Source organism: Microtus oregoni, unplaced genomic scaffold (assembly GCF_018167655.1).
Source record: "Microtus oregoni isolate MIOR12 unplaced genomic scaffold, Mior012 000022F_ref0000154, whole genome shotgun sequence".
NCBI lineage: Eukaryota > Metazoa > Chordata > Mammalia > Rodentia > Cricetidae > Microtus > Microtus oregoni.
In genome coordinates, this window is record NW_024543081.1 from 26,399,040 (window position 1) to 26,543,218 (window position 144,179).

A 144,179-nucleotide genomic window follows, 5' to 3' on the forward strand; every position below is an offset into this window, starting at 1 on the left:
CATGATCCAAGGAGGATGCAGAGTAATGACCCCTGGCGGATAATGGAGTCCTCTCGCTTTGGGCTGGTCCACAGTTGTTTCTATGAAAGCTTACGAGTGCCATTTCTTCTGTTGGTTTTGAGTATCGGGATAGCTACATTGGAGAGAGTTAATTCTTTCATGAGTCACACCTAGCTATATGTTAGCATGCTTGAGTTGCCAAACAAAGAATCACAAAATGAGCAAACTTAGCAAGAATACTTCATTATTCAACACAAGCAGCATAGTTTCCTTCAGATCACACACATGGGCAAGTCATGTTCTGAAACCAAGAGTCCTCCACATTAGCTGATAGTTTATATGGCTCCCTATGCTGACTGTTTCCTTCGTGCAACTACAAATTTTGAAGCAAGGTGCTACAGGACCAGGAAAAGGGAATTGTGTAACTTTCCCTTCCTGATTCCATTCATTCTCTGACTGTTCCATTTCGACTCCAATTTCCACACTCTGTGCATTGTTGTACTCCAGATTCCTCATTTTTATGAAGATAGTTGTCATAACGATTAGGAGTACACGCTTCTTTTATCTGACCTCATTATGAATAATTACATCTGTGATGACCCTATAATGGCACAGCACATGCTGAGGAGCAGCTCGGGCAAATGAATGTGGGAAAAGATGACGTTCTACCCATCACAACATGCACATTCCTTCAGCTCAGGCATCACACCCTCTTTCTGAGGACCAAAATCAGCGTGTGGATGCACACAACAGAGAAGCTGAGTTGATGAACTCTCCATTCAGATTGTCACTTATCAGCTTTGGGACTTGGGATAAACTGCTCTCCCTCTCTGTTCTCTGCTTTCCTATTTGTGCACTTTATCAATAATAGTTTCGAGTCTGTCAGTCACTGTAGAAAATAAAGGAAATGAATAGAAAGGATGAATATTCTAGCTTGGCGTCACAAATGCCATCTGCTCTGGATATATTTTCTCTGATGAACATCTGCATTCATAAGGGATTTTAGCTTATAAAGCATGTTTCTGTATCTGACACTCTGTGATCTATGCATAACCCCATATAGCAGAGCACATTTTTAGTCTTCATTTCCAGTGGATGAAGGTGCTAAAGGAAAAAATAGCAAACTGTTTTTCTCAAGAAAATCAAGTAGCAGAGGCAAAATAGTACCAGGACCCAGGGGGTGTGACGATGAGGCCAGTGATCTTTAATTTACACCAAGCTGAAATCCAAACAAATAAAATTTAAATATTAGGGAACCAAGGTGACACATACTCTAGTGTCCAAGTATCATGGACCAATGTTTACTTGAATTAACCCTCAAGAAGAGAAAATACACCACAACAGAATCCCAATTCATAGATGTCTGCTATCTTACTTTTTAAATTTCCAAACCCAGCTCCCCTATCAAAGTTTCAGTATCAGTTTTATTAAATTTATCTCTAATATGTTACATTCCCACAACCTGTAAAAGGTGGCTGGCTGAAAATTGAATGAGTTTCTCTGTCAGGCCTTCTGGACACCACAAGAGGAAAAGTAATGTATTATGTTAGTTTTTGAGATTCACCCACAAATGAAACGAGTCCTTTCTGTAAAACCTCCTGCGAGGCTTCCAGCCTGGGCAACACGGGCTGGTGATTGCAAAATTGCTCTGCCTTAGCAATTAGAACTCCTGTGGTGCCCAAGGAATCCAATTATGGTGTAGAAGTAGTATAATAATCTGGGAAGTTATCCTGATCTAAATGATATTTCACTAAGTTCAGTGAAGATTAAAGCTTGAATAATGTTGAAGTGTGAAATCTCAATTATATATTCAGTTCCAAGGAAAGAGGTGGTTTTCTCGTAGATGCTTGTGATTTTTTTTCTCACCTTAAAAATATTGAACATGAACCCTCTGAAATGTCTAGAAATGCAGTTCTAAACATGCATAGACAGGGTGGAATAATTCTCCTTATACTGACTGGTTCTCTACCAAGGTACCTATTTGTACTTCAAAGGCATGAAAACGGGATGTGGTATGGTACGGAAATTGGTCCTATTAGTCACTGCCCTGTCTCTGTGGTTAAACATAGCAGAAAAACACCTTCTGGAAGGAAGTGCATATTAAAGCTCATGTTTCCAGAGGGATAAACGCCAAAAGGCATGGCAACAGGGGACAGGCATGGCAGCAGGTGCAGGGAACTGACCACGGATCACGTCTTCAACTGAATCATGAAGCAGGGAGAATATTGCAGGTGGGGTAATGTTGAGAAACCTCAAAGCCTGCGTCAGTTATGTACTTCCTCCAGCAATGCCGCATCACCTTCCCAAACAGTGCCACTCCCAAGGGACCACGGGTTCCAATGACACAATATCCAACATACAACTAGAGGCTTTTATTTTTTTAACCCCCCATATGTACTTTTAGATATGTTAACATATATGAGCACTTTGATTATATTATATTCATGGATAATATAGGACCCAAAATTAAAGAAGCATACAATATTTTCCTAATAAGAAAGAAACATTGTCAGGTGGTGGTGGTACACAGCCTTAAATCCCAGCACTTGCGAGGCAGAGATAGGTGAATCTCTGTGAATTTGAGGCCAGCATTGTCTATAAGAGCTAGTTCCAGGACAGGTTCCAAAACTACAGAGAAACCCTGTCTTGGAAAGAAAAGAAAGAGAGAGAGAGAGAGAGAGAGAGAGAGAGAGAGAGAGAGAGAAACATTGACAAACTTATGACAAATACGTATAGGAACACATAGACACACTCGCTCCCACACAACCCACAATCAAACATACTCATTCACAGATATCTGCACACACAACCTACAATCAAACATGCTCTCACATATGTACACAAACAAAACTACAAACATATGTACTAACACATATATAGAGATACCACAAATAATGAGAACTTTATCATGCAATAGTATCTTAAGCCTATGGGAAATAAAATGAGTAGAAGTAAAACAAATTATTAGAATAACTAAATTCAAATAGAATTTTAGAAAAGACAATGTGGTCTTATTATATGGACAATAAGGAGAGAATACAAAGAAACCCCACAAGGAATAAATTAGGTGAGGCAGTCTGCAATTAATCACTATCTACAGGATAAAACACAAAGTGTTGGTACAGAAATTTAAAGGTTCCTATGTTTTAGGTACCTGTGGAGGAGCATCAGCCCAGAAGGAAAGACACTGATGGTCTCAGAGAACATCAATGTTCCGGGTTGTGCTGTCAGCTTCTCCAATGTGACCTGTTACATGGCAATGTGGGCAGGCTAAGAGATGCCCAGAGGGACAGTGGAACGCCAAGTCCTGTTGTGCTTTGGACTCACTCTCACTAAAGAATAGCATTTGAATCTGGGCCTGAAGAACAGTGGCTGCCCACATCAATGCAAGGAGTTCTTATGTTCCATCGGGTGAGACCCAAATTGGAACAATGATGAGATGTGCAAATTAGCTTCCTATGCAAAGAAAAGTAGGCCAGAGTCTTTATATCTCTTACAGTCCTCTGGTTCCTGTCTCCAAGATTGTCTCAGCATCCTAAACATGAATTTGAAAAGAGATTTCTAGAAATGTTTGGCTCTCATTAAATCTCAGTTGGCCACAAAACCAAAAGTCACAAAATGACTGTATCCTTATTTCGAATCCAGGTGATTAAATCAAACAATTGGGAAAATAGAATTTGTAACATAGGAGACAGGCATACCTTCTGTCTTATGGAGGTATTAGCTTGCTGTGTTCTCTTTTCTCTAGCTTTCCTATAAAGTAACTATTCATTGGATATATTGGGGGATTGTTTGTTCATTTGTTTTTGTTTGTTTTGAGATAGAGTCTCACTAGCCAGTCCTGACTGGCCTGAAACTTATTATGTACACTAGGTAGGTCTCAGACTTAGAGTGATCTACCTGTCTTTACTTCCCAAGGTATGTGCCACCATTTCTGGTATGAATGTAAATTATTTATTATTTTTTAAATAGTTTCATGCATACATGTAATGCATTCTCATCACAACCATCCCCCTATCCCTCTTCCACCCTCACCACCTTTCTCCTCCCATCAAGCCCCCATCCCACATCCATTTAGTTACTTTACGTATTTTTACTCTGTGCAAAAGGGAAAGAAATAATATAATATAAATATAATATAAGATGATGAGGGGGATGGGAAACGTCTTGTGGGCATGCCACGTCCTGGCACCCATAAACTCACAGCAGCTACAAGTACCTCCATAAGCTCTGCACAAGATTGAGTCCCTAAAGATTCAGTTACAGATGGAGAAGAGGCAAATGGAGCCCTTCCCCATCCAGAAGTGCTAACAGCAGCTGAGGGCTGCCTGTGTAGAGGTCATTGTCCTCAACAGTGAAGCCACTGCTGAGTTACCCCTGTTACAGTGGATATCTTCACACTGTCTGTATGGGCAACGCTGGCTAATTTCAGTGGGTCACAAAAATCTAAAGATTAAAAAAAATATTGTGTTGGGGCTATTACATACTGTATTTCTATTAGAGTAAAGTCACAATGCACCACAACTGAACTAGTTTCTTTGTTGCTGAGGAAAAAAAAAAAAAACACCACCTGGACAAAGTAACTTTAGGAAAGGAAGGTTTATTCTGGTTACAGTTTGAGGGATAGTTCATCATGGTGAGGACGGCACAGTGGCAGGAGCATGAGGCTGGTGCTCACACTGTATTATCAGTCAGGAAACAGAACAATGCGTGTTCATGATTAAATAATGTTTTCTTTTTCTGCAGTCCATGGCCCCAGACTGTGCAATGGTGCCATTTACATTTGGGACTGGCCTTCCTATTGTAATTAAACTACTCTACGTAATTCCTCACAGACATGCCAAGAGTTTTGTCTCCAAGATGATTCTAGAGCTTGCCAATCTGACAGTTAATATAAACCATCACAGTGATAAATTGATAACCCTCTGACTATTGTGATCGTTTACCATGTATCACACAACTAATTCTTTCAACAGTCTTATAATTTCTCACCCTGCTTTTTATGTATTGATATAGATCAAGAACTCGGAATGCAAGAGGGTCTTGTGGCTTTTTCAAGACTACATACATAGGCACTGAAAATCTCTAAGTTGAACCCAGTTTTACCTGATGCTAAGTCATTGGGATCTCTTCTCTTTAAAATTGTATGTTTATGGAGAGAAGGTTAACAAGCAAAGCCAACTAGCTTTTTTTGTTGTTTTTTTTTTTAGTTGTTGAAAACAAAAATTACCGCCTCCTCCCCTTTTCCCATTTCCCTCCCCCTCCTCGCACACACCGCCCCCTCCCCCTACTCCCCTCTCCATAAAAACAAATTGCTTTCAAGCTGACTTAATATCTTTTTTCTTATATAGTTCTAACTCATATATGGCTTGTAATCTTTTAACCAGCTACAGTTTTTTTTCCTAAACAAAAATAAATAATTTGCAAGAAAAAAAACGTATGTTTATTCTCTGAAGTATATTTTCTTTATTTATCCTTTTTTTTTTACAATAAAGAACAATTCCCTTGAGTATTCCTAGCCCTGTGGAATGTGCTTAACAAATGCTTGAGCTGACTTTAAGTAAAAGAGTAAGAATCGCAACCTTTATCTAGGTTGCTCACAAAGACTCACACATACCCCAAGCATACACCCTCTGTTTCCTTCCCAGGGTATCTGGAGCCCCGTCTCAGGGAAATCTGTAGCACACATACTTGGAGAAGGGCTCTCTATACAAGCTGAAAATTTATAAAAAAAAATTTTGTGGTGCTAAATTTTTCTCTTGAAGCAGGCAGTCTCGAGCTCTGAGCGTTTAATTACTTATGACAAAACAAAGAAGTCAACTTAATAGGATAATTGCCCATGAAACAGAATTAAATAGAATCAAAAGAAAATTTGAAGCAGCAATATTCTCTTATCTGAGGGAAAAGCAAAGCTAATTGTTTTCTGTCTGACGCTCCTTCTTGGATGTTTCAACCCTTGGAGTAATAAGTAGTAACCAGTTTTTCAAGTCCTTTGAGTAGAGTTGGACTGTATTATTTTACCTACATAAGAAGTAACGTTTCTGTAACCGTAGTCTTTGGAGTTAACACTAAAAATATCCTTTTTATTTTTTAAATTAAAATAAAATCACATTATTTTTCCCTATCCATTTCTTCTCTCCAAACCCTCACATGTAGCTTGGTGTGCTCTCTCCCTTCCTCTCTCCCTCCCTCAAACTCAAAGCATCTTTTTCATTAATTGTTCATATATACACTTCTAATTCCTATATTCCTACATATATAAGTCAACCGTCTAAGTCTATATAATGTTACTTGTATGTATCTGATTTCAGGACTGACTGCATTATGTTAGATAATCAATGGAGGAGCTCTTCCCTGGGGAAGACTCTATTTCTTCACACTCAACTTTCTTCAGTTGCTTGTCATTCTTTGTCTGGGGTTGAGGCCTTGTGAGATTTCTCCCCTCTGTGTTAACATACTAATGGGCATTCCTGTTCAGGTCTTGCTTAGGCGGCTATGTTGTTGAGACCTCAAGGATGTAGCTTCTCTGACATTTCTAGGAAATGCAATCTCATGACAGTCTTTCTATTCCTCTGGGGTATAATCTCTACTATGATTTTCAACAGTTACATCATACTCAAAATAAACATGATCGGTTACAATCCACAAACATGGTTGTTTCCAGGTTCTGGCTATTACAAATAATACTGCTATGAACATAGTTGAACAAATGCTCTTGTCATATGATAGGGCATCTCTTGGGTATATTCCCAGGAGTGGTATTGCTGGATCCAGGGGTAGGTTGATCCTGAATTTCCTGAGAAACCGAAACACTGATTTCCAAATGGATGAAGAAAGTGTGGGTTATATACACATTAGAGTACTACACTGCGGTAAAAAACAATGACTTCTCGAATTTTGCATGCAAATGGATGGAAATAGAAAACACTATACTGAGTGAGGTAACCCAGACCCAAAAAGATGAGCATGTGATGTACTCACTTATAATTGGTTTCTGGCCATTGATAAGGGCATGGCATGTGCCCCCGAGAGCTGAGCTATGGCATCTGCCTGAGGCGTCTTACCTCACTTCCTCTTCCTCCCAGCATTCTGTTCTGTTTACTCCTCCCACCTATCTTTTAACCTATGAGGCCAAGCAGTTTCTTTATTACTTAACCAATGACCTTCCTCCATCAGACTATGATAGATGATTATCTATTAACCTATATTTCTTAATTATACATTACATTTTTAAATGAGCTGCACAAGCACAATACCTTAATCAAGAGCATAAATATACATATAACAAAATTGACCTTAAATTTGTACCAATAAACCAAGATCCATACCAATGCAAAAAAAAAAAAAGGGTCACGGAGTCTACAATTGGTGAACCTAAAGAAGCTAAGTAAGAAGGTGAACCCAAGGAAAAACATATAGTTATCCTCTTGGCTATGGGAAGTAGACAAAATTGCCAGGGAGAAAATTGGGATCTTAGGGGTGGGGTGGGATGGGGGTAAGGGGAGATGGGAAGAGAAAAGGGAGAAGGGGAGGATGGGGGGAACTTGGGGAAAAAGGATGATGGGGATAAAGGAAGTTTGGATAGGGGAGCACCGAAGCACAATTCTTAGTCAAGGAAGCCACCTTAGGGTTGGCAAGAGACTTGAACCTAGAGTGGCTCCCAGGAGCCCAAGGCGATGTCCCTAGTTAGTTCCTTGGGCAGCTGAGGATAGGGAACCTGAAATGACCCTATCCTATAGCAATACTGACGAATATCTTGCATATCACCATAGAACCTTCATCTGGGGATGGATGGAGATAGAGACAGAGACCCACACTGGAGCACTGGACTGAGCTCCCAAGGTCCCAATGAGGAGCAGAAGGAGGGAGAAGATGAACAAGGAAGTCGGGACCACGAGGGGTGCACCCACCCACTGAGACAATGGGGCTGATCTATTGGGAGCTCACCAAGGCCAGCTGGACTGTGACTGAAAAAGCATGGGTTAAAACTGGACTCTCTGAACATGGTGATCAATGAGGGCTGATGAGAAGCCAAGGCCAATGGCACGGGGGTTTTGAACCTACGTAATGTGCTGGCTTTGTGGGAGCCTAGCCAGTTTGGATGTTCACCTTCCTAGATATGGACGGAGGGGGGAGGACCTTGGACTAACCACAGGGCAGGGAAACCTGACTGCTCTTTGGACTGGAGAGGGAGGGGGAGAGGAGGAGGGGGAGGGGGAGAAGGGTGGGAGGAGGGGGAGAGAAATGCGAGGCTGGGAGGAGGCGGAAACTTGTTTTTTTTTTTTCCTTTTCTCAATAAAAAAAAAAGTTTAAAAAAAAAAAACAATCCAGAAACATGGTGGGTTACAGTGTTCCCTGGAAGAAGGTTGATACCCAAATCATTTCTCAAAATAGAACAATAATGCCCATATTAGTATGATTTTAGACACAGACTGTCAGGTGCTGTTGGACAGTCACTGTTGCAATATTTCAAATGACACTGTAACATGTAACACTCGTAAGGGCCTTAAATGCAACATGCTTGTGGTGTGTGCCTCATATTCCTAGGAATATATGCCAAGAAGAGAAGTTTCATTCCACTCACTAGGAATTAATTTTTAAGATTTATTTACTGAGAATTTCTTCATGAGTCCTGTGTTTACATTATTTCTATCACCTCCACTTCTTCCTATGGTCCAATTTCCTTTTAACTTCATGGTTTTTTGTTCTTTAATTATTATTGTTGCATATATATGTGTAACGATATTTTATAGATTAACATATAATGTACATATAATTTTATATAATATATAATACACAATATAAATATATGCTCTTATATGTATTATATGTGTAGAACTATATATAGTTATACACATAATATATATATATATATATATATATATATATATATATATATATATATACACACACACACACACACCTGTTGAGTCCACCTAGTGTTGCTCATATTGTATATGTATTCTGGACTGACCACTTCAGTTTGGGTAGCCTAAAGACTGAGTAAGTGATGATTAGCTTAATATATTTTAGTTTTTACTTGGTATCTTATGCAGCCATAAAACTAGAGTTTAGATTCCTATTTAATAATAGAGGAAGGTTCACAATATGCAGTATATTACTTATAAACTCTGGCTAATATTTACTAATTTTAATTGATAATATATGTGTGTAAAAGTATTGGAGATAATATAATAAATGTATATACTAGCTATATATATTTTTCTAGAATTGAATTTTCTATAGATTTAATCAAATAATAAAATGTAAAAAAAGATGGTTAAAAACTGGAATGATTTAGATAAGTACAAAAATACGTAAGTATTCTCAATAAATGACTTTTAAAGATGAAAGGAAAGTTTAGAGGGAATCTATTTTGTAACACAACAAGCCATTAGGAATCATCTGTGACAAACAATAAGCACCCTACATAAGAATACAATAGAGCCTGGAAAGTTGCAACACAAGTAAATGCTAATTAAAAATATGTTCAACAAATGAATGAAAAAATAGTACATTTCCAAATAACTCAGAATTTAAATAAGAAAATAATAATAACAATAATAATAATATCAAACATTTTGCCTAAGTTCCTCTGCATTCAGAATAAAGTAAATCACTTCTCACTCACACTCACAGTATGTCACCAAAAAGCCATGAAAGTAGTAGGGGACTTAGAAAGAAAAGAGTCTTCAGTAGTAAAGGGATGAGAATGAATAACGAGGAAATGAAATGAACAAAATATATTGTATGGACTATAATTTATCATTTAATGATAAATATAAAATAAGATCCTGATTCTGCAACTAGAAGTCACATATGATCTTTCCTGTCTATAATTAAAATATTTTTCTTAGATATTGCATAAACTCCTCCAGTATTTTCTTTGGATCTGCAGAAAGGAAGTCCACATCTAGTTGATTTAGAACAAATATTCAAAGGACCATTATAATTCAGCTCCTTAATTAGGATATTGAAAAAGATTATTGGGACAATTCTGGGACAACTCTGAGTTTGTAGCTAATCCAGTTTTTTAGAGAGGTGTCTGACATAGTCAATACATACTCTAGGACTAAAGAAGTTCTCTCTCTTGCTCACAGTTGAATTCAGACTTAAGAGATCAATATATAGTGGGTATTCAGGACAACTATATCAATCCTATAAGGTTTGGAATTTTATATCCTGTAATGGAACCAAGATTGCATTTTAATTCTCAATAAAGTAATTTTGAAGTCTTCAAGTTTTTACTGACTAAAGAGTAATAGTCCACTGATTCTTCCTTCAAATTCAGTTTCTTTGTGCAGATATCTACTTTCCATACCACCCTTTATTGAAGAGACTTCCCTACAACTGCTGTATGTTAACAGTATCATCCTAAACAAATACTTATTGCATTATTTGTTGTGAAGCAGGCAATGCATCTTTAACCCTGTGAACAAAAGGGTGTTAGAGTTTGCATTTTTGTGAACTCAATATTTGAATCTGTTGCATTGTTGTTCAGGTTCAAAATGTCTCCGTCTCATGTTAAAGAATCTTCTCCTACCTCTGAGGTAGGAAATAAAACTCCTAACTTTTTTGGTTAAACCTTAAAATGTCAGTAAAATTAAAGTTTATACTTAGCAATTACAGTGTAAATGCCACAGGGTGTATAATCTAAGGAGCAAATATTCTCTGTATTCTCAATAATGTATAAGACTTCGGATGCGAGAGTTATTTGCACTCGGATTATAGTTTTTAAATTACATTTTTTTCTTCTTCATCTTTATTATGTTCCAATGACTCACATGATACCTGGCCACATTACATTATAAGAAACGCTGGATGAGTGAAGAAAGAATTGTTTCCAGAATGATGGCTAAACAAATGGAAAGAATGATTTGCAATGAGAAGCTAATTGAAATAGGAAAACAAGAGATTATCTTTACGATATTCAACCCCAGGCATGCATAGAACTCATTACAAATTTCACCCAGCATCACAACTCACTGAACAAGCCAAGGCCATCACTGACAAACCCTATATTTGGTTCTAAAGCATTTGGAAAATTTGGAATACAGGTTATAACCCTAAGGATATTAATTTTCTCCATTTTACTGATGCTGCAAGTTTTGGGATATTTTATTATCAGAGTTTTACAACCTTCAAATGCTTTCCACAAGGTATAATAAATTTTGAGTGCAAAATTCACTTATCTGTGGAATACAGTTATAGTCTTGGTATAGTCTAGGAAAATTGGAACCAACTACTAGAGACACAAGAAACAAGGTTGTGTTATTTGTTTTCCTGAAATCAAAGAGAAAAAAAATGTTGACATGGGAAATACTCCATCTTTGTAGATTTCTTGTGTGAATTATGTAACTCATTTAAATTTATGGACACTCTATGTACGTAATCAAACAATGACTGAATCAGGAAATGACAGTAGTGCTTATATTTATAATGGTATCACAATAAAGACTTGACTTTCTGTCCTGCAAAAAGCATATTTTTAGAGTTAGTTGAACTGCTTTTATAGCTTGGCTGAGCCACAGAGGTGTGTGTGTGTGTGTGTATGTGTGTGTGTGTATGTGTGTTTTATATACTTATGTGGGGTGTGTGTGTAGTGTAAAGGTGCATGTGTGTATATGTTATGATTGTGATGTGTACATGTCTATAATTTATGTCCATTTAGTTTCAGCATTCTTACCAAAAGGCTTTTTAGATACACTCATTGTGACATTCAGAGCCTGTACTGTGTGACTTCTTCTTAAAGGCCTTTTTTTCAAAAGGAATCGTCTGCATACAATTGCCAATGTTCTGTGTCATGTAGCTCTGCCCTTTAGAATCACATAAGGTTAAGCCAGGATGTAACTTTATTAACTCTTTTCCCAGAAAAGCATAATAGTAAACATAGGATCCCATCAGAACATCTTTTCTCAGAATTATTGTAAGGTTCATGTGGCATTTTCTATGTGATGTTTGCTTAATAGTGACATTTAATATATACATCAGCTCTGTTTCCTGGACCCAATCACCCAGCCTCATCCCTGCAACAGAACACCTTCCTTGCCCTCATCAACATCTCCTGTGGATTCCATAGACCATTCCCTGCTAGACACCCCCAAACCCTACTAATCACTGTTTCTCTGCCCCTAACTCCAGCAGGTACCCGCTGCTAAACCACAGGCCATGACTGCAAGAAAAACCAAGTGGGCTGCCCACAGACCTTCTGCTCTCACTCTCTTCCCACAGACCCAGTCTCCCAGATTTACAACCCTACAGGTCTACTCTTGGCAGCCTTCCAACCTTTCATGTCCATTGTCCCCCCATGGGATCTCCTTGCTCAGCCGGGACATAGTAGGGAGGGCCTTGGACCTTCCCCCAAAGCAATGTGCCTTACCCTCTCTGTGGAGTAGATGGGGGATTGGGTGTGGGGTAAGTGAAGGGAATGGGAGGAGGGAAGATAGTGGGTCATTGGATTGGTATGTATTTTTAAAAAATAAAATAAAGAAATACATTAAAAGGAAATGAAAAATGGGAGAAAGCAGAAAAGTAAATTTAAAGGGAAATATTCTACCACTTAGAAAGCAAAGTGTTGTTCTTCAAACATTAATATTCAAAGTGTTAAATAACAAGCTAATTAGTAAACATACAAAATAATTTCTTATTAAAATTCTATTAACATGCTAAAAAACAAACGAAAAAAGGGAGGAAGGATTGTAGGAGCAAGAGAGGTCAAGGACATCACAAGAAAACCCACACAAATAACTTAACTGACTTAAGGGAACTCACAGAATCTAAACCAGCACACCTGGGAGCCTGCATAAAACCAACCTAAGCCCTCTACATATATGTGACAGTTGTATAGCTTGGTTGATTTGTGAGACTCCTAACAATGGGAGCAGGAACTGTTCCTAATGCTTTGATTGGCTCTTGGGAACCTATTCTTCTTACTGGATTGCCTTACCCAGCCTGAATACAAGGTGAAGTGCTTAGTCTTACAGCAACTTGATATGCCATGCTTTGCTGACACCCATGAGAAGCCTTCCCCTTTCTGAACAAAAACAGACGAGGAATGGATTGAGGAGGTGGAAGAAAGGTATAGGAAGGGAATAGGAGAAGAAGAGGATGGGAAACTGCAATCAGGATGTAAAATACATAGAGATATTTAGTGTAAATAGTATAATCTTCAGCCTCTTCGAAGAGCTGTAGAAAATGGCCTTTAATCTAACCTAGAATTCTGTGCCAACGAGACACAATTACTCCTGGCAATGCCACTCTACTCCCGAGAGAAGGTTGAGCACCAAAGACACTCCACTGGGAGCTTGTCTTCTTGGCAGAACTGGCCTTTGGGTTAAGAAAAGCCCATACCTCAACTTCTGACAATGAAACAGGATTGTCTTATCCTGCCAAGACAGGGTAGGATAGTTCTAAGAAAGTTCCTTGCCTTTAATAATGGTATGTCAGTTATGTTAGGCCTTAGCCAAAGTTGGTTGACTCAACATTGCAAACGAGACTTTGGGTGATTGCCCAGGTAGTCAGTTGTCTCTGTCAATTGTTGCACATTTTGGATATATCTCGTTTGTTAAGTAATATTTATTCCCTTCTCAGATCTTTGATGGAGTTGAAGATTATATAATTACAGTTACTCTCTACATTATTTAGACTCCTTGAGATAGAATGTTTAGCAAAACTTTTGTTCTCAATATTGTTTGTTATATTTATTATTTGTTATTATTGTATATAGTTGTATTTGGTTTAGTTCTGTCTTATTTAGACAAAAGGGGGAGATGTAGGGATAAGTCTAGCCCCTTAGGGGGCGAGTTCGCCTCGGGCTAATGTTTACCTATAAATCTGGCATGAGTACCCCCAGCTGCCCCTTCTGCTTTCCTGGTCTCCGCAGGAACTGTGGTTCTGTAAGTCTATTTTCTCATTAAAGCTGTATATATTTTTACAATCTGTCTGCATTTATTTATGCTGTTACAAATGGGGTCCCATGGAAATTCCCAAACAACTCAGGCTGTTGCTAAGACAATAGGTTGCTCTCTGCACACTGACAAAGAGGCCTCATTGTCAAGGACAAAACCCATACAATTTATTGAGCACGGGGGAGTTGAGCTGGAACCTACATGGAGGCATCACCCTTACATTTTAGTGTGGGAAGGTAATTTGGTATCCTTACCAAAAGAAAAAAAAAAGAAAATCTTTGACCTACAATGATTTCTGACTACAAAATATGTTATAGTAATGGTGGCACAGAACTTGTGGTTGTAGCTAACCAGTGTCTGATTTGACCAAAAGTCCATTCTACAAGAAGGACTTCATACCCAATATTACTTGGGAAAACCAAGAACCAGAAACTAGATAGCCCAGAGACCTAGAGTACAACCAAATACTTCTAGTCTAAAATATTGTGTAAAATGATCCCTAATGATACTCTGTGGCACTCCCATATCAATGCCTTCTCGAGTCATCCTTAGAGAGACTTCCTCAGGCAGCAGAAGGGAAAAGATGCAGAGACCCACAGTCAGACATTATACAAGGAAAAAGTCTAAACTACAGCCGTCCATCACATCCCTCTTCTCTGAGCTCAAGAAATCCCACTGAAGAGGAGGTGGAAAGATTGTAAGAGCCAGAGGGGATAGAGGATATCAGGAGAGCAAGGCCGTCTGAATTAACTAAGCAAGGTGCTTATGAGATCACAGAGACTGAAGCAGCAAATACAGAGCCTACATGGGCCTGCCCCAGGTCTTCTGTGTATAAATTATCACAATTAGCTTAGTATTTTTGTGAATCTCCTGACTGTGAGAAAGCCTGCTTTTGAGGTTGCTTTTCTCCTGTTGGGATACCATGTCTAACTTGGACATGATAGTTTTTACTTCATCTTACTGTATTTTATTTTCTCATATTTTTTGTTGTCTCTTCAAAGTCTGTTCTTTTCTTTCTTTATTGTTTTCATTGAGCTGTACTTTCCTCTGGCCCTTCCTTCCTCCCCTGAAGTTTCTAATGAGAGACAGGAAGGGAGTGGATCTGCAGTGGAAGGGAGGTGGGGAGGAATTGGGATGAGTAGAGGGAAGGGAAACCATAATCAGGATATATCATATGAGAAGACTATTTTCAATAAAAGGAAAGAAGCAAGTACTAAAAAAAATTAGAAAGTTCATTAAGGCAAAATACCCCAAAGATATTATGTGGAAGTGCATTTTTTTGTAATAACGAGTTCTATCCTATTTTTTTTAAAAAGGTATGCTCTCTCTAGAGGGATGCCTTGTTCAGCCTCGATATAGTGGGCAGGCCTTGGTGTGCCTCAAAGCAATGCACTAGACTTTATTTGATCTCCATGGGAAACCTTACCCTCTCTAAGGAGTGGATGAGGCTTGGAATGGGGTGGGGGAAAGGTGGAGGGAGCAGGAGGAGGGGAGGGAGTGGGAACTGGATTTGGTATGTAAAATGAGAAAAGGTAGTTTTTAAAATAAAATTTAAAAACGCATGCACAGCATACTCACTTGGGAAGCTCATGGCATTGTACAGATAATGACACAGGTACAAAGTGATTCAATGACATCTCAAAGGCTAAGAATTTGGCTGAGATAGAACCATACCCCAGACACCCAGACCTCATGGCTACAAGACTCTATGCTTGATCTCTAGGCTACCAGAGAGATAAATGAGACCCATAGTGAAAGAAAATAATAGGCATCATATGCAAAATATGAAATGGTTTAACTGAACTGCTTTACATTCAGAATGCTGGCTGAGAATCCACTGAATGGCCACCCCTCTGCTGAGTGCTATGGATAAGGTAGTGTTCAACAAATGAAACAGACACAGTCTCAATCAACCTAAGATTAGGGAGCCAGTATTACTTGGATGGAAGACAAACAATAACGCAACATCCTAAAAATAAATGAAAAGAATGGAATTTCAAAACAAAGAATTATTGACATTGACATTTATGTCTTTCTTTTCACTTAGAGTTGACTTCAAAACCTTAAAAATACTCAAATAAAATTAGTGCAGATTATAGTTCATATTGAAACAAGTTTTCCTTGAGAAAATTTATGCAATGTTTTTATTCAGGATAAAAATTAGAGGGCTGTACAAGCGCAGAGGTTTCCATGCTCCATACAACCACAATAGCTTCGTACATTATTTTTATATAGAATCTTTCAACTCTACACTTTTTCTTCTTAACCATGGGCCTTTTCTCACAATCGCACATGAACTTGGCATCATATCAAGCTTGTGCTACAGTGTTATCAACCCATCTGCTACAAACACAGACTCTGCCTCCTGTTGCACAGCTTCTGTTTTACACATCCCTTGCTCATTAATCTGTCCCTGTTTTGATTCCAATGCTCTATCACATACTCTCACACTCCTCTGTATAACAAGAATGTGTTTTTCATGTAAAAAAAATATAAACTTAAAAATACTGATACTGCAAGGTGGTAAACACCGAAGTAAGCCCTTTCTACATGGAACATGCAATCAGGTTAACTTATGTAATAAACAGCAGCTGTGTAAACCAATTCCTTTTTTATAGTCATGATGCCCACTAGAATAATTTGGCCCACTAGAATAATTTGGATTTTGGAGAGCTGTAAGCTCAGAGTAATGTTGTAGAATATTTAGCAATGCATAGTTATATTTGCTTATGTTGTGGAATATTGTAGACTGAAGATTCTGTCCTGTCTGGTTCTGGGACTATTTAATCCCAAAGAAACACACAGAGGCTTAACATATTAATTATAAACTCTTTGGCCTATTAACTCAGGCTCATTATTAACTGTCTCTTACAACTTAAATGAACTTATAATTCTTGTCTATGTTTTGTCATATGGTATCTTATCTCAGTAAGGCATCCTCATCTTTCTTCCTCTACTTATGGATGATGACTGTGTCTCTGCCTTCCTGCTTCCAAAAATTTTCCTAGTCTGATTGCTCCACCTATACTTCTTACCTAGCTACTGTCCAATCCTCATTTTATTAAACCAATACAAGTTCCATTTACACTGTATAAGAGTATTCTCTCTCTGCAGAATATTATTTTAACTATGAAGGATGTGTTACATTTGTTTGTGCTGCATTTGTTTAATTATGTAATGATGTGTTGTATTTGTTTCACTAAGGTACATGAATGGTCTGATAAAAAAGCTAAATGTCCAGTAGCTAGGCAGGAGAGGGCTAGGTGGGCTATCAGGAAGAGAGAATAAGTAGGAGGAGAAATCTAGGCTGCAGAAAGAAGAATGAGAGGAGAGAATGAGAGAGAAAAGAGAAATATAGCTTAGACCAGAAGCCAGGCAGTCACTAGTCAGATGTGGAGACATCAGGAAGGAAGGAAGGAAGGAAGGAAGGAAGGAGTAGAGGGGGGGGGGGGAGGAAGGAAGGAGGGAGGGAGGTTAAAAGCCCCAAGGCAAAATGTAGATAAAGAGAAACAAATGAAAATAAAAGCTGAGCTAAGGTCAAGCATTCAAAACTAATAAGTCTCCATACTACGATTTGAGAGCTGGTTGGTGGCCTATGAAAAAGCCTGCTACATAGTAACACAACAAGGAATCTTAATTTTTTTTTTTGGTCTCTTGAAGTTAAACTAACAGATTCAATCTGAATTTTCATCCATTGCCTTCCTGAAGGACAGCTACAAGACCATGTCAGGAAGCAAGAAACAAGCATCAATCGTGGCAAACCAGTAAAATTTTATGGTCTTTGGTTAGCATGATTCATTCTCCAATTCTGCTCCTCCACAAATTGCTATACAGCAAGCCAGCAACAAAATGAAAAGGCAAGATATAGGTTATAATGTAATATTTCCAAATTATTTTTCTCATAAAGAGTTGATATACAAAACAAGAACTCATGTACCATAAGAACAAAGTGATTAAAAGGCCACAGAACATAGTTTTTTAATGCATAAATGATAAGCAAGCTTATGAAAAGGTGCTCAACACACCAATCATCAGAAACAGATTAAAGGTATAATGTAGTACCATTTTGTACTTGTAAGTAAGTAAGGTGGCTATTGCTAACAAGACAAAAACAAAAGGTATGAGAAAAAAGATATCCCTTCCTTGTACCTAGAGAGGTACTATAAATTTATAAACAGATTATCATGAGATCCAGATATTCCTCTCCTGGGTGTGTGTGTGTGTGTGTGTGTGTATATATATATATATATATATATATATATATATATATATATATATAATGAAAGCTAAATTTCAAAAATAACCTTTTACCACATGTTTATTGTAGAACCGTTGTCAGTAGCCATGTTATGAAGTCACTGTGCCCATAGGTACATCAAAAAAGAATTGTTGAAGAAATTGTGGTAAACAGACAGAGGTATGATGCATATATATACCAGTAAATAATTCAATATTTAAAAAGAAAGCAGCCATATAGAAACTTACTATTTTATCAAACACACACACAACATGTACAGATATATCTTCCCATTAAAGGGTTAAATTGGAATTACCCTACAAAATTGATAATGTTTGTGTCTTCTAAAAATCATAGAACCCCTCAGGTTCAGATGTACAAAGATATCAAATGCTTAGTCACAGGACATGGAGAAATCTAAATGGTGCTGAGCAAGAAGCTTCCTCTCTGCTTAATTGCTTTGACAGTGTTGGAAGATGCACTGCAGGCTGCGAGGGGAAAAGGTCATCAACAGTTTTACCCAGTTGTCAACCCAATGAATATGCGACAAGTTACACCAAGGTTATTGGCATAACTGACCATTATCTGATTGACATTAAGGCTCCTTATGAGAAGGAAACTCATGCATGATAAAGAATAACTGGTTGTTTCTGCATATTAAAGAATACACACACACACACACACCCAACCCAAATATGTAACAACAATTAAATAAAAAGAAAGAATAAAGGGAAGGGAGGAATTGATGTAATTATAATATCAAAAATATTTTAAAAGTATAAAATTAAGTGTCTGTAGAGTACTCAGTTACAAATCAAATGTCTATAGGGTGTATTCCCCCCCATAAGGCACAGGGACTATTGAAGAAAAGGGGTGGAAATGTTATAAGACCTAGATTTTGGGGAGCACCTGGGACACAAAGCCAGTCTGCAATCTAGCATGAAGCAGGGAGAGGCTCCCAAACCTCCATACCTTAGAAGCTAGTGACTGGAGTGGAGAGAATTGTTCTCCCTTTAAAAACAGATTAGCTTCTTATTGCTACTTCAACACTTTCCATTGTTTTCACTATTTTAAATTACACATGGGCTGGGAAGATACCTCAATCAGTAAAGTTCCTGCTGGGAAAACATAATGACTGTGTTTGGAGTCCCAGAACCCCGATAAAAAGTTGTGCCCATGCTGTCCATCTCTATCCCAGCCCCGGAGAGGCAGAGACTGGAAGATCTCCAGAATTTGTTGCCATCTTGTCTACCTGGTTTGATAAACTCCAGGATCCATGGAGAGATCTTGTCTTAAAAAATAAGATCGAGAATAACAGAGGAAAACAGTCAGCATCAACTTCTGGCCCCTGCGCACGCCCACACACCACACACAAACACATACACACACTTTCACATATGCACACGAATACACAGGCATACTACACACACACACACACCCCTACACACCACCACCACTGCCAACACCATTACCAGAAACATCACTACAGCATACACCACAAATGTATTCTTTTGCTCTTTCAGCAGCCTCAAACCAATCTTACTAGTGTTAGGGTGTTGGAGGACTGTCTGTGCCTGCAGGACCAAAAGGAAACAACTCATGTTATCTTTCCAGCTTCTTGTCTTTCTAGTCTTCTTGCAGCGCTGTTCAGTGAATGACGAATGGATCTTGTTTCCATTTCTAAAGGTAGAAACAGTGCTTTCAAGTGTCTCTCTCTCTCTTTTATCGATTTTTCACTGTAACATTCTTTTCTCTCTCTTTCGGTCTCCTGTCCCCCTAATGAATATTCTATGACTGTTTTGAATTTACTTAAATGATACAGAATAGTCCCTATCTTCATATCCTTCAGGCAGTCATATCTATAAAGCCTCTTTTGTCATTTAAGACAGCATATCCCGAAATCCCAGAGAGAAGTTTGTGAGAATCATTGAGATACTGCTATTTTTACTGTCACATGGTCACTCCAAGTCCTATGACCAAGGCTGACATCCTTGGGGAAGAAAAATACAACACTCCTGTCAAGAAGCTATAAATTTTTAAACTGATGTACTATAAACAAGCAAAATCTGGCACTCATACCTCGATGCTGGAGAAAGCTCTTAGACGTGGCTGTAATGGTTTGGATTGACACCAGCCTCTCTATCAATACACAGGCATAGCCAGTTGGACACCACTAAAGGGAAGATTGATTATCACAGCCTGGCAAGGTTGAGGGGAAGAGAACAAAGGAGAAAGTAATCACTCGTCTAGCAAATGCAACCAGAACTCTTCCAGCTGTCAGTAATGGGCCCAAGAACTAGGGGAGAAACCATAGGCCCATCACACGTTCAGTGAGGGATTTGGCAGTGAGCAATGCTGTGGTTCCTCCGCAGATCAATGATGCCATGAGGACACGGGTTCTTGGCACCCTTCCTTTTTAGGATCAGCGGCCTGTTCAGCTTTCCTATTCTCACTCCTTCCTGTTCATAACATTTTGCCTCAGATCCTACTGGAGCCTCACATTTACTTCTTTAACATGAAGAAATGATGCTATTTAACCCCACTTAGTCTCAGGAAGTTAAGGCATAGCTCCATGAGGCCTCTAGTAGATTGTCTTTCCCCACGCCAACTCTCCCACCCTCCTTACTTTTATCATCTTCTTTCACCACTCCCTCTTTTCTGATGCTTTAGGAAGAAATATTTCTTGACTTCCTTTTTTAGCTTCCTTTTTTTCTTTATGTGATGAGAATATTGTTTTGGGGACTTTAGGGATTACAGGAAGCATGGAAAATGTTGCTCTTGAATATAGAGAAATAGAACCGTACTTGGTAATGATAAAGTCACATCTGAACCTGGATTCCTGATAATCTTAACTAAAATAAGGGCTCTGCAGTGTTTGGATGGGAGTTTCATAAACTAATATTTAAAAAAAAATCTACAGGCAGAATACAACAAACGAGTCGTAGAAACACCTAAAAGGCCTGCCTCAGATTCAACTCCCCAGATACCACTTTTTATCATGAGCCTACTGCTTCCCTGAACTCTGCTGTGCTCACCAGATCCTGGAATCTCTCTGTGTGCTGCTGCTGTGCACTTGCTGGGGGAAAACGTTCATTGTCCTCACTGTACTAAAGAGGAAAACTGGAACAGCTTTTCAATGAAGCAAATTAATCAGCCAGCCACGCTAAAGACAGTCAGATATGGCCTCACTTTCTCTCGAGAGAAAGAAATCCTCAATGCTCTGACATGTGAACAACAGGTTGTGAAAAGACATGTGGTTTCCCCTCCACGTCAGGCACACCCCTCTGAAACACATCTGTGAGTGAGAAAGAGGAGACAAGCACAGCCACTCTCTGCTGCTCAGTGAACTCGTTTCTTACGACTTTCAACTAGGCTGGTGGTTAAAAAAAAACAAAAAAACCAATGGTAGGCCATCAAAGTTCAAAACACATGAAAAGGATGGTTCAGTTCAAAACCTTGAAGTCTTCTATTTTCTTCCGTAAATAGCCCACTGCTGCCTGAAATCAGGCATTAACTAAACTGTGACTCAGAAAGCCACAGAGTAGAATTCAAGTGTGGTGAGTAAAAGCAGCAATTATTCTACATGAGAAGATCAATTTGTCAAAGAAGGCATGAACGAATTCAAATTCTTCTTGTCGACCATAAATATTTAGCATTTCTGAGCATAGTCTATCAGACTGGGTGAGGAGCAACTACTTGTTTTTTATTTATTTTTTTAATGGGAAGAGACTCTTCTCGAACACTGAGCCATCGCAGCAAAATGACAACACAAATGTACAGCTGTTTTCCCACTGCCGTTATGTGGTGGGTAAGGTGGTCTAGTATTGTTGGTGACAAATTAAAGAATAGTATAGGGTTGATGACTTTGGTTCATTTGTGTTATTTTAATTTTTTACCGATGTGAATTAAAACACATAAATTCTGCATCTGAAATGGTGCATTAATGCCTAGCATTGCCAGTAGAAATGGCAGTGAAGGTGAGAAATGCTCAGTGAAGTTGGAAGATGCCATTGACCGGTTTCTGCCATGAACCCCACTAAGCTTCACGGGCATCTTCATTGCAGCCTTTGCCCTGAACTGATCCTAACTGTTCCCATCTATCACTGGTAGGCAGAAAGAAGGAACCATCAGCTTTACACGGCGACTGTGTTAGTGGCTTCCTTCAGTGAGCACAGTGATGAACAGAAAGTTCTACATAGATCTTGCACCAGTAGGGGAAAGCCTACTGTGTCGTTCGAACCTTCAACATACAAGTTCTGCACCAAATGCTTTTTTTTTTAAATTCATTCATTCATTTAGTAAATATTCCCTGCCAATACACAAGCACTGGGCATCGTTGATATTGGGCTTCTCACATTTTCTTGTAGGAATATTTTTACAACAATGTTGTGAAGGAGGTTCTATAACATGGATATATTGTTGAGAAATATCATGAACTTCAAAAGGGCTTTGAAGTCTTGTAGAGCCCAGAATTGGTCTAAGTGGATTAAGTCCTCAGGCTCTTCTCAGTTTAAAATCTTTATGTTTGCCTAAAATTGGGCTGGCTTGTGAATTAGATGATCAGCAAAGGCTATGAGGCACACGCTGGATACTATCTCTATGTGATAATCTTTAGTGAGATGGGAGATTCAGTGCTCGTTTAAACATGGAAGATTGTAAAGTGTGTATCCAGGAAGTAGCATGACACATTGTAGAAGTTGAAAGTGACCTTTGTAAGGAGGCTGCTGTGGAGAAATTAGATGGAACTATAACCCAGTGGCCAGGTTCACAGTCCCTTCCTTCTTCCATGCCGGAAACTCTGATCATTTTGCATTTGCGCACCTCCTTTCTTCTCCTTTGACTGCATTAATTGACCCAAGATGCTGATGAGAAAAAGCAAAACAGTTGGCTTTTATCAGCTAATTGTAGCCAGATCTTTCAGAGGACCTAGCAACAGCTTGCATTGGTTTTAACTTTGAAATATCTCACCAAAATAAACTCAGCCCAGTGCACAGTTCTGCAACTGGAGATAACAAAACACTGGGTAACAAAGCCAAGAGTCATGTCCACAGAACACCTGCACCCAGTGAAGCATCAAAGGATGGCCTAAGAAACCATGGTTGGAAAGGAGAGATGTGGGTGCACCTATGTGTGTGTGTTTGTGCCTCTCTCTGTCGTGTGTGTGTGTGTACATCTGTGTGTGCGTGCAAACACATATCTGCTTTCATGTTTATATATGAAACCTTCAGAAAATATACAAAGATTGCATATCAGCAGGGAATAAGAAAAGAACAAAAATCTAGCCGATCCTGTTTGAGCTCCAGAATTTCTTAGATGATGAAAGGTTAATATGGAAGTATAAGCCAAGCAAACCCTTTCACCTCCAATAGTTTTTTTGCTTATGGTGTTTCATAGCAGCAATAGAAACCTTTACTAAGATAATTACTATTTCCAAAGATGGGAAGGAAGCATAGTGAGGAGATACTGAATCAAATAAAAAATTAAAACCAGCCAGACAAACGCCAATTTCCAAGTCTCCTTGTCTGAAGTAAAAGCAGTCTTCACAACTCCAAATACTTCTTGCTTTGCTGACTACAATTCACTTCTCCCTCTTGCGCTGGTTCCATTGCTGATTTGGAGATTTCCTTTGCGGGTATCTCACAAATCTGATCTTTTTGGAGTCTCCAATTAAATCCAGGCTTCACCTTCAAGCTTCATACAATGGCCTGGACCTCCATGCAGGAACACTTAAGCCTGACCTGACTAGGTTTTCTTAGCAGCAGAAGGAGATTCTACAACCCCTTTCTTGTATCCATGACACCAAAGCCAGCTTGATGGGGCTGGAACTGGGACCTCCTGTTCAATTACATCTGCAGGCAACTTTCTTTGGTGGCTGATTTCTTTCTCTGATTAAGCTTTCCTTTAATTACTTTGCATGAATTATAAACTTAGCTGGGTAGAGTTTTGCCCTCAGGTCATCACTTCCAGGTTTTTATTTAGCATCATGCTCTTGTTTAAATTTTTTAATTGCTTTGAGTACTGGACGTAGCTTCATTATACTTCCTGGTTCTCCTTTTCTCCTCAAACTGTGTATTTTGTGTTTTTTTTTTCCTTGCTTGACACCCTCATTTTCACAATATTATCTACAAAAAAAATAATCATTAATAACTAGGTGACACAGTCAATACTAGGTTCTCTTGAAATCTCATCTGCCAAGTTTTTAATTCAGCATCAGGGAAATTATTTGGATGTGGGAAGAAAGCAGTCACATTCTTTGCTAAAACATCACGAGAATGGTCTCTGGGCCACTTAACTATGCTCTTCTCCTCTGAAACTTCTTGAGCTGGCCCCCTTTCAGTTTAAGTATCCCTCAGCACTGTATTTTTTTGCTAATACTATGATGGCCCAGTCAGCCAGAAATAAAGGATCTAAGTCCAACCACTTTTCTAATCCAAGATCTCAAAAAAGTCTTCTATATTTCTTTAGCAAACAGCATGGTTTGGCCATTCATACAATATCCTAGTCTCTGGTATCAACTTCTGTTTTTGTTACTGTTCTGTTGCGTCATAGAAGCAGAGAACTAAATCCTGATATGTAAGCAGAGAGAGAGAGAGAGAGAGAGAGAGAGAGAGAGAGAGAGAGAGAGGGAGAGGGAGCGAGGGAGGAAGGGAGAGAGGGAGGGAGGGAGAGAGAAAGAGAAACAGAGAGAGAGAGAGAAAGAGAGAGAGATACTGACAATGGATGGAACTATGGACCCTCCCTTGAACTTTGAAACCTCAAAGCCCACCTTCAGTGTTACATTTTCTCAAACAAGGCCACACCTATTCCAACTAGGTCATACCTCATTCTTCTGAAATAGTACAACTCCCTGATGACTAAGCATACAAATATGTAAGCTTTATAGGGACTGTTCTTATTCAAAGCACCAAGTACTGTTAACTACTGGGCCATCTCCTCAGGCATAGACTTCAAAAGGTTTTTTAAAGCTCATCATGATAGGGCTGAAGAAATATCTCAGAGGCTAAGAACACTTTGCTGTTCTTGAAGAGGACTCATTCTGTTCTCAGCAGCTTCATGGCAGTTCACTATCAAATGTAACATAACTCAAGTTTCAGCAAATCTATTCTGATATCCTGAGCACTAAGCACACACAGGGTACACATGTGTGCATATACATGTGTGTGTAGTCAAAACACTCAAACGCACAAAATGAATAAATATCATTTTTTAAAAAACAAATGGAGATGTTGTAAGTTCATACATGACTGCAAAGGTGTCAAGAAAAATACTTTTCAAATCAGAATAATTTATTTTAGTATGTACTTCAATTTGGGAAATTAGAGATTCTCAAGGTCAAAACCATATTCTGTTAATATATATTTGACTTAACTCCTTTTTGATTGCTCCTCCGAGAACGATTATGATGAGGTGATGATGGTGACAATGATGGTGATGAGTTTTGAAAATAAAGACTAAATATAAGACTAGATTTAGTTTTCTCCTCTATCTGCCTACTTTTGCCTTTCTTTTTCTTTTTTTCTTTACTGTTTAGGAAAACACAGCCCAAACTTTTTAATTCAAATTTCACAGCATGAACATATTTTATTTAAATTGCTTCATTACTTGAAATATATCCTTGTAATAGTCAGCATGCCTCAGGTAGAGGAGAACTTTTGATTTATTAAATTTGTCACTGTAGGTAACAAAGTATTAATTGCTTTGGTGAAATAAATTTTGCCCCCTTTTTATGAGGAAATGGGCTGGAAACAGCTGTCACTCTCCCATATTTTTTTATGCAAAATACCATGAGGAAAAAGCTCAAAGAGAATCAGAACAAGAAAGGCTTGCTCTGCCTAGGAGGACTCCAGCGGACAAAGGAAACCTTATTCCATTTCACACACTAGGTGTATTCTTGAGACCCTGCCTGAATAGTAAAAAAGGGGTCCTATATGAAGGGGCAGTGACTTTAGAAAACCTAGCCCTTTTCATGTGGTTGGAATCAAAGTTGGAATGAGGCCAGTGTTCCCCATGTAGGACCTCAGTCCAGCTAAGGTCTTTACACTTCTTCCTAAAAGGACTCAGGAACCCTTGAGGGATCTGAGCTGCAGTGTGACTAGTGAGAAGATGAGTGGGAAGGGAACCCAAGACTATTTTCTTATATGGGCTAGAATGCCTCAGATTAGAAAGCAACCTACCCAATCCACCTGTCAGTTTTATTATCTCTTATAGTATGGATGTTAGTTTTAACTACATCTGTTCTTTCTTCTTAATAAGGATGAAATCTCATCTAGGACTCCGTCCTCTTTAGTATACCATTTTATGTCTCATTTCCCTGAAAAGAGCCAGAAGATGTGTCTGATAATCTTCATAGCTAGTAGTTGACTCCTGTCCCTAAACCTCTTCTGTAACTCAATCTGACCCCCCCCCCAAATCAAAGCCCTCAGGGTGGTGAGCTATTGTTTCTTTCTACAGGGGAAGACAGTTTGAAATATGAAAAGTCTTTTACTTTGACTCAATTGTAGATGTGAAGATGTATGGAACTGAGACAACTACTTTTTTGCAGGAATTAGTCCTCAAGTTTCCAAGGCTTTGAGAAACCCGGCAGGATAGACAGTGACAGCTAGACTTTGCTCTTTTATCACGGAACCTGTTACCTCAACCCAGTTTTAAAATTTGCAAACAAATGGATGGAACTAGAGGAAAAAACCATATGAATGAGGTAACCCAGACCCAGAAAGACAAAGAGGGTATGTGCTCACTCATAAGTAGACATTAGATGTAAAGCAAAGGATAACCAGTTTACAATCCACAACCTCAGAGAAGCTACATAAAGGGACACATGGACCCAAAGAGGGACACACACTGATGGACCGAGAGAGGGGAAATAGACAAGATCTCCTGGGAAAACTGGGATGGGAAGTAGAAGTGAGAGGATGAGAACACGAGGGATCCAGAAGGCACAGTTAGGAGGGGGATGCAGGGAGAGAGCAATGAAAGAGATACCTTGATAGAGGGAGTCTTTATGGGGTCAGGAAGAAACCCGGTGCTAGGAAAATTCCCAGGAATCCAAAAACAATAGTGGAGAAGGTGCCTAAATTGCCCTTCCCTATAATCAGATTAGTGACTACCCTAATTGTCATTGTAGAACCTATATCTAGTAACTGATGTAAGTAGATGTTGTGGTCCACAGTCAAGCACTGGGCTGAGCTCCTCGAGTTCAGTTGAAAAGAGGGAGGAGGGATCATATGAGAAAGGGGGGTCAACATCATGATGGGGAAAACAACAGAGACAGCTGACCCGATCTAGTGAGAGCTTAAGGACTCTAGACTGATAGTTGGAGAACCTGAATGAGGCCAAACTAGGCCCTCAAGAGTTATATGGCTTGATCTGTTGTGGGAGAGCCCCGACAATGGGGACCAGGACTTATTCCAGGTGCATGGACTGGCTTTTTAGCGCCTATTCCATATGGTGAGATACCTTGCTCAGGTTTGAGACATCAGGGAGGGGCTTGGTTCAGCCTCAGCTTAGTATGCCAGACTTTATTTACTCCCCAAGGGAAACTTTACCCCCTCTGAGGAGTGGGTGAGGAGTGGGAAGGGGGTAGGTAGGGAGAAAGGGGGGAAGAGGAACTGAGGTTGGTATGTAAAATGAAAGAAAAAATTCTAAATTAAAAAGAATTAATCAATCTTTATCCAACAGCATATGTGGTATGGTGTGTGCTCATGTGCACTTTATGTGAGACATGCACGAGTGTCCATCATTACTTTTATAACCAAATGCTACTCTGCTGATATAAACCCCTGAGCATCATTGCAATTTTATCTCCTTTTAAACCAAGCTATTTTGACCCAACCCCTCTCCCCCCCCCCAAAAAATATAAAAACCCAAACAAACACAAATCTACTGCTCTTATCTCTTATCTAAAACTCTTTAATGATATCTTATTGGAACAAAAAGTCAAACTCATGCACAAAATGCTTCTTAAGTTGACCTCTGCACTCTTGGTCAGATTCTACACAAAGCCTGTGGAATAAACTGCCATTTAAACCACTAGCTCTTCATTCCTTCTTACTATTGTCCATAATCCCTTCTTTCCGATCTGTTTTTGGTGAGACAATGTTTACTCTTCAAGATTCAGTGCAGTTGTTAGCGCTTCTGAGTTGTTTTCTCTCACTATGTGAACTATCAGACTGAAAGAGTTGGAGTGCACACAATGTTACCTTGACAAATCATGCAAATAAGGATGCTCAGGAAAGCATTGCTCCAAGGAGACCTATTATTGCTACAGTTACTCTAGTTTCAACAATCAGACAGCTGAAGAATTGAGAGGCAATGCCCTCCACCAGCCCCTCATTTGTCTCCCAATATCCAGACAAACTCTTAACAGCTGTGTGTTTCCTTTGCTGTAGGAATGAGAGAAGATACTGCCTGCATTGGAATCAAGAACTTAACATCCCACTAGTCAATGTTTTTAAGATCCAGTCACCTTGCCTGAGGAATCTCACATGATTTTTTTTCTTCCTTCCTTTTCACCTGAAAAACAAAAAGAAGAGACAACTCTCTCCATCCCTGATAGAAAAAAGCAAATGAGATAGTGTCTGGGCAGACGTTTAGAAGACAGGGGATAAATAACAGCCACATTCATTCTAAATCTCTGTTCCCTACAAGGTAAAAATGGATATCAATTGTTCAATCAGAGAGGCTAATCTTGGATTTTATGCAGAGTGTGTTTCCCTTTTTCCTACCTGCCACAGAGGACCAAGGAGATAATCACACATATAATTCCTTGGAAAGCGCTTTGGGAAGAATAAAGCACTATGAAATGTAGGTTGTCGGTATGCTTCTTATGAGGGAGCTGATTCAAAGCTATTGAAAATTTGACTCTAGTCAGGACAGGAAAGACAGGCAAATTTTTGAACAGATAATAGCTTTAGCAGTACCTAAATAAATACAAAGCACTGGGCTCTTCTGGTTGGCAATAAAAACAGCTGCAATTAATTTGACAGCCAAGCAAAACCATGAATTGATAGAAAATTATTCTATGAGGGACATTTTCTCTTGAATGGAAGAACAATGATTGAAATATTAAGTAAATGTGTGTGTCCTGCTAATTGAAGGCAGGTATTAAGGCAAACTTAATTTATGCTTGTATTATCATTACCTCCTTTATTTAAGCACATGTTATAACCTTCTTAATTTATGCATATACCACTGTTTGGATAAGAAATTCCCCTCATAGGTTCATCTGTTTTAATTGTGGTCATCAGTTAGTGGAACTGTTGGGAAGGATTGAGAGACGTGACCTTGCTATGGGAGGCATGCACTGAGGGCCAACTTAGAGATTCCAAACTTCCATGCCAGGTTCAATCTCTCTCTTTGCCTGCTGTCCACTGATCAAGATGTAAAGCTCTCATCTCCTGCACTAGGGCCATGCCTGCCTGCCTGCCTGCCTCCTGGTATAGCGATCATAGAGCAACCCTCTGAAACTAAGTAAGCCACCAGTTAATTCTTTTTCTTTTATAAGTGTTGTCTTGATCATGTTTCTTCACAGCCATAGAACAATGACTAGGGCAGAAATGGATACCAAGGGCTGATGTAGGCACCCTCACTCCTTTAAAAAGGAGGAAGAGCCAAGTATGACCAGATGGAATGGGTCATCACTGTTAGGAGGTCAGTGAGGCAGCAAATCACCCTTCCCTGTTGATCCGTGTAGGAAACGTAAAGATGAGAGGTAAAATGGCATTGTTCAGGTCAGTCAATAGGTAAGAAGTGAGCCAGATCTTTACCTTATATTTCCCAAGCTTTCAAATGAAACAATGAACATAAACTCTGAAGGTGTTAATGTGAATTCAGGTTTGGTTTTGTTCAAGAGTGAAAATGGAGTAAAAGGTTGTGATTTCTAGACTGCCACCACTTACCAGTTCAAAATTATGGGACAAACGGGTTTGAAATAGAGCAAGGAGGGATATAAAGGATAGTTTGGAGGAAGAAAAGGGGAGAATGGCATAATTCTAATTTCAAATATAAAAGAAATAAAAATAGGAAAAAGTATAGGTGAAGGTTTCTAATTCTTGAAATAAAAACCTTGCAAAGTTTTCTAAAATTTCTTTGTCAAAATGTTGTCAAAATGTTAATGTATAAATAGTTCCTTAGTCTCTGGCTATCTAAAATCTAAACCTAAGCGGAACTATGATTCTTAAGCCATAATAGGCAATCCTAGCACTAAACAAGCTTGTTGATATTCTGATTTTGACACAAAAACCTAGAAAGGTTTCTATGGTCCTATGTTACTGGTCAGCTACCCATGTGTTGCTGATAGTGTCATGCAAGAAAGAACCTTCTGAGTATCAAAGCCAGAGGACACTGTGCTCTTAATGACGCCCAGCAGCAGCTGGTCATGTGCAATGCTGGACTTCAAACCCACATCAGAGATGCACAGAGGTAACATATATAACGATTACCTTCTCATTTTGTGATCTTGTTTTAAATGCTGTCCTTATCAATACGACTGATTGTGTGACAAATTGTGTGCATGATCAATATGACTGATGTTATGAGAATAAAAATAAACAACTCCATGGCTCAAATGAGTTCTTAATTGGATGATGATACCTTTGGACATCAAAGGTGTGTCTTTTGGGGAAAAGTGTATCTTCTCCTTGAAAGGGAATAATGTTAAGTAACTAACTCTCTTCTCATGTCTGTGCAAATCCGTCTTTACTCTTTGCAGTTCATCAAGGTACTTTTCAGATCTTGCTTCTTCTCAAAATAGAGGAGCGATCCCACCATCTGTTCCATCTGTCATGAGACTATCAGAAGAGCTGAGCTGAAGTCAGTCCTATGCCCTAGAACTTCCAAAACAGTGCGCTAAATAAAACTCCTCTGAGGTGGAGGAAATGGCTCATAGGATAAAAACACTGGCTCTGCAAGACCAATAGCCCAAGTTTCATTCCCAGAAACGTCTGTGATCCCAGAACTGTAGCTACAAATATTCTTCATTCTTACTGGTCTCCCTGGACCAGTTTCTTTCCATCCACCGGGTCCTGCTCACTAGCTTTTGCAGTCACTTATGAAATAACTCTTCTGAGGTTTAATATTAATTACATACTCTTTGGCCTATTAGCTCAGGCTTCTTATTAACTAATTCTTACATCTTAAATTAACCAATTTATAGTATTTTATGTTTTACCATGAGACTCATGGTTTGCTCCCTCTTGCTTCTTGGGAAACTACAGGTATCTGCCTGACTATAACTTCTTTCCTCCTCTATCTCTGCTTGGATTTCCTGCCATACTATATTCTACACTGCCATATGCCTAAGCTACTTCTTTATTAACCAATCATAACAAAACATATTCATAGCATATAGAGGGGAATCCCACACCACAGAACTTCTGAGCTGAGATATGCAGAGACAAGTGAACTGCCTGTCAGTTCAGAGACCAGCTATTTAGGAACAGCATGACAAAAACAACAAGGCACCCTACCTAAGAAAAGTGAAAGGGGAGAACTGACATTGACTAACCCCTGAAAGTCCTTTTCTGAACCCCACAGACCTACAGTAGCATCCAAATTCCTGCGTGCATGTAAACACACTCACATAATAATAATAATAATAATAATAATAATAATAATAATAATAATAATAATTTAGTAAAAAATGTGCCATTGGGTTTATAATGCTGCTAGTGGTAATGATGCTTGTGATATCCACTACTTGCAGACTACTAGGAATGAAACAGCCATCGTTTAAGCATTTACTGTCTGGATTTGAGTCCAGACTCCACATACTTAATATCCATATTATGCAGACAAACTCCAGACTCCTGTCACACCAATTCTGTCTAGCATTGTCTGCACAGTAGACATCATGCATATTTCTCTCTCCATTCATCAAAGGGGGCAAAGGACCTGATTTATTGTATCTCTGATTCTCCAAGTCTTAGCATGAACCCACTGATTCACTAACTACTTAATAAACATCTACAAACTAAACCCACTGCACTTCAGAGAGCAAGAAGCAGGGGCCCTTTCAGTGGACCCATCCAGAGAAGGGCAGGCCCAAGGCTTCTAGCGTGGTTTCCTGACACTGACCCTAGATACTCCTTTAGCCTCTGAATACTGACATGCTCCAAGTGTGCCACCTTCAGAATTTTATACCGAGGGTTTAGAGAATACCAATTGGATCGTGAATAAAGTATCTACTGAAGGAATCAAACAGAGGTGTTCCAGACTTTGACAATATTTCAAAAGCCTCCTGACATTATTCAAGTGGAATGAATGGTGGAACCGTACCAAAGATGCTCAATGAAATGGGGCCTACCCCCCTGCAAACAAGCCCTGTGGGTCTCTTTCATTTTCATTTAGAGATGGTTTTAAGGGGCTCAAATTCCTAAAGGACAATTGTTTTTCTCTACTTGTGTTTCAAAATCACTTAGTTTATTTTCTGTTGTATAAACTATTAGAAGACATAAAATTCACATGGCAGGTATCACTCAAGACTTACATATGCCAAAAAACTTTTGTTATTGAAATATTTCCCCCCTTGGTATATAGTATTGTGACATAAAAAGATGATAATTTGTGTATTTATCCATCATTCAATTATCCAACAAAGCATTAAACATCTATTCATTTTTCAACATGTACATTCATAAACCTTCCATTGTGCTTCTTTTGCAAAGAGCATTCTCTAACTGGCAGGCCATAGAATAGGGGCAGAAAGAGATGAGGTATCTGTCTTCTTTGGGTTTCTGACCTAGGCCTGACATTACAGCATGGTTGTTCCCTTTCTCGAAGACACTGTAAATCATTCCTATTATTCTTTCATGCTGAGGATCCCACACATTTGAGTTCCTGTTAGTAGCTAGAATTGTCTGCTTCAAAGAATCAAAGAGAAAAATCGGCTGGATTGCCATCGACATTACCTGTACACATCTGGCTAGCTACAGCAGTCTTCTTACCAATGGAACGTTTAGATGGAACTCAGGCAGGTGTAACTGAGTGCCCTAGCATGATGCAGCAGAAAAGGAAATGAATTAATCAGACTGCTCAGGTGTGTCTATTCTGCTCCTTTCCCCTGACATCACTCAAAATTGGCACGTAACAGTCTTCACTTCTTCAGTGTGCAATTAATATGGTGGTATTGTGCTTCATTTAATTTATTAAATGTCTATCAACTATGTAATATGCATTTGACAGTTTGAGCTGCATCAGGAAGACTACATGGTTCTTCTCCAGCTGTATGAGAATGCTCATGGAAGACAGCCTTTCAATCAATTAAGACTGAATTAAGAGGATCCATCATTGAGACTGAGGGCTGACCCAAATATGTAAAAAAAGAAAAGTAGGTTTTTAGTCTCTTCTTTAGCTGAAACTTCCATTTTATGTTGACAGAGGCTGTTTGTTCATTCTCGGTCACCCAGACCTGGAATAATTACACTGAAACTATATTTTAAAACACTACTTGGTTCCTTATCCTTAGTGTATAGGAAGGCAACTGATTTTTTTGGAGTTGATCTTGTATCCTGCCACATTACCAAAGGTGTTTATCAGCTGTACGAGTTCTTTGGTAGAGTTTTTGGGGTCGCTCATGTATACTATCATATCATCTGCAAATAACGAAAGCTTAACTTCTTCCTTTCCAATGTGAATCCCCTTGATCCCCTTATGTTGTCTTATTGCTATTGCTAGAACTTCAAGCACTATATTAAAGAGGTATGGAGAGAGTGGACATCCTTGTCGTGTTCCTGATTTTAGTGGGATGGCTTTGAGTTTTTCTCCATTTAATTTAATGTTAGCTGTCGACTTGCTGTAAATAGCTTTGTGGGAGACTAGGCAGTCTGGATGCTCACCTTACTAGACCTGGATGGAGGTGGGTGGTCCTTGGATTTCCCACAGAGCAGGGAACCCTGATTGCTCTTTGGGCTGACAAGGGAGGGGGCCTTGATCAGGGGAGGGGGAAGGAAATGGGAGGTGGTGGCTGGGAGGAGGCAGAAATATTTAATAAATAAATAAACAAATAGTAAAAAAAGTAAAAAAAAACAAATGAACAAACAAAAAAACACTACTTGGCCTATATTAGCTTAGGTTTCTTAATAACTAACTCTTACATCTTAAATTAACCCATTTATATTATTCTGTGTATTGTCACAAGGCTATGGCTTACTGGGTAGAGTTCAGGCATGTCTCCTTTGGCAGCTATATAACATCTCTATGACGCCACTTACTTTCTATATCTCTGTTCAGATTTCCCACCTGGCTTTACTCTACTAAGCCTTTGGCCAAAATGGCTTCTTTAACAACCATACAATATATTCATAGCATACAGAGGAAAATCCCACATTAATCTTACCTTGACACTCAGATACAGGCCCCCTGATTATCAGTTCTGAAGACCCAGATTGAATGATGTAATCATCTTTCCTGGCTCTCGAACAAGACTTTTTAACCTTTGTGTCACAAATTCCAAGTTCTCACCTCTTCTCTCTCTCTCTTTCTCTCTCTCTTTTTCTCTCTTTTCCTCTTTCTCTCTCTTCTTTCCTTCCTTCCTTGCTTTCTCCCTCCCCCTCTCCCTTCCCTTCCTCTTTCCTTTTTTCTTACCTACCTACATATTTCTTTATCTGTTGCACTTTAAACTATTTCCTGTAAGCTCACGTGTTCAACTCTAGGTACCTTGCTGGGAACATTAATTTTGGAATTCTGGAAACTTTGGGAAGTGGATTCAGATAGAGAAAGGTTACCAGGGGTGTGTGTTAAAGATTATCCCTGGTTCCTGTTTCTCTGCCCTTTGTTCTGATTCTTGTGCATCCATGTGCTCCCACCATCAGGATGGTCTTTTGAAACCAATGGGGTAAAGCAACTTTTAAAATCCATGAGCCAAAGGACACCTTTCCTCACTTGAATTGTTTCTATCAGGCACTGGGTCACAGCAGCTATAAACTACACCTAGCAGAGAAAATTGGAACCATAAAGGTGAGATCACCACAGTGAATCAGCCTTGCCATATGGCACTTAAGACTCTGAAACTCTTTAGTGCAAGGAATTTGAGCACTTTGGTAAGCTAGTTAGAGAAATCTTACACTGGTATAAGCAGAGTTAAAATGTTGTCCTAAAAGATGCTAGCAAGGCCAGAGCACCTTTAAAAATGAAATTATAATTTCACAAATTCCAGGTGTATGTGTGACGTTGGTGAATATCAATTAAGATAGTACATCTTGAACTTACATTGGGAGTTTGCCAGGTCCTATCCACTCCAGGTTCAAGGGTATGCAAAAGTTAATTCATTTAAAAGACTTTCCCATTAGGCAGTGGTGGCACACACCTTTACTCCCAGTTCTTGGGACTCAGAGGCAGGCAGATATCTGTGAGTTTGAGGCCAACCTAGTCTACAAAGTGAGTTCTAGGACAGCCATGGTTGTTACACAGAGAAACTTTGTCTCAAGAAACTAGAAAAAAAAGGCTTTCCTATGTAAAGAGCACCATTGGGATGCCCTCATCCAGATTTCTTTCCAGATTTTTGCCATGCCCAGTCACTGAGGTATGCAGGAACTAATAATGCAGACATAGTTTAGGAGGACCCAGCTACAGAATAAGCAGGCACCCAGTTTTGGAACCATCTCTTTGATTATAGTTTTTCAGACATATAAAGTACAATTTTAGGATTACTGGTACTTCACCCAGTTTTCAAAAGGAAACATTGAGACTGTGCTATATGCGACAAAGTCGGAACCCCTCTAGGCATACTCCAAGAAGGCAACTTGTGAAGTTTTGAAGAAAGTGTGACCTAAACTGTGATGAAGTCCTTGGGATTTTGGAGACGTCAAAACATCTGTTGTGGAAAGCCAGAGACAATCAGATGAACTTTCCCAAGAGAGAGGCTATGTGGCTTGGAAAGTCAGGGCTAATATTTGGGTTTCCCAAGCCCCTTGCAACCATATGTCCCAGGTGCCACACAAGAAGCTAAGCATTTGGTGTTTGCACTGCTGAGTTTTGATATTACTTTGATTTCATCTTTCCTTCCTATAGTTATATTCTTCTATTTCATAGTGGAAATGCTGTTCTAGACCCTCATTTCTTAGAAATGCATAGCTTCCTATTTGATTTTTCAGATATTGACAGTTAAAGGTTTTCCTTGAGAGTCAGTAGAGACTGGACTTGAATGATTGAATGATGCTACAAATATTTAGGCAACTTTTTGGGGGAGAATTAATTTGTATTATGATGTATAATTGTATTCATATGCTTCTGGGGGTAGAGCATACATTAACTACAAAGTGTAATCTATGGCATCCTGTGTCCCTGCTAGTGACACTATTTGGTAAGGTAGTGGAAACTCTGGGTGGTGGGACCTAGGACATAAGACCTAGTGATACCTATGTGGCTCACTTAACATTGTATCTGCTTGCAGCTCTTTTCTCCTCCAGCTTCCTGGTTTTCATGAGATAAAGAGCTTTCTCACCCACGTGGTTTTTAACATCATGATGTTCAGCCAAAGCACAAGAAGATAAAAGTCCAGGAGCTACAAGTCTTTTTCTAAGTTATTTCCATTTGGTATTTGGGGCTAGAGAAGGTAAATTATTGATCTCCTGCTGGCTCTCTTTGTCTGAAGAACCTTGAGTAATACAATACATGATCTGCCCAGATGTAAGGAAACAATAAAGCATCCATAGTTCAAAGCATGGGGAAACACATCTTCATTAAAATATTGAACAGATGAGGGGCTGCCTCAGGAGGGCATCTATTGATTCTTGTACATATTTTACAAATATGCACAGAAAAAAGATTATGTTTAGATCAGTTGAGTGGAATCCACGGATTTGAGATCTCCATTCTCTCTACACACAAAAGCCAAATGGCTGTAATAAACACATTAAAACACTGACAACATAACCCGGCAGTGGTGGTGCATGCCTTTAATCCCAGCACTCGGGAGGCAGAGGCAGGCGGATCTCTGTGAGTTTGAGGCCAGCCTAGACTATAAGAGCTAGTTCCAGGACAGGAACCAAAAAAGCTATGGAGAAACCCTGTCTCAAAAAATCCAAAAAAAAACAAAAAACAAAAAACAAAAACAAAAACAACAACAACAACAAAAAAACCACTGACAACAATTACTTAGATAAGTAAAAGATAGAGATTAGAGGGGACAAAGTAGCTAACCTACTTTGATGATTTATAATTACACTTTACTGAGTGTGAAGGAATTTAAGTTAGATAGCTTCACAATTCTTCAAAGGAGAAGAAATCCATATTTGCAGAACCTAGTTTTTGGCTCAGTTTTGGATATTCCCTCAAATCTGCTTTCCTTTTATTCTTAACCCCTTCTCACAGTCTGGACAGTGAGTCTTCCAACATTTTTCTGGTCTTCTTAAACTCCAAACACCCTTCACATTTTGAAAGCCATGTTATTAAATTTGGGTGTGAATGTAAAAGCCAGGAAAGCTTTCAAAGTATGATTGAAACTAGAAATCTCTTAAAATGGAACACTCCAGACTATTGTATTTGCTCCTGAATGATTCTTCTGCTGACTTAGGATGATCTGATTATAAGTACAATGCTCCATGGGCTGAAAAAAACATATTGAATAAATAAAAAGCAATATACTTGAAATTACTGTAGGAGTAAGTTCTTACTAGCCCCAAATATAATCTACATTGATTTTCTTTTGCAGCCAGTGGCTCAGAAAGGAAGGTAATTACCATCTCATTTCAAGTAAAGATTGAAATGTGTTAGCCTAGAGTTCTTTGTAAATATTTTCACAAATAGAGCATTTCCTTTGGCAGGGAGAGGCAGTGGGGTAGGGTCTTATCAATTTTCATTGAATTGTTGAGTGTAACCAAAGTTTTAAGAAAGGTATGGAAAAATCCTGATTCTATTGCACGGTAAGGGATGGAATTCTCCCCTATATTTTATATTTCACACTGATGAATCTGTCTGCAAGCTACACACTGGCAGGTATCTAAGAAGCTACTGGGAGATAGTAATGTATGCCTTATACAAAGGCATCTTAGAGGACTGGGAAAATATCATTTCCTTTTATTCTTCCTTTAACATTCTAATGTTCCACCTGGATGATTTTAATTCTCACTCCAGATCACAGCATCACATTCCCTTCTAGAATATATGTTATTATCCTTTAAGACTGAGTGACATATGAGAACCTACTGTAACACAGATACTGCCTCATAGTTTACCAGAAGTCAGAGGATTTTAAAAAAATAAAACCAACTTCCTGCCACTGACACAGATTTGTTTTATGATCTCATATCTGCCTGTTTACAATGAATATCTCCTTTGTGCTTGATAGTACCACATATTTTCTAATGATATGATATGTTGACATATACATATCCTATTTTAATATATATATTAACTTGAGTTTGATAGTGTGCTATTCAAATAATATGTAAGTTCATTATTTTTGTATTCATTCTTCTTTGTAGCGCTGAGAAGAGAGCATACAAACTCAGTGTACTAGTGTCTTTGTATGTTTAAACTTTCAATTCTATCAGTTTTAAGAATTGCCATTTCTTTTCAGTGAATTTAGTATAGTATCATTATAATACAGGTTTTACCCCTGATAAGACTTTTTCTTAAAATTCCCAATAATGACTGTCAACTTGTCACCTAGAAGGCAGACCTACAAGCACACCTGTAAGAAATTGTCTACATTAAAGTTAGCCTCTAAGAATGTCTATGAGGGAAGGAAGTGATTATGTTGACTGACTTGGAAGACATATCTCAATTGTGGGTGAGGACATTTTCCTGGCCAGAGGATCCTGGGCTATGTAAAGTTGAGAAGGCAAGCTGAGCACTAGCATCCATGCATTTATGGCTCTCTGCTATTGACTGTGGACAAGATGGCCACCCTGGTATATTAAATCATGACTTAGCACTATGATGTAGATAAATCCTTTCGCACTTAAACTGTTTTTCTTGGAATATATTTTCATAAAAAGAAGAGAAGAAGCTAAGGCAATGAATTTTTCATCAGAATTCTGCTCTATTATTTTGTTGCATAGCATTTGCATATATGTTTTATCTTTCACAATGATTTTAACTTTTTTGAACATTTATATTCATACAGATAATAGAAAAATAATCCAAATTTTTATCATATTTTCATTATTACAATATACATTGTTTTTAACCTTTCTCAGCCATTTTAGCCAGTGCTTTCCATGTTTTTAAATCCTTTTTTTCTTTTCTATCTTTTCAATGGGCCAATATTTTTCTCACTCACTATTCATGTATTTCTTTGAGAATTTGCTTTTTTCTTTTATTTTTGAAGCTATAATATAATTACACTACATCTCCCTTCCTTTTTCTCCCTCCAGGCCCTTCACTATATAATCCTTTCTCTGTTTTAAATTTATTGCCTCTTTTAAGTTAACTATTATTAAATACACATACATATGTAATATATAGCCAAAATTTTAAAGCTTAATTTTTCTTTTAACTTATTCCTTGATATTGATATCCACATGAAAGATATCGATTTTTGTATAAGTACATCTACTTGTCTTGAATCTTATGAGGATCAAAATCACATAAAATCAGAATAATTCTCCTTTCTTGAATGTTATAATTATCTATGTTTTAATTATTCCTCATTTTCTGCCACAAAACTACTCAAATTTTATGATAGCATTGTTTTAGGTAGATGTTAGTATTCAACTGACTTCTTACTATTCATAACTTGGTGTTAAACCTTGTCTTTCTATATTTAGTTCCTTCCTGTGTTAAATTCAAGTTCCAGGAAAGTTTATTACATGAGGATACTGCTGTGGGATACTGCTCTTACACACTGTAAAGATTTGTCACTTATAGTGCTTTAATAAAATGTTGATTGCTCAGTAGCCACGCAGGAAGCATGGAGCCACCAGAGAAGAATTCTGAGAAGAGGAAGGACATACAGTCATTCACGAGCCAGATGTACAGGAAGCAAGATGATAATGGCTTACTTAGAAAAGTTATCAAGTCACATGGCCAAACATAAACAAGAATTATAGCATTAATTTAAGTTGTAAGAGCTAGTTAATAATAAGCCTGAGCTTACAGGCAAAGCAGTTTATACTTAATATACTCCTCCATGTGTTTCTTTGGGACTAAATGGCTGCAGGACTAGGCAGGACAGAAACTTCCGTCTGCAAATGGTGCCCAAACATTTGGCAAGAATTTCCAATAAAGCCACATGAAGAAACTTCTGTCTACAGGATACAGAGGATAACTGGTGGTAGATATTCAAGACAGAATACTAGCTAAGACTCCAGATGTGAGAGGAAAACCTAGATTGAAAACTCTAGCTTTTAAATTTAGTAAATGTGTGATTAACTCCCACACTTCTCAGTTTCCTTATTTATAAAGTAAGATCATAGTATTCATCTTATTGTTGGGGGAAATTAAATAATGTATACCACCAAAATCTTTGAACAGTTCATGGTCCATATTGAATATCTGAACCATTTTTTAAAACATAGGGAGAATGACTGGTTGGTAGTCACTATTTGTTACTATAAAACAAACACCAGGATTTACAATAAAAGGAAATGAGAATACAGAGTCTGGGCAAGCAATATGTCTACTTTGTGCCTCCATTTCTGATCTTTCACAGTGAATTTGGAATCTTCTAATGTGCATGGGATGTCCCAACAATGCACACAATAAACCTTCTTTCCACTATGTTGATTTTATTGATTTATCCAAATTTTTCGTGGTCTGTAACAATCTCAGACCATAGGACAACTGACTCCATAATAGAAACACCATTCAGGCCTTGAAACCCATCCTGCAGTCAGGAATATCTGCCAAAACAAGAGGAACAAAGACCTGGCCAATCTGCCAAAATAGAAACTAAAGCAATGCCAACAGTTCATGGATGTGGCTGAGAAAGTCTCAGAGGGAAAAGTCCCTTCTTGTACTAACCCTTGTTTTTTGCTACTGCAGTTACACATCTTTCTTTCTAACTGAAATGTGCCAAACAAGATAAGGGTTTTGCGCATAAAAGAACTGTAAGGCACAGGGCTGTATGTTTTTGGCAAATCCCTTGTGCAGCCACTGGCTGGCAATAAAGGCTTTCTATTTAGATGTAAGAGTGTCCATATGGCAGTCTCTGTTGGGCTTACCTTGTAATAGACTTCTCTGGGCTCTCACAGCCCTCCTATATCTCACAGTAGCAATGTTTATTATTTAGTTTTGAAGATATCTCTTTTCCTGTATGGCTATACTATCAATTCTATAGAGACTATGTGAGGCAAAGATTGGATGCTCTTGTTTCAGTTCACTAGGTATCTTAGTACATTTTCTGTTAAAAATAATGTAATAGCATAGACTAGGTGAGTTATGAACTTGCTTTTCTTCTTACTGTAAATCCTTTACTTAGACTCACAGTTCAGGGTCAAAGAGTTGCATCTTATAAGGGCAGCTATGGTGGTTTGAAAGAAAATACCCCCATAAGGAGTCGCACTATTAAAGATGTGGCTTTGTTGGTGTCGTTCTGGCCTTGTTGGAGGTTGTGTGTCACTATGGGGATAGACTCTGAGGTTTCCTATGATCAGGATAGCACTCAGTGTCAGTTAACTTCCTTTTGCCTACAAGACTCTCAATTACCAGTACCATGTTTGCCTTCATTCCAACATATCCTTCAATGCTGATAACAGACTAACCTCTGAAACTGTCAGCCATCCCAATTAAATGTTTTCCTTTTTAAGAGTTTTCATGGTTATGGTGTCTCTTCACTACAATAGAAACCCTAAGACAAATATGCTGCTATCCAACTACACATGTGTAAATGTTATCACATGGCAAAGGACAAGGAACTCTTGTGTGTATTTTCTAGTTTTTTTTTTCCTTCTTACTATAAATGTAGAAAGTCACTAGGAGTTAATTATTGGAACTCAACCCTAATAACTGCATGCATTCTTAATCACTTTTTAATGGTTGCTCTCTAATTAAATTGTTTTTACCGTTTAGTATCTTGCAATGGATTAAATTTGAATTTATGGCAGATACAATGAAACCATATGCAAATCATAGTCCAGGTAATGATGCCTTTCAAATCACCTGTCATCAGCACTTACCATCAATAGCCATTTTCCAAAGAGGCAGACTTGAGAATAAGAAGAATGGAAGGACCTTTATTGGGCCAGTTCATGCAAGGATGGGTTATATCTGTTAAGTATCAGGACCCTCATGAGTCACAATTTCTTCTCCCTTGACTCTAGTTGCTATTTGATAAAATCTGTTGAAGAAATGCATGAAGGATATGTGAAAGATACTCTGTTGACTTTGAAGGGTTGAAGAAACACTAGCTACTCATGAACACATGACGTGTTAGGCATATGATGTTATGAAATTCAGAGCCCTGCTCAGGCTTTCAGCTGTTGTGATTTTGTCAATTAAACTTGGTTTGGTGTTCTTCATTATAAGAAATATCTATCCTCTAACATCTTTATTATAAAGAATTCATAGCTTCTAGCATATTGTCTTCAGACATTATCAAAAGTTGGCATTGTGTCTAACCACAATCAGATACACTATGTCTGCACAAACAAAAGTATCTTAGGGAGGCTGAGCATACAACTGTGGGCAAAATCTTTCTGTTGTCATCCTTCACCAGACAAATGTACTTTTTCACAGGGTAAATCCCTCATAAATCATCTTGTTCTGCTGCTTAGATTATGTAATACGCAGCCAGGAACTTGTTGAACACATAAATAGAAAATGTCAGTGGTCAAAATCACAGTTACTCATATCTGCAGTATTTCTGATATAACAATACTTGGCATTAACTATAATCATCTAGTTAAGTGGACATATATTTAAATGTGTATATAGTCTAAAAGAGAAATAAGGAACAACAGGGAGTAAATGAATCATGTCTTGCTAAATAATAAAGACATCTCAGTCTTAGCTGACATAACTCATATATTATTTAAGCCTTTGTTAGGTCAGAACTGAGACTACAGTTAATGTGGTCTGGAGTCAGCTCACATTCAGTTTCTGAATTCATCATTCAGCAGATATTTGTTAGTCCCTATTATAGGTAGGACTTATGACAGATAATAATAACAAGGTAAGGAGATACTGGATTGTACTGAAAGCATTAATAATTTTGTACAATGTAAGAGTAAATGGAGAAGGAGACAAAGTCTATACTTGAAAGTAGACTCCCTGGAGCCTGGGTTTGGAGATGTATCTGTCAACAGTAAAATCCACGCCCCCATCCTGCACTAATTCTACAGACTGTGCTTGGATTTCTGCTGTGGTTTGAGAAAGAACCTTTAAGAAACCAGTTCTATCGCAAACTGGTCTTTCTGTCAAATATGGAGAGCCCTATTTCTTTGCATGTCAATCTCTGTTTCTCATCGAGTAGCTCTTCCTCTCACTCACTTTCATTTGTGATTAATGTGGTTCCTAAACCTCTTCACTCTGATTACTTCTTTCCAGCCCACTGCCTCAGCCTACATCCTCATCTCTACCCCCTGGCTCTCCTCATGGTTTGCTTTCTGGTTCTTTTGTCTCCATTCATCTCCATCCTGTAGAAGGTACATATCTTAAGAAAGATTAGCATTCTTCACACTAGTGCTAGCTTCTCTATCAGACACTGTCTGTGATAAGGGTTTATGCATGTGAACTCAGGACTCAAACAAGCAACAAACTGTTATGGTTAACCAAAGCCTAAGAAACTAACACACAAAATTTGAAGAACTGTCTCAAAGATAGGTGACTTCTAAGCCTCAGCTCATGGCATATTTTTTAAATTAAAAGTAAAGAAACTTCATACATTGTACTTCAATAAATCCACGCTCCCCAGGACCAATGAGCTTAGACCATTAGGAAATAACAAAAACACTTCCTATTTATTTATGAGCAGCTACAAAGCATAAAACACATTGCAATTACAATAGTATTCAAATATGGAAAGTCCTTGTCAGAACTGATAACATGATTTATTCAGAAAATATTTACTCATTGCTCATTAAAGGCTAATAGCTACACTAAGAACTGCAGATACAAAGAAAAAATTTCAAACTCTGCCTTCAAAGATCTGGTATTCTATGTAACCCAGTTTCATATTCCTAAGAGCACAAAGGGAAGTATAGAAGAATTTTTTTAACTATCCTGTAAGTAGATCCAAGACATTTGATATAAAACTAATGGTGTGTATGTATTGCCTTTATAGTTTCAAAATATCTTATAAATGTCACTAAAGGGGAAGGAATTTCTTTATAGTCACTGGACTGTCAGAATGATTTTTCTCTACCGTGATTGTCTAGGACAAGAGCTTTAATTTATCTAACCTTCTGTGACTCTGGAGAAGATCCCCATCCATCACTCACCCCTACTTACTCTGTGAATGGCAGAAAGACGACAATAAGAATTGGATTCCAGAAAAGCTTTTAATTTAGAAGATAGGTGTCATAAACCCACAGTGGAGTGGGTTTAATTCCAGAGCTCTGATGCTCTTTCTAGCAGTTAGAGATGGGAGCACGGCTGCTGTTTGAATATCCCTTCTGTCACACTCTACTCAGCAGTTCACCTACTCAGCTCTAGTTTATTTCTCCTCTCCTGAAGCCCATCATTTCCTGCAAACCCAAGGCTCTTCAGAAGTACCACACATCACTCAGACAAATAAAGACTGTGAATTTCACCACCATAAACAGAAAAACAAAAGTTATCCAGACTAAAAAAAATTATTGAAGGAAGACACAGAAATAACATGAAAAAGAGATTCCCCAAAAAAGAGGTGTAGTGATTATGGAAAGATTGAGAAAAATGAAGTTTCTAAAATGGATTGCACAACCAGGTTGAATATTTAGTACAAGGGTTAAAAGATAGGATACAGCAGCTTAAGAGGATGTTTATATAGTAAAATATTCTGCACTGAGAGATTTCCTCTATGAATTAGTCACATTCCTACACATTCAGCCATTATCAGTCCATATGTTCCAGGATTATTTTTTCATAAATGTTTATACAGACAGGTGGTGCTGGAAAGATACAGAGTGATAGACACTACTTAGGAATTAATTTGTTTATGTTATAGATAAAGAAAGTGACTCCTTTTTAGAAATACCTTAAAATGCCTCTCGCTGGAATATTCTAGAACAATTAACTTGTATATAGTTTTCTGGTTTTTCCATATATATGAGATTGTCAAGGCAGTCAAATGTGACTCTCTGGAGAAGACTGAACCCATTCTTGCTTTGCATGCATAGGTGGCCTTTTCTTACACATCTCCTACTCTTTCTCAATGTTTATGTTTAAATGTATATTAAAACCTTTTCTCATCAAATCTATATCTTGTTTTATAAAAAATCACATATCATCACAGAAATAGCAGATAGGACCACATATCAATTGTATAAGACTTCTAATGATTTGAAATTCTGTTGGATCACAATGATTCAACATTTTCACAAATTCTGCCTTTCCTTAGTGCTAGGTTATGGGCAGAAGCACAGTGCCCACAGCTCTCTCTGTAGGGAAGGCCCTTGTGTATCTGAGTGACAAGAGAAGATAACTCTTCCATATGCCATAAGCAAGTCTAAGATCTATGTACCCTAAGAAAACTTAAGTTTCAGTGAAAACCTAAGAAGCTATGCTTAGTGCTTCCAAATAAAAAACAATCACCAGGCTACACTCTCATACACAGGATAAAAAAAATTGTGAATACACAGTGTCACCAAGACATAAATTGGCTACAACAGGTTACTGCTTGCAGACCAATCCTTTGTTAGATAAGTTTGTTCTTTCTATCTTTGTGTGTTTCTGATAATACTTTAATTCAAAGACCTAAATTGTCAGAGACTATAATCCACATTTACGAATAATAAAATGAACTTTAATAAGGTATATATGTGTCTCACGGTGATTGATACATATAATACTGTCCAAACACATTATAAGCAGATTTGATAAATATATGCTCATGTGTATGTATGTACAACTTATGTAGTTGATTCTACTTTACATATAAAGAACTTAAGAGCTAAGAAGAAGTGGAAATTTTGAAGATGGAAAAGGAGAAAAAAGGGTGAGGATCTATGTATTCAAACATAAAAAGCTATTAAGGAAGTTGAATCTGAGTGAGTACAGTTCTTTACAGGCATAAACAAAGTAACACATTATGATGGGTATTCTTGGCTATCAACTAAGCTACATCCAGAATTAGCTAAATAAAAACACAAGCATCTGGTTATACCTGTGAGTGATTTTCCTTGAAGAAATCAGTATATGGGGACACCCACCTTAACTATTTGAGATATTTTGAGTTGGGAAGATCCATCTTTATGATGGCAACCTATATAAAAATAAAAGGTTGATTCTGTAAGTTCTGTTACTTCAGAGAATCCTGACTATTACACACATGGAGCATAATAAAGAGCATAGAAATCATTTTGTTCACCAGATGGAATGAGAAATAATGCAGAGTTGGCATTGAAAGAATAGAGGGAATAAATTTCTAAAATAGAGGAAAATGTTAATTAAAATATAAATGTTAAGATATTTAAAATACAAGAGTAAAAATATTTACTGATAAAATAAGAAGCATGTTAAAAGTAGAGACCAAAAATGGATTTAAAAATATAGTCAATTTTTTCTTTAGAAGAAAACATGTTTTCCTGGAGGAATAAGTTTTGTTTGAGACAAAGTTGAGGGTCAAAAAACAAAGTAGATATGTTTATTTGGAATCCCCAAATAAAAAAATAAAACTCATTTAAAAATATTTTTAAAAGACTCCATGCTTCCTATTAAAAATATTTTTAATTTTATGAGCTTATAGCACAATTATATCATTTCATCTTCCCCTTTACTCTCTCCCACCCCTCTCATATGCTCCTCTTGCTCTTTTTCAGGTTCATAGTCTTTTTATTCAATAACTGTTTTTAGATGTTTGATGTATAAGTATTTTCCCAAATATGTAAATACACCCTGTGCAGTCTGTAATGTTAATTGTACATGTGTTTTCAGGGCTGACTATTTGATATTATATTACTTAGACACCCGGGGATTTTAATATACAGTTGAGGTCAATCATTTTTTTAAAACAATACAATGTAACAGGAAATAGGGAACACGGGTAAATATTCAGTTGACAGCACAGGAAACTACACAGTTGAGGTCAATCATTTTTTAAAACAATACAATGTAACAGGAAATAGGGAACACAGGTAAATATTCAGTTGACAGCACAGGAAACTACACAGTTGAGGTCAATCATTTTTTAAAACAATACAATGTAACAGGAAATAGGGAACACAGGTAAATGTTCAGTTGACAGCACAGGAAACTACACAGCTGAGGTCAATCATTTTTTTAAAACAATACAATGTAACAGGAAATAGGGAACACAGGTAAATATTCAGTTGACAGCACAGGAAACTACACAGCTGAGGTCAATCATTTTTTTAAAACAATACAATGTAACAGGAAATAGGGAACACGGGTAAATATTCAGTTGACAGCACAGGAAACTACACAGTTGAGGTCAATCATTTTTTAAAACAATACAATGTACCAGGAAATAGGGAACACAGGTAAATATTCAGTTGACAGCACAGGAAACTACACAGTTGAGGTCAATCATTTTTTAAAACAATACAATGTAACAGGAAATAGGGAACACAGGTAAATATTCAGTTGACAGCACAGGAAACTACACAGCTGAGGTCAATCATTTTTTTAAAACAATACAATGTAACAGGAAATAGGGAACACAGGTAAATGTTCAGTTGACAGCACAGGAAACTACACAGCTGAGGTCAATCATTTTTTTAAAACAATACAATGTAACAGGAAATAGGGAACACAGGTAAATGTTCAGTTGACAGCACAGGAAACTACACAGTTGAGGTCAATCATTTTTTAAAACAATACAATGTAACAGGAAATAGGGAACACAGGTAAATATTCAGTTGACAGCACAGGAAACTACACAGTTGAGGTCAATCATTTTTTAAAACAATACAATGTAACAGGAAATAGGGAACACAGGTAAATGTTCAGTTGACAGCACAGGAAACTACACAGCTGAGGTCAATCATTTTTTTAAAACAATACAATGTAACAGGAAATAGGGAACAGGGGTAAATGTTCAGTTGACAGCACAGGAAACTACACAGTTGAGGTCAATCATTTTTTAAAACAATACAATGTAACAGGAAATAGGGAACACAGGTAAATATTCAGTTGACAGCACAGGAAACTACACAGTTGAGGTCAATCATTTTTTAAAACAATACAATGTAACAGGAAATAGGGAACACAGGTAAATGTTCAGTTGACAGCACAGGAAACTACACAGCTGAGGTCAATCATTTTCTTAAAACAATACAATGTAACAGGAAATAGGGAACACGGGTAAATGTTCAGTTGACAGCACAGGAAACTACACAGCTGAGGTCAATCATTTTCTTAAAACAATACAATGTAACAGGAAATAGGGAACACGGGTAAATGTTCAGTTGACAGCACAGGAAACTACACAGCTGAGGTCAATCATTTTCTTAAAACAATACAATGTAACAGGAAATAGGGAACACGGGTAAATTTTCAGTTGACAGCACAGGAAACTACACAGCTGAGGTCAATCATTTTCTTAAAACAATACAATGTAACAGGAAATAGGGAACACGGGTAAATGTTCAGTTGACAGCACAGGAAACTACACAGCTGAGGTCAATCATTTTCTTAAAACAATACAATGTAACAGGAAATAGGGAACACGGGTAAATTTTCAGTTGACAGCACAGGAAACTACACAGCTGAGGTCAATCATTTTCTTAAAACAATACAATGTAACAGGAAATAGGGAACACGGGTAAATGTTCAGTTGACAGCACAGGAAACTACACAGCTGAGGTCAATCATTTTCTTAAAACAATACAATGTAACAGGAAATAGGGAACACAGGTAAATGTTCAGTTGACAGCACAGGAAACTACACGGCTGAGGTCAATCATTTTTGTAAAACAATACAATGTGACAGGAAATAGGGAACACGGGTAAATGTTCAGTTGACAGCACAGGAAACTACACAGCTGAGGTCAATCATTTTTGTAAAACAATACAATGTAACAGGAAATAGGGAACACGGGTAAATGTTCAGTTGACAGCACAGGAAACTACACAGCTGAGGTCAATAATTTTTTAAAACAATACAATGTGACAGGAAATAGGGAACACGGGTAAATGTTCAGTTGACAGCACAGGAAACTACACAGCTGAGGTCAATCATTTTTGTAAAACAATACAATGTAACAGGAAATAGGGAACACAGGTAAATGTTCAGTTGACAGCACAGGAAACTACACAGCTGAGGTCAATCATTTTTGTAAAACAATACAATGTAACAGGAAATAGGGAACACAGGTAAATGTTCAGTTGACAGCACAGGAAACTACACAGCTGAGGTCAATCATTTTTGTAAAACAATACAATGTAACAGGAAATAGGGAACACGGGTAAATGTTCAGTTGACAGCACAGGAAACTACACAGCTGAGGTCAATCATTTTTGTAAAACAATACAATGTAACAGGAAATAGGGAACACGGGTAAATGTTCAGTTGACAGCACAGGAAACTACACAGCTGAGGTCAATCATTTTTTAAAACAATACAATGTGACAGGAAATAGGGAACACAGGTAAATGTTCAGTTGACAGCACAGGAAACTACACAGCTGAGGTCAATCATTTTTGTAAAACAATACAATGTAACAGGAAATAGGGAACACAGGTAAATGTTCAGTTGACAGCACAGGAAACTACACAGCTGAGGTCAATCATTTTTGTAAAACAATACAATGTAACAGGAAATAGGGAACACAGGTAAATGTTCAGTTGACAGCACAGGAAACTACACAGCTAAGGTCAATCATTTTTGTAAAATAATACAATGTAACAGGAAATAGGGAACAGGGGTAAATGTTCAGTTGACAGCACAGGAAACTACACAGCTGAGGTCAATCATTTTTGTAAAACAATACAATGTAACAGGAAATAGGGAACACGGGTAAATGTTCAGTTGACAGCACAGGAAACTACACAGCTGAGGTCAATCATTTTTGTAAAACAATACAATGTAACAGGAAATAGGGAATACAGGTAAATGTTCAGTTGACAGCACAGGAAACTACACAGCTGAGGTCAATCATTTTTGTAAAACAATACAATGTAACAGGAAATAGGGAACACAGGTAAATGTTCAGTTGACAGCACAGGAAACTACACAGCTGAGGTCAATCATTTTTGTAAAACAATACAATGTAACAGGAAATAGGGAACACGGGTAAATGTTCAGTTGACAGCACAGGAAACTACACAGCTGAGGTCAATCATTTTTGTAAAACAATACAATGTGACAGGAAATAGGGAACACGGGTAAATGTTCAGTTGACAGCAAAGGAAACTAAACGTGCAGCCAAAGTTTGAAATTTTCTTAAACTTGTTTTTATTCCCAGACACTGTAATTCAAACAGAAATGTATTTTAACTTCTCTTCAAGTTGACAAAATTTTAAATATTTTAAAAAACAATTGTCTTGGTTTACATTTTCCTGGTGGCTAAGAATGTATTCCATTTTACACCTGTCAGAATAGCTAAGATTAATAATGCTGGTGACAGCTCATTTTGCCTAGGACTTGGAGCAAGGGGAACATCCTTCCGTTGCTGTGGCAATCAATATGGGGGTTCCTCAGAAAGCTGGGAATTGGTTTACCTCACAGCCCAGCTATACTCTCAGACTTATACCCAAAGGATACTTGATCTTCCAACAAGGACATTGCTCAACCATGTTTATTGTGTCTTTATTCATGATAACCAGAACCTGGAAACGATCTAGCTATCTGCTGTGGGACAATGGTCTTGTATCCTGTCACTTACAGTTTATTATTTTAATAAACGCTGATGGGCCAGTAGCCAGGCAGGAAGAATAGGTGGAGCAACCATGCAGGAAGTAGAGGCAGGGCAATGAGAACAGGAGAATTCTCAGAAGAGGAAAGCTCATTTCTGTAATTGTGACCCAGCCACAGAAGAAGCAAGATGTGACTGCCTCGCCAAATAAGGTACCGAGCCATGTGGCTAACATAGACATGAATAATGGGCTAATATAAGTTATAAGAATTAGGTAATAAGAAATCTGAGCTACTAGGCCAATCAGTTTATAATTAATGTATACCTCTGTGTGATTTCTTTGGGACTTAACAACTGCAGGAACCCAGCAGGACAGAAATCTCAGACAACACTCATTGAACATGGAGGAGTTGAGCTGGTGCCTACATGGAGCCCTAATCCCTACATTCTAGTCTCTGTTGTATAAGGAAGTATTTTGAAGGCTACCAAAAGAGAAACATGGACACCCACCCAGTCACAAAATCTTTGACCTAGAATCTGATCTGCCTACAAAATATGCAGTGACAATGGTGGTACAGAACTTGTGGGAGTAGCGAACCAATGTCTGATTTGATCCAAGGCACACTCATCAAGAAGAAGCTTATACCCAGACACTACTTGGGTAACAAGAACCATAGAATAGATAGCCCAGATACCTACAGTAAAACCAACACTACTGGTCTGAAACAATTTCAATTAAATTATTCTTAATGATATTTTGCTATACTCGTGGATCAGTGCCTTATCCAGCCATCATCAGAAACGTTTCTGCTGGCAGTAGAGAGGAATAGATGCGGACCCACACCCAAACATTATGAGAAGAGACAGTTTATATTAGAGGTCTCTCTCAAATCCCTCTGCTCAGAGCTTATGGAATCCCACTAAGGAAGAGGTGGCAGTAAGAGTTAGAGGGGATAGAGGACACCAAGAGAACAAGGCCCTTAATTAACTGAGCAAGGTACATCTGAGCTCACAGAGACTGAAGCGGCAAGCACGGAACTGGAGGGGTCTGCACTAGGTCCTCTGCATATATGTTATAACTATTAGCTTTGTGTTATTATGGGACTTCCAATGGTAAGAATGAGTGTGTCCCTGACTCTTATGCCTACTCTTGGAACTCTTTTGCTTCTGTTGGATTGACATGTCCAGCTTCACTATGATAGTTTTTCCTTTGTTTTATTATATTTCATTTTTACCATGTTTGGTTTTTATTTCTTAAAAGTCTGTCCTTTTCTAATGAGGAATAGAAATGGAGTGAATCCAGGTGGGGGGAGGTAGGGAGGAGGTGGGAGGAGCAGAGGGAGGAGAAACTATAATCAGGATAGATTGTATGAGAAAAGAATCTCTTCAACAAAAGAAGAGGCAAGAACACAAATTAAAAACCAATCAGATTTGAGAATTTAAGGGTTGAGACTTTTATGTTACTGGGGGAAAAGTTAATTACTTCAAACAAGCTGGAGACTAATTTGACCATTTGGTCATTAGAGACAGGCAGTAGCAATCCCAGCCATTATGTCAGCAGGGAACATTTATGAACATGAGAAAAATATGTGCTAGCTATATATCACTGATTTATTTGTAAAGGAAATGAAAAAAAGGATGGCGATTGTTGGCTCAGTCTAAATATTAAGCAATGTGAGACTAGAAATTCCATACAAAGCAAATTATTAACATATGTCTGACCGTGTGATGTTTTAAGCGATTAACAATATTCCTTGGGATGGGGACTTAACACTGAATTTATGTCTTCCTACATGCTAGGTAAACGTTTTACCATTTTGGTACTCATGCCTTTTTACTATTTAATAAGTTGTCTCACCAAGTTGCCCTAGGTGATCGATTGAAATCAATTTATAGCCTTAACAGGCTTGAAATTTAAGAAAATCCTGCCTTAGAAAGACAGGGCACAAGAAGCAATTCTATATCAGCATGGTTTCATTTAAATAAGACCTTCCATCACTAGAGAATCTGAAGGATCCTATTGCACGTGGGCTCACACAGGGCCAGCATATTGGACAGCACACAGTGCCTTTGTGGGGCAATCTGCTGAGAAGGTGACAGGACACAAGACCTAGCCACCATCCTGTTGGTCAAGAATCACCACCGCTGGGCAGAGTTATACCTGAAGAATGAAGCACCTTTCTATTCCATGAGGACACTATTGCTCACAAAGACATTGAGTGCCAGAGCTGAGGTGCCTTAGGTGAACACCTCCTTACTAATTGCACAAGTGAAAGAGACTACTGAGTTCCTGCAGGCATTGTATTCAATACAACATGGTCCAAGGCAGTTTGCTGTAACAGTGTCTCAAACAGCAGCATCAAGCACCATCCATGGGAGAACAATATAGAAAAAAAATCCTTGCTGGACCTCCCTAACATCTCAGGAGGAAGGCTGCCTTCTTTTCAGTCATGTGCTTTGGTAAATTTCCAGAAATTTTAAGATAATTAGGTTATGATTGTAACTCCATTCATGTCTCCCTTCATCAGATTTCCTCTGGTATCAGTAGCTTAGGAATGGCCTGAATCAGATTTAGGGTATGCTGAAAAAAAAAGTTGAATCAAAGAGCAGTCTAGTCCAGGTTAAAAGAACGTCTCTTTCCTGTATTCAAAAGTATTGTAAGCTACCATGGGGACAAAAGATTTCTAGGAACAATCAGACACTTATCTGCATTGACTCACTTGGCACCGGGACACAACACCGCAGGACCACTGTGACTCGGAAAGCAACAGGTGTGGCCAGTGAATAAGTGATGCTGCCAACTCAAGTTGTGTTGAAGATTAGTAACTATGCAAGAAAATTTGATTTACCCCTAAGTAATAGAACTAATATATGTAAGAAACCTGACCAGACTTTCTCCAAATTGGACAAAAAGTTTGCCACATTTTCAAGATATTACCAAAAGATAAAGCTTGAATGTTCTGAACTGTTCTTGGTAAAAAAATGTAAATCTATACTAAACTTCAATGAAGAAAAGATTTAATCATTTTCCCCTTCTATTTTTAAAAATTGATAATTGCAGAGCATTTCAATTTGAGATTTATTTTTAAGTGTGTGTGTGTGTGTGTGTGTGTATAGTGCATAAAAGGGAGTCAGATTCTCTCTGAAACTAGAGTTAAAGATAACAGTGAGCTACCTTGGGAAGTTCTTTTTTTTAATTAATTTATTTATTTAAGGATTTCTGCCTCCTCCCCGCCACCGCCTCCCATTTCCCTCCCCCTCCCCCGATCTAGTCCCCCTCCCTCATCAGCTGGAAGAGCAATCAGGGTTCCCTGACCTGTGGGAAGCCCAAGGACCACCCACCTCTATCCAGGTCTAGTAAGGTGAGCATCCAAACTGCCTAGGCTCCCCCAAAGCCAGTACGTGCAGTAGGATCAAAAACCCACTGCCATACACCCACACACTGAGACAATGGGGATGTTCTATCGGGAACTCACCAAGGCCAGCTGACCTGGGTCTGAAAAAGCATGGGATAAAACCGGACTAGCTGAACATAGCAGACAATGAGGACTACTGAGAACTCAAGAACAATGGGAAGTTCTGAACTAAACCTGTGTCTTCTGAAAGAGCAGCAAGTGCTTTAGCTTGCTCCAGCTCTGCATTTCAACTTGAAAGAATGATTTAATATATGCACCCAAACTGTATGGAAAAATATCATAATAATAATTGAAGCCCTCAGTTAATAAAACATTATTTTTATAGATTTTTGTGATTTGCATCTTTATATAACATATATACTTATAATGTGTATATATATATCACTTTTAATTTTTACTTATTGTTTACATTTTAAATAAGTATACTTGTTTAGCTAATTTTATTCACAGTTTTTTAATCATGCTCCTTAACTTTGGAATCCAAAATATATGGAAATTCCCATGGACTTAATATGGACCAGAGGGTAAACCGTTTTGTAAGTAATGTGTGTTTTAGTAATAAAGAAGTCAAAACTGTGAGATACACAAGCTGGGATTTCAATGAAGTTATATTTAATTTCTTTTGTTTTATATGTTAACTTGCAGAAGTTTGGAAACTAGAATCTGTCCAGTGGTAGGAGGAACACATTCAGGAAGGAGGGTAGTAGAATATATGTGAAATAAAAGAAAAGAAGGAGAATTCTGGGTGGACAGGAGTGTTGAAAAACCTTCTGAAATTACTGAAAACAGGGCAATGAAACTCAGGGTAAGGCTTAACTAAAGTGGAATATTTGTGAAAGAGATACATCCAAACCTATGAACTTGAAACAAATAAAAATATAATATAATATGAACAAAATGAGAGAGTAAACTGAGAGCTAAAGATTTATGTAAGAATGGAGACTGAGACATAGGGGAAAGGCATGGGAGTAGGTTAACCAAAGCTAAGAGTATATGAGGAAGCTTTATGAAACCCTAGTAGTTTGTAACATACTTAAAATTGTGTTTTCTAAAGAATAGTTTGAACAGAAGAAGCTTGCACTAATAAAGAAAATTTCTCCAAGAATACATGGATTATTAACTGGAAATCTTACACTAAGCAGAAGTTATCTCCTTATGGGTTATTACCATCACTTTTCATTGCCCACTATAACTACATGGTAAGACTCTGTTGCTTAAGACACTACACATTTTGATTCCAGGACCCAGACACATCAGTCTTGAACTGAGAGGGAGTTCTTATACCTCATGAGCTTCCCCAGCTACAAAGTACTAAGCAAGCCAGTGAGGAATAAAAAAATATCAATGGTCTTACAAAATGCTGGATCCCATATTCTACAATACCAATCTGCTAGACAAAAGTTGCCCCTGATGCATTAGAAGCAAGACTGTTTAGAAATCTGAGGTCTGTTCCATATAATGGAACCCATGTCTGGCACTGAAAACATGACCCAAAACAATAGCTCTGGAAGTCATAGCGCCACAGACAAGAGCCCATTGATGTTGTTTCTCTATATGGTGAGAATGTCATATTGCCTTCTAAATTTTTATGTTTATGTTGCTTTAATTCGATTGGTCCCAATTTGGCCAGGTAAGCTTCTTATTGGTTGTAGGCAGTAATTAAGACAGGAACACATTACGGTTCAAAGTGCTTAGAAACAAGCAACTGTGTGCTCATCCATAGATGGCAACATCATCTATATCAACACCTCCACCAAAGCTCAGGGGACATCTAGGAAGAGGAGGCAGAAATAATGTAAGAGCAGAATGAAGAGAAGTGCTACAAAATGTTGTCCTCTGTATGTGACATGGATGCTGCCCATTTGAACTCAAAGTACAAGATCAAGTCAGTTAAAAGTTCCAGAATGGACTGGCAGAGGCTCCTGATGCCTTAGGACCTGCTGACCATCTATTGACTGTTGATGAGTGTTGATGAAGGGAGACTAGACGTTATTTAAGAATGTGGACACTGAGAGGTTCCTCATTCCCCATTGGATGATCCTACACTCTCTGTATATGTGCGAAACTAGTGGAACTCAGCGGACTAAAACAAACAAAAGTAAATAATTTTTAAAAGGAAGTCTCTGTTGGCATATCCATCCCTTGTACCTGGAAATGATTTTAGTTTTGAGGGATTATTTTTCTGTAGGTGGAATTCTAGGATAACAATTTTGTTTGAGCACTGCAGAAATATTGCTCATATCCATTGTCTTCTGACTTGCATTGTATCTGGAAAATCACAGCCATTATTATTTTCATTCCCCTGGATATGATATAGAATGACTTTTATCTCCAGCCAGTTGAGATTTCCTCTTTCTGGCTGTTTTTCAACAATTTGATTATATGATGTGCTGGAGATTTGGGGCCCAACAAAAGTCTGAAAATAGTCTTCATTCAAGACAAAGAGAATTGTGAAATTGAAAATGCTGTAATGTCCAGCACAAATGAAGTTAATGGGACCAAACAAAAGGTACAGAAATAATCAAATGTTCCTGTGATAAAAGCATGACTATACACAGACCACAATGAGACCACTAGAGTTATAGTGCCAGAAAGGAATTTTACTGGTCTCTAACAAACGTCTTGTGTATTGCTAATAACCAAAACTAGGCCAGTAATGGCTAAGCAACTGGCTCAACACAGGTAGCTGAACCGTTATTCTTAATTCCAAACTCCCTGATGAGGCAACTGTCAATCTTGAGTTCCTCAAGTCATCATTTCTTGTTTCCCAATACCAGAACGCCAACTATACAATGAATAATTGTTCTTTAAATTAACTTTAAAACCACATGCTCATAAGTTTTATCATTGTGATGAGTAAGATGTATCTAAAGTAATATGTTTAAATATTGGAATTCTGTTTTCTAATTCTTTGTAGAATGCAAGGGTAGCACCTGAAGAAAGAATGTTTGAAGTCACATCTATGTCCTACTGTGAGTCCTTACTGTATCAGACCACATAATTCTGCCTTTTGCCTAAGATGCTCAAGAATAAATCATGTTTCCTTCTTACCTGAAGTCAGAAGGTTTTATCTCCAATTGTCATTGCTTTCAGGAACCTTAACTGTTAATATGGGATGTAGTTTCTAGGCAGAGTCTTCTATGCATCTACCATTTTCAAAAATTTTTTAATTTAATTTTTGAGATTTTAACTCCTTTCTTCTCCTCCATCCAAACCCTCCCACATACCCCTCCTTCAAAGTCAGTTTCTTTTTTCAATTGTTATTATATGTATATATGTATTTGTATAAAATATATGTTCCTGTATATAACCTGTTGATATATATATATATATGTGTGTGTGTATGTATGTATACACACATACACAAACACGCACATCATTTATACATACACATTTGTTAAGTTTCTTTTAAAATTTCTTCACAAGGTCTGATTTTTTAAAATAACGTTTGGAGTAAAGTCACTGAAATCCTTTTCTTTTTTTTCTCTTCATGAATTTTTCACTGTGACCTCATGCTAGAATTGTGGCATGTCCTCAAAGGCACTTCAGTTTTTCTCCAAAATCAGCTTTCAAACAATGAGTATTTGTCTGTTCATCTTTACGCAGATATGGAGGCAGTAAGTTTGAAGTCACAGTGCATCCATTACAACAATTGTAAAATCCATCCTAATTCCAGAGAACTTAACTTTATAAAAGAAAAAGAACCAAGGAAAAAGCTATTGTAGAGGAAGAAAGTAGAGTGTGCACGGCCATTTGGTGTAGGAACAGCATTTAAATTATGGTCTTTGATTATCACATCACCTTTGAGTACCTGACTCTGAGCTTTGAAGACATCCATAATCAAATCATCCAAGCTTTGTAGGTGTTTAACAAATAGTAGTCATTGTGCTGAGTGTATTTGCTCCATCTAGTTCATCTTTATGACCTCCATGAAGTAATTATTATTGTTTCAGCTATGTTAACTGGAGCATTTCAGCCCCTGAACACTTGAGAATCTGTTTCACTTGTTAGGAGGTGTGGAGAGATACTCAATAGTAATGTGACTGCTCTTGTGGAGGACCAGGGTTCTTTTCTGAGAACACGCATAGTGCCTCACCTCCATCAGTTTTTCCAGTTCCGAGAGACCCAGTGCCTGCTTTTGGTTTCCACTGGCACCAGGGATGAACATGGTATACATACACATGCAAACAAATACTCAAATGTATAATATAATGGTAAACAAATACTTTGCAGATGATATGATAGTATACATAAGCAACCCCCAAAACTCTACCAAAGAACTCCTACAGCTGATAAACACCTTTAGTAATGTGACAGGATACAAGATCAACTTTAATTATTTTTTGAGATTATAATAAAACTGCATCATTTCTTCCTTACCTTTCCTCCCTCCGAAATTTCTCATATACCCCTACTTCCACTCATTCATATTCATGGACTCTCTTTCATTAGTTGTTGTTACATGTACATATGGATATATATACATACATACATACACACACACACACATATATATATATTCCTAAATGCATAAATATAGCCTGATGAGAATATATAATGTTACTTGTATGTATATTTCAGTGCTGACCATTTGGTATTGGATAAACAATTGTGCTCTTTCATGAGGAAGACTATTTTTCATTATCCCAGTACTCATTAGCTCTCTGTTTTCAAAAATCTGTTTTGCCCACTTTAGTTATTCTGGAGATGGTGCATGCTTACTATGCACTGAAAGTCACGGAGACTTTCTCAGCTGTAATGTGACTACACAACGTATGACATTGAAACTACCCAACACGTCCCGTAGTAAGAAGAGTCAGGGAAAGTGTCCCTTGTGTGTCTTCATTGACTGATTCCAGTTCGTGTTAATGCTAAGCAAGTGTCGCCAAGAACAACAATCTTTTATGTGGATTGATGATGGATGGCTTACAGTCTCATTTACTCACTAAATACACTTTAAATGATTGATAGAACTGAGACCTAAGGCTAGGACAGTGCATGCAATGAAGTATCTTCCCTTGTGAAACTATTCTGTAAAAGACAGAACAGATGGCATGGTTATGTGATGTGGCCTGTAACGACAAGTGCAATGGAGAAGATACAATAATAAGGTAAAACATGAATGAGGGATCCACTTCCGACTTGAAACATGATTTAAAAAAAAAAAGGCTTTGCTACAGGTCTTGTAATCAGGCACCACAAGAGCTGAGTATTAAACCCTGCACAATGGAAGGACAAGAAGTAGGCCCCTGTCTATTGCTACCAGGGGGTCCTGAGAAGTGGGTGCAGCCCAAAATGAGAAAAACACTAGCCAGTTTATAATGAACTTCATTGAATTCACCCAGAATCCAGCATTCTAATAAATCTCAAGTCTTAATATGCAACCTCTGGTGCTTTGTAATAGAAAAGAAAAATGATCTAACACAAGACTCATTGGATTCTTGTTCCAATGTGCATATTCCACATGTTATATCAGTAATTAAAAGACAAGCAACCCACTGACCAGTCAACTTCCTTACCAATTTCTTCCAAACCTAGGTATGGGAGAGAGTACTGTTAATCAGGGAAAGTTCAGGAAAACCAATCCATTTTAGAATTCTAAAATAATCATACAAAATGTAAAAGTAGCATTCACATCACAGTGATAAACCACAGCATTCTAATTGGACTTAAGGCTTACAAACAGGAGGGAAATTATGCCTGGGAGTGGTTACCACTCAATTACCTAGGGATAGTGATGTCATGGATCTTAGAAAAGAATCACTTCCCTTCACTTTACTAAGTCAGTGTAATTACTTACTGCCTTTTAAATTTTATCCCTATACCCACAGATAAGTATGACTCTCACTCCTCATCAAAAAAACCTTAACCATTACAGAAAAACACAATTGATTCAAATGCAGCGATTACCCGAAGTGATCATTGGATACCCAACTGCAACACATACATCTATAAAACATCTCCTACATCTAAGCATCAGGGAACATTCTACAAGAAGGGGCACAAACGTTGTTAAGTACCAGAGGGCCAAAAGAACTGCCATGAGATTATCTCCTAGAAATGACATGGAAGTTATGCTCATGATACCTCAGCAGTATGACTGTGTATACAACAATGACAGCAGCACTACATAAGCTAACATGGAAAGGAGAAGTTATGTATGGCTCCATCCTTAAGTAAAGTACTACAGGCAACTAAGGGATGCTGAGAGAAAGAGACTGAGTCTTCCTTAGGGATGAACCACCTAATCGGATATCTAACTTCAAGTGATTCCAGCATTGCATATATACACATATATGCACATCTGCATATATACAATATTAATGGATTCAGCATGTTGTATTTATATATTTATGCATTTCTATATTTATATTGTAGTAGTAATAATAATAAAAGAAAAGGAGGTGATGAATTTCAGAGAAAATGAGAAGGGTGCCTAGTACTGGTAGGAAGGAATATGGGAAAGGTTGAAGCTAGGGAAGGAAAACAGATAATAATGTATTTATATTTTAATTAAAATTAAAAACAATAATCAAAGTAGACATGCTGTGTAAAGATGTCACCAGTTTGGAAAACTAATTTTTGAGGAACAGCATAAAATAGAGGAGAAGGGTCAGAAATCAAAATTCTGTCCATAAGCTCCAATGTTTTATCTCTAGGAGCCTCAAATTTTTCTTCAAGCACGGTACTAATCTCTATTTGCCTGGTTGTTAGGGTCAAATGAACTTGCACTAATTAAAGCACTTTGTATAGAAAGGAGGGCACCTATGTTCATAGGAATAGTTATTATTGAAAGAGAACCATGTTACAAAGTTTCATTATCATTATTGACTTAAAGGTAGTGATTAAATTGCCTTGCTCCAGGCAGACACATTAAATATGTGCACATTTCTCTGGTGATAGTCAAACCCCATAAACTGATTCATGACAGAGAAGAAATTATTCCTGGTTCTAAATTCAGAAGAAATATTTTTCTTGAATTCTCTAAAAGTTGCCATTTTCAATATGGGCAGGTATTTTCATCTATGCTTCTAACAATGTTACTTGGGTTTTTCCCCCATTTCTTTGTTATGTGAATTCCTTCTGTGAAAAGCTGTTGATGAATGCATTTGTCTCCATTCTATTTCGAAAGCATAAAGGTGACCAGGGAGACCTCTTAGGAATTCAAACCCATTACTGCATTTTTACCATTTTAGACCAGAAAGAAATGTCCCTGGGTAATTCTTCCCTTTCTTAAAAGGACATGGAGTTTTGAATCCGTCTGCAGATGCTATTTTATGACTTACTAATTGTTGTATCAGACAGCTTACCCAGTATTTCAAGCTTTTGTCACCTTGACTTTTAAGAATTTATGTGTGAACCAAATGAAAAACTTGAAATTTGGATGACACATACCAAAAACCAAATACCTATGTAATCCCTTTACTGCTCAACACTGAATAAAGAATTAACTTGATAACAAAAAAATGATAAGAATGAATTTTTAATTGTTTTATGTACTTAAAAATTTTCAAATTTATTAAATTTATCATCAGTTTAAATTCATGATTAACCAGATACCCCTAGGAAACACTAAGATGTCATTCAGGAATTTGGAAACTCATGTTAGAGCTTTTAAATGATGATAGAATTTTTTTTACTCTAATGCTGCTATTCGGAATATTGAAAAGATGCTCAGGAGAACCTACCCTGTGTAGCGACCTGATGAGAGTGACTGATAGAATATCCCAGCCATGTGGCTCAGTGGGGAGTTGCGTATACAAATGTGAAGGCTTTGACTGGCCTTCGCTAAATCCAAGGACCAAAGATCTGAAAATCCAAGGCTAGAAGACTGTTAGCCAAGAAACCCTGAGGAGAAGGAAACAAAGGTGAGACAGAGCCCTTCGATGACCCAAATAAGATATTAAGCCTTCAAATCGATCAAAGGAAAGAAGGCCAGCTGACTATGGGTGAAAAGAGGAAGCTGAACTCAAGATTTGCTGTCTGAGGGCGCTTATGACTAAAGTTCTCTTCTTTCTCAAGTTGTGATTAAAGTGAAGTGTGTATACAAGTCAGATGAGTGAAAATGCAATTTTTTCCTCCATTAATAAGGTAGGGAAACCTCACCTCAGTGTGCACACTTTCTCTGAAAGCTGACTCACAGTTCCTCAAACAATATTCCAGTCTGCAGGGAAGAAGGTCTCACTCTGTTTCCATGAAGCCAGACAAACGCAGATGGAAATGTGTGCCCAGGGGAAACCGGGTGCATATTCAACACATGAGGCCGTTCGCAGTCACTCAAGATACATCCACACAACATCTGTGATATGCCCATTCAATTCTGCCTACACTCCAACTTCCCCAAATGCCGCACTGACTCCAATTCTCCTTCCTGCTATGAATGCTGTCATTCAGTCTTTTTATCTGGGCTATTTTGCTGTCTTCTACTTTTTCTTCCTGACCAACTTGAGTACTCCCAACCTCTTTCCCCATCACAGACTCTTTCTGGACACTATTCATCAGTCATAATGTACTACTCATCAGTCATACACTAAATGTCACCATTCCCTTTGTCTTTACACAAGCTATACTTTCATTCTGGAGTACAATAACAACTCCTTTTATATTTACGAGTTCCACTTCATTTTCCTAAATAGGTTTCCTAAAACCTATTGCAAGTACTATTTCTTTTCTTTCTTCTTTCTGCACAGCCCAGCATTCCTCCCTTTGTGCCAAACATGAGTGTTGATTGGCCCATTCAGTTGGATACGCTCTGATGCTGCATTTGCTTACTCCTCTAGACTATCACTTTTTGAGCCCAATGAAGGCAAAAAAAAAAAAAAAAAAGGAAAAAGAAACCCACATGTCTTTTTGGGTTTATATTTTCAGCATCCAACACAGAGCTCAGTAATGCTGGAGGAATTGAATCAAATGGGATGTATTTTCTGAAATGCATGGAGCATGACTTCATTAGACAAATATACCAAATGTTTCCATCAAGCCTACATCATAAAGGAGAGAAACTCTACTTGCTTCTAACACATTAGGGCTATAACCCACCAAATTATTGCTGTGCACGAAAGTACAGGACGTTAAATCCTACTCTGAGGATGTTGCCATATAATTCAGACAACTTCTCATTTGTACCATCTGTTAATAACCTTTCTGCTTTCTTATTGCTACAAATGAACGAAGAGACAGATAATGCTATGTGCAACATCACAAAAAACAAATGTGCACTTACCTTCTGTCTAGAGGGATGGAGTGTTCCGAGACGTGTTCTTTTTTTTTTTTAATTTATTTATTTATTAAGGATTTCTGCCTCGTCCCCACAACCGCTTCCCATTTCCCTCCCCCTCCCCCGATCGAGTCCCCCCCCCTCATCTGCTCGAAGAGCAATCAGGGTTCCCTGACCTGTGGGAAGCCCAAGGACTGCCCACCTCTATCCAGGTCTCATAAGGTGAGCATTCAAACTGCCTAGGCTCCCACAAAGCCAGTACGTGCAGTAGGATCAAAAACCCACTGCAATTGTTCTTGAATTCTCAGTATTCCTCATTGTCCGCTATGTTCAGCTAGTCCGGATTTATCCCATGCTTTTTCAGACCTAGGCCAGCTGGCCTTGGTGAGATCCCAATAGAACATCCCCATTGTCTTAGTGTGTGGGTGCACCCCTCGTGGTCCTGAGTTCCTTGCTCGTGCTCCGTGTTCTTCTATGCAGATTAAATCCACTGTCTTTTCGGCTGGAGTTATGAATCCTCTGGGGCAAGGAAATAGAACACTTGAGACCCAAGGCACCAATGAATTTTTCATAGAACAATTTTCCTTACTGTGAAGGGAAGTGGATGTATAGCCAACTCAGGGCTCTTATGAACTTCTCCAGCTGTTTGGGCAGCTGTTTGGAAATTTCCTCTTAGCAATGGCTCTCCCTACTGGATCTTAGTAACTTTTAAATGCTCTGCCACAGACTGAACCAAGAAAATGGCAAAGATGTTCAACTGGGTGGCAAGAGAGAATTTCACATTTCTGTCATGGGAATAAACTGTTAGAATACTCAGCACTACATGGTGTGAGAAGGGAAGTCAACCAAAAAGGCATAAACAAGCTATTTTGCAGACCAATCTGAGACTCAAAGAGAAAAGATATGACCAGAGGCTATCCCATCAAAACCCTCATGATTTCATCTTGTGTATAGTACATGTGATGTTTTCACCTCAACTTGGGTTTAAAGAACATATAAAAAGTATGAGCTGAATACATTGTGTGAATAGATTTTATGCATGGGTTGATCTAAGTATTGAGCAACTGCACCTCCTTCCTGGGTCTGCTCACGTCCATATCATTCTCATGGTCAGACTCTGAGTGGTGACAAAAAGTCCGAGCACATCTGTGCTGTCCTTTAAGCACAATGTCAAAATCACCTCCCTACCATAACGTTAGTCAGAGAAAAGTTGTTGCATCTCATTCATTTTCTAACAAATTACATATCACCAGAATAATCACTATCATCAGGGAATGTAATATTCTGGCTGGCCAGCCTAGCAGTGCATGCTCATGGCTGAATCCTGAAGTGAAGTAATTTCAATTAAATATGTAGGCTGAGCATAGGATGAAAGTTTTTCTTAGGGTTCACCTTGTTACTTAGCTTCTCTAGGATCATGAACGGTAGGCTCAATATTTTTTTATAGCTATTATCCACTTATGAGTGAGTGCATAGTATATTCATCTTTTGGGGTCTGGGTTACATCACTCAGGATGGTGTTTTCTAGTTCCATCCATTTGTATGCAAATTTCAAGATGTCATTGCTTTTTACCACTCAGTAGTACTCTAATGTGTAAATGTGCTACATTTTCTTTATCCATTCTTTGATTGAGTGGCATCTAGGTTGTTTCCAGGTTCTGGCTATTACAAATAATGCTGCTATGAACATAGTTGAACAAATGCTTTTGTAGTATGATTTAGTATCTTTTGGGTATATGCCCAAGATTGGTATTGCTGGATCCTGAGGTAGGTTGATTCCCAATTTTCTGATAAACTGCCATACTGATTTTCAAAACGACTGTACAAGTTTGCATTCCCACCAGCAATAGATGAGTGTTCTCCTTACTCCACATCCTCTCCAGCATAAGCTATCATTGATGTTTTTAATCTTAGCCATTATGACAGGTGTAAAATGTTATCTCAGAGTTGTTTTGATTTGCATTTCCCTGATGGCTAAGGGTGTTACACATTTCCTTATGTGTCCTTTTGCCATTTGAGTTTCTTCTATTGAGAATTCTCCGTTTACTTCGCTACCCCATTTTTTAATTGGGTTATTTGGAATTTTGGTGTCTAACTTCTTGAGTTCTTTATATATTTTGGAGATCAGTCCTTTGTCTGATGTGGGGTTGGTGAAGACCTTTTCCAATTCAGTAGGCAGCCTCTTGATGTGGGATTCACCTCTGCATGCTGTGAGTGGCCTCCTACATCTGCCTTCTTGTTTTATTGACTATGTTCTTTGCTTTATGAGGGAGCAGAATAGTCGAGATGAAGGAAAGACAGAGATGAGAGCCAGGAAAGAGATGTCTTGATTGAAGGAACCATTCTGGAGCTAACAAGAACCCTGGCTCTAGAGAAATTTCCAAGAATCCACAAGTATGACCCCAGCTAAGGCCCTAAGTAATAGAGAAGAGGGTGCCTGAACTGGCCTTGCCCTGTAGTCAGGCTGATGAATATCTTAAATATCAACATAGAACCTTCACCCGGCAACTGAAGGAAACAGAGGCAGAGACCCACATCAGAGCACTGGACTGAGCTCCCAATGTCCAATTAAAAAGTGGGAGGGGTGAGAATATGAGCAAAGAGGTCAAGACCATGATGGGTACACCTACTGAAACAGTCTATCTAAGCTAACAGGGAAGGAACAAGCAAAATTAGTCCCTCTGAATGTGGTTGACAGTTACATGGCTGGGGCAGACTAAGGGGCCACTGGCAGTGGCACCAGGATTTATCCCTACTGCTTGTACTGGATTTTTAGGAACCTATTCTCTTTGGATATTTCTCAGCCTAGATATAGACCTTCCCCAAAGCAATGTGCCTTACCCTCTCTGTGGCACGGATAGGGGGTGGGGTGGGAAGGTAAGTGGGGGGAACAGCAGGACAGGGAGTGGGAATGTATAATGAAAAAGATTGGTGTTTATGTATAATGAAAAAAGATAGTATATTTTCTTTCTTAAAAAATAAATTAAATTAAAAAAAATAAAAATGGGTCAGCACACCCAAAAGATTGATGCATGGATGCAGGAGGAAAATGGATGCTGTCTACCATAGACAGTTTTCTTATTTTATAGTCATCTCTTCTAGTCCATTTGTACATAAAATTCCTAAGTCCATTACTCTAAATGCAAGTTATCTTGGTAATTAAGGAAACAGGTGACTTTTAGTGTGTATTCAAAGTTGACTTCGCACATGAGGCTCTAGATTAAATAGACCTGATTCTTAACATTCATAGAAAACATTGAAGTTTGTGCAGGTCCTTTGACTGTATTGCCTCACTTAACAGGGGTTTTTATCTTTATCAAAGATAATCAAGTAGAGTGAAAAATGACATTGTACTGCCAGTAAAATGCAGAGTGGAGAGAAATTTCCAAGTGTTTAAAGACTTGACCTCTTGGTTTTTTCTACAGGTTTGAATTCCACTTCAAACACATCTTAGCTAAATGAGTGTAAACAAGCTCTTTTATTTCACTGATGTTGAGAGCCATGTGTCCTGTGGTGATTGATGAAAGGCTTTAAGGAGACAGGTTACCCCAGCCCATGGGAGGCCACAGTTAACAAGTTATTAAGATCCCCCTTTTTAAAATCTTTCCTGATTTACCTCATCTGGGACTCATTCCACAATTTCAACATGTATGTATCACTAAATGGCCATTTATCAATCAAAAAAGTTATGTCATTTTAATGTACCCAAAGCTGTCCCTTATGCCCCATTCTTTATTTTCGTCTAGAAAATGGGAGAGAGAGGAAGGAAAAATCACTATGGAATGCTCATATAGAAATTGCAGTGTGGCTTGGGTATGGAAATTAAGCAAAGCTGGCCCCTTCAAAGTGCTGCCATTCCCAAGGAGTTATGATGACCATAGAGAGATCACCTTATTAACATTCTCTTTAGGGCACTGAAACAAAGATGCATTAGGAATCAGATATTGAGTAATGCTTCCCTAAAATATAAAACATTTTGTTAAAATTGGTTCCTATTATGGGGATGTGTGAGTATCTCAGCATCGAATTAGTTCCTAGATAACGATATTGGTGTTTGCCTGTGAGCCATAGTTTTAATAATATAGATTATAGAAAGAGCTAAATTCATAGCTGTTTAGTGTGCTTTCAAAAAAACTTATTTGTTCAATATATTTTAGATATATATTTTTGTTCAATATATTTTATCTATAAAACAGTAATAATAGAACACCTCTCTTGCAATTTTAAGATGTACAATACAGTATATTTAAAATATTTCTGGCACTTCTATGTGAAGACGCCACACATTTGGGTTGCAGGAAATGCAGAAATCAATCTTAAACTTTCTAGAACATATTCCAAGCTGGTTCTTTCATAGCGTTGGTAGATGGAAGGTGTTATGAAAGCTTTTAAATGAGAAGGGACACCAATGTCTTTATCCACATTTGGACTTGGCATTTAAATTATCAATACAATGCAATGCAGTACATAGCAGTGGTATTGTTGATGCAGGTAACCAACTGCTGTCTTGACAGGATTTGAGGGCTGCTCCACAGCCAGTACATGCCTGATGCTGTAACATTTTTGTCTCATAATTAGGGATGTCATGGGCCCTAGGAGAGAACCTATTGTTCTATTGATTTTTTTTCTAAAAGGTAGTGATATCAAACTGCCTTCTAAATACATATGCTTTTATACACAGATTTGTGCTGCCACCCTCCTTGGTCAGAGAAGCCTTTAACTACAATGGGTAGTGGTTGTTGCAGAGGCATATTACATTTCAAAGTGCCAAGGAAAAGTTGCTATGAGTGTTCAGCAGTATATGAGACATCTCCATAAACCTACCCTTGTAGTTGGAGCCTTTTCTGTGTCCCATCTGGTCTCATACCTGTTTATAATATAGTCATTAATGGGTTAATATTAATTATAATTGTTAGGGTGATAGCTCAGGCTGATTAATGGCTAGCTCTTATATTTAAATTAACCCATTTCTATTCATCTGTATATTACCACATGCCTTACCATAGATGCTCCAACATCTTTCTACTTTGGCAGCTTCTGGTGTCTCTCTTGACTCTGTTTTCTTTCTCCCTGTATTCAGTTTGACTTTGCCACCTAGCTGTATTCTGCCTTGCTATAGGCCAAAGTAGCTTTATTCATCAACCAATAAAAGAACTGGTAACTGATGGAAGCAGATGCAGAAGTTCACAGCTAAGCACTGGGCACTGGGCTGAGCTTCTGAGGACCAGTTGAAGAGACAGAGGAGGGTGTATATGAACAAAGGGATTAAGATCATTATAAGGAAACCCACAGAGACAGTTGACCCAAAGTAGTGGGAGTTCACTGACTCTGGATGTGGTAAGAGTTCTGTTGCTAGAGCAGTCTGTGCTGGCACTGGCAGTGGAACCAGAATTTATCCCCAATGCATAAACTATCTTTTAGAGCCTGTTTCCTATGGAGGAATACCTTGGTTACCCATGATACAAAGTGGGTAGGGCTTTGTGCTGCCTCAACTTGATATGGCAACTTTGTTGACTCCCAATGAAAGGCCTTACACTTTCTGAGAAGTAGATGGCAGTTGAGTGGGGGACAGTGAAGGGGAAGCAGTAAATGAGGAGGGAGAGGGAACTTTGGTTGGTATGTAAAATGAAAAAGAAAAACTTTTAAATAAAAAGCAACACATATTCACAATATATAGTAGGACATCCCATATCATTTCCCCTTTTGGGTCTAATCAAAAGGAAAGTTGTTTGTTTTTTGTTTGTTTTTTCTTTTTTTTTTTTTTTTTTTTTTGGTTTTTCGAGACAGGGTTTCTCTGTAGCTTTGGTTCCTGTCCTGGAACTAGCTCTTGTAGACCAGGCTCGCCTTGAACTCCCAAAGATGCGTCTGCCTCTGCCTCCTGAGTGCTGGGATTAAAGGTGTGTGCCACCACCGCCTGGCTCAAAAGGAAAGTTTTAACTTTAACATAGTAAAATTACATATAACAAATAGTTGTCAAGCAAGAATTACAGTTTCAATATTTAGTCTATTTGTATTTAGAAATAATTAAAGAAAATATATTATCATCTAGTCTATCTTTGTGAGTCTAAAATTGCATATCTGAATTATCTTTTATAATAACTAAGGAAAAACTATAATTATAACTCTCTAGTCTTTAACTTCATGAAAGACCCCAGAAACATAAAATATTTCCTAAGTAAACAGTAAGTGCATTGTAAGCAACTTCCAAAACTCTAGAAATGACAGAGGTATCTGGCTACCTGGAAAGTCATCCAAAGTTCTTCTGTAACATTGGAACATCAATCTTCAGCCTATAGTCCTAGAGTGCCTTTCAGATTTCTCAGTGAAACAGGCCATTGTTTCCATTAGAGACCTTCAGGGTATCTTGTTCAATCAAAGAACATTAATCTGGAAGGAATCCTCAGCCTCTTGTTTCCTGTGGGGAAAAAAAACAGAACAACTTCTCCAAATCAATAAATCTTCTAAGTTTCATTTTATAAATAGAATTTTTTGACTTTTGTTTTAAAGTTAAAGCATTTTTAAAATATTTAGGTTGGTATCAATTCCATGTCTCTCAGCAGCTGTCCTTTGCTTTTCAACAAACAAAAAAATTCAGAATCAACACAATACTATACAGAATTTAGACTCCCTGTGTATTTTCCATCATTTCTTGTCTTTTTATACCATTTTAACTCCTGTTTCTACTTCTGTTTAAAATATTTTTGTATATTGATACAAATGTCTGATCCTTTTTGTCATACAGTATGTATGTCTCTACTTCTGTTTAGGATATTTTCTAAATTGATGTAAATTAGTGTGATTTTTGTCATATTGTACTATTTCTACCTCTGATTAAGATGCTTTTTTATATTGTCACAATTTTGATGTTATTGTCCTTATACTGTACATCTGTTTACAGATCATATATTTTTATAATGTGAAGCTTTAGTCTTTAAGTTATATAGGTTATTAAGAATTACAGGTTAATAGTCACCCTTATTTGTCATACTTATGTTGGTTAAGTTTTCTAGATACACAAAGATGTACTCCATATAGATAGGTAATCTTTAAGCACTTCAAAGACCTCCAGAATCTGTCATTTAAATGTTTTAATAACTTAGAATCATGTTAATGGGAGACATTACTGTTCCTGGCAGCCCTGATCTATTTCCGAAAGAATTATGGCACCAAATACACTCCATATGAAGCTTGTTTTCTTCTTGGCAAAACTAGTCTATTGGGCAAAGAACTGACCTTGCCTTGAGTGCTGACCATAAGCATGCTGTCCAATCTCAAGCAGGACACAAGGAAAAGTTACTGCTGAACCTTGCCAAGATAGGGTATAACAGGCTCCCAAATTTTCCTCTCTTTGAAAATGGTCTGTCAGATATTCTAGGCCTGTAGCCAAAATTGGAGCCCCAATGTTGCAGAAAAAATCTGTGACTGCCAGGCAGCCAGGTATTCCTGTCACTTCTTGCACCTTTGGAAATTCCCTGCTTGCACTTCCTATCTACTTAGGTAATAATACTTTCCTTCTCAGTTCTTTGATGAAGCTGAAGACTGGATAGTTACAGTTACAATTCTCTCAAATTTTAGCTAAGGGCAAATTAGGTAAAAGATTTAGACTCTTAAGGATAGAATAGCTATTGGAGTAATCTTTGTAATTTGTCAATTACCTGTGCTCTGGACATTTATAATGTGTTTCTTGCTTGATGTTTTTCTTATTGGTTGTAGTTTCATTTTTGTGTATATTATTATCTTTTATTTCTTCTGGACAATACTCAATTGTTCTTATTTATATAGCTTTATGTTAGGATTTGGACTTTCTTAACCAGAAAAAAGGGAAATGTTCTGGGAGTTCAATCTGCTTAACCAATGACATTTGGGGTGACTAGCCCTATAGATATGGTTTTCTCTGGATAAATGATCAGCCTTACTGTATTTTTTTCATCAGACTGATTTTTACAGAGGACAGACTGTTCTGCACTCCCATCTAGAGTGAATAATGGAGCAATGTCATCACATCTTCTCTAACACCTATTTTCTGGTTTTATTTGTTTGTGTGCTTGGTTAACATAACTATCCCAAAAAGAATAATGTGGTTTCTTATAATGATTAAGGACATTAGACATTTTTGATGTGTGTGTGTGTAAGTGGTGTTATTGTGTATGCCATGTGTATTTAGATGAGAATTCCTATTTTTGACTACAGATATATTTGCCATATGAAGGACAGAGGGCAGCCTTTCATACCAATCTTTGACTTTCAACTTGATGTTCAATGCTTGGTGCACCAGCACTTGTCATGAAAAGCATGAACATCTTCATAGTAAAAACATTATTCACCAGCAATACACCAAGGACAATGGCAGGGGGTTTTGATCCTACTTAATGTGCTGGCTTTGTGGGAGCCTAGCCAGTTTCGATGTTCACCTTCCTAGATATGGACGGAGAGGACCTAGGACTTAACACAGGGCAAGGAACCCGGACTGCTCTGTGGACTGGAGAGGGAGGGAGAGAGGAGTGGGGGGAGGGGGAGAAGGGTGGGAGGAGGGGGAGAAGGGTGGGAGGAGGGGGAGAAGGGTGGGAGGAGGGGAAGGGAAATGGGAGGCTGGGAGGAGGTGGAAACTTGTTTTTTGTTTATGTTTTTTTTCTTCTTTTCGCAATAAAAAAAACATTATTCACAACAAATGGGATAAAGATGAAAGGATAACAGACCAATTTGACTTGTCTGTAACCTTCTGAGGGTTCTCCTGTCTGTACTCCAATATCTTATTGACTCCATGAAGCTACAAATGTGCAGTAAGTGGGTTCTGCGATTTGAGCTCTCACCCTTGTGTTTGCACAGCCAGAATTTTATATGCAGAGTCAACTTTCTAGTCCCCAATGGACATTTTCTATAACCATTAGGGAATATATATTAAATTTTGTATCCATTGGGATTCACGGTTCTTAGGTTTTATTATTGTATTGTATTATATTTTAGAACCTCTCTCTACATTTTATATATCAAGTTCACAAGCATTTTCTATCTTCTGTGAGTTGTCTTTTAGACTTCTGTCTTTTGATGCACTAAATTTTTAAATTTTTAATGATTCCACTCTACCATCTTTCCAGTGTTGTTCCTCTCACTTTTACTTTCAGTCCAGGGAAACGCTGACAAGTCATTGTGAGGAAGTTTTACCTATGATTTTGTTTTCATGAATAAAGTGTTATCTTAAGTCTTACTTAGTAAGACCTAAGTAGGCATCTGGTCTCTTTTAGATAAATTTTGTATTAGATAATAGTCCAACTTCATTTTTTTACCAGAGATATAAATGTTCCACTTGTTGGAAAGAACATCTTTTTTTTTTCCATTGAATATTTTTGGTACTCCTGTAAAAGCTTCTTTAATCATATTGGTGAGGTTTATTTATGGAATCTCTAGACTATGCCATAATTTATGTGTCTGTTTTTCATCCCAAGTCCCATAGTCTTTTAATGACTATGAGCTTGTAGTGGTTTTGAAATCAGAGAGTCATTTTCTTCAGCAGTTTTGTCCTGATAGTAATTAGAAGGAGAATGTTATAATTTTGAGAATATTATAAGCTTTAAAATCCAAGAGAATTGGATATAGATTTTAGTTGAGCACTGCTATGATTTCACTGTTTATATACCACCAACAAAACGACTTGTTACCTTTTACCGTGGCAGGAACTTGGTGGAGCCTTTGGGAGAAAGATTCAATAATGAGGCCTCCACCTTTGTAATGAGATTAATGTCCTTATAACAGAGTGGTGGAAGTATTTTCAACTCTTGCATCTTGTCTCTGACATGGGGACATGGTAGGCACCATTTGTTATGCCTTTCAGCTACAGGAGGCCACAGAGCAGCCTTAACCTAACACTGTTCCTGCTGGCACTTTGACTCTAAACTTCTCAATTTACTAACTGTGAAAAAGTCATTTTAGATTACTTTAGAATTCCTTATTCTCCATTGTCTGTTACAGAAGCCCAAATGAGCTAAGGCAGCCACAGAAAAGATTTGTGACCTGAGACTGACAGGTATTCAACAGACTCAGTGCTATCATCATAAAAACAACAGTAATAACAAGTGTTTCAATTAAGTCCTAGGTATTTGATTGAGTTTGTTTCAAGTGATTTAGATTTATCATATAATGGAAATGAGCCTTACAATACTTCCTATAAATTTCAGTATCAGGGTCTAGAGAGAAGATTCAGTGCATTGAGGGTGGGATATAAACACTGAACCCAGAGCAGTGCTCAATCAGAAGTTTTAACAAATTCTCTCTTGGATTTTAAAGCTTATATTGTTCTTAAAATACCACTTTCCTCCTAATTGCCACCAGAACAAAATGTTTAAGGAAAAGGACTCAATTCTTGCTGCAAAATCATGAGAACCAGCTTCAGATTCGGAAATCCATGTAGCAAGACAGGTGTCCAAATATCTCTGAGAAGTTTAAAGTTCTTTCTGGCCTCTGTGCAAGCACAAGTACATGCACCGCTACACACATGTATGCATATACTTATAGAGACATACACATGCACACAAATAAATAAAATAAATGTTTAAAAAGATAAGATAAATTTCAGTATGAATTGGAAACATATAAACAACATGGATATATGTTTATGTCTAAACATATCAACATATAAACAATATGTATATATATATATATATATATATATATATATATATATATATATATATGTCTAAATCTTTTGGCAGCATAGCCTGGCCTGCAGTGATATGGAGCTATTAATTGCTATTCTTTAGCTCATACTTGGTGAATACTGCTTTGTCTGTCAAAATGTTGATATTTTTCATGACAAGTATTTTTCTATTCCAGACAACTCTATTTTCTGTGAGTCATAAACTATTGTATTCATGTCATGTTCACTTTCAAAATCCAAAAAAATCATGAAATTTGACATTTTCCTAGTCTGAAGATTACAGACAAAAGGTAGCTGAGTGAGCACTGTTTCTCCATTTTATGGTTCAAGAAAATGGCATGAGGAGGAGATGGAATTATTTATCTATCCATACAAGCTTGTCCTCTAGGCAGTAGACTGTGAACATAGGTGATCTGGGTTTACAACTCAAGTCTTCTCCACCAAGTTCTAGTTCTCCTTGAGGTACATGAATTAGAAATGAGAGTAATTCTTGATTTTTCATTTTGATGGAATTCAGAACACTCATGGAGGGAGAACATCTCAAGGTGTGTTTATCAATAGAATTTCCAGGTTGAGCTAAGTGAGATGGGAGGACTCATGCTTAGTGTGGTTGGCACCATTCCACCGGCCAGGGTCCCTGATTAAATAAGAGGGAAAAAGTAACCTAAGTACCATGTATCATCATTCAGCTCTTCCTGAACAGCAAACAAAATAGAACCTGATGACTCACTTTTTCTATCATGAGGAACTTTATGCCCATAAAGTATAAGCCAAAATAATACCTTCTTCCTTTAAGTTTCTTTAGTCAGAAGACTTATCACAAAGATGATAAGATGTAATTAAAGAGGCCTGTGATGGAGTCTTTAATGGAACCACTTACCCAGTTTTTTTCTGGATTTTTCTCTCAGTCTGCTTTCTTTTTATTATTATTATTATTATTATTATTATTGATTAAAAAATACCAATCCAAATTCACTCCTTCCCCTCCTTCCACTCCCCTCGCACTTCCTCCACAGACCCTCCCTCTCCATCCCCCTCCATTCTTAAGAAAGGGCCATGCACCCTGCCCTGTGGAAAGTCCAAGGCCCTCCCTACTACATCTAGGTTGAGCAAGGTTTACATTTGAAGAGAATAGAACCCCAAGAAGCCAGTACATGCCAGAGACAAATCCCAGTGTCACTAACAGTGGCCCCTCAGTTTGCTCCAACTGTCAACCCCCTTCATAGTTGACTCCCAGTCCAGTTGGAGTTAGTGAGCTCAAGCAAACTGTCTCAGTGGATGAACCCCTCATGATCTTAGATTCCTTGCTCATACTCTCATTTCCACTCTTCAACTTGATTTTGGGAACTCAGTTCAGTACTCTGATGTGGGTCATTGCCTCTATTCCCATCTGTTGTTGGCCGAAGGTTCTATGGTGATATTTAAAATAATCATCAGTCTGACTACAGGGTAAGGCCAGTGCAGACACCCTCTCCTGTATTGCTTAGGGTCTTATGCTGAGAGAATAATACAAGAAGGACGGCTCTTTACTCACCTGTAGGGAATAGGGGAACATACAGTGATGGACACTCTAACGCTTATCCAGAGTCCTGCGCACCGGGCTCCTGTGTCTGCGCTCTGTGGGCTGACGCCCAGTTCGCCAGCTTTGGGCAAGGGGGCTGGAGGTTAAAATAAACAGACACACACAGACAGAAAGACAGCGACACGGATCATCCTTGAATTCTCCAAGAATGCCCTCTTTATTGTGTTCAGGGGCAGATTGTATAGAGATAGCCACGCCCCAACCAAACCCACCAGAAACCATTACCATTCTCCTGCTATCAGGAACACCTGAAGGTCTCGTGCTCAGAGCAGCTGTAGGCACTCAGATCAGGGGATTACAAGAAATTCAGGAACTGGGGTCTCACTGCTCCCAACACAGAGGTCTTTTGTAGATGCTGACGTCACACCTCCACATTGTTTGTAGGCTCAACTTCACTTCACCACAGGTATGGATAACTGTCGTTGAGATCACTGTCCTGCTCAGCTCAGCATGCCTTCCCACTGCCACTTCCATTTCAGTTCCAGCAGACTAAATCCTTCACCAATTAGCATCATCCCCCAGACTGCTCATCTTATATGGCAACTGAACATGCTATGTTCACCTACCACCAACAGCTCTGACAGAAGTTATATAAGCCCTGCCATTTAGCTTTTATTTAATTGCTTTAGAACGGGTCTGATTGTGGAAACACACTTGGCTCTTTCTTTATTGTGAGTGACATGTCACAGTGCCATCCTGAAAGCTGGAAGGGGTCAGCATCCAGTCAGTAACAATGTCATGTTGACCACAGTATGGCAAATGTCTAGACACAAGGCCAACAAAACAGGCAACTTGAATGGCATTAGGCACTGCAAGCAAAGTGGTATTTCTTTCTAGTTTATAGGCAAACAGTAAAGCATGTGGGAAGAATATTAAGAGTAAGAACCATTCAATTTTTCTAATTGTACGAATATGGCAAACGGGACACAGTGGAGAAAAGGCACACACGCAAGGTCACACAGCCCGTTTCAAAAGGTTTATCTGGGCAGGTACACAAGCCATGAACTCTGAGGTCATCCCAGCTTCATCTATTGTAGGCAAATTGCATGGCATTGCCAATTCCATTTTCAAAAGTTTCAAGGAGTATCTCATGATATCATTACCATTCATCTCAATTTCTTTAAACTGCAGGGCCTTAAAATAAATCAGGGTCAATAATGGCACCTCATCTAGAAAAAAAAATTCTCTTGCAAACTTCCTCATATTTCATAGCATTATTTTTCACAGGCAACATCAATTTTTCTTTAGCTCATTAGCTTTCAAAAGAAAAATACATACCTGTGGCACTTAAGAAACTACTATGATTATCCATGTAATGAATGTACATGTGAATAGAAAATTTAAAAAAATCATTATTTATGAACATACCATGCTTATATTTTGCCCTTGGTGCCTTTAATAAATTGTTGACTTCCAAATAAATGTCTGCTGAACTTACCTTAAAAATAACACAGCTCAAAAAATAACCTCTTTCAGGGCAGATTGAACTGTCAATCAAAGACGAAGGCATTGAGTAAGAGAAAAATTTGTTCATCAATCTAAACTTGGACTCTTTTGAGTTTTGGAACTTAGAGTAAATAATTAAAAATTTCATGCATTAGGCATTTGGTAGTTAAAGATACAACAGAAAATAAAAAGAACATGATTTCTGCCTTCAAAAATTTTAACATCAGTAGGAAATAAACAGAATCTCACTAAAATAAGTCATATACAGAGATTTGGATGAAAGGAGTCACTCTGAATATTTAGGGAAAATATACAGAAGTGTAAAATGGGGCTAGATACTGAAAGGCTATACTGAATAACTTGGGTTCTAAGTAGCAGAGGGACACCACCAGAAAGTTTTAACAGGGACATGGCACAATATTTAGCGTAGTGTTGTATTTTGTTTATAAACAAAGATTTGAAGTGCTTTTGTCTCTCAAGGTTACAGAAGGATGACAGTAGTTAGCCTTCCTCAACAGAGAAAAACTAGATTTGTTCTTTGGCCACACCACCCTGGATGCCTCTGCATTTGTCAGATCTTGGGATCTAGACAGGTCAGGCTTAGTCAGTGTTTGGAAGGAAGAAACACTGAACTTTAACTAATCACTATAAGAAGAAAATGGGATCAGGGATGAGACCAGAACAGCCAGTCAGATAACCACCCTCTACCATAAACAAACGTGCTAGGCGAAAAAAGTAGCCCTGGGTATTTCAAATGAATACAAATAGCTGAACCTGCAATTCTAAGCAAGTATCCAGCTTGCAAGACTAGTATTTTCACCATTGCTCTAGAGATAAGAAAGCTGGAAGCCAGAGTTTTTAAATATCACACCCAGCATGACAAAAATAGCAAGTGCTAGAACCAAGATATATGCTAATGAAACTAAGGCTGGCAGTTCAAATGCTTTTATGGAAGGCTTTATTCTCATCTTCTCTGGTATTGTCATATGAATATTTTGACTGAGTTTAATTCCCTTCTTAAAGGAATATGTAGGTGTGCTTATAGTGGGTTCTGTTTGTCTTCAATCACTCTACCTCACTACACATCTAGGTAAAAGGATTCTATGTCTGTTCTCATTGCTCTGAGCCTGAACTGTCTTCACTATGGAAGAAGTTCGTGGCATGGGGATTGCCTTGCAACCTGCTTAAGCCAATAAAATGTGAGCATACAAGGTATTTATTAACTCCAAGCTGAAACCTTAAAAGGCCAAGGGAAGGGGAAAATGGTATAGCTATATTGTAATCTTGACAAATATTTTTTTAAAAAAAAAAAACAAGGCTAGCAAGCAAACAAAAAAAAAAGAAAGAAAAATGAGTTCCAACTTCTGAAGGTGAAAATAATTTTCTACAGCAAAAGCAAAGGGGCTACAGCAAGCTTTCTTCCTCCCTACCCCACATTTGAAATGAAAGGTTTGCTTTAATAAATGTATATTTTTATTTTAGTAAACCAGCAAAAAGTAAAAGCACAGATTCTCAAGAAGAAAGAGGCCAATGGAAGTGACCCAATGAATTCACTTTGCTTTTCTAGATAGGGTAATGTTATTCTCCAAAGGTGGACCACTGATTCAACCTGGGCACCATGAAGAAAGCATAACAGATATGTAGCTTCTGACACATACCATAAGAGTCAATAAAAGGTCTCATTGTCTCAATGTGTTTGTGCCTTTACAGCCAAATTCCCGAGACCAGAGAATTTATAAACAGTAGGAGCATTTTCTCCTGTCCTAAGAAGATGGGAAGCTCAAGGTCAAAGCTCTGTCACTACTCTCTCTTTCCTCTTCTCTCTTCAAGGGACCTTCTTCTCCTCTCACAGCCTAGTTTCTACCTTAATCTCTCTCTCTCTCTCTCTCTCTCTCTCTCTCTCTCTCTCATACACACACACACACACACACACATCTATAATCTGTACACGAGAGAAAGCACCACGCTATTTGTATTTAATTATTGATATGGGTTTATTTCACTTAATAAAATGATTTCCCCTTTTCTCCATATGTCATGATTGCAGTTTTCCTTTATACCTTAAACCACATTTTTAAGACTTAAAATGGAACATGGTGGAAAGCCTTTGGGGAATATGAACACTGTGCTCTCTATCATCTGAGGTTTGGACAATCCACACCTCATTTTTGGCTCTGCACTGCCTTTTGGGATTCAACCTGCAGATGATTCTTCACTTGACAGTTGAAAAAGTGGAATGCATGTAATCAAAGCTGCTAGCAGGTCGTATCCAAAATGGTTTAGCTTGTGTGCTCAATAAAGACTGAATAAATGAATAAGTCAGCCAACAAATACCTGTTCTTTCCAGTGCTGAGGTTTTATTGAAAGCCAAACTTCTTTTCCTTTTAAAGAAAATGATCAGAGCTGAGTTGAAAGGACATCAGCACATTGCAATTCTTTTTCCTTTATTCCTACTGGTTTGCCTGTAGAGACACTCAATTATTTATACTGCTGTTAGGAAGTGCAACCTGGCTCTTCTGCCTTGGATGCTGCTTCTGTTATTATTAGTCTCTGAGCTGTGTTTTCATTTCCTCCCGCACAATGAAGGTGGTGAGATGCATAGCCGTGTTTCTCTTTTCCAAACCCAAAAGTGCTCAGCTCAGCAGTCCTCTGACTCCTGAGCATCCAATGAGAACTGTGAAAGACCTCATTTCCTTGCTGGCCCCAGTCCTCTTGACCTCAGATAATCAGATAAGGAGCAACACAAGAGGAGTGTGTATTACTTCAGTGATTCCTCACCACTGTCTTTCTGTTCAGGTGTGAGCTGAGCATAGCTGTTTGTGATTTGCATATTGTGAAAGCTGACTGTGCTGTAGCGCCTTTCATTTCTGAAGAAAAAAATAACCTGAAAATGCTACGTTTCTATGCTAGAGAAGACTAGGAGTCCACATTTCATTCATGATCTCTTTCCCTCTTTCCTCTTCTTCCTCTTCCTCTTCTTTTCTTCTCTCCCTCCTTCACTCCCTTCCTCTCCTCAACTTTCTCACTCTCTCCTTTCCTATCTTTGATTTTCTCTTTCCGATATTCTCTTCTTTCTTTTAGGATAAAATATTAATTCAAATCATGATCTGTATAAAGGCCCCGATGTGTTTAACAAATGCCTGTTTCATAGCTCAGGGCATTGTACAAAATGCTATGTGTGCATAGAAACAAGAAGACAAATATACTCTAGTTTAAAAGGAAATGATATCATTTCTTGTCCTAATTGCAATGATCATGATCTGATAAGTTTAATTTATTTAATATCTCTTAAGGATCCACCACATAGAGAACTCTTTATCAGCACTGTTAGTAAATGGTTCTTTTGGTTGCTGTTTTTTTTTGTTATTGTTTTGTTTTGTTTTGTTTTTTGTTCTAGAAGACAGGGTTTCTCTGTAGCTTTGGAGCCTATACTGAAACTCATTTTGTAGACCAGACTGGCCTTGAACTCACATAGATCCACCTATCTCTGCCTCCCAAGTATTGGGATTAAAAGCATGCAGCACCACTGCGTGGTGGGTATTTGATTCTTGACATCATCTGGGTAAAGGTTTAGTATGAAAAGTGTAGATATGTGTTTATTTTATTTTAAAAGCAGATAGGACCCAGTGTAAGTTTGGAATGCCTACATAGATAGTCAGGGTGAAAAGCAGTATATTACAATTAGACTGTGACTTGGGATGTCCAAGTTAAGCTTGCATTTGTGAGCATTCAAGACTAAATAAGGTCTTATAAATAAATCCCAGTGTACATGTTGGAGGTTCCTGAAAAGGCAACCAATTCTTGAACTCATGATTTAGTAATAAGTTACACACTGGCAGAAGTACAGACAACACAGAAGATGTAACCTTTATTCTGAATTGCATGAATAACAGTAAACATGAGTTGGTGTTTCCTAAGCAGTTGATGTGCACTGTTTTTAGTTAAGACTAAGAAGGGAAGTATGGACACAATATTAGTAAGTGGCCAACAGAGAGTTCAAACAATATATTCCACTTCTTGAAGCCTGTTCTTTATTCCAGTAATGTATATGCACTAGTAATAAAGTACTTTGCTTGTTGCTTAGAATCTTAGACTTTGAAACAAAAGTGTGGACTTATACACCTGTATATACACACTGAATATAGAACTAAACTATCTGGTCAAATAAGGAATGAATTCATCACATTTTGCTTTCAGCATGTTATACTCAATCATGTGAAGTCTTTAAGGAATGGTAAATTTGAAGATTTAAACTGTTTACATGCTTGAAATATTGCTCTTAGTGACCAAACACTGATTGTTGTTGACCAAGATAGGCTGTAATGCAGAGATAGGCTCCAATACAAAAGTCATGGAACAGAGTTAAACATCTGGAGCCTAAGTGTTTGCTGCTCACCATGATTTGACCTCTTTTACATGAGGAATAGATTAGATATACTGGGTTTTAGAAGTGAAAAAATTATCCTAGAGAGATTTGATGCCTGACTGAGACTTAGAGACTGGCATCAAGTACTTAAAAGTGGTGTGAAGTAGAAGGTCAGACAATTCATTAACAATAATAATAATAATAATAACAATAATAATAATAAACCTAAAAAGTTCTCATTCTCATGATCACACCATGAAAAGTTGAAAATTCTTAGAAACAACTTTCTTTTGTCTTATGAGAGTACTGAGGTCACAGGGAAGGAGCAATCCAAAATTGGAGAGCTGTATACATTCTGGAAAGCACAGAAACTCTGGTAAGGTACTAGGGTAGTAATTTCAATACACTTCTAGTGACTGAGTGTGAAGGCAGGCGAGTGAGGACCTCTTGGGGGCCATAGTCTCTTTTTATTAAAAGTTTTAAAGTAAAATAGAATGAAATCACATCCCCAGTCTTAGTCACTGTTCTGTGAAGAGACATTGTGACCATAGCAACTCTATAAAAAAAAGCATTTAATTGGGGTTCGCTTACAGTTTCAGAATCTTAGTCCATTGTGATAATGGCAGAAAGCATGGGGGTGTGTAGTGCTGGGAAAGTAGCTATGAGCTAAACCTTAGAGGGAAAAGGAGGGGAGAGAGGGAGGGATAGGGAGAAAGAGAGACTAGACCTTGCCTGGTTTTTGAAACCTCCAAGCTTCAGTGACACACTTCCTTCAGTGTTGTCCTCTTCTTAAACTGTTACTGTCTTTTAATCCATGGCTGTCCTACCAGCAACTGCAACTCTGCGGCTACCAGCAGTGGCTATGCCTAAGAGCCCCAGCCTGAGGGAATTCTCTTCCCTCAGCAGTGACTCTTTCAAAGCTACAAAGGTAACTTATCTAAATCTCTGTTCCTCTAAAGAACTCCAATATTCAAAGATTAAGGTGAAAATCTGTTCCTCAGAGAGGCTGAATAGCAAGTAGCTCAACTCCTCTCCTTGTCTCTCCAGAAGCCCTTGTGCTTCTCCCCTAGGCTCCTTCAAAACCATTCTCCACCTGGTTCTTCCCTACTACTTCCCGTCAGCTAGGTGATGACTCAGCTTCCTGAGAGCTTATTTACTCAAATACATCTTTGTGTAATATTGAGTTAGACTCTAATTCCCAGCCTGTCAAGCGCTTGAACTCTAACTCCCAGCCTTCCAAGTGCTGACCCCTCCTTTGGGAGAGTCAGGACCACTCCCACAGGCTATTTAGGCTCATGCCAAAAAAAAAAAAAAAAGGAACACATGGTCTCCAGGGATTGCGTGGGCTCCTCTCCCCTCCAGGCTGTCTCGGTTGAGAGTGCTGCATTTATTAAACATGGGCATTTTAATTTGGTCTATTCTGGGTTGATTGGAGTTCTTTGTATTGGCAGGGTGGCTTTTCTTAAGATTAAACTAAACACTTTGCATCATTAAACAAATTATCCAAAGCATAAACAAATGTAACACACCTTAAAATAATATTCCATAACACTCCAGTAAGGTCTGATCTTTCTAATCCTTTTGAACAGTTCTACTTCCTGGTAACTAAGTATTCACATATATGAGCCTATGGGGGCCATTCTTATTTAAATCATTACATACCTCCTTCCTGTTTCTTCCTCAACTCCTCCCAAGTCTCTGATTATCTCATCCACTCCCCCTCTCAAATTGAACCATAGTCTTGAAGGCACCCCCTCACAGCTCTGGCACAGACAATCACAGAGAAAAATCACCCTAATGAGATACTCCCAGAGTGTTCATACTGAAACCCGCCCCCTAGAGGAAAAAAGACCCTTATTCCATTTAGGAGAAAAACATTTTCTCCCACTGAAACCCACTACACTGTCTAGATTTTGTGTTTCCCTCAGAGGGAGAAATGCTACAGTTTGGAGGAAGACATGGTCGGGAAATATATGTGCTGTTTAAGAAATAATTTGGAGCTAAGTAAGAAGGTGAACCAAAAGAAAAACATATAGTTGTCCTCTTGGCTATGGGAAGTAGACAAAATTGCCGGGGAGAAAATTGAGATCTTGGGGGTGGGGTAGGATGGGGGTAAGGGGAGATGGGGAGAGAAAAGGGAGAAGGGGAGAATGGGGGGAACTTGGGTGAAAAGGTGGATTGGGATAAAGGAAGGTTGGATAGGGGAGCACGGAAGCACAATTCTTAGTTAAGGGAGCCACCTTAGGGTTGGCAAGAGACTTGAACCTAGAGTGGCTCCCAGATGCCCAAGCCGAGGTCCCCAGTTAGTTCCTTGGGCAGCTGAGGATAGGGAACCTGAAATGACCCTATCCTAGAGCAATACTGACGAATATCTTGCATATCATCATAGAACCTTCATCTGGTGATGGATGGAGACAGAGACAGAGACCCACACTGAAGCACTGGACTGAGCTCCCAAGGTCCCAATGAGGAGCAGAAGGAGGGAGAACATGAGCAAAGAAGTCGGGACCACGAGGGGAGCACCCACCCACTGAGACAGTGGAGCTGATCTATTGGGAGCTCACCAAGGCCAGCTGGACTGTGACTGAAAAAGCATGGGATAAAACTGGACTTTCTGAACATGGCGAACAATGAGGGCTGATGAGAAGCCAAGGACAATGGCACGGGGTTTTGATCCTACTACATGTTCTGACTTTGTGGGAGCCTAGCCAGTTTGGATGTTCACCTTCCTAGAAATGGACGGAGGGGGGAGGACCTTGGACTTACCACAGGGCAGGGAACCCTGACTGCTCTTTGGACTGGAGAGGGAGGGGGAGAGGAGTGGGGGGAGGGGGAGAGGAGTGGGAAGAGGGGGAGAAGGGTGGGAGGAGGGGGAGGGAAATGGGAGGCTGGGAGGAGGAGGAAACTTGTTTTTTTTCTCCTTTTCTCAATAAAAAAAAAAGTTAAAAAAAAAAAAAGAAATAATTTGGAAGTTCTCAGCCATGAGATAAAGACCAAATAAAAGGCAGAGCTTTAATGAGATAGAACTGTGGGATGTGTTAAAAAGAAATGACACAAGCGTAATAGAAACCCCGCAACAAAAGGGAAAACCAAGCAAACAAATAATCAAAATATTGGAAGTACTAATGGCCAGGAAGTTTCACAAAGTACTGATAGATACCAAATCTTAAATGTCAGAAGTCTGGAGAATATCTGTCATGGTAAGAACCAAGAAAACAAACACATAAAACCAGAAACTATTAAATTATACAAACACACATATATTAATAATGATGAAAACATTTTCTGCTGTTTTCTAAACTCAAAAATTATTCACTTTTAATTTGGGAAGCTAAGGCAATTTAAATGTATGTTGCATGAGTTAAAGGTCAGCCTGGGTGACTAGTGAGTTCCAGGCTATCTTCGACTATGGTAGGAGACTCTGGCTCAAAAACAACAAGCAAAAAAACTTTAAGCATCACATCTTTTCTGACAAATTGGTTTAAAAAAACTGTTTAAAGCAATAAATAATGTAATGTTCTTTTCTTTACTTAATGGCTTGTGAATGTACTGAATGTTGTGTGCTAGTGTATGAAAAGCAACAATTTTAATGTGGCCTTTGTGTTGTCTCTCATAAGATTGACCAAAAAATACTCATCATCCAGAATTAATATAGAACCTACTATATCAGAACTTTTCATAAACAATAAAGGCTATATTTAGAATCCTACAATCCATCTTTATCTCAACTGTTATCTTTTAATCTAGGTATCCTCTGCTGAACACAGGGGCTTAAAGAACTAGGACAGCACATCAGAACTGATGCACTTTCTTGAATTTGATGGCGAGTGCTAGAGGGAAATTGTTAAAAACCATAAGTTCATTTCTAAGCCTTCTCTTTAGTTAAAGTTAAACCATACTTTTCCTGATTCATTCCACAAAGATCCACTGAAAGGATTTGCACAGCCCTTGGTTTAAAGAGTCAAGAATCCAATGGGAAGATACATAACTGAAAACAATGTTTATTATAATTTGTGCCTCTCTGTTCTCACAGAAGGCAGTAGAGAGAGCTGTGCAAAGCTGTCTAACCCAATGTACCTGTCATATTTATTCTTCTGCTAGTACATAAAAATAAAATTTAAAAAATAGCCTTTCATGCAAGAGTAAGTTAGCAAGTACTTGCAGGAAATTAAATGCAAAAAAAAAAACACAAAGAGTTGGGGATTTATGTCATAGTCTAGAAGTATGATATCCTCCTATCTCCTTCCTATTTTCTCAAACACTAGGAAGCTATAATGACTAACTCTAGGAATTATGAAGCTATTAGTCTTCAGAAGCTGAAGAAGTCATAACCCATTGTCTTAGAGTCAAAGTTCATAAGTCAACAGTTTACCTTATATATGCTGCTCCATTCATCCCAGGCCTAAGGTTCTCCATACAGACAGACTAGAAAATACAAATCAGTAAGTTGGGAGAGCATTTGAGGGATGGAAGTAGGGGTTGGCATGTAACATCCACCACCTTTAATTGGTCAAGGTTCATTATGCAGACCACTGGACAAGCAGACTACCCAGCAGAGATTCAAAGAAAGTCCCATTGCAAAATGGCTGCAACACAAGGTGAGTAGAACTATATTGAGATTTCAGCTTAAAAGGATATAAATATCATGCAATAGGTATGAAAAATCTAAATGTTCCAATAGTAAACAGCAATTGTTATTGTAAAAATGTTTAATGAAATGAGGACACAACAATTAAACATTTTAAGTATAATTACTCCTTTGTGAACAGCATATTTTGAACTTTCTATAAGAAATCTACATGAAGTGACTTAGTTGGAGCATAATGATATTTTAGAGAACTAGATAGAAATTATATCTGGAGTAGTCAGCCAAATAACTGGTTAATGTAAACAAGAATTTAAAAGATTAATTATGTGTGGAAACAGAATTTGCCTGCACACAAATACCTCAGCAACGAGCACCTTGTGGCTTTGCCTCAGCGGTTCTGTCCACACTTAGGCAATCCACATGGGGTCACCAATTAACTTTGTTTCCTCCTCTTAGACCTAACCTTAACCTACAACTCATGCCTCGGTCAAAGAGTGGACAGATGATCAAAGGCTAAGATTATAATAATAACAATCTTTCTTATATTTTCCGTGTACTATGGTAATAAGAGGCAAAACATATGATTTATTTTAACAAATTAAGTGTATAATTAATTTACATTATGGTATTGAGTACATCCACCACTGTGTTAATATCACCACTGTTTCTACCCCAAACTTTTCGACTATCCTTCGAGCACATTTTCTTCATTAAATAACATTCATAATTTACCCAACTCCTAAAACCTGTCTTCTGTTTTCTGTCCTTATGAATTTGATTACATGTAATCATGCAATGGTCATTCTTTCATAACAGGCTTGTTACTTAGTAAATTATGTTCAAGGCTCTATCAAGTAACCTGTATCAAAATCTCATCCATATTTTGGGACTAATATCCACTAATACCACCATTATGACTTGAATATACAGTGTCTCCCATGGACTCACTTGTATGAACACTTGGTCTCCATCTTGCAGTACTATTGGAGAGAGGCCTGGAGCACTTTTGAGGCAGAAGGATTGGTTGATTGATACAGACAGGTTTCTTAGGGTTGTAGCTCTGTACCACTTCCAACTCCAGTTTTCTGCTTTTTGACAGCTTCTGAAGTGTGATAAACCACCTCCTTCCTGTTCCTGCCATGATGGACAGGAACCAATACTCTTTCCAAGCCTTCCTTGTTATGATGGACTGTGCCCTCAAAACTGTGAGCCAAAGCAGGCCTTTTCTTTCTGAAGTTGCTTCGGTGAGCTATTTTGCCACAGTGATCAGGAATGTAGCTTAGTTTGCCACCTTTTATTTACCCACTCATTTGTCAATAGATTGTCATAGATTGTTTCCTATTGGCTATTTTGATAAATGCTTCTATAAACACTAGTGTGTGTATATACATGTATGTGTCCATATGTTTATCATATATGTATATATATACATATATTCCTGTTATCAGTTATTTTGAGTATATATCTAGAAGTCTAGATAAATGACAGCTATTTGTTTAATTGCTTTAAAAAGTCACAATCTGTTTTTCACAGTGTCTAGACCATTTCCCATGCTCACAGCAGATCATAGGGTACCTAATCTGTTCTTCAGTGTCCAGACCATTTCCCCATCCTCAGAGCAGATCATAGCGAATCCATAATCTGTTTTTCACAGTGTCTAGGCCATTTTCCACCCTCACAGCAGATCATCGGGTATCATTTCCTCCATGGCCTTGCCCACACTTGCTTTTCTGGTTTCTGTTTGCTTGTTTGGATAATAGTCACGCTTATGAGGATGAACCACTATCTCACTGCTGTTGTGATCTGAATTCTTAGTCACAAATGACGCCAAACATCTCCTGCTATTATTAGCAGCTGTTATACTTTCTTTGGAGAAATGTCTATTAAACTCTTTAGACTTTTTTGTGGAATTTTGTTTATTTTGTTTAAGCTTTAGTTATTGAGTCATAGAAGGTTTTCATAGTCTGGCTATTTCTTATCAGAAACAACCTTTACAAATGTCTTCTTCTGTAGTACTGGATGGATTTTCACACTCACATTGAAGTCTTTTGATATAAAAAGTTATTAATTTTTATAGGGTCAAATTTATTATTTTACTCCTTTTGTGCCTGTGCTTTTGGTCTCATATTCATCAAACCATTGCCTAATCCATTGTCATGAATATTTTCTCTGAAAAGTGATAAGCTCTCCTTGTAACTAGCTTTTATATTTTTGAAAAAAGAAGTGGAATTTTGACTCAAATTACATTGAATTTGAAGATTGCTAGAGAAAAATTAGCATGTTAGCAGCGTTGACCATCTATTCAAGAACGAGCATATGTTATCACTACATTTAAGGTTCTCCCTAATTTCTTTCAGCAAGGAATTTCAGTTTTCAGTGTGTAAGATTACTAGTTCCTTGGTTAGATTTATCCCCAATATTTAAATTTTAACATACTACTACAAATTAAATTTGTTTCTTAATTTTCTTTTTACATTGTTCATTAATATACTATAGAGATAACAGCACTTTGTGTGCATGGATCTTGTGCCTTGCAGTTTTGATGGACTTATTTTATCAACTCTAACATTTTTCTTGAGGATTCTTTGGGATTATAAATATATAGTATCATTTTGTTTGTTAACGTACTGCTTACCCTATTTCTTTCCAGTCATGATGAATTACCATAGATCTAGCCTTCCACTCAAATGGAATATCCAGTAGCATATGCTCATTTTCTTGTAAGAATTTTAATGCCACTCACTGCAGATGCAAAAAAAAAATCTAGAACAGAAAAAAAAGGAGAATTAAGAAAGTAAAACATGATTTAAATTTCCTGGCACATCATTATAAGGAAGCACCCACGATGCCACGGTGTTTGGTTTCTATTGGCCATCTACTTCTGGGTTTGTAGCCTACCTTGTAGAATAGTTTGTTTCACCAGTGAAACTTCCTTGGAAAAAAAACTAAATTTTTATCCTCAAGTGGATATTAGCTTGAGATTGTTTCTGGATTAGGGATGGGGGCCTGAGTCCAATTCCCTCCCAGCACTGGGGCCCTAAATGCCTCTCTTCTCAATCTAGATATCTCTTGATTTCATTGATTCTAAGGTTTTACATATGCAATTAGTAAATTGCAAGATTCATTTAAAGAAGTTGACTTAAATTAATTTTATTCAATTCACCAATACAATTTTCTTTTTTAAATACACTGGTAACTGTAGAGGGCTCTGGAAATATAGTGATCCTTAAGAAATCCTTTAAGTATCTTTCCTCCATTTAAAATGGAGGCGAGAAATGAAAGCACAACAGAAACAGAATACAAGGTCAGTTATGATTGACACAGATTACACATTAAGTCAAGATTGCTCTGCCAGAGGTTAGGTGAGTAATTGTGTAGCCATCCTTAGCTCCTTTTACTCTGTTAAGAATAGCACTGACAAATCAATTCAATAAAATTCCTCAGGTTCTGACATGTTCCATCTTTGCAGAGAATATTATCAAAGTTAGCACACACATTTCTGTGTGTTAATATTTACTTTAGTTACTGTTTTTGTCTTATCTTATGCTACTCAGTTGTAGTTTACACAGTTTAATGTTTTCCCCTTAGAAGATTATTAATACTCTGAGGGGTGTTAAATTAGTTTTTTGACTTAGAAACAGAACAAAACAAGAAGTGGACATGTAAATAGTTTTTTAGTAAAAGGGAAGGCATGTATGAACAATATCAGACATACCTTCTGAGGTGATTTGAAAGAAAATGGACCCCATAGGCATTGGCACTATTAGGAGGTGTGGCCTGTTGGAGGAGATGTGGCTTTGTTGGAGGAAGTGTGTCACTGTGGAGGCAGACTTTGGGGTCTCATATATGCTCAAGTCATGCCCAGTGAGACTGTTCATTTCTTGTTGCCTGTGGAATCAAGTTATAGCTCCTTTTTCACTTTCAACCCTTTTTTTTTGCACCATATCTGCCTGCATTTTACTCTGTCCCATTATGACTTCAATGGATTAAACCTCAGACCCAATTAAATAGTTCCTTTTATAATAATTGCTGTGGTCATGGTATCTCTTCACAAAAATATAAATCCTAACAAAGACAGAAGTTGGTACCAACACTGCAGTATTGCTATGATAGGCCAGATCATGTTTTTGTTTAAAGAAATATGGATTTTGAGGCTGTGGATTAGAAAAGCAGTTGAATGGTTTAAATGACGCTTAATGGGCCATACTAGTAAGAACATGGAATGCAGCGGTCTGAGGGTGATCTGATCTGTGGGGGACTGGCTCATGATGTTTCAGAGAAGAAGAATATTAATAAGTAGCCTAGGGATCATTCTTGTGATATTTTGGTGAAAAAATGTGGCTGTTTTTTGACCATGGCCAAAGAGTCTGCCTGAGGCTAAAGTGAAGAGTTTTGAGTTAATTCCACTGGTAGAAGAAACTTCAAAACAGTCTAGTATAGACTCTGTCCTGTGGTTATTAGTGGTAACTCTAATGAAGGTTTGTAATGAAAAGGAGAAAGCTAGCAGGGTAAATTACAAAATGTAAAAATTGAGGCAAAAGGGAGCAGCAGGTGGAATGGATGTAATTCCTGTACCTGTTGAAGAAAGCTGCTAACAAAATGGAACCAGTCCACAAAAAGACGTTTTGAAGTCAACAAAGCTGAAAGATGCTGGACATCTGAAGAATTTTAATATCAGACACTGAGATACAGAATTTAGAATTTGTCCAGCTTGTTTCCAGTCTTGCTTTGGTCCAGTATTTCTTCATTATGTTTCCTCTCTACATTTCCTGAATGGCAATGTATATCCTGCGACATTATATGTTGGAAGTATGTAATCTGTTTTTTTTATTATTATTTTTAATTTTGATTCTACAGGGGATTACAATGAAGAGGTTGTATGAATCTCAGAAGAAAATTTGAACTTTAGATTTTTAATAACTGAAACTGTGATAGACCATGGAGACTTTTGAAGTTGGACTGAATGTATTTTTGCATTATGATATGGCTACAAGCCTTTGGGGACCAAGGAATGGAAGTGGTGGTTTGAAAGAAAATGACCCCTAAAGGGAATGGCACTATTAGGAGGTGTGGCCTGTTAGGAATAGGTTTGGTTTTGTTGGTGGAAGTATGTCTTTGGTCCGAGGTAGGCTTTAGGGTCTCATATATGCTCAATCCACACCCAGTGAAACAGTTCACTTCCCGTTACTTGTGGAATCAAGTCATTCTTGTTCCACTCTCAGCTCCTGTTTCAGCAACATGTCTGCCTTTATGCCACTGTATCCCACCATGATGAAAAAGGACTCTGTGTGGGTGTACCCCTCGCGGTCCTGAGTTCCTTGCTCGTGCTCCCTCTCCTTCTGGATCTGATTTGGACCTTGAGATTTCTGTTCAGTGCTCCAATGTGGGTCTCTGTCTCTGCATGTACTGGCTTTGGGGGAACCTAGGCAGTTTGGATGCTCACCTTACTAAACCTGGATGGAGGTGGGCGGTCCTTGGACTTCCCACAGGTCAAGGAACCCTGATTGCTCTTTGGGCTGACAAGGGAGGGGGACTTGATTGGGGGAAAGGGAGGGAAATGGGAGGCGGTGGCGGGGAGGAAGCAGAAATCCTTAATAAATAAATAAAATTAAAATAAAAGAAAAGAAAAGAAAAAAGAAAAAGGACTACATCTCTGAAACGATAAGCCAGACCCAATTAATTGTTCTCTTCATGAGTTGCCATCATCATGGTATCTCTTTGCAGCAATATAAACCCTAACCAAGTCACCTCCTAATCTTATTGACAGATAATCTCCATCCATGAGCAAGGAATGATTTCCAAGGCTAAGGGCATTTACAAGGTTTAATTAAGTGTAGAAATCTAAACTCTGAACTCCCAGGCCAGTCGAAAGTATCACCCAAATCCTCTTGTGCGATATAATGCATATCTGTAGAAAGATATCCTTAGATAGAAGCCTTTGCTCTATCTTCAAATGCATAAGGGACAAACAGCATACCTTCAGTCAAGTCAAATGAGGCTCACACCCTCTTTCTGATGGGCTCCTCTGTCTGCTCAGACTACGATTGAGAGCACAGATGGGAATCTTGTGCAAGGAGATATATGGGGAGACTTTGGTTAGTAGCGATGGAACTATGCAGAAGATTTTCAAGTTCTTACAGTAAAGTGAATGTAGACAAAATGCCAGTAAATGTTGATGACAGTGATTAGCACCCCCAGCCTGCCTTCCTCAGACCTTTGAGCACCATCTATTCCAAACCAATATATTCCCTTAACAGCTGTGTCTGCTTGGAGTTCACATCAAGCATCAGGAAATCCCAGAGTCCCCAGCTGCCAAAGTAGTCGAGTACTACTAAGGAAGGGAGCAGTGAGATAAAGCCCATTAGGAAGGAAGTAATATGCAATGGCTTCCCACACAGTCAAAGATTTTCCTGTCTTTTACACAGTCACTAACTGGGGGAAATCAATAAAGGGAGACTTGACTAATGCTAGAGACTCTTGGGTGTTATCAGATAAATGCAAGATATATTTGAAGGCAAACAGGAAATAAAACAACATGAAAAGAAAACCCAAAAGGACCAACTAAATGTCTACTCCACTGAATGGTTCCTGAATTATATTCTTTATAGCAAGTCAGCAAATGTACGTGAAGTAGATTCCTGAGTTCTTTGAACAATTTATCAACCTGAGGAGGAGAGTTATGAGAACTTATGATTTATAGCTGGTGCAAGAGGCCCAGGGACTTGCAATTGACGCCTGAAATGGGAACAGTCTGGTTTCACCTACAAGGTCTAGTCTGAGTTGAATAGTTAGACAAAGTTGCTATCGGGAGAGTGGAAGAATCAGCTGTAGAAAAATAAACCATTTCTACAGATAAATTTGAACTATACCATAAGGTCTAAAATAAATATTCTGTCTGTTAGTGTATGCTAGTTTGCCTGATGAGATAGAAAATCATAGAGGAAAGATGTCCTAAGATTAGTCAAAGGCCAGAAGCAGTATCTTCTAACGTGGGAATCTAATTTATATCTAAAAACTGATATAATATGTATTAGTGCCTACCATGTCTGCAATGGGGATTCTCAAGAAAGGCGGACTATAAAAAGTCAAAAAAGAGTGTACACAAATTTGAGAAGATTCTTAGATCCAAGACTGAGGTCTACCTGACAGAACTGGTTTGTAGCTCTCTGTTAGACTTGACCTACTGTTGATGAAAACAAATCAATGATATTTTGCTGATATTCTCTCATTCCACATGAGAATCCCCATAGCTATGGAGGTAGTATTATTTTCCTTATAATTACCCCCATTTGCACCATGGCCAGTACTGTTAAGACAACATCTGTTCTGAAGCCAAATAGTCTGGCTTCAGTCCCATCTCTGCCACCTGAACTCTACCTTTAACTCTTGGGTTGCAGTTCCTTGGTTACCAACCAGGAATTCCATTCTATCAGAAGCATTACTGCGGTGGTGAAGGACAGGGTCTCAGTCTGCCTTTATCACATTTGGCTCTCCTCTAGTGTAGTGACAGTAATGATTACTCACCCACAAAAGAAGATTAAATGATGTAATGCACCTAAGATTTCTAGAATCGTCCCTAACACACGGTGAGCAATGATTATTTAGTATTGAGTTTTTCTTGAGTTTATGATTGCATTTTGTGAGTTTTTATTGGCAAACTATGTGGTTGTGGAGTGTGCTGTGGATAAACGTAGACCTGTCATCTCTACTCCGTGAACACGGGCTCCTTTAGCACACAGACAGTTGAATGAACTCTTGTCCTTAAAGATTAGCTTACAAAGTACAGCTGTGTATTGCAAAGTTTCCCCAAGAACCAATGTTGTACATGGACATGGTTCACACAGGGCTGGATACTGCATTAAGCTTGCTTTCGACAGAAGCCCTGCCACCTTCCTCACGCTCCTCAGAACATTCTGCTCTTTGTTAGCTATGCTCCCTCCCCAACCGTTCTATGTTGAGACTGTACTTTAAAGTAACATGATCCAGGGTAGGTGAGAGGGTGGGCTCTTGTAAGGAAAGCCCGAACCCCACTAATCTAAATGTGTCTGGAGAAAGAAAATGTATTGGCATAACAATTGGAAGACAGTTAAAATGCACAGAGTAATCCAGGATAGCCATATCTTCTCTAATCTGTCTCTACTGTCTTGTGCATTGCTATTCTTTAAACGGGAGTGGATCCATGGCAGAGAATCAAACAAACTATACTTCTCAAAGTTCTGTCATATTTGACCTGATGTAATCAAGTTTCAGCAGAGCAGGATGGAAGCAGAAATCTCTATAATGTGTATGGAATATGTATTCATGACCACATGTTCATATGTATGTACCTGTATGTGCAGAACATATACATGCGTGCCTTCATGTGAATGCCAGTGGTTGCAGTTGTCTGACATTGGGTATATTCTTCCATCATCTGTTATCTAATTTTTCAAACATGATCTCTCACTCAGACTGGACCCCATCAGTTGGATATACAAGTAGTCCTTCAAGCCCCAGGGGCCTCGTGTGTTTATTCAACATATGGAGAATATTTTGTGTATAGATATTGAGAGAAGTAGTGTGGAGTGGAGTGCTGAACAAGATGAATGTAAACAAAAGCTTTCATGAGGCTCAACTTATGTGCAATATTTTTTACAGAAGGAAGTATCTAATTATACTTGGGGAGCTAGAAGAAATAAAAACAAAGAGCAATGACAATAATTCAAACTCTTCATAACATGTATTGACTCTTTCTTCAGCTCAATATGTGACTTGGCAATTAATCTCACTTTTTCGACTAAATATTGAAAAGAAGGAAGATGGGAAGGGAGGCAAAGAGGAAGGGAGGAGGAAGGGGTGAAATGTTTGCCCTTTTCCTTTTTACAAGGAGTGTTGGGTTTAAAGAGATGGTCAGAGCAAAGACAGGCTTTTAAGCCTGAAGCCACAAGGTCTCTTGGCAACCACACCTGGTCATAAGTAAACATTAACTATGATCAGGTAGCACTAGGCTGGGAGAAGGTCACTCAGATTTTTTTTTATTGAGAAAAGGAGAAAAAGAAAAAAAAAAGTTTCCACCTCCTCCCAGCCTCCCATTTCCCTCCCCCTCCTCCCGCCCTTCTCCTCCTCCTCCCACCCTTCTCCCCCTCTCCCCACTCCTTTCCCCCTCCCTCTCCAGTCCAAAGAGCAGTCAGGGTTTTCTGCCCTGTGGTAAGTCCTAGGTCCTCCCCCCTCTGTCCATATCTAGGAAGGTGAACATCCAAACTGGCTAGGCTCCCACAAAGCCAGCACATTAAGCAGGATCAAAACCCCGTGCCCTTGTCCTTTGCTTCTCATCAGCCCTCATTGTTCGCCATGTTCAGAGAGTCTAGTTTTATCCCATGCTTTTTCAGTCACAGTCCAGCTGGCCTTGGTGAGCTCCCAATAGATCAGCTCCACTGTCTCAGTGGGTGGGTGCACCCCTCGTGGTCCCGACTTCTTTGCTCATGCTCTCCCTCCTTCTGCTCCTCATTGGGACCTTGGGAGCTCAGTCCAGTGCTCCAGTGTGGGTCTCTGTCTCTATCTCCATCCATCACCAGATGAAGGTTCTATGATGATATGCAAGATATTCGTCAGTATTGCTCTAGGATAGGGTCATTTCAGGTTCCCTATCCTCAGCTGCCCCAGGAACTAACTGGGAACCTCATCTTGGGCACTTGGGAGCCCCTCTAGGGTCAAGTCTCTTGCCCACCCTAAAGTGGCTCCCTTAACTAAGAATTGTGCTTCCGTGCTCCCCTGTCCAACCTTCCTTTATCCCAATCCTCCTGTTTCCACAAGCCCCCGCTCCTTCCCTTCTAACTTTTGTCTCCCCATCTCCCCTTACCCACATCCCATCCCACCCCCAAGATCCCAATTTTCTCCCTGGCAATTTTGTCTACTTCCCTTAGCCAAGAGGATAACTATATGTTTTTCCTTGGGTTCACCTTCTTACTTAGCTTCCTTAGATTCACCTATTGTAGACTCCGTGACCCTTATTTATGGCTAGAAACCAATTATGAGTGAGTATATCCCATGTTCATCTTTTTGGGTCTGGGATACCTCACTCAGGAAAGTGTTTTCTATTTCCATCCATTTGCATGCAAAATTCGAGAAGTCATTGTTTTTTACCGCAGCGTAGTACTCTAATGTGTATATATTCCATACTTTCTTCATCCATTCTTCCATTGAAGGGCATCTAGGTTGTTTCCAGGTTCTGGCTATTACAAATAATACTGCTATGAACATAGTTGAACAAATGCTTTTGTCATATGATAGGGCATCTCTTGGGTATATTCCCAAGAGTGGTATTGCTGGGTCCAGGGGTAGGTTGATCCCGAATTTCCTGAGAAACCGAAACACTGACTTCCACAGTGGTTGCACAAGATTGCATTCCCACCAGCAATGGATGAGGGTACCCCTTCCTCCACAGCCTCTCCAGCAAAGGCTATCCTTGGTGTTTTTGACTTTAGCCATTCTGACAGGTGTAAGATGATATCTCAAAGTTGTTTTGATTTGCATTTCCCTGATTGCTAAGGAAGTTGAGCACGACCTTAAGTGTCTTTTGGCCATTTGAACTTCTTCTGTTGAGAATTCTATGTTCAGTTCAGATTTTTTTCACTTTAAGCAGGTTTGTCAATTTGACCTAATCCTTGGGCTTTTCCTAGGACACTGAAATCCAAATGAAAAGGTATTAAATATGTATGAGACTTTTCACTTCTAAAATAGAAGTGACTGTATTCTGTCTTCTGCTTAAGAAGTAAAACAATAGAATTGTTCAAAAAACCATTTTTAATAAGACAATTCAGAAAAGAAAATACTGCTTGCCAATCAAAGGTAAACATTAACATTTTTCTGTGCATTATCTCAGAAATCTAGGCATGAAATTGCAAACACTTAAACGCCCACATTTTGTCATGCAACTATGCTAATATTGCTGCATAATTGTCTATAATATTAAAAATAGATTTAAGTATTTTATTTTATGTGTATAAAAATTTCCCTTCATGTATACACACACACACACAAAGAGAGAGCGAGCGCGCGCAAATGCATGCCTATGGAGATCAGAAAGGGCATAGGAGGCTCTGAATACAAGTTATAGATGGCTGTGAGATGTCATGTGGCCTTGGGAACCAAATCCAGGTTCTCTGCAAAAGCAACAAAATGTGCTTAACTATTAAGTCATCTTTCCAGGCCCTGTTGTCTGTAATATTTTCACCTAAGTGCAACAGAGCCAGCTATTCAACATCACAGACTATTCCTCTCCTCCATTATCCATTATTTATGCTATTTTATTGTATCAGATAGCTGAGAAATGGGTAAATACATTCTGTTGTTTTAAAAGGAGGTAATAAATGATCCATTATCTTTTGGAAAAAATATAATAGTATATTGAGGCAAAACATTTGCAAGGAAAATGTATATGGGACACCAAGAAATCCACCAAACACCAATGTGTGTGCTGAGCTAAGAAGTCTGACCTCACTGAGCATGCTCCTCTCTTTTACACACCAAGAATGTTGAAGGAAATATCTACTTTTTGGTTGGCACAGAGTTTCCATCCCTTCGGCCAGTACCCATGACCACGCAAGTTTCCAACATGAAGAAAATAAAAAGTGTTATACTAAGTGCCTCCAAAAAGCACCTAGTCAACAAAGAACTGGATTTCCCTTGAGGAAAAGCCTGAGTCCTGCTTCATATAGCGTAACTTTCAAAAGTATATCTCCTGCTCACTAATGAATAACTAAAAAGTATTACAGAGAGCAATCAATGCACAGGTATTTAGACAGCTTGTAGTGGAGGGGAGGGGAAGGCTACTGCTTAGTTCATAAACTGAAGAGCCCAATCCTGTGGGTAGCTCAGTAGAGATGATCTTGTTGATATGTGCTGTACTTCGGAACCTAAGAGCACCTGTTTGGCTGGCTTCTCTCTGGGGCTGAATTGTGGAAACACTGCTGATGAGAAGCACGCCCTCATTTTCTCAACTGCATTAGCTGTTAATTAGATAATTAACTAATCCTCTGCATGAGGTATTTTTATACTAAGTAAATTGTATAGGTGTTCCCCCCCGCCCGACCTCTCAGTCTTTGAGTTAAGTCTCCTTTTTCCATCTAAATGCAATTTTCGAATGCCTAATAATTAAATAGAAAATGTTGGGCCTTTTGGTAGGCTATCTTTATGAAATGCCAATTCTTAACCATTCACTCATCTAGTTTGTAATTCTGTTCTTCTTGCCCCCATCCCAGTCTCCCATGTTCTCATCTGTTACTGCATATGCAATGATTGTCTAGGGTTGCAAGATTTCTAGGAAGATCCACATTAATTTCATCCTCCAGACTCTGTCTCCAATTCCAGCTCATCAAAGTAACTTAATGGCTATTTCCTGATCTGAAATAGTCTCCTGAAATGTATACTCTATAAAAGCAAGATGCCTTATGCTAGCAGCATGGCATTAAATAGACACACAAGTTTAGCAATTAAAACTGAATACTTTTGATTTCTCTAAAAAATAATAATAGCCAAGTCTCTTGCCAACCCTAAGATGGCTCCCTTAATTAAGATATCTTCTTCCCTACTCCTATATCTGCCCTTCCTCCATCTCAACCCTCCCACTCCCCCAAGCTCTCCCCAATCCTTCCCTTCTCCCTTCTTTCTCCACCTCTCCCCTTCTCCCCACCCCCATGCTCCCAACTTTTGCACAGCAATCTTGTCTGCTTCCAATTTCTAGGAGGATCTATATATGTTTTTCATTGGGTTCACCTTATTATTTGGCTTCTCTAGGCTTGGCTCTAGAGGGGAAACCAGGTGTCCACCGGGATGTCCCCAGCTAAGTCCTTGGGCAGCAGAGGAGAAGGCGCCTGAACTAGCCTTATCCCATAGTCACACTGATGAATATCTCAAATATCACCATAGAACCTTCGTCCGGCAATGGATGGAGATAGAGACAGAGACCCCCATCAGAGCACTAGACTGAGCTCTCAAGGTACAGTTGAAAAGCAGAAGGAGGGAGAAGATGAGCAAGGAAGTCAGGTCAGCAAGGGGTTGGTCCACCCACTGAGACAGTGTGCCTGATCTAGGGAGCTCACCAAATCCAGCTGGACTGGGACTGAATGAGCATGTGATCAAACCGGACTCTGTGAATGTGGCTGACAATGGGGGCTGACTGAGAAGCCATTGATAATGGCACTGAGACTTGTTTCTACTGCATGGACTGGCTTTTTGGGTGCCTACTCTGTTTGGATGCACACCTTCCTAGGTTTGGATGGAGGGGGAGGGCCTTGGACTTCTCACAGGGCAGGGCACCTTGCCTTTTCTTAAGACTGGAGGGGGAGGGAGAAAGATGAGTGGGGGAGTGGGAGGGGAATGGGAGGAGGTGAGGAAGTGAAAATTTTTGAATGGAAAAATTAAATAAAATAATAATAATAATAGCAAGAGATTTCACAATGTATATCATATTAAAATGACCTAAAAAGACTTTTCAGTTACTTTATCATTTTAAAATTTTCCAAAATTCACTGTACATAACCCACAACTCTGTAATTATTCTTCACTCGCATCTTCCTGGTTCCTTTTCTCTCTAGCATTTTATATGGTCCTCTCCACTGTAAACAAACATGTTTTGGCTTTTCCTGACCTGCAGTCATAGTAAAACTTATAGACAATAAATATAAAACATAATTGTATTAAATTACAGAGGAAATGGCCTGTAGATACCCATGACTATTATTTCTGCTGTTGTAATATGAAGATCAACATAGAAAAGGAGAGCATAGTGGAAACAGGTATAAATATTGGACACTATAAAACCTGAGGCTTCATTTTATGGATAGCACTTAAAATTTTTGTGGTTTTAGCTAGGAAGTGGAATCAGTCTAGATGTCCAGCAACTGATGAAAGATTAATGAAAATGTAAGGTATATGTGCACTGGAATTTTCTTCAGCTGGAGAGAAAAATTAAATTATGAAAGCTGAAGGTAAATGGATGAAAAGCTGGAGGATGGATAGTGAGCGAGGTCACCCAGACTCGGAGAGCTAAAGCTTTACAAACTCTCTTTCCTTTTGTATATATAACTTGAAGTATATTGGGGAGCCAGGAATTTGAAATAGGACCATTGCTGGGGCATAAATGGAAGATGATAACAGAGTATAGGCAAAATGAAGGGAGGGGGATAGAGAGTAGAAGATTTAAGCAGAAAGAGTAGCAAAGGAATGAGGAAAGGAATATGGTAGAGGACAGCTTCCAAAAATGGTGAGTGAAAAAACATATATAATCATATTATCATGTATACAAACTAAATTGGTGAATATAACAGAACTTATGTGAAATGAAAGGAGATGAGAATACTAGGGATCGATGATTTAAATGGGAATGGGGCAGATGAATGGGAGAGAGCAAGGGACCGACACTGTGGTAGCCACAACTAAAGATGTATGGAAAGGTCTTAAGAAAACTCACTAATTTTCAGCTCCTTATGCATGGGTGGACAATGCTATTTGCAGAAAACACAGGTTATTAAATGAAAATCTCAGTGCCAGCAAGGGATACCTCTTTATTGTAATGGCGTAAATGAATGCAGATAGATTGTAAAAATATATACAGCTTTAATGGGGAAATAGACTTACAGAACTACCCTTCCCGAGGAGACCAGGAAAGCAGAAGCAATGGCTGGGAGCAGGTGTGCCAGATTTATAGGTAAACATTAGCCCGAGGCGAACACGCCCCCTAAGGGGCAGGACTTATCCTTACACTTTATAACTAGAAACTAGACTGGACTTCTAGAAAATCTGGAAGGCTATTGCTATTGTTCTTGTTTGCCCTCCAAAATTAGGCAGCAAGTTCCTATTGCTGAAGACAGCACACACTTTGATTGTAGGACATACAGAAGTTCATCTTTAAGTGGCCTAAAACTTCTTTACACATGGCAAGTGTTCCTAGTTTCCCAAGCCACTTATTCATTCAGCTTCGAGAGAAATGGTTTTTACCAGCACTGGATCTTGCTTGTTGCAGTGCTAACCTGCCAATCAATGTTTGCCCACGGATACAATGGCAACATGATTATGAAGGGATCAGCCAAATCCTTTGTTGATTGTATTTAGTCCTGCTCCACAGGATGGAATTCGTAATTGGAACTGAAAACTTGTTCACGCAAAGCAGTGGTGGCACATGCCTTTAATCCCAGCAACTGGGAGTGAGAAACAGGCAAATCTCTGTGAATTTGAGGCCAGCCTGGTCTACAGAGTGAGATCCAGGACAGGCTCCAAAGCTACACAGAGAAACCCTGTCTCTAAAACCACGAAAGAGAGAGAAAGAGAGAGAGAGAGAGAGAGAGAGAGAGAGAGAAGAAGAAGAAGAAGAAGAAGAAGAAGAAGAAGAAGAAGAAGAAGAAGAAAAATCTTATTCCCGAGCCCATAGCTGAGCAGACTGCAGGTCCTAGGGTGAAAACTCCATTCAGCCACCTTCTAAACATTTATATTAATAAATATTTGCTGTTCTTGTGAACTCAGCCAGAGAATCTTCTTTTTGCTGTTGGTAATAGTTTGTGCAGAGAATCATACACAATCCAAGTGTTGAGAAAAAAATGATTTTGAGTGCATAGTCATAGATGGGGCATCCAGATCAAGCTCCCCATGCCAAGGTCTGAGGAGCACTGGGAAAGAGGGGACAGAATGAATGAAAGAGCCAGAGAAAGGGAAAGGGCGCTGTAAACTGCTATATTTTGAACAGGACACCACTGTTGCACTGATGAAGACACAGCAGCTGGGATTATGTACACAAAATCTGTGCAAGAGCCGGCCAAAGACTTCAAACTCATGGAGACTGAACAATGTTCGACTGAATCATCAATGGGTAAAGAAAGAAGTAAGAAAGGAATTAAAGACTCCCTAGAATTCAATGAAAAGAATAAAATGTTAAGAAAATATTTTGTGGCTTTAAACAAGATTACCTGCATGAGCATGAGAGGGAGGTTATTTACTAGAGTACGGGCAATTTATCAGTGGTCCCACCTCTAAGAGAGTAGAAAGGGATGAGAAGAACTAAAATTCATCATCCCATTGACTTCAGTCAGAGCAAAAAACCTTATATTCTTATGTTGTCTACATATCCTGGGACCATGTACATATACAACTCCATAACTTTCATCTTAAATATAAACTAATAATTATTTGTTGGTGCCTCATCGCCCTCCACTTGGTGGGGAATTCATTATTCTAGCATCAATGTGATTATGTCAAGTCCAGTCCCTGACATATGATCAATGCTCAGCATGTAGTTATTATATGATTCTGTGGCTGATTAGTTTAAACAAACACAAACCAGCAATATTCTTCATCTCTTTGCATGTTCATTTTGATACTGCCACTGTTGAGAACTTTACTTAGGAAGGATTAGTAAATACAGAAAAAATCATGTCCTGTAACTTCTGAGGCTTGGGCAGAATATAGCCACCAAACATGAGGATATTACACAGGCCCTCTAGAGATCAAGTTGGAAAGAAGGAATTTACTACTGTAGACCGGCAAACAACATCAACTTCCTAACTATGTGAGTAAAACAACTAGAAAGAAGGCATGCGAACTAGCAAGAGTTCCCCAAGTTGGTGACAGTGTATTTTTTCATGATTGTTCAACATTTCTAATCACCTTTCAAGAGAACCAGTGCCGTCTCCTGCTGCACTGATTTTTATAACACGAATGAACAATAAACAGATGTAGAAAAAAGAGGCAGTCTCTAGGGAGAACAGATTTAAATTTGCTGGTAACCCTTTTAAAAAAAAATCACACACACACAGGATTTCCTTACATTTCTTAAACAATAACTTCTTTTGTTACAGCAACAACCTACTCTGTCTGTAACACATGGGGAATTGGACGTAAGTTCACTGAGATTCATGAGGAACAGGAACCCAGGTAAGTACAGGGGTTATGCCGTTTTCTGTCTATGTGAAGTAAAGTCCTCTGCCTTCTGATATGAGGTTCATATCTTCCATCAGCATGCAAAAAGCTGTGGTGTGCTAACTTATTTCTTTCTATGTAAAGAAAATATGTCAGTCCCTTTGCAGTTAAGAATGGTGCTAGAATCATGAGCAGAGTTACTAGTGTTGACTTAAGCCATCAAATTTGGGAAGAGTTCAGAGAGCAACCAGTGGGAATACTATATGCCATGTGAGATAGAGGACATAATTTCATCTCCCTAAGCCTGATTTTAAATGGGTTTTAAATTTATCAGGAAGTTTACTCATGAAAATGGAGTACAATCTTATATGAGATGAATTTATAAATTTTTTAGATTCTTAAGTTAGATAGCCTGGCTTCTCTACTTCAGTCTGTCAATCATCAGCAGTATATTAAAGATATTATTTGATCTTCTTATGTTTGAATGCTGTCCCTTCAAAATTAAAGTATTGAAATTTAATGACCAATAAGATGTTACTAAGAAGTGGGACTTAAAAGATATAGACAGATCAAGAGGGCTTCTCATCTCAAGAATGAAATTAAGGCCTTTATAAAAGAAACTTTATAATGTTATCCATATGGACAAAATAAAAGTTTTCAGGACTTTCCAGTTCATATTGGATAACCATTGCTGTGTTCTTCTCTGGGGAAAACTATGTCTCCAACTCTCTGCCTTTATTAGCTGCCTGTAGTTCTTCATATATGGCCGAGGCCTTGTGGCCTTTCCCATCACCCACTTTTGCATGTCAATTGATGTTGCCCTTGTTTAGCTCATAGTTAGGAAGAATATATATGTGTAGGTACACACACACACACACACACACACATATGAAGAGATAGTGAGAGAGAGAGAGAGAGAGAGAGAGAGAGAGGACGTAATAAAAATAAGAGATCATAAATTTGAAAAAAGTTTAAAAGGATATTTGGGAGGGTATGGAGGCAGGAAAGCGAAAAATCTGTAATTATAATTAAAACAAAAAGTAAAGGGGGGACTTTATGTAGCCTTCTACTTTTCTCCATGTAATGGTGTACTGCCTCAACCCTCTAAAGGACATCACAACAAGATACCCTCACCAGACAACTGAACCAACTAACACCTTGACCCTGATCTTCTAATTCTCCAGAAGTGTGAGAAATAATTTTGTTTATAAATTTCATGCTCTTGGGTATTTCTCCATAAAAACATAGAATAGAGGAAGAATACCACTTAATTTTTCCTGGTTACATTTCTAAAATATAAATACTTCTATGAATTTTATATGAAAAGAAAATGAGTTAATGTACATAATTGATTAGAACTATTTCTATACATATAGTAATTACTCTATGCCATCACATCCTCATGAGCATCACCACTGCTGTTATCATCTTCAGATCAAGACTTTCTGAAGGGCTTGGAATATGAGTTGGGTCAGTCTGGATTGGTTCTTCTTAAAATGCCCAGTGAAAGCTGAAGATTATGCGCTTCAGAGAACACATCTTGTAACACACTCATCAGTCAACTTTAACATTCATTTTGTTTATTACTCAAGGCAGTCTACATTATTCTACCATAACAAACAAGATCTAAGAAAAGCTAAATGTCAAAGGAGTATTTGTCATTTCATATGTCTATGATGAATCAGAAGATTATTGTTGCTGAGTTTCCTGGAGGCTCCTGGTCAATGAGCTTTGAAATTTTCTGTTTGCATTAGTAAAGAAAAGAGAGAATTCTGGAGGATTTAAAGACCATAACATAATACATATCTTTGACTGGCAGATTTCTATCCACAACTCACATTTTAGAATTTGTCACACAAATCTACCCATCATGATAAAGTTAGAAACTAAACTACCATGTACGGTATTCTAACCTCTTTTCTGCTGTTGGAATAAAAGAACCTGATCAAAATAAACTTGGGAAAATGGTTGTTCAACGTTATAGGTTACAGTTCATCTCTAAGGGAAGTCAAGGAAGGAACTCACTCACAGCTAGCAAATTACAGCAGAAACCATGAAGGAATGCTACTTTATGACTTACTCAATGACTATCTTCCCAAGGAATAGTGTCATCTGCATTGGGCATACCCGTCTCTATCAATTATCAAGCAAGACAGACAGATGCATAAGCTAATCTCATCAGTTCCTCCCTTGAGGCTCTACTTTCAGATGGCTCTAGGCTGTGTCAAATAGACAAAGATGATCAAGACATGCTCAGTATGAAAAATCCAGAAACACTGAATAAATTAGTCAGCTTTGTATGAAATAATATTGTTCAATAAATCATTATAACATTCTGAGAACTATAATAATTATTTCGTTTTTCTTGACTCTGTTAGTCACTTGTGGTTTGGCTGATCTAAGCTAGGTTAAATATGCTTGATTACAAGGTCATTTTAGGTCTAAGTCAGCTTCATGGATCTCTCATTACCCATACAGGAACAAACTATAACAAACAAAGTAAAGTTGTAGACTTACTTGTGTTATTTGCTTATTTTACATGTATAAAAAGCTCATTATCTAAATTAACACTAATAGGAGAAGACCAGACACTCTTTCAAGACAGTAATAGAAATGGAGAAATATTTGCTGAACATGATATACCCTATAGAATCCTTTCTGTGGAAAGAAGATCTGAAGCTTAGATTCACATGCTAATAACTTGAGTATTCTTAGAACAAAACCCATGAGAGAGGCAGAAAGCAGGTTTGAGAGAGAAAAAAAATCAACTGTGGTGTTTTAAAGAAAAGTTTTAAGATTATAGCATAATAATGCTTGAAGCTTTGCTGGTAACAATTTGAGGCTGAATTTGGACTTCTTTACTGCTGATGTAACCAGCCATATGAGTCAGAGATACCTCTGAGAAGATGGTATATAGCTAGGTGAGGCCTTTTCCTTAGGCTAAAAGAAATTGCTAGGATACAGGGAGACTCAACTCTGAGTCATAAACAGGGGACTTCTATGAAGATGATGAGGTAAAGAGATACATCTTTCTCATCATGGGAATGCCTGGGGCACAGGGGGACATAGCTGTGAATCACACATAGAGAACATTCTAAGAAGTTGCTTAGGTAAAGAGATGTGTATCTCTTATGAACATAAAATGAGTAATATCATCTATTTATTAAACAGCTAACTAGCATCCTCTACTTATAAAATAACTACTGAACTTATTTATTCATTTTAATTAGTTTTCAATTAAGCTCTGGATGTTACGCTATGTATTTAGGTTATAGAAACAATGAAGTTTATGTTTGTTTTCCTGGAAAAAATCAAGTAAGTTACATCAATTAAGATTCAGGAAATCAGTGGGATGAAAGTACACTCAGGGGGAGTTATAGAATCAAAAGAAGTGCTTCATTGTATATGTGACTGTGCTACTTTGATTTAGTTCTGAAACAAAATAAACTAAAGAATTTTTTCTAGAAAAGATGACTCACAATTGAACAAAATACTGAGAAAACTTCAGTCCACTGGTAAAAAAGGAAAGAAGGAAGGAAGGAAGGAAAGAAGGAAGGAAGGAAGGAAGGAAGGAAGGAAAGAACATTCAAGAAAGAGGTACCTATGAGTAGTGATATATAAAAGTCCGAGAGACTGTTCCATCTGAAGTAGTGAGAGGAAAGACATTTTAGCAGTGATGGCAAGATGCTAGATCATGCTCACGTCCCAGGGAATCAATAGAACTGAAACTTGAAAGACATAAAGTACTCACTGCATTTATCCTTGTTCCTATGACTAGTACATGGAAATGATACACAACTCTTCAATTCATTGATGAATCATTTCATACAATCATACATGAATTATTTACTCTTTTTTGGAACTGAATTCCCTCCCTATTCAATGTTCATTATTTTTTTCAGCCTAAATTTTCTTTCAGTACTTGAACATACTTAAACCATACTTAAAAGAAGTTGATACAGTTACATCAACTTCTTCATTGTCAACATTTGTAACCATCATTGTTAATTAACATTCCGTTTTAGCTTTACAAGTCTATCAGAGAAGAATTATTGGCTATATGTTCATTTTGTAAGTTGAAAAATGAGGTTTAGGGAAGTTTTGTGTCTCAAAGACACATATGTAATTTACAGAGGAAAGTGGGATGCACGGACAGGTCTGTCTGATTTCATGGCTATTCATAAGAGAAAAGACAGGAAAACTCATACTCATGTTTGGCATGGGTCAACAACGGACCCATAGATGCACTAAAAATGATGTAGATGACTTGCAACTGAGGAGCTATATTATGCAGAATGGGTGGGGGAATCATTTATTATCAGTTTTTGAGTGTTGTTTGAAAAGACAGATACTATATTACTTACAGTGACCCTTGAAAATGAGTAGATTATCATGAAAAGGAGAAAAAGAGAAATCTTCTAGTGGATAGCAAGGTTGGATTAACAGACAGCACAAAGGAACACAAAGAGCATTTCTGAAGAGACTTGATGCAAAGAAATGGAATAATGAGATCATAGACCTCAAGGAATTAAATGTCAGTTCCCCTGAATATTTCAAAGATAGACACCCATATCTAGCATACAGAGAGTTGTTTTTTCATCTTTTAACTTGTCTGGTTTTCTATATGCTAGTCAGTCATTCATGACTGATATGTGAGTAGGTGGATAGATAGAAAAATAGATAAATAAAGACATATATAGGTATATAAGTGGATATAGGTAGATAGGCAGGCATGTATATATTCATTTCTGTAAATGAAAAGATTTCAAGGGAAAAAGCAATTTTAAAGTTACAGATTTGAAATGATGTTTTACAAACTGAAGTAATTTAAAATATAAGACTCTTCATTTCTCTAGAGGATACAGTAAAGGCCCTAAATCATGGACTACATACTGATGCCGTACATATTATATGTGTTATATCTTAAAAAATGAACTTGCGTCACTTAATGAACTACTGCTTTAATATTCCATTTGATTCTCAAGAGCAATATGTTGCTATGGAAACCTGAGTGTGTCTAGTCATTAACGCCTTATTTTCCCCACACAGGAATCTGAGTATAATGTTATTCCCTCAGCAAGAATTAAATTAGCAATTATTCACCTGAAAATAACATCAGTGAGATCTAAGAAAACACACAGGAATAATGATGTGTTAAGTTCACATAAATTATTCTTAAATTATGATGAGGTCTTGTGAACTTGATATATTTCACCCACACATTGGATGTTTGAGGATAGGTGAGGAAGACAGATTTACCTGTGTTGGCTCACAGCACATTTGCCCTATGTAGTTTTCTAATTCTGCTTTAGCACAAAGTTTTGGTTCTGCAAATCCGCAAGTCCCTTTATATGGATCTCTCCTGTAGATTACTTTTCTCCCTGGGGCATATATTTGATAGCTTGATCACTGCTGTTCTGTTCTCTCTTCTCCTGGTTTTGTAAGTTGAATATCATCTAGAAAACAACTCTTGATTCATTTATACATCTTTAATATTCCTATTATTATTGTATTAGTAGTATTATTAATATTAGTAGTAATGGTTTAATTCATTGAGAATGATGTACATGTTTTTTCCTTATATTGTTATTTTTGTTATTTTTTTTACTTTATTTTATGTTCTAAACAGAATTCTCCCTCCCACCCTTTCTCTTACCCCCTCTCCTCGAGCTCAGCCTATATCCACTAGGTCAAGATCATGATAGAGAAATCTACAGACAGCTGAACCAAGTTCGTGGAAACTCATGAACTCTAGATCAACAGATGTGGAGCCTCCATGGGATCAAGCTAGGTCCCCCTTATGTGGGAGACAGTGGTGAAGCTTGGATTATCTGAGGGACCTGTTGTCTATATAGGACGAGGATCTATCCCTGGTGCATGACTTAGCTTGTTGAAGTCCACTCCCTATGATGGGAGGTCATGCTCAGCCTCAATTCAGGGAAGTCCTGCCCCAAGACCAGTTTAGGCTGCCAAAACAGTCTTGGATGTGCAGTCTTCTACTGGAGTGTGTAGATTTGCATCTTTATCTTACAGGAGCCATATCTTACAGAAAACTGACTTTTTTTCTACCAGCAAAAACCAAGATGACAATAGCTCCTGGCATAGGTCTGGAATGTCATATCAATCTTTATTTTCCATTCAGGGATTGGTCTGTCTTGAACCTTCACAGATGTTGTGCATGCTGTCACAACTGCTCTGACTTCAAATGCAAAGTTACCTTGCTATGTCCAGAAGATATTTTATTTTTGCTTCTAGCCATTTACCAGCTCTGGTTCTTACACTTTTCCAGATCCTACAATTATTATTGAGCCTCAGGATGAAGGGGTGTAATATGTATGTCCCATTTAGGGCTGAACATTCTGTACTCGTATCTCCTGCCCCTTGGATAATTATGAGTCTCTGTGTTGATCTATTATGAATAGAAGCTTCTCTGATGAAAGTTCAGAGATGCTTTAATCTATGAGTATAATGGTAAGTCATTAGGAGTTGGTTTGATATTGTCCATTTAGCAGAATAATAATAGTAGATTCTCTCACAGGGTCTACAACCTGTCTAACTACTGTTCCTTGCCCAATAATGGTGCTAGGTATGAGTTTCATCTGGTGGACTGAATTTATATCCAAGCAGAAAGTTGTTGGTTATGACCATAGCATTCATGCCACTACTGAATCATTGAGCATGTCATGACTGGGCAATCATCATAGCACACAGGGTTCTTAAAATAAGTCTAACCAAAAAAGTAAAAGATTTGTATAGACTTCAGGTTCTTAGGACATGTTCTGACTTTTTGGAGTAGATACTGCTTTGATCTCTGAATAATATTTTCTTGACTACCTTAACTTTTCCACTGAAAGGATCTCATTTGCTTATAAACTGGAGTAATTCAGAAATGTAGGATAATATGAGACTTGGAGAGATTGCACATGACTAATGTGCCAGTTCTCTGTCCTACATCACCGATCAGAATGTCTTTTCTTTTTCCTGCCACAATGCCACTTCTCATTTATACTGAATTCCCAGTATCACCTCAAGTAAACTGAAAGCACCAAAATCTTTGATAATTTTGACTCTTCTTTAAAGAAACCTCAAGTTAGCTCTCATGGTTGCAATGTTGACCTAAATACAGAAAATTTTAGTTTCTGTTCCTATAGCTTTACCTCAAGTGTAATACAAATTGATTGGGAATATCACAGCTACTCATACTATACATTGTGACTTCTGCTTCCAAATACTGCATATTAATCTTGATAGTGTTCCTTTCCATGGTTCAAAGGCGCGGCTTTGCCAAAGTCTAAGGATAGAGTTAAAAAATAAAACTTTTCTAATAAATTTAAACTAGATAGAAAGTGCTTCTTTCCCTTGCAACCAAGAACTGGAACTCAAATCACCCCATCTCTTGATTCAGACAACATATTTTAAATCTTAATATGAACCCTGGAGCTTCAAATGTACTTCTGGATTTAGAACTAAAGAAGAATTTTTCCATTAGACTATGATCTTAGCCTTTGTGGCACAAGATTCCCTTTCTCTGAATATGAGTGGAGAATACTTTGTTTTTCAAGCAGTAGTAAATGAAGATGGAGGAGTGGATACCATGACACAGAACAGCACAGGATATCCAAGAGGAGTCCCAGTGAGGAGCCAGCTTTGACAGTGTAACAAAAACTAGAGGTCTCAAACCAGACCAGTGACGCTATGCAATGAACACTTCCACATAAAGATGCATGAACAAAAGGGTTTACTGCATGACTCAATGTGTCAAAGTTCAAGTTTCATGATGAGATTTTTCTCTTAAATTCTATTTTCTTGGGGGGGTGGAGGCATTGTAAGGGCAGAGGGTGGGCAGGAGGAATGAGAAAATAAATGGTATCGAGATGCATAATATAAAGAAAAGGAATAATCAAAAAGTTAAATTATTTGTACTGAGGATATTTTCAAATCCTTTCTTCTCTGTATGTTGAAGTGCACAAAACATCATGGTTAACTACGGACACCCTGCCATGCAGCTGAACTCCAGAACATGCTGCTTCTAACTCTAACTCTTTCTTGTGGATCACCCAGCCATCCTCTCCCCTCCCCAAAACACTACCTCAGGATTCTTCCAACCTCATTTACAAGCTAAGAGTATCTAAATCCTAAGAATGAATGGGTAACGGGTGGTTCAGTTAGAAACTGGCATCTCTAACATGCTGAGATCTGTCAAGCTTGTATTACTGTACAATTGTGCTGGACTTCCTTTCTCTTGAAGAAGGAAACAATCCATACTAGGATCTATCTGAGATCCATCGGTAGTCCTTCAGGCATCCAATAGCCCTTGAGAAATTCCTGTGTTCCCTGTAGCCAAGGCAACTGCTCTCCTCAGTTCTTGGTTCTTACTTATCTAGGGAGCTTTTGGAGTTATTTGCAGTAAAGCACATTCATTTCATGTAGGCCACTCTTAATGACTAAAATAACCAGTGCACAAATGGTGAGACCAATTACTTTATGCATTTAATGCCTCTAACAACCACTTAAATCTGTAATTGTTGCCTGACTCTTATGGTGATTGGGAAAAAAAAAACTATCAGACTGAATCCTTATGAGGTTGTTGCTAATTTGCTAGTTGGAAATGCTTAACTTTCTCATCCATGCATATCACCATTTATGTAACACTGCTATGTTTTCTAATCCAAGAATCTCAACCTTAGGAGACTGCTGTTAAAATTGAAAATACACAGCACTGTGTGTGAGAGTCTTAAAAGTCTATTCTCCAGCCATTCTTGTAACTTTGCACATTACTGTGACCACATGTCTGACAAGAAGGAAGTTAAGTGGGGAAGGATTTAGTTCATTTCGTAGTTTGAAGGCATGAGCCGCCAGTGTGTGGAAGAAGTGGTGGAAGGGGATGGCTGCTGGCTGTGGTGGCTGGATCATAAGGAGGTTCACGCATATCTCAGTCAACCAGAAAGCAGAAAGAGCTGAAAATAGATATGCTGGTGGGGTTTTTTCTTATGCTTTTTTCTTTAAGTCTAAGTCTCACAACCACAGAATAATGGCTTCCATATCTCGGACACATCTTTAGTTAATATTCTCTAGAAATATAGTCAGAAAAAAAACCAAAAATATGCCCCAGGCATTTTTTAATTCAATCAAATTTACAATAGAAAGTGACCACCACGCCATGCATTTGTGATGGTTTGTATATGAGTGATTCCCGACAGGCTCATACATTTGAATACTTAGTACCCAGTAGGTGGAGCTGTTCAGAAAGGATTAGGAAGTATGGACTTGTTGGAGTAGGTGTGTCACTGGGTTTGGTTGGGCTTTGAGGTTTCAAATCCCATGCTATTCCCTGTCTCCTCTCCTCTCTCTCTGCTTGTTGCCTGTGAACAATATGCAATCACTCAGCTACTACCCCAGTACCGTCCCTGCCTGTCTACTTCTTTGAGGCATAGTATATAGGTGCTAAAATTACAAGCTAGCAAAGGGTCACATATCCTATTCAATATCAATGTGAGGGGAAAAAATATTGTGATCAAGAGAGAACTTGCCAGATGATAACTAAGCAATAACTATTAGAATCTCTGAGAAAATAAACTGGAGGTAGGTGACAAGAAATTGTTCCTTTAGTTAACTTCCGAAGGGCACTGGGTTTTTAGTTCTAAAGATGGAAAACAGCATTTATAATGTGTGTGTGTGTGTGTGTGTGTGTGTTTGTGTGTGTGTGTGTGTGAGAGAGAGAGAGAGAGAGAGAGAGAGAGACAGAGACAGAGACAGAGACAGAGAGACAGAGAGAGACTTAGGTAGTCAAATGGACAAAGGGGAGAGTGGAGATTAGAAGGGAAATGCAGAGACTCCATCACAAGGGACTGGAATTTATGAACCATACAAACGAGAGGACATGCAGCATTTGTCTTTTTGGTTCTGTATTGCCTCATAAAGTATATGTCTTGTTTCACCCATTTACCTATAATTTCATTTTTTATAGATAAATAGAATTCTATTGTGTCTATGTATTATTTTCATCATCATTTCATCAGCTGAAGGGCATTTAGATTTTTGTCACTTCCTGTCTATTATAAATAAAACCGAAGTGAACATTGTTGAGCTAGCGCCGGTGGAGTAGGATATCAGATCCTCCGGGAACATGCCAAGGAGTGGTTTCATTGGGTCATATGACAGATCTACTTTTGAATTTTAGATAAGTCTTCACAATAACTTTGAGAGTGTCTGCACCAATTTGGAATCCCGCCAAGAGTAAATGAGGGTTCTCCTTTCCCCACATCATCACCAGCATTTATTGTCAGCTGTTGTCTGGATCTTAGCCACTCTGAAGTAAGATACAACCTCAAAGTGGTTTTAATTTTCATTTCTCTGCTGCTAAGGATGCTGAACACTGGTTTTTTTTATGTATTTCTTAGCGATTTGTAATTTGTTCCTTTGAGAACTCTCTGTTCAGATCCATAGTCCACTTTTTAATTAGGTCATTTGTTTTCTCGACTCTTTGTTTTCTGAGTATATATTCTAAATATTAATCCTCTGTCAGATGTGTAGTTGGCAAAGATTCCATCCCACTCTGTGGGCTTCCTCTTCAAGCTGTTGATTATTTTCTTAGCTGAACAGAGCTTTTTGATTTTATGAGGTCCTGTTTGTCAATTGTCGGTCTTAATTCTTGCATTCTAAGTACCAATCCTAACATCCAAAGATGAGTATGGTTCTCATCCCTCATCCAAAATGTTTCTTATTAAAGCAGGCAGACACCATCACAGAAATCAAACTCAAGTAAAAATGCAGAGAGAAACTGAGGGGACCCACCTCCAATTGATACATCTGCAGAACAATCCCTGTGTCTAAAGCTCAGGATATACTACAGAAGAAAGAATGGAAGAATTTTAAGAATGAGAGGATCAGATGTCTAGAGAGAGATAGTGTCCTCTACAAGTGACATTGAATTTACCCACTGGATCTTAACAATATCGTTACCTAAACAAGACCTGCATAATGGTGTCACCAACTGACATGCAAACACTGATATAAGAAATCTAGTTGAAGAGATATAGTCAATTAATGGCTGTTAAAAGATGGAGAGTTAGTATTTTCTAGGGATGAGGCTCCTGATATGTTATATTGTCTGTCCCAAATACTAATATCTAAACATTCATACATATGAACAGCACTAAATTGACTCACCAGGTTATGTGTGTTTGTGTGCGTGTGTGCATATATGTATGTGTGTACATGTGTGTGTATATAACTTACAATTAAATAAAGGCCATGAAGTTGAGAGGTCATGGGCAGTCATGCATAGAGTTTGGGGTGGGAGAGTGTGGAGCAAAAATTACTTAAGATACAGTGCTTGTGTATAAAGTTCTTAGAAAATAGTAAAATAGATGTTTTTAGAAAACATGTTGAAGGTAAAATATACTATATATAAGGTAAAGTATACTATTGGAACAAACATCACATTGAGACAAAAACAGACACACAAGAAAAACATAGAATAGAATAGGAAATCTAGAAGTAAATCCACCTGGATGCAGTCACATGATTTTTTTTTGGCAGATGTGCCAAAAAGATGCACCGGAGAAAAGATGGTGTTTAACAAATGATGCTTGGGAAACTAGCTATCTGCATGTAGGGGAATAAAGCTAGGTCCTTATCATCTCTCCCCCTTACAAAAGTCAACTCAAAATGTGTCAAAGACCTTACTGTATACATTGAAGCTGTTAAATGAAAGCCCTTCATGATGTAGGCAGAAGCACGTGATGTGTATTCGTAATCCCAGTGATAGAGAAGCAGAGACAAGAGGATTCCTGGTGCTCACTAGCCAGCCAGTCTAGCTGAATTGGAAATCTTCAGCCTGATGAGAAACTGTCTCTCAAAAATTAAGTGAATGGTACATGACGAGGAACAAGATTTGTTTTTGTCATCTGGCCTCTATACGACTGCACAAATTTTCATATGCAACCACACATATATACATACAGCTACACACACACACATACACACAATACAAAGCTTCTACACAGCAAAAGAAGCAATGAACAGAGTAAAGAGACTACAGATGAAAACGTCTTTATAAGCCCATCACTATGTGCAATGAATACACAACAGCAAAACAAGCAACCAAATGTTGATTTTTGTCCGTAAAACTAGAAGCTTCTTCACTAACATCAGTCAATCACTCAACCTGTACAGCAAAAGGAGTCATTTCAAATGCTAAATAGAGGTTGGAATCACACTGCCTGGTGCTGAAACATAGGCAGACACCAAAACAGCCTCTTCTTCCCTGCAAATTCTTTGCATTCTCAGTGAATTATAGGGGCTCTTGGGCACCTGTCTCCTCTTGAGGATCTGAGCTCCTATTTAAGGCCGTGGATGGTAATATCAAAACAAGAGCAGTGAGCCACTTGTGATAATTAGCTTGAAGTATGTGTGATGTGCATATTCTTAATGGTGAAATTCCTAAAAACTACATAGCCTAGAATTGCATCTTTTATTGAAAATTGTACACTTGTGTTTAGTGTGACTTATCCATATGCATCTCCCAGTCCCTTCCTCTAGCCATGATTTTCAACATACCTCCCACCTCAAGTCAAACTTTATTTCCCTTTATTTTAAAAAACCCACTAAGTCTAATTAGCACTGCCTATATGAACATATGTATAAGATCATCAACTGAGTGCTGGGGCATATGTAGCCACCTATCAATGGCTGCTCTCTCGCCAACTTTGAGGTGTGATTTTTTCAACCCTAAAGACTATATGAAACATAAGTGCACCCAGCATTTCTTTTTTATCTGTCCTTGGGGATGGGTGTTGTAAGAGGTCATTTGTTTGTTCCTGGCTTCTCAGCCCTGAAATAATCACACAGAAACCATATTATTTGCAATACTGTTTGGCCAATACTTTAAACATATTTCTGGCTCTAACTCATAACTTAAATTAACCCATCTCTATTAGTCTGTGTATTGCCACGAGACTGTGGCTTACCGGGTAAAGTTCCAGTGTCTGTCTCCAGTGGGGCTACATGGCTTCTCCTGACTCCACCTTCTTTCTTCCAGCATTCAGTTTATTTTTTCCTTACTAGCTCGGCTCTACCCTATCATAGGCCCAAAACAGCCTCTTTATTAACCAATGGTATTCACAGCATGCAGAGATGAATCCCACATCATGTGGGGTTAGGGGTGCTCTTGTTTGCATGTATAAACTAATGAGACAACTTGGGTAATAAAAAAGAAAATGTAAAAAAAATTGGATGTTCCCAGAATCTAACTAGATTGAAAAAAGGGATGATCCAGACAGGATTCAAGAGAAAATCAGTTAAACATTTCAAAAAGAAATCCTTAAAAAAAAAAACCAATAATCATTTCAATACATACATTGATTTGAGTTAATTTGCAGCTTGCAATTGCTTATATTTGTTCACACTGCACAGCTAAAATCTTAATACTGAAAGAGACAGTATTTACATTGTAGTTTCTCCACTGCACAGTGTCAGCAGAGGACAGGTGAAGGGTCAGCAGCTCCGGGGCTCCAGCAGACAGCACCATCTGTGTGATCTTCCTGGACTCAGGAAGCACAGACTGCTAGGATACAGGTTGACCAGACGTGGAATGGAAACCACATTATAACCCTGTCCATCTGCTATCTGCAACCTCATTCATTACTCATATCCAGATCTTCCACATCCGACCAAGGACATGAGGTGCTTATGTGTAACTACCCATGGTGTCTGTTCTGGGCAAATGGCTGAGTGGAGGTCACCTCCTCATTTTAAGGTTATCATTCTTATCAGTAATACACTTTAGTAATAAACTTAGAGCTTTCATCTTTAAAATCTGTTCTCATTGAGTTCTATGCACAAAGCCAGAGTTTTTCAGAGTCTTAGGACTCTAACCATCTCTTCTAATTCATATTATCTCAAACACAGGGTCCAACTCTGAACATCATACTGTTTCTTAAAAGAAATATTTTGTGTGTGCTTGTATTGTAAGGAGGGCCACTTATTAATTCCTGGCTGCTCGGCAGCTCATCCCTGAAATAATAATGATGATGATGATGATGATGATGATGATGATGATGATGATAAATAATCTGTAAGGTGGACCAGTAAGACTGTTTTACTCTCAGATCTTCAGGCAGTCTTTATTTATCATAGTACATTTGAAATGCCACTACAGGTATTGGTATGTTTCCTGGGTACTACCACATTCAGCCAGGGTTGGAAGTATCAGGAAAGTTCTTGTAGAGAACATTAACCACTCCTGCTTCCGAATAAGTGAGAAACTCATTCATGGCGTGCTTTGAAGCCCCTCTTTTTCTTTCATGAAGCAGAGGGTGTAATCCAGATTTTCCTATCTTCAGGACTTTAAAAACAGCAAGCAGATCTGAGAAATAAACCTGTATTCTTTTCATGACTCATGTGTGTATTCCCAGGAAGGATGTTTCGATAGTGTCAAACCCATTGAGTTGATAAATACTCATATTTACTGAGAAATAAAATCAACTTTTGGAAACTAAATTCTCTCTCTCTCTCTCTCTCTCTCTCTCTCTCTCTCTCTGTGTGTGTGTGTGTGTGTGTGTGTCTATGTCTGTGTTGTCTAAGAAAATGTAGTGCTCATTCTCGCCACCTGCTGGAAGAATATACACCAAATTGACTTTTCATAATACCCAGAAAAGGGGGCAGGGGACAAGGAAAGGATTTGAAAGGCAACCCAGAAATGGGTTTTATTTGACTCAAAGATATGAGTGTCCCAGCATGGGTGGCTCAATGGATAGCGAAGAGGGGCAGGTGTGTTGCTGTTCTGAATCTATTGCCTTTGATGAGTCAATTAGTGGCTTGTATTATCTCTGAGCACAATTTACCTAGCATATTATAGTTTACATTTTCAAAATTCTTAGTCCAATAACACATTATGATCACGGCGTCCTCCATATCAATGCCCATAGTCACACTGCTGGTGAGAAGCAGAACTGAAGTTCAATCTCACAGCTCCAGGATCTGTTTTTAGGCCAAACAATGATCAAGTGGTTGTCTTTATTCTCCTTTCTTTTGGGCCTGCACAGAATCAGCTATAAGGAACTGTGGGCAGGTTCCTTGTAGTCTGGCCTATAACCATTTTGATCCATTGTTTGGCGGTCAAAAGTCTGTGAAAAATTGATATCTCTCTGAGTGATTATAAAACTGCTAACAGAAGTCGCTGGGTTGTTATTACATAAAGTAAAAAGAAAGACTAGAATTTAACACACGTGATGTGCCTAGGGCTCAAACAAGGCATTCTTTTCTCAGGTGAGAATTTTCACCCATATCAAGGAAAAGATACTTGCAGCTACAGGAGACTGGGCTCGAGAAGAGTGAATAACATTTGGTTTTATAATTGTAGCCAATCTTTCTACCTCTCTCATCTTCCCTGGTTCAGTCTTAGACCCTGGAGACTTTTTCTAACATTGAGACCCCCTTGAAAGAAGTGAACTGCAGGAAAGCATATGGGGAGATAAAAATAAATAACACTCAATGGTTCTGAAGTATTTAGTCCTTCAATAAGCCTTTCATGGGCAATGTCCCATTAGACTCCCACTGGAAAAAAGAAAGTTCAGCCTGTGAAGTTCTAGCCTTGAAAGGTTGTGAAGTTGATTCCAAAGTAGTTAAATAATTTGGGCCCACTGAAGTTGAAAGTTGGCCTGAAATCCAGAGTCAATGCCCCTTTGCTAAAATTTTGGGACATCTGTGTACTGGTATACATGTATGCCTTGCTTATTTACACAGAAACACATTTTGCTCTAAAATGGACAAAAAAGAAACAATGATTAGAGGAAGCAATTCTTAGTTACACATATTCATTAAGCTGCTATACATTATATATTCATTATACTGTTGGAGGTGTTGATGATATAGTAGTTGTAAGTCAGATGAGTACTGTGATTCCTGCAGCTCCATCCTTGAAGGATGCAGAAAGACTATAGTACCCCACCAATGAGCAGATGTAGAATATGATATCCTGATGCATTGGTACATAGTGGATTTTGGATAGACAGACAGACAGACAGGTGGTGTCATGGTCTAGACCAGCATTTGCAGCACTCTTATCCAGAGGGGTCAAAGGGAATAAGATGTGAGATTAGTGAAGAGGGCAGGGGACTGTGAGAAATAGGGTCCCAAGGGAGCTCAAGAAAGAGAGTATTAAAAAAGGATAAGGACCAGCAAGGTTGAAGGCTGGTGATGTCAAGAGTGGTAAGGAAAGAAAAGTTGCCCAAAAGTGACATTAAAGTCTTCCTAAAAGCAACCAGAGTGGAGGTAGGACAATATGAGATGATGTGTTGGGAGAGATGTAAAATGAAAGAACTGGAGACCATCTTGTTAAACTAAGTATACCAGACGCAAAAAGACAGGTATCAAATGTGTTCTCTCATTGCTGGACTTGGATTCTTTTCTAAGTCATAAAAGTGTAAGGAACATGATTTTAGATGAGGAATGTTACTAGTAGAAGAGAGGAGGAAGATGAGTGAATGGGATAAATATGATCCAAGAGTATTATGCACATGTATGTATATTTTTAAAAAGCAGCAAAAAAAAAGTGGTTAGATGTTTTCCTAAAAGAAAGAAATAGGAAAAGTAACTTTTAGGTGTCAAGCATCATAGCATAAATAGGAAAAAAAATATTTTATTAAGTATATATACCCATGTTTTCATGCTTCATAAACAGTTTTGTTTCTTGATTTTCTCTTGATGCAATAATGACATGACTTATACATTATTATAGATTCTTCACAAAGAAAATTTTTAATGAATCTATTAAGTTTCACTGAATGAATTTGCTGCATTTATGATATTTGTGTCATGTATGTAGATTTTTTTTCTCTTTGGGTCAGTCTCTGTAGGGCTCTGTCTGAGAAGGGACTCTAGACAATGTTACCTGTTGACTTTCCAAACTTGTAGCAATAGCAACTGAATAGGTTACCTTCAGTGTGTGAGGTTATGAAATCAACAAATATAGGGAGAGGATGCCAAGTCAAAAGAGAAAAGTCAGCAAATAGTCTCCAGAAAGAAAAAAGCCAATGAAATCAAGAAGTCTAGAACTATGAAAAGATGTGGTTCTGGTTTGTCCCAAGACTCAGACGTTTCTGTGCCACGCCATCCTAAGAACGTGTGTAATCCATTGTTCTTTTGTTTAAGCTGATTTATTTGGATCCCTATCATGGAAAACAAAGGGCTCTAATTAATTCATAACAATACGGACAGTGATGATGTGACTCTCTCATGAACAGAGCAACCATCAGTTATGCGGGCACTTCCTTCAACACAGATATAAGTAAATAACATATAGATCACTGTGGCTAGTATCAGAGTGAGTAAAGGCTAAGACTGAGATGACATCTAAGTTGACCATTGCTTATATGTGGCTCAGGAGGTAAAGCTAGCATTAATTTACCTAAGTAAACATTCACCTATCCTACCATGATAGTACTGTTTCTAGGTCTCAAATTTAAAAGGAAACAAAATAAAGACCATCTAAAATAAATCATATTTAATTTTTTACACTGCGATTTCTTGTTTTCTCTGTATATCTTGATGGAAACATTACTCTAGTCTGTGAATGATATGCCTGCTATTTTGGGATAAAGAAAAGTAAAATTAAATGTCACTGTAAGCCATAGGTAGATACAATTTTGTACATGTTGGCTGACCTTGGATTCTCCTGTCTCTTTCTCCGTGGCACTGAGATGCAGATGTGAATCACCACATCTGGCTATTTACATGGCCATTGGGAATTCAGACTCATATGTGTATGGCAAGCCCTTTACTGACCGAGCCATCTTCCCAACCCCTCCAAGCATATCGTGCTTTTCTTCATATTCTCCACTTATCAAGCAGACCTCACTGTGTTTGACAAAAGTTTTGAATCAACCATCTACTCAATGTGACAGTCTCCTGAAAGTTCTGTGTAGCTCACCATCGCCTCACCACAACGTCTTCTCAAATCAAAATTCCTTCTGCTGATTAAAGTTAATATAACTCAAGTACTTAGAGAAGTGTTTGAAGTTTCATACAATCACATGACTCAACAGGCTTAGCAACCTGCTATGATGGAGGGATCAAGGAAAGGAAACATACAATGAGGTTGTAAGAAAATACTATAAGCAACAATGAAGAGTTAATTTTCAGCCCCAACAACTAAATCTTCCACTCTACAAATCTCACATGAACAAATTCTGAAGTCTACAATGGACTCTCTCACCCAGTTTCCAAAGTGGCAGACTTCCTGGCTGACAATACACTCCATCATTTTCTTCTGTTGTCCCCATTCACAATGAGTAACTAGTCCATGGGGTTACTTCCTTCCCTCTTCGTATGAGACTTAGTGGTTTGTTCTTAGAAATTGTGGGGCGGGGGAGGGATTTCATCTGCTAGAGCATCCTCAATTGTAAGACAGAATGGGCGGCTCAAGTTCTCCAACCCTGGACTTATTTTCATTTTGCTGCAGATTGAAAATCATCTTGAATTTCCATTATAAATAAAAAGTCTTTGATTGCAACTTGAATGTGAAGTGCTTCCCACAGATTCCTGTACTTGAAAACTTACTTAGTCCCCAGCTGGAGGTACTGTCTTGAATGGTTATGGAGCCTTTGGGAGGTGGGACCTGAGAAGAAGAAGTAGTTTTCTAGGGAATGGGCTTTGATCGACATCCTGGTCCACCAAGATATAAACAACATCCTCATATTCTGCCTCCCACAAGGCTTACACTATCTTGCCTTGCTTGACATGATGAACAGTACCCTCAAGACATAAGCCAAAGCAAAGCCTCCCTCCCTTAAGCTGCTTCTATTGGGTACTTACTCACAACACAACCATTCCTTGCCTCCACTGAGAAAGAAAACCTGTGACATAAGAGACTTGTGTAGATCCAACCACTGTTAAAAATGCCCTTTCTATAAGACTGTGAAGAGTGGAAGGGTGACTTGGATAGAGAAAAATCTGAGTGATGTTCACTGTGCTGAGGTTAAGAATTGCTTCTCCATTTCAGTCACTGCTCTGGAGTATCCCAGGAGTCATAAGGAAACGTTCTTGCTCCGTGAGAGCCACCACTGGTTGATCTTGAAAGGCCATTGAGTTCCCTTGTTTAAGAAAGAATGGGGTCACTAAACTGCACCAAATGTCTGGAAAAATACCGTGCCAATATTTGATACTCTGTTAAAGGATACTGAATTCACCACTTAATTCTCACCAAAACACAATGGTGAGGTAAAATTACCTGGTGCGAGTGAGAAGGAAACATAGAATGCACAACAAACCCGCTGGGCCCTTTAACATCCCCGGGGGCCATTAGGCACTTTTGCCTAAAAGCTTGTCTGTGCAGGCATGGCCCCTAGAACCTGGAAGTATCAGCCTTATTGTGGCTGAAATCATTACATTCCGCCCTTTTGTTTATTATAAAAATTTGGGGAGTTTGGTGTCTTTAATGGGTGGGAATGGGGCATTGTAAGGTCTCTCGTGACTGCTTCCTGCTGATTTTGTGGGCATTGGAGAGTGATGCTTCACCACATCCTGGGGTGGCTGGTTATTTCTGTGTTTTTCTGAGCCCTGTGGAATAGGCTGGCTGGCAGCTTGAACCTTGTAAGATGCTAGAAAGGCAGAAAATTATGTGTGGAAAAAATTTCAGATCCTTGTGATTAAGACAGGAGAGTTCCAAGATGAAAGATAGAGGGGGGCTTTTTGTGGGGGTGGAGGAGGGAATTTCTCAGGGATTCTCGAGACCAGTAATGATAAGGGAAGAATTGAATGATAGTTATTCTTGGCAAAGTATGATCCATTTAAATAGGTCCAATTGGCTCCCTGGAGCTTATGGAAAAAAATGTTTGAAAAGAAATAATATTTAGACATATTAAAAGCTTTTAATTATGATGGTATAGAGTTGGAACTGAAAATGGTTGGGAGGAGTGGGGAAAAGTAGGGGGGAATTATTGGAAAGGGGAATTATTAGACACCTTAATGGTTTACCTGAAGCAAATCTTAAGGCACTTATTCTCTTTAGCATCATGGTATTACCTTAACATCCAGGAGATACTGCTGTAGTCAGTGATAAACCTGTTATGTTAAAGCCCATTTTGTGAACTTTTGGAGTTTGGGGCTGTGAATATCCCTAAATTCGTTATTGTTTCTTATCCCCTGGGCTTTTGGCAATCCTTGTACCTCCAGCTCTATGTTTAATAATGGCTCCTGTAATAACAGCTGAGTGGTTAACTAGAAATGGAAGCATGACATTGGAGGTATAGAGAAGTTGGTAAAGCAGATAGGAAAAAGAGGAAGAGGGAGAGTATATGGAGTTTTGGCACAGGAGAGTTGAGTATAGTGATGAGACTTTTTGTTTTTTTGGAACTGGAGAAATAGTGACTGATCTTAGTGACCTCTGGAACTTAAGGGAGGAGGGCCCTGTTTGATTTACCTTATACGAGGGAGTATCTTGAGTTGGAAGAGTTAATGGTTTAAGGTGGGACAGGTGGGTCCAATGAGGAAGACCCTCGAGCTTGGCAGCTGTGGGAGTTACAAGAATTACTTTAAAGGGGCCATGCCTTTTATGGGGAAGGGGTGAGGGGCATTGGTCTGGGGAAGGGAATAGCACCTGATTTCCTATTTTAATCGGTGGTGGGCATGAATTGGCACATGGTTGAGGTAATGAGTAGTTGGTAAAATCCCATAATAGGGAGCGAAGATGGGATAACAGCAGAGACATCAGGTGATCAGGAAAGGGAGAGGTTTTAGGTGAGAGGCTGGGGGTTAAAACTGGCCCCCCATACATAAGTTCAAAGGGCGAGATGAGAAGGGAGCTTTGGGTCATAAGCCTAAGAAGGGCCAGAGGCTAAAGTTTTACCTAGTCAAGGTGAAGCTCCTGTGACATCTTAACAAGAACATTTTTGAAGGAGCAGTTAGTTCATTCTACCTTCCCTGATGACTGAGGTGATATGGGATATGAAAATGCCAGGAAACGTGAAGAGCCTTAGACAAAGTTTGAGAAATCTGAGAAGTAAACTCTGGGCTATTATCAGACTGAAGAGACATTGGGATTCCAAACCAGGGGATGATTTCTCAAAGAAGAACATCGGAAACTGTCTGGGCCCTCTTGTTAGTGGTAGGTAATGCTTCAGTCCACCCAGACATGGTGTCCACCAAAATCAGGAGACATTTAACTTGTCTGACTATGAGCATATGAGTAAAATCAAGCTGTTAGTCAGTTCCTAGAAGGGAGCCCCTGGCCTGGTGAGTGGGAAAAGTAAGTTATGATATTTGGTCTTGGGATCTGACTTCTGACAGATTTTACAAGAGGCACTGATAGCTTAATAACTCTAAGTCCTCAGGGATGGGTTGGAGGTGAGCCTTGACAAGATGAAACAGAGCTTTGCTATTAGGATGAAAGAGCTGATGTAGGTAGGACAGAATTTTCCGGGTGTCAGGGAGTATCTGCAAGAATTTGGGCTGTACTATATGAATCTTCTAAGGTGATTGAGGGAGGTTTGGGCTCCGGAATGCTGCTGTTCTAGCTGCTTGGTCAGCCCAGTTATTTCCCTTGGAAATAATGGAACTGTTGGTCTGATGAGACCAACAGTGAATAATTTCTATAGCTTTGAGGAGATGGGAAGCTTTTAACAAGTCCATAATATATCCTGAGTTAGGTATGGATCCTCCTTTCATTGTAAGAAGCCCACATTCCTTCCAGATAGGTATGTGGGACAGGAGGATATGAAAGGCGTATTTGGAACCAGGTATATTTCTCTTAAACCATAACATGCAGGTATTCCCAGTTTTTATAATGAGTTTGATTCTGTCAAGGCAATACAGCTAGTAACCAATAGCTGGAATCCACATCTTTGTCTTCTTGATGCTAAGGTCTGTCTACTGTGATGCTTTCTACTCTCTTTCTAGTGAATTAGAAGACAGCTTTGGACCATCACTCCTGCCTAAAGAACATGCAGGGGCTTATAAATTCTCATTTTAAGAAGCTTTGATGCATGACAAATGAGAAGATTAATACTTAACTAGGAAGTGTATTTAGCTCCAGTAGCTTGACAGGATAGTACCTAGATGGGTGTTTTCTGATCATTCCAGCACTGGTTTATTTCTTATTTAAATCATTGTAGTTGGTGGATTGGGACAGCACAAAGGGCAGCCATTAGCTTATCTCTGAACAATACACACCACTGATACCACATGCTGCACTCACAAATTATGGCCCCTTGAGCACCTGACATCCTCTTCCAATCTGCTGACTGCTTTGTTCAGCCTCCAGGGCTAGAAGAGGGATGCAACTTGGCACACAGCTCAGGAGACTACTGAGCAAGTGACTTTGAAATAAACAAGTATTTATTTGCTCTTGCAATGACCTTAATTATACTCAGCAAGAGATTTCCACTTGAATGGATTTAGAAAGAAAACTAAAGAGTGAGTGGACACTTTGGCTTCAAATCGGAAAAATTCATCAAGTACTTTGCTCTGTGGCTTCATCTTCTGGATTCTATTGAGGTTGAAGTTCTGTAAGCCGCAGAGGGAAGCAGACAAACAGCAGTATCTAAGGCTGGCCTCATTATGAATTTTGCTTCTCTCATCTTCTGAATGCAGGAGTCCCTGAGGTTCAACCCATCAAACACTGGATGCTGAAGGAAATACTAGCCACTGGAGCCTGGAAAGGAAAGGCACTTTGGAGGTTGTCTTCTGCAAACTCCAGTCCAAGACTACCCTAATCTATTTTACCCTTGACAAGATCTTTCAATGTCTGGTTGAATTTCTCTGCAGTCAATAAATTTATTGTAGAGTCTACTATCCCCATTTGGTAACGCTGGACATGGCAATGAGGCTCCAATGTATGAAGACTGACTTTAATGTGGGCTTCTTCATGGGTAAACTGCTCCTTTATTTCCTCAACTCGGATTTTGTTTGTGACAGGTCATATTTATAAGAGAGTCATTGGGACTATTTCATATATGAAGTTCAAATTATCCCAGACACTGTGTCTGGTGTTCAGAATATTTCCTATCAATGTTGGGTCCTTTTGTTCAGTTTTTTTTTCCAGTCTATGTCTTTACTAATACCATGCATTGCAAATCTTTAAAGTAACATCTCTGGTTCTAAATATGTAACCATATCCTTGATTTTCTCTGATGTCTTTTCTAAAAGCTAACATGTTTGACAAAAGGGTTGTGACTTGCTAATGACCAGGTTGAGCACATGCAGGGATGTTTTAACTACATCACAAATTCTTTATTGAACTTTATATCTTCTTTCTCAGTGCTCACCATTTGATCAGATTCATAGATGGAAATCTAAACCTTTCCTGATGAAGCAGAGGGATAACATATATTCAGTGCCAGAGTACAACAGCTCTGTCCTGAGCAGTGTAACAGGCTCTCTACAGAGCAACAAGAATATGTGACTAGGCAAAAGCAATTGTGATGATTATTTATGTAAACATAATAATATACTTGCTGACTGACAGATAGACAATGAGATACATGCAATTTCCCAGTCTCTGACAGCCAAGGGAGGCTAGACAGCTATTTCCCGTGAAATGTAAACGAAAGGATGTTTATTTCAGGTTGAGCTAGTGAAAACTCCCAAGCAATTCTCCAGTCTTTTCTGTTCTCTGTCATAGTTAATGGTCAAGTTAAATGCTGAAGTAATTGATTCTCAGAGCTTGGATCCTCAAGTGACTGAAATGGACTCATTCTCTGTCAGTCTACATTAGTTATGAATATAAGCATGAAGCAAACACACATCGACCCTTGTCCCTAAATTGCAGTTTACTACAACTCCAGTATTCCTAGCTTATCTTGACTAATGCATTGTTCGTTATACAGTTATTTTTAAAAGGTAAATTTAAGGACAAACGAGAACTGGGTATGACGATGCACAAGTGTAATTTTAACACTCTGAGACAGGGGAATTGCCAGTTCTAGGCCTAACAGGATTACATAGGGACAGATGCAATAGAAACAACAACTATTGAAAACAATAAGACCAACAAGAAAAATAGGAGGCAAATGTATGCTTTCTAAAACGATCCTATTGAAAGGTCACCACTCACTTTTCTTAACTGAATCATAATATTTCATAACTCAGACTTGTGGTTTAAAGGCCAGGCCACATAGTGAGGGTCCAGAAATCAGAGCCACAAATAAATGCCCAATTAAAACCATGTGACATTTATTTCCTGGGAAACACAGCATGATTTTTTTCCTATTAGTGTAGGTTTACAGTCACTTTTAACTGCTTAAGCGAAAAGGTCTGTCACCTTTGGCTTTTCCCACTTTCATTTTCCTTCTCCTGTTCCTTACCATGACACTTTACTAATTTGGGTTTGTGTCTAAGCACCTTTTGTCACTGATATTTGAGTTCACATTAAAACAGGGCACAAAATATCAGCATATCTACTTACCAGGCCCCTATGCTGTCTTTGTTTCCATTAATTTATTCCGATCTTTCTCTTATGCAGGAGGGTACTAATCACTGTCTCGTTTTTGCCAATAAGGAAGAGGTGGTGCAGTACATTTAAGCAATTGACCCAAAATGACTCAGGTGTCAAATGAGTCAATAAATTGAGATTCCCAAGTCTTTGAAACAAGCCTTGGGATCCTAGGGTAGATTCTTGACCTTGTTTCTAGCCTGTCCTGCTTCAGTCATAAGGCTGGAATCAATCTATGGGATGAACTATTGCTTGAATTATTAAAAATTAGAGTTTGCCACCCAATTTTTTAATCATCACAGTGTTTTCTGTGACCTGTTTAGTGTGTAGATTGCAGATCAGGTGACAAGTTGCTTGGCTCTGTAACTCATTAACTGTGAGCTTCAAGCACATCTGAAGACTCTGAGAATTTTGATTCCATATTCTGTAACATAGGGACAGGAGGACACTGATAGTATTACCACAACTGATGCAGCATTGCTGGCAAAATTCCACAAGGTTTCCCACATATGGTGCCCTCAGCTGGACTTGTTTAAACCACAGCACACAGGGCCTAAGAATAAGGTTCGGAGAAGAGTACATTTGCCACGCAAGCATGAGGACTGGAGTTCGTATCCTCAGGAAAATACCATTGAGGTGTTTGTAGCTACACCAGTTATCCTAGCACTCTTGAAGTAGAAACAGGGGTCTTAAGAGTCCAACCAGCCAAGCCAGACTGACTGGAATTAGCAAAATCTTAAATATATGATTAAAATTATAAAAAAACATAAAATTAAAAGCCTTAAAATAGAAAATGGAAAGAAGCTGAAGAATTTGGGGCCTCTGCATGTGCAGGTATATACCTCCACTCACACATGCGTGCACTCACTAGTGGATACACATACACACATGCCATGTTTTCTTCTCTCTCTCTCTCTCTCTCTCTCTCTCTCTCTTTTTTAACACACTGAGTCCAATGAGTGCTGCTTATATGTGCATGGATGAGATGTCATCCACTAGGATATGGGTAAACCCAGCATTACCCACACTCACAAAGAAAAGTGACTCTCCCATCGCCAACAGTCATCAACTGTCAGTAGCACCTCAAAACTTAGAAAATCAGGATGACAATAATGTTGGGAGAAAGATAAGATGGAAGATTCTGGGGGAAGCAGAGGGGTAGATTCAATAAGGATGCATTGTATACATATATGAAATTTTCTAGGAATAAATCTAAAAGTAACAATTCTATCACATGCCTAGCTGGGATCAAAGCTCTTATGCAGTAGAGGAGACAAAGCTTTCAAGTATAATGTCATGAAGCAGAGTAGATATAAAGAGTCATCTTTGGTTAATTTTTCATGTACCAGAGTAGTAAATAGCAATGCTACGATGAGCAGAGTCTGCTGGTGCATGTCCACTGATCAGCTCGATTCCCGAACTTCAAGAGCCAAGCTGGGAACCTAACATCTCTATTAATGGAGACTGTACTTTAGTTTCCTGGCAACGCAGACCAGAATAATCATACAAAATTTATATTAGTTACAACACTATTTGGCCAGTGGCTCAGACATATTTCTAGTTAGCTCTTACCTCTTAAATTTACCCATTTCTATTAATATGTATATCACCATGAGGCTGTGGTTTTTCAGTAAGATCTGGGCATCCCTCTCCTTCGGTAACTGCATGGCCTCTTCCTGATGCTGCCTTCTTTCTTCCTGCATTCAGTTCAATTTTCCTGCCTAACTCTATTGTGCACTGCCATAGGCCAAAATGGCTTCTTTATTAATCAATGGTAATAAAACATATTCACAGCATACAGAGGGGAATTCTACATCATCTCCTCTTTTCTATTTAAATAGAAAGGAGTGTTTTATCTTTAACATAATAAAATGACAAAACAGTTATCAAGCAAGGTGGCGGGGAAGAGACAGAAATCTTTAATAAATAAATAAATATAAAATAAAATTAAAAAAAGAATTATAGTAGTTATATTTAGTCGATTTGTATCTGACAAAATTAAAGAAAATATTCTATCGTCTATCTTATCACTGCTAGTCTAAAGTTTTGTATCTAATTTATATTTTATTACTGTGTATCTGTCATCATTTTCTGACAAGAAACATCTTTTAAAATGGTAAGTGGTGAGGTCACAGTAGCCCTGGATGCTGACTCTGCTCCTCTCAGCCTTTCAATATGGCAGAGGTACATTTTCCACCAGCTCTGGGACTCCTTGGTGGGAGCCATGCTCACACCTCATGTCTGGGAATCACCATGCAGCACATAAACCTTCTATGACTGAGTAAAAGCTAAATCTGTCAGTCAACATGCTTTGTATCTTGGAAATGTCTCTGTGGTGGAAATCTGCCATGCTCTCCTTCCTGTACATGCCTAGCAAACATGATCCCACAGCTTTCCCAGGTGGGGAGTGTTGAGCCACACCGCTGTGCTCTCAGCTACAATGCATCTGACCCAGAGCAGGCAAACAAGCACCCAGACCAAAGTGGGTGGCAGGTCAAGCCCCAAACGCTTGGGCCCCATTTTGTAAATAGAGACTGTGCCTGAATTTCCCAGCCACCCAGACCTAAATAATCACACAAAAACTCTCTCAATTGCAACACTGTTTGGCCGATGACTCAGCCATATTTCTAGCTCTTAAATTAACCCATTTCTATTCGTTTGTGCATCTCCACAAGGCTGTGGTCTACTGGTAAGGTTCTTGCATCCTTCTCCTTCAACAGATACATGGCATCTGCCTGATGCCTTTTTTCTCCCTGAATTCAGTTTAGTTTTCCTGTCTAGCTCTAGTCAGCCCTGCTATAGGGCAAAGCAGCTTTATTAACCAATGATAATAAAACATATTCAAGCATACAGATGGGAATCCCACATCACACCTCATATATACCTTGCAGCACATAGATTGAAAATCTAGATGAAACTAGACAGTTCAAACTTTAAAAATTCCATAAGTGTCATTTAGATATAAATTACTATAGAGAAAAGTGGTAAATTATGGTGATTATCTTTGTAGTCAGCCAGACAATGGCTTCAATCTCACCTCTCTTATTTATAGCATGCGTGATTCAAGACAAGATATTTTAAGGTTTTCCAACAGTCCATGACTTATTAGTAAAAATGGAAAAGAAGAATTATATCTATCCCTTTGAGCTTGTCTTGGAAATAAATGAGAGAACATAGACCAATGCTGTCTGACCTAGAAAAAAAAAGAGCTCTTTTTCTAAAAACTTATACAAACTCTTACGTCACTGTGTGTTCTAACACTTAGAAAATACTAGCCTGACTCCATATTAGTGGTTGAAGGGCAAGGAGCTGTAGAGGTTGAATATTCAAGGCCCTAACAGATTGATGAAATTCATATTGAAACTAGAGCTGTTTTCTCCTACTTAAAGCTCTGGTCTATAAAAATAATTTTTGAAGCTGGCAAGGTGATGAAAACCTGTATCCCAGCACACAGAACACTGAGGCAGGAAGATTAACAATCCAAAGCTAATGTGTCTGGGTAAAAGATTTGTCTCTATTAAAATTACTACTGAAATCAAGTTGCACTTTTTTTTCTTGAAAATTCACTGAATGTAGGGGAAAATATCAAATCAGACAACATTTTTTTTAAATTTTTACAGAACTTTCAAACACTACTTAGATGAGCTGTGTGAGGATTAAAGGCAGTAATTGAAACAAAACCACTTCCATGTCTTTAGCAAACAGTAGTCACTATTAACTGTCTTTAACATCTCTCATCAGCTGTGGCACTCTGCACAGGGACTTTTCTGAGATTGATTCTGTCAGACAATTCACTTGTGGAGACCAGAACAGATGGTCCCCAAGTCATAATCATTCAACATACAATTTTTCAATTTTACAAAGATGTGCAAGCAACAGTATTCCATAGATGCCAGGCTTGGAATTTTGATCTTTTCTGTGACTAGCCATATGATGCATGATCCTGCTGCTGGTAGACAGTAATCCACAGCTTCCAGACAGTCAGATGTACCAACATCAAACATCTTATAGTAGATTTGCCATTAATATTCTAACAATATTTTTACGATATGGTCTCACACAACAAACTCCCATTTAATCTTTTCATTTTTCTTGCAAAACCTGAAAATCTTAACATTAAGAAATATTTTTGTGTTATATCTTTTTAAGTTAAAATTTTAAAACTTAAACTATGACTACATAACTTTCCCTCTCTTGGGAGAGTCCTTCTACTCCTTCTCAAAATCCTCTTTTCGTTTATTATTGTTTTATATATATATATATAAATACATATATATGTATTTATATGTAACCTGCCAATTCCATTTAGTATGGCTCAGGTGTATACGACTTCAGTACTGACCACTTTGTATTAGATAGCTATCTTATTGGTGTTCATCTTTGAAAAAGGCTAATTCTCCTTCTCTCAGGAGTCATTAGTTGCCTATAATTCTTTATCTGGGGGAGGGGGTGGTCCTGTGAGATTATCCCCTTCAATGTTCACATGTCTATAATCGTAGGAAGGAAATCATGCCTGGTATCAGAAACAACCAACTTCTGGGTAATAGTAAGATTATAGATCATTGAAGACATCTGCCTCTTTCATGTTATTACACCAGCATAATTCCTAAGTCACATTCTATAATTTAACCTTACATCCACAGAGAAGTGTGGCTCTGACCCCTCATCAAAGCAGTTTCAGCAGATAAAGACCAGTACAGAAGTGACAACATCATAAATCAGAGATCAGCAAAATATGTGAAGTACAACCCCAATGGTTCCACCAACAACACCATTCCTGAGCCTAAGTCTCAGGAAACACTGAGAAAGAAGGGTGGAAAGATTGGAAGAGCCATAGAATCAAAATGTCACCTGTGAGATTGTATCTCTGAGAAATGACGGGAAGCTATGCTCATGATACTTCAATAAAATGACTGTCTTTTCTGTTAATCTTAATGCTATTTAAGAAAAACATATGACCAATCAAGGGTTTCTATTCCAAGTTCAGTGCTATATGCAGTCACTGCTCTGAGAAGATTTTGAAATTTTAAATGAACTTAATGCTTACTTGGAATTTTTAGCCCCATGTCTTGCCACAGCACTTCCTGGAAAGCTGTAGTCTGTGGAAACCAACTGAGGAATTTTCCAGACAGTTGTCATTTTGAGTTTGGATACGATGAGAGTATTTTCAACAAAAGAAAATATGTTAAATAATAAAAACTGGCCTCCTCTGACTGAAATCAAATCTAGTGGCTACATTCATTTACACGCCAATGGAAGTTCTCCAATAATATCTCAATAATTAACAAATATCCTGACTCCTAGCCATTTCCCATATTTGAGAAAAAAGTATTAATTGCAAATAGTAAAATAAAAAACTCTATGTTAAAGGCTCTTTGCTTTAATATACAGGACTCTTGGTTTCCCTGTTGGCTTTTGCAGGGACTTTGTGGATTTGGCATAACACTCACCTCCAGGGACTTGAGGAATGGCAGTGACTCAATAAAGCTTTCATACATCTTTAAAAAAAAAACTACTCTATGTTATTGGTTGTTATTATTGTTATTCTATTATTTTTGTAGTACTGGAAATTTTATCTACTTTATTAATATAAAAGTTATTCATTTTCAAACAAAGCCCTTTGAAAAGTGTAATGTCTTATCTCTATCTGTCTAAATTTTTTAGACAGATTTATATCATCAATTTACTGAGATGTTGAAAACAGTTACCTTATTGTAAAACTTCACTATCATATTTTCATGATTATGAATTTAGAGCGCTCAGTTTCTCCCCTGTGACTCCCTACCCTGAAGATCAAATGCACAGGCCTTCTCCTAACAGCTAATTTGAATGCTATTATCAAATATTAACATAATCATTATATGCAACAGGAGAGTCTCTGAGGAATGTAGTTGACCTGGAATTTAGAAGAGAATTTTACTCTGAGCTTTAGAAATTTCCCAGAAACCATTGGAATATCCCTGCTGGTTTGTTTTTCTTGAAAGTTGAGTATGTACTTCCTGGGCTAAGAGAATGAGAAAGGAAGCAAATTAGCATCTTTCATGCTTCTAACGTTAGACAAATGCTTTGCATGCAAGAGTTACATCATCTTCCTGTCTTACTCCTTACTACTGTCTATGGACATGACTATCAATAAGTATTCATTATGTTGGGCAACTGAAGCTTAGGAAAACTAAATAACTCATTCAAAGAGTGACCAGAAAATGTACTGATATGAGCCAAGAGATGCAAGAAATGAGAAATGTGTAGAAGATAATAAAGGAGATAAAAGTATGGTCACAACTATATAAGAGAAGGTGAGTGGAGATTTTTGTGTTTGTGTATATATATGTGTGTGTGTGTGTGTGTGTTTGTACAAATACAACACTGATGCTATAGTTAGAAATTAGCTTGTCCCCAAAGTCCATATGTTAGAAGCTTGACCTTCAGTGTAGATAGGGTGGAAGTTACGACTCTAAGAGGTGGGACCTACTGGGAAACCTAGAGTGTGCTCAACAAGAAGGAGTTGGTTAGGAAGCCTCACCTGACATGTTCATCTGTTCTTACTGTCCTATTTTTAAGTTGCATTGTTTCCTTCTATATTTCCAGCTGGGATGATGTCATCACTAGAGGCTGAATCTGTCCTAAGTAAAATAAACTTGCATTCTTCAGTAACCTACCTCAAGTTGTTCATTGGAGTAACCAGATGCTAACTATTGCACTGGACATTGAAACTAGGCTTCTTAGATTCTTAAATTGTTTTAAATGGATGTAAATATCAGATACACATTAAGTGCAATACATTGTGTTTTTTCATACGTGTCAAGTAACTTGCTCCAAATCACACAGCAAATAGAGGATTGGTTATTTAAAGTCAACTATGTCTTAATTCTATGCTACTTTAAAAAATAAAAATTCAAATAGGGACAAATATGTCTCACCTGAGAGTTGGTGTAGGAAGTCCTTCTGTCTATGTGTTGCTTTTATTGATTAATGAATAAAGAAACTGCCTTGGTCTGTTGATAGGGGAAAGCTTAGGTAGTCTGGAAAAGTTGGACTGAGTGCTGGGAGAAGAAAGGCGGAGAGGGAGAGATGCCATGGAGCCACCGCTGGAGATAGACGTGCTGAAACTTTACTGACAGGCCACAATTTTGTGGTGATATACATATTAATAGAAATGGGTGAAATTAATATGTAAGAGTTAGCCACTAAAAAGTAGGAAAAGGGGTTTGGCACAGTGTAGCCAGTTTAAACACCCTGAAAATGTTTTGGTGACAGTGCGCACCTGTTCTGAGTTCGGAGGAGAATACATGTAGACAACACTTGACAAACCCTCACTTTTTCACTGAATACATGTTCTTTGCTTATGACAGTGAAGGGGCCATGACAGGCTTCCAGAGGCTGACTCTCAAAAGCAGGACACAGAAGGAACCCATAGATATTATTGTACAGAAAGGCAACTTCTGATATGGTAGAAGTTATCCCTGAGTGAAGAGGAAGAAACAAATGGGGAGAGACATCAAAAATGGAGTGAAAAAAGGGAGAGAAAAATGTGTAGAATCACTACCCATGGCAGATATCATGCATAAGTTAATTTCACTTGCAAGGCCAACTTATGATGCACATAGTATCTTCATTTTATAGACCAGACACTTAGATTCTAAGAGTAAAGTCATTTAGTCACATAGATACTAAATAATGGAGTCAGATTTAAATATAAGACACTGTCACTCAATAGGATAAAAGACTGAGTTATTATTTATGATTTTCTTAAATATTTTCAACATGAGACCCTGAATATTTGCATCACATTTATGGATCGTGAAAATATTTCAGAATAGGTATTGGAATCACTGTTTACTGAATTTTAAAAAAATCAAAAGATTCAAAAGGAATTCTTATATTTTTTAAAGCCATGCTTATAATAACGGTTTTAAGATTTGAATATTGGTATTCCTAACTCCAAAATCATTGTGAGTTTTTTCCTATTATACTTCTACCTTTGAAGAGAATCTGTTACACAAGATCAACTGTTATTTAAGAACATAGGCCTCCTTTCAAAAATTTCAAGTACTTTTAATAGCTTAGAACACTTGAAGTCAAGGACTCAACAACATGAATGGCTTAAAAGCATTTCTATTATTAATAATAAAATAATTTTTTCCCTTTAAGTATTTTCTTAAATTCTGAGTTTTGTTATGTGGGAATCAGGGATGGTAAAGCTGTTGGGAGAGAATCGGGTGGTCATAGAGCAGAGCAGGGCCTTTTTGCAAAAGCATACTTTTCAAAAATAAAAACCTGACATTTTAGAAATACCAAGAATTTGGGTTGAAGGGGAGAGGAAAGGTGGGAGGGGAGCAGCGAAAGATGTAGAGCTAAATAAAAATTAAAAAAAATATCAAGAATTTAAGACTTATAAAGTCCAATTGCTCATAGAAATTTATGATGGCTGTGTTATACATACATGATATAAAGTAAGGGACAGAAAACAAGGATCATTCTCTGGCACATTGACTTCCGTACTTGGCAAGTTCTGTTAGAAAGAAAATATACAAGAACAAAATGTACATATTCCGACATAGACATGCTAATCTCAGTTAATATTTAGAACCTTGGGAAAACCATCATAAGCAATGAAATTATTGGTTCCTCCCACCATTAATAAACGGCAGGGTGAGAGCTTGAACTTTACAGCAAATTCTACACTCAAAAGGAAAAGCACAATGAATTATGAGCCAACTAGAGTTGCTCATGTCTATCTGTTTTCTACACCCTCCTGATCTTTTGGTTTCCATACTAAAATCAGCTTCACTATTGAGTAACTTAAAGAAAGAGATGTGAAAACGAGAAGATGAATTAAATTGGGACCTGGGGCCTTGGGGGAGGGTTGTAGAGGGGAGGAGATGAGCAGGGAGGGGAGCAGAGAAAAATGTAGAGCTCAATAAAAATCAATAAAAAATAAATTTGACGTCCTTTTACTGGGCCTCTCTCTCTGCATCTCCTGTGGGAAATTAGGGGACTTTTAAAGAAAGCTACACGGATTGTCCTATTGACACAGTTTTTTTTTCAATGCATATGTATTTTTATTTTTTTTTATTTATTAAAGATTTCTGCCTCCTCCCCACCACCACCTCCCATTTCCCTCCCCCTCTCCCCCACCAAGTCCTCCTCCCTCGTCAGCCCAAAGAGCAATCAGGTCCCCTGCCCTGTGTGAAGTCCAAGGACCACCCACCTCCATCCAGGTCTAGTAAGGTGAGCATCCAAACTGCCTAGGCTCCCACAAAGCCAGTACGTGCAGTAGGATCAAAAACCCATTGCCATTGTTCTTGAGTTCTCAGTAGTCCTCATTGTCTGCTATGTTCAGGGAGTCCGGTTTTATACCATGATTTTTCAGACCCGGCCAGCTGGCCTTGGTGAGTTCCTGATAGAAGATCCCCATTGTCTCAGTGTGTGGGTGCACCCCTCGCGGTCCTGAGTTCCTTGCTCGCGCTCTCTCTCCATCTGCTCCTGATTTGGACCTTGGAAAGCAGTGTGGCGGTTTCTCAGAAAATTTGGGATCAACCTACCCCTGGACCCAGCAATACCACTCTTGGGAATATACCCAAGAGATGCCCTATCATACAACAAAAGCATATGCTCAATTATGTTCATAGCAGCATTATTTGTAATAGCCAGAACCTGGAAACAACCGAGATGCCCTTCAATGGAAGAATGGATGAAGAAAGTATGGAATATATACATATTAGAGTACTACTCAGCAGTAAACAACAATGACTTCTTGAATTTTGCATACAAATGGACGGAAATAGAAAACACTATCCCGAGTGAGGTAAGCCAGACCCAAAAAGAGGAACATGGGATGTACTCACACAGATTTGGTTTCTAACCATAAATAAAGGACATTGAGCCTATAATTCATGATCCTGGATACAGGTTTGAATGGCACTTAGGTGCGAAAAATCAGCAACTTTTCAGTCCTTTGTGGGTAAGCTCTGTCCCAACTCTCTTGTCTTGTGATTGTTCATCTCTGAGTTAATTATTACATCTATCTGCACCTTGACTCCTTTAACTTTCAAACAGGAATAAAAATACCTAACCTGTGAATTACTGTGGCTTTAGTGGGAAAGAATGTGTTGAAAATGCCCTGTGTTGTTCCTGAGAAAACATGATCAACACATTTTACTGCCTTGCCTTTCCATTTGGGGGTGGATTATGTGATTATAGACTACTGATTTCTAGTGTATAAGTCTCCTTATCCCTGATTTTGTTCCTGATGTTTTTTTTTTCTGAATGAGTGGAACTAAATCTATGAATGAAAATCTATACTAACTTAGGATAGAAAAAGAAACTTTAGAGGAAGATTGGAGCGTAGACAGAATCTTATCTCACTACTCCCATTGGAGACCTAGCTGAGCTGCAGTGTTAAACTCAATTATTTTCTGAAGAAATTGTTTATTGGGAACTTGCTTAGAGCCAGGTCTTGTTCTTACTGTCAAAAACAAATAGGAATATAAAACCTCTGTCCCCAAGGTGCTGAAGGTAGAGAAAGATATGCAAGAATCAATATAATATTTTTAATAATATTACTGTGTGTTTGCCATTGATGTGTGTCAGAAAGGGGGAGGGAGAGCTTGTGTTTGCCATGACACGCAGGCAGGCATGGAAGGACAACTTTTGTGAGTTAGTTCTCTGCTTCCACTATTGTTTCTAGTGATTGACCTTAGATTCTCAGGCTTAAGTGACAAGCACTTTTACCCACTGAGCAATCTCACTGGCCAAAGTTTCCTTTTATTTTATTTTATTTTTAACTTTCAATGCAATGTAAAGTTAGTGTGCTGGACAGGAAAAGGAGCATTTGTGTACGTCCTTAACTAAGTGGAATGCCAGGAGCCATAGCAAGGATGCTGAGAACTCATAAATTATTTTTCCAATAGTAAATGAAACGACAATGGTGGCAACTCTAGTGCTTCATTATGAAAACTGGATGAATCGATGTAATTAGATGTAATTAGAATCCATTGCTACTGCACCCTGGACAAACCAGCAATACTTATGTAGGAGGAAGGGAGAGCGGAGGAGGGAGAGACAGAGAGAACCCTTGTGAGGGGGCAGTGCTCTGTGTACATATGATTCATTCAGTGATAACTCTCTTGGGAAGCTGCTGCAACTCTACACTGTCACTTATCAAGCTTCTCTGCCTGAAAATATTCTTTGACAATGTCCCCTTTCTTTTATGCATAGCCACTGCTTACTCTTTAAGGCGAAAGCTGTTCTTTCCAGAAGCATTCTTCAGAAGGTGCTGTGTACCTCTCTATGAATACCAGCAGTGTATGATGTCATAGCCATATTGTCCCATGGTACCAATAACTACCAGATTCTCATCCTACCTTTGAAAGCCATCTTTTTCTTATTTAAGCAAACCACACACAAAGGCTGAAGATTCACCAAGAAGAAAGGGCAGTGGTTAATGGGAGCAATAAGAATGTTAATAGCTAGCACCTTTCTTACTGAGTTTATAAAGCCCCAGAAGCTCAGGGAAACTGAGACTGGGAAAACCAGCAGAGTATTTCAAGGTCAACCTGATGCCTCCTATAAGAGATGCCACACTAGCAATTTAGGAATGCAGTTCTTATGCAAGTTGGGAAAATAACAGTTTTACATCCAGGTTTACACACAATTCAGTTTTGTGCTAGGGGCTGTGCCATTGAATGGCTTAAAGACACAGGCAGTGTCTAATAGCATTTGCTTTTACAGAGCCTGAAAGATTGGCTGACACATGGTATGTGCTTATTTCTCAGATAGAGAGAACAAGATTAATATAATTTCTGTAGACAAGTATCTAACATGAAATCTTGGCATTACAATTACATGTGTAGAAGGAAAAAATTGTGCCACAATTCTGAGGTATTAAAGATCACTCTTTTCTGATTTCTTTTCCAAGACTACATCTATGTATATGTGTATATAGATGTATGTATACGATGGGGCACTTCTATTTTAATTACTTTCTTTGAACTCCCAAACACAGTAGAGTCTTTCAATTTTATTGGTTCAATGCATATTATAGTCTTCAAGAAACTTTTTCAACTATTAGTTAAATAATTATTTGTGATTGAATTCTGATTACTGAATCAGAGTACAGAAATCACCATTTCTCATTGACTGCACTTGCTTTCTTGGAGCCTGTAGTTCTGATGCATAGTAAGCACGTTGAATGTGCAATGCAAAACTCCAACAGAGAGGAGGAGCAAGTCAGGAGTTTTCAGTTTGTGGAGCAGGGGAATGTTGGTAGCCTACTAGGAACAAGCTAAGAGAGCATCCATATGTAGAGGAAGTCTGCTACTCAGGGACTGAGGGGCTAACAGACAAGCAAGATATTACATGTGACAATTGCTAGCTTATAGATTGAACTGGAACAATGAGTTATAGAGAAATTTAACTGAGCCAGAAGAGTTCCAGGGTTACCATAGAGGTATGTTGTCAGCATGCAGTTTAAGAAGATAATATCATTCCAGAAAAAAAAAATGAAAAAAAAATTAAAAAAAACCACTTGTTTCAGGATCAAGAAATCAGGTAGGAGTCTGAGGAAAGGAATTGATTTTAAGACTCATAAGGCTCTAGATAACTGCCATAATATGAATTGACTATGAAATGTACCCCCAAAATTTCATGTGCAGAATGGTAGGTTCTCGCCTAACTGATAGTACTGCTTTTGAGAGGTGCTGTAAATTTTAGAAAGTAGGGCCGAGTTGTAGAAAGGGAATCACTAGGAGTGGTCCCTGGATACTTCCTGACCCTTTTCTGTGTATCTTATCTACCATGAAGTAAGGAGACTTTGCTACATGCTTATAGCTTCATGATAGCCTGCCTTTCCATGAGCCTAGAATCATCAGAGTCGAGGACTTTGGACTTCCATATCTAAAACCATAAGCCAAAATGCATACACACATACTTCAACCTTTTAAGTGATTCTATCAGTTATTCTGTTATAGCAATGAAGAGTCTGACATATATACATATACACACATGTATATATATATATTATCCTTGGTGTATATGTGTTATAAAATATATATGTAAATATACATACATATATCCCTGCTGTAAATTCTTCACTTTACATGTGATTATGGTTTATCTGAACAGAAAGTCTTGGTGGTGGTGCAAGCAGTATTTATATTTTGAAGATGAAGACATAAAGCAGAGAGCCTCGGGGTTATAATGCTAGGTCCAGGATCATAAGCCTAGTTAACAGTCAAACATAGAAGCCTGAGATGTAAGTCTTCCCTCTTCGGTATCATCACCATGGACGAATGTGAAAGACATATATTGGAGGTTACAGACGGAAGTTTAGGTTTGACTTTACTAATCTGAAGCTAGGATAACTTAACCAAGTTTATTAACCCACAAGTTTTAAAGGTGTTCTTTTCTACCCATACACACAATTAAAACTTCAGCCCCACAAATAAGAACAGGTTTATATTGGTGATGAAAAAAAAAAAGGTCAGCAGAGCACATTTCAGACACGGTGCATATCTTGTTGGCCTGTGCCTCTTTGAGTATTGATTTGGGCACTGACTGAAGTCTTTCGTATACCCATGGAGATCGCAGATTTGCCTAGCTGAAAGGGTCAGAGAAAAAGGTAGGTGAGAGAATGAATTTCTGCATGCCTTACCCTTCCTGTACCTGTTTGCCTGCTACAGAATGAAGATAATGGTGCTTCCCTTACAGGGTTTTTTACAAAGATCAAATGAGATCACTTTTGTAAAGATGCTCTGCAAATGTAATGAGAGGGTATGTCAGGCATTGTTATTTTTTCTTCTCTGTCTCGTTCTACAGAATAAAGGCAGGAAAAATCTCAAAGCTGAAGTATTGTTGGGAGGCAGATTTGTGTTTCCAATGGTCCTCCTTGGCAAGTCTAAAAGTAGTTTCAGTCTGAATGAGTAGTGAAGCAATTTCAATTTCTCTTTAAATCAGAGATGTCAAAACCCTGTGATTTCGACTCCCAGGAAATACTGCTAGTGCTCTCTGCCTGGCCTCAATTCTAATCAAGTACTCAGTGCTTAGTGTAAAGTGGGGGAAATAATAGCCTCAATCATGGCCCACTCCTTTTAGAAAGGCAAGCTTGCTTCTTGAAGATCTCTATGGTCTGGAGGTCCAAATTCATTACCCTTATTTCCAAAACCTGCCTAGTCTGAGCTTAATGCTATCTTTCCTTTTAAATAATGCGTTTTATTTGTTCTTTGAAATTTTCATAGATTTATACACTGTATTTTGATCATGCCCATTCTCCCTGCAACTTACCCTAGTGACGCCCATCTGCTCTTCACAACGTCATAGATTTCTTTTTTGCCATTAATAACCGCTTGAGTTCAATTAGTGCTGTCTTGTGTGGCATACGGAACCTACAAGCACACAGATCACCAAAGGAGAATGCCTATCCCTTCCCCAGAAGCTGTTAACTGCTGATAGCTCCCATACCAAGGGTAGGGCCCTATGGACCCACTTTTAACCATGCTGGAATCTTAATTTTGGTTGTGAGTCTAGTCATTAATGGCCTAGCTATTTCTGCAGCCCCCATGCTGGAAGCGTAACTTACTTAATTATGTACTGGTAACAAAACCTGATGGGAGTTCATGTGTACAACGGTTATGCAATATATAGGAGTCAACATGTTATGATTCTAACTCTGTTCCTTGTCCTCCAACTGGTATATATTTTCCACACTCTTCCATACGACTTCCTAAGTCTTGAATGGAAGAAGGTTAGTACAGGCATCATCCACAGCAGCGAAACCCCAACTCTTAGTCATTGCTTTAGGATAATGCTTTTCATGGCTTCCTCCTTTAATTGCTAGAGGGACAATCTGGTCATTGTGAGCATCTTCCACCCTCACATCCAAGCAAGCAAGTAACATATATCACTCTCTAAATATAGGTTTAGTCTTAGGATATATTATCACTTACTCAATTTAATGCATAAAATTTGTTCTTGGTTATCATCATTAATTATTTATTAATGAGTGGTGTTTTCTATAGGGGAGAATGAAAAGACATTGTCTTTGGTACTAAGAAACTAGAATTCAGATTCCAGCTCTCTCTTGACATAACAGAAAAACAAAATAACAGAAAAATAAAAATCTATTCAGATTTCAACTTATCATGAAGCATAATTATTACATAATGATAATACAAGTGCCAAAATTACCTGAGATTATATATTACATGCTTAGTAAGTGCTAAGTGTCAGTCAACATTTATCTCATATTTACATATATGTCTTAATATAACACACAAAATATACAACATTAAGACAATAAAATATTAGTGTACAGTATGCTCTATACAGTACCATACTTGTGAACTATTTAACACATAACATATGTATTTAATTGTATATTGTCTCTTTCATTTCACCCAGTCTTTGAAAGCAATTTGGTAAAATGTCTTTATGAACACAGTTTAGAGGTTAACTGTATTTAATCAAGTTCTTCTTTTTCATTTATTAACTATGCAAGTCATTGAACTTTCATTATAAGGATGACAACTATAGTCCCAGTCTTACTGTGTACTGTGAAGATAAAATGTTTTGCAAATTAGTATTTAGCGTGCTTATTAAATAGTAGGTGGTTAGTAAGTGTTGTTATTGTTGTTATCAGCAACTCTACCACAAATTCCCTTGTTTTCACTGACCTCATAACAGAACTGACACACAAGATAAATCTTAACCACATATCATATTTTAAAAGACTTCATTGTTCTGAGAATGTTCAAGAGCATAAGTATGTAGTACTTGGTGTTATAGTTTGGATATAAATAACCCTCCAATGTATCATGTGTTGAAGGATTGGCAACCAGGTCATTGTCAAATTGTAAGTATTTTGATCTAACTAATATATGAATCAGTGGGTTGATATACTGATTCACAATTTGGCAAAATTATGGGGAATTCACGGAAAAATCCAGAAATAGTGCCTAATAGAAGAAATCATTGGGATAGGTTTGTTTGGGACTATGTCTTATAACTGGTCCCTGCTCCTATCTCTTTGTCTACTTCCTATTACAACATACCCTCTCTATCATAATGCTCTGTCTCACTGTAGATTCAAATACAAGGAACTAGGTGATAATTGAACCATGAACCAAACTATTTTAATCCTTTAAATTGTTTCTCTCCATTTTTTTATTACAGTGATAAAACATAGTCAACTAAACACACCTGAATGTGAAGCCTTGACAGAAGTACTTGAGGTTCTGGAGTGAATTTTGTATACCTATTGGACTTTATGCCATTCTTAGGCTATCATTTAATCCCTAGTTATCAGTACATTATCTTCCAGATCTCCATAATGCCAATGACTCCCTTCCGGCTACTATCCATGGGAATAGAGGAAAATAGCAGGGTGAGATGGACCGGCAGAAGCAAAGACAGGGAAGAATGATAAAGTCAATGGCACGTGTGAGACACTGAAAGAGATTAGTATCCTGACTTATAGACTGCCATGAGAAGCTTGAGTTACTTCCTTAATGATCTGTTTCTTTCTTGTTAGAAGGAAGATTTATGCCTTTCTAAAGACATGCACATTGTATCTGTTAGATTGAAGTGTGGCAATAAGCAAGAAGCCAAGGTGATCATCAAC